Source organism: Salvelinus alpinus, chromosome 15 (genome assembly GCF_045679555.1).
Source record: "Salvelinus alpinus chromosome 15, SLU_Salpinus.1, whole genome shotgun sequence".
Lineage (NCBI taxonomy): Eukaryota > Metazoa > Chordata > Actinopteri > Salmoniformes > Salmonidae > Salvelinus > Salvelinus alpinus.
The window spans coordinates 35,196,247-35,340,425 of NC_092100.1; the positions used below are offsets into that span (position 1 = coordinate 35,196,247).

General features: G+C 42.3%; 2 protein-coding genes across 3 annotated transcripts in view; both read left to right on the top strand.

Annotated features, from left to right (window-relative positions):
• The window catches only part of LOC139539966 (semaphorin-3ab-like), a 29,628-nt gene extending 23,068 nt beyond the window's left edge, over positions 1-6,560 (top strand). The window contains exons 12-18 of the mRNA XM_071343419.1: positions 1-99; positions 323-414; positions 569-610; positions 1,351-1,508; positions 2,552-2,619; positions 2,724-2,869; positions 3,123-6,560. The exon at positions 1-99 is cut by the window's left edge and continues 121 nt beyond it. Coding sequence (XP_071199520.1) covers positions 1-99; positions 323-414; positions 569-610; positions 1,351-1,508; positions 2,552-2,619; positions 2,724-2,869; positions 3,123-3,665 — 1,148 coding nt within the window. The 3' untranslated portion in view covers positions 3,666-6,560. The remainder of the gene's footprint in view (positions 100-322; positions 415-568; positions 611-1,350; positions 1,509-2,551; positions 2,620-2,723; positions 2,870-3,122) is intronic.
• Positions 6,561-40,995: 34,435 nt separating this feature from the next.
• Positions 40,996-97,354, top strand: LOC139539968 (semaphorin-3E-like). Of its 2 annotated transcripts, none has more exons than XM_071343421.1 (17): positions 40,996-42,053; positions 74,472-74,632; positions 86,960-87,019; positions 87,592-87,711; positions 88,742-88,835; positions 89,606-89,722; positions 92,210-92,352; positions 92,506-92,620; positions 92,737-92,806; positions 92,902-93,046; positions 93,879-94,104; positions 94,341-94,432; positions 94,559-94,600; positions 94,835-95,001; positions 95,259-95,326; positions 95,619-95,752; positions 95,868-97,354. In XM_071343421.1, exons 1-17 carry the CDS (start codon positions 41,939-41,941, stop codon positions 96,417-96,419), a joined length of 2,421 nt encoding a protein of 806 aa, XP_071199522.1. In that variant the 5' UTR covers positions 40,996-41,938; the 3' UTR covers positions 96,420-97,354. The 2 variants fall into 2 exon arrangements, with proteins under 2 accessions (XP_071199522.1, XP_071199521.1); XM_071343420.1 differs by having other exon boundaries at positions 40,997-42,053; positions 95,256-95,326.
• Positions 97,355-144,179: the final 46,825 nt, after the last annotated feature.

Genomic DNA, 144,179 nt, shown 5'->3' on the forward strand with positions numbered 1-144,179 from the left:
TCATAGTCAAGACGGACACAGACTACCAGTTCACACAGATAGTGGTGGACAGAGTGGAGGCTGAGGACGGACAGTACGACGTCATGTTCATAGGCACAGGTACACACACACACATACACACACACACACACACACACACACACACACACACACACACACACACACACACACACACACACACACACACACACACACACACACACACACACACACACACACACACACACACACACACACACACACATACATACACACAATCACACGCACTCACACACAAACAGACACTGAGTAATGTAATGTGTGTATGTTGTGTGTGTTGTAGATATAGGGACAGTGCTGAAGGTGGTGTCCATCCCCAGAGGGTCCTGGCATGACCTGGAGGAGATTCTACTGGAGGAGATGACTGTGTTCAGGGTAGCTTACATCCACTGATATAGTATACAGCTAAAAGGACATGTACACTACATTAGTACATACGTATTACTCATACAGCTAAGGTACGATGATAACACAAACGTATCACAATTGGCTTATGTGTTTGTACAATTGTTCATGTATTTTCTCCCAGGAACAAGCTGCTATTACAGTGATGAAACTCTCTACAAAGCAGGTAACTAACTCTGATCATATCCCTCATGACATGAGCAGGACAGACAAGAAATGGATGTCACAATAAACATTTATACGGGAAAACAAACGAGGCATTCCTACGTTACAGAACCATGGCCTTAGTGAAGCTACAAATCAAATGTTATTGCTCCATAAATGACAGGTGTACAGATCCAGCCTCTAAATAGGGATACATCATCTTTCTGACATACAGTCAGCTACATTCATATGTAATGAAGGAGTAGTGTTTCTCACTAGTAGTCAGCTTTCATCAACGCCAACTAGGGTTCAACACGCCAACTCACACACTGAGCTGCAGAGGAGAGGAACACTACCATAGAAGAAGAATTTAACTGAATGAAAGCTATGCTATTCATAGAATTGCATTGTATTCCTAATACAGACTTGATGTGTCCTGTCAATGTCATGGGTGACACACCTAGCCTGAGGGCTTTATAGAGAGAAAAGAGACACTCATTATAAGAGTTTAACACGATGCTGACTAAGACAGAAGTCCATTGTTAGGATGTCAATCAACTGGTTTCTAATACGTGGGAAGGAAGAAAACTGTATTAGTATGCTATAGAAGGTGCCGAACACCAATATTAATATGATGTGGCCTTTCTGTTACTGTAAAAACACTACAGGGCTCTGAGAAAATGTATAAACCATTATGCGTAATATATAAATAATGCATCAATTTGATCAGGTATTTTGAATATTTTCTCTCTGTTTCCACAGCAACAGTTGTACCTCGGCTCAGAGCTGGGTGTATCCCAGATGCCTTTGCATCGCTGTGAGGTGTACGGGAAGGCCTGTGCTGAGTGCTGTCTGGCTAGAGACCCTTACTGTGCCTGGGACGGGACCGAGTGCTCACGATACTTTCCTATGGCCAAGAGGTATGCTCACACGCACACACACTCATTGCATAGTTAACTTTCAAGCAGTGTTATTCTCATTCAAAGACTGCACATAGTGGGTACACTATGAAGAAGAGAACATCAGATCGGAGGGATTGTTCATGTCCACAGATTAAGGATATACAGTATGTCAGCTAGCTGTGTTTCTGTTATCGTGGGTCTGATGATGAATAGAGCAGACCTTGTGTTGGAGCCAGAAAGCCCTGAAGGTAGCCAGGTCACATTTCTCACTGAGTCACAGAAGAATAACCTGAACTGTGTTTACTGGCAATGAGAACCAGTGTCAGTCGTACCTGCAGGCAGAATGTCTGGGTGAACGCAGGGTGAAATAAAGTGTTAACAGTTCTAGCTGTGTATAGGAGGAGGGGGTATATGTATGTATGTATGTGTGTGTGTGTGTGTGTGTGTGTGTGTGTGTGTGTGTGTGTGTGTGTGTGTGTGTGTGTGTGTGTGTGTGTGTGTGTGTGTGTGTGTGCGTGTGTGTGAGTGAGTTCTGCACTGTAGCCTTCCACCCACTCAAAGTCTCCACTGGGTTATTGATTTGAGATTTGGCCTGAAGGTCTCATATTTCTACATCTTTTAGACTCTGAATACTCTCATACTCTCTGAGAAAACAGCCCTGTAGGGAAGAGATTATATGTGAGAGAAGACACGAGTTCTTTCTCAATTAATAAATCTCTGTTTTGTTTTTCACTCTGGATATTCCGTTGTTTGTTCCGTCATTATTTACAATACGTGTGTGTGTGTGTGTGTGTTTGGAATCCAACCCCTCTGTATCCGTGACTGAGTGTGACTGTGTGATTCAGTCTGTGTAGCAGTTAGAGTGAGTGATTGATTAATTAGGTCTGAATTCCTCAGTCTCAACTACCCTGTAATTATATCTAAGCCTGTGGTCTACAGTGGTATGAAGCTCACTGGTGTTAGTTTATCAGCCTGGCTCACAACCACCAGCACAGCACATCCAGAACCACACACATGCACGTGCACATTCACAAACTCACTGTTGACATGTGTTTTTGCAGGAGGACAAGGAGACAGGACATCAGGAACGGAGACCCTTTAACCCAGTGTTCAGATCTGCAGCATCAAGGTATGTATTTACAAACAAACCTCCTCATGCAGTATTCCTCTATTCACATTATAATGGTTCTGAGTTCATGTAGTGTTCACACTACTATTTGTGTGTGTCTGTAGATAACCTGAATGGGCAGCCCACGGTGCTGGATAAGACGGTGTATGGAGTGGAGAACAGCAGTACGTTCCTAGAGTGTAGCGCCAAGTCCCAGAGAGCAGTCACCTACTGGCAGTACCAACAAGCCAATGACGACCGAAGACAAGACGTATGAAACCTGCTTTCACGAAATCTTAGACATACTGTAGAACTCCAGATAGCATTTCAATCATGATGTCCATAAATTAATGAAATACTGATTCCAGCACATCATACAGATTTCTGTATTACTATAGATACTAGATCCTGTACTGTAAAAAATACTCCAAATAATGGATATCAAATGTAGTACTGTTTATCTTAGTATGTAAAGTAAAATCAAGTCAAGTGAAGTAATCATTGTATTATTCCTTTCTGTGCAGATCAAATCAGAGGATCGTTTTGTACGTACGGAGCAGGGCTTGCTGATCCGCACATTGGACAAGAAGGATTCTGGGATGTATGTGTGCCAGGCAGTAGAACACGGCTTCATGCAGACGCTCCTAAAGGTCACCCTGGAGGTCATCGACACTGAACGCCTCGACGATCTCATTCATCGTGATGACGAAGACACCGCACACACCGCTACCACACACACCACCGCCCGGGACACGTCCACAGCCCGGGAATCGCCCAATCAGAAGCTTTGGTACCGTGACTTCCTGTCGTTAGTGAACCACCCGACCCTGAATAGCGTGGATGAGTTCTGTGAGCAGGTGTGGAAGAGGGAGAGGAAGCAGAGGAGGCAGAAAGCACACCTATCCCAACAGGTCCAGCTACACCAGCAGCAGCAGCAGGGCCTCGTGCACGCTCACACCCACGTGCACGCCCACGGCCTGGCGGCCAAATGGAAACACCTGCAGGAGAGGCAGAAGGGCCGCAACCGCCGGACCCACGAACTGGAGAGAGCCCCCCGCAGCGTCTGACCTCGCACCCACTGAATCCCATGACCCTCCAACCCCCAACCCACGTACCCTTTCCTCGTCCCCGAACACCCTCCGAACCTCCTCCCCTGCCTCCTCTGCCCCATACAGAGATAAAGACTCGTTCCACACTGACTTTGTACAGAGAATCTCAACTGGAAACAAAGGCAATATCCCGCCCTGGTCGATGTGTAGGCTGCGTGGGCACCCATGTTTACAGTGACACGGCACAGAGACACAGGATGATACAGTACTATTATATTCTATTATCTCAGCTGGCCTCTGTGGCCCCAGCACCATGGAGGGACAGTGTCAGCCAACATGAGGACTGGACTTCATGTAATTACATGCTCTCTCTACTATTGAATAACCTATTGAAAACATGGCTCTGTCTCCGCAGTAGTATGGCTTTGTATAGCTCATCGTTGTTGTCCACCCAGATTTAGTGGGTATCTTCTATTAACAACCACTATCTTGGAACAAGGGATGATAGTGTTTGATGACATACATGACTGAGCAGGGATGTACCTTATGTGTGTATCACAAGGACAATTATAATATACAGGTCATGTAAAGCACAACGGTTTGATGTTGAGAAGATTCTATGAGATATGAAGAGTTCTGAGGAGAGAGGAGGATGCCCGAGCACTGCAAGAAAATAAATCCATGGCTACTGAAAATTCAGTAGTCATGGATTTATAACTAAAGATGTTATTCTAACTTAAATCAGACATGTAAATATGCTTTGAAACATTATTGTACAAAAGGGAATGGTTTGCGGGTTTCTTGTTACATGATGCTGTTTCACCATAAACAATTGAATTAAGCAGTACGTTAAAAAAGTATCCAACAAGATTCTGAAAGTGATTGTGTTCAGTGTATAGATAATCTCTCCCTTCCAAGACACAAATGTTTTGATGTTTTGATGTTAATCTTTTTGATTTGTTCAGAGTCCTGTATAAAATATGTTACATCGTTGAAGTTGACTTTATTTGAAATATTTTCTTCAATTTATGTTTCAGTCAAACCCCTGCATCCCAGTTTACCTATTCAATCTGTGTCGCGGAGCGTTAAAGTTGGCGTGATAGAAATGTAAAAGTAATTCCTGATTGAGATGACATATGCAGCGTTTACCGTGAATGCAGTCTCCGCCAACGCGGGAACATTGCCTTTGAATTTCAATCATGTTGTAACACTGAACGTCCTCGATTCGGATAGAATAGAACCCTAAAACTTTGTCGTCTCTGCATCGACTCTGTCACATGTTGTTTAAATGAATAAATTACTAAATTTGCAAACAAAACTTGTTTCCAACACACACATATTTATAGATATGTATATGTACATTGTGAAAAAAATATTTGATATAAGTTGATCTATTTCAGAAAACATTTTGTAACATCTATTTTTTATTGTTTTATATCATTATAACCCTGTTGTTACTTTATGATAACACCTACATGTACAGTGCATTCGGAAAGTATTCAGACCCCTTGACTTTTTCCACATTTTGTTAAGCCTTATTCTAAAATTGTTTCAATTGTTTTTTTTCCTCATCAATCTACACACAATACCCCATAATGACAAAGCAAAAACTGAAATATAACAAGTATTGGTATTACGCAGCTCTTTCAGAGTGACCATCGGGTTCATGGTCACCTCCCTGATCAAGGCTCTTCTCCCCCAATTGCTCAGTTTGACCGGGCGGCCAGCTCTAGGAAGAGTCTTGCTGGTTCCAAACTTCTTCCATTTAAGATTGATGGAGACCACTGTGTTTTTAGGGACCTTCAATGCTACAGACATTTTTTGGTACCCATTCCGAGATCTGTGCCTCGACACAATCATGTCTTGAAGCTCTACGGAGAATTCCTTTGACTTCATGCCTTGTTTTAGCTTTGTCATTATGGGGTACTGTGTGTAGATTGATGAGGGAAAAAATTAATACATTTTAGAATAAGGCTGTTACGTAACAAAATTTGGAAAAAGTCAAGGGATCTGAATACTTTCCGAATGCAATGCAACATGTACATGCTGGCAAACAGGACCAACTAACAGAGCAAATACTTTCCACTCATTAAAAAAACACCACTGGTGTTTTATGGAACATGCAGGCTTCTATTACAATAGTTAGCATACCACTAATGTAACGTATATGTCCATGTCCGTTTGTCCATGTCAGACTGCAAATGTACTACATAGCGTACCATACTCTTCCAGCAAAATACAGATATTGTGTTATTTTCCAGGAGCATAGTGTATCTGTCCTATGTATTTTCAGCAGAATCACTACAGTATGTACTTTACATGTGTTTTCTATGTACTTCAGGATGTGTGTTTCATTTTGGAATATCTCAACAGAGACAGACACAGAGAACCTGGAATGTAGTTGTGAACATAACATACACATTGAAGAGTAAATCCTATGGTCCAACAGTATGACACTGTGCTAATTGCATGTGAATGCCATTCTAGTGTACCTTTGTTTATATAACTGTGTAATGTTTCATGTTGTTTCTGATGGTATGCTCTTAGCTTAGAGGCAGTACATGTTAACCTGTTACTGAGGTGTAAATACTCTATTTTCAGTAGGAAATATAAGGCACACAATCGATTACTGGAAGTACTGACATACTTTGAAGAACACTAAAGTACTGCATAACTGAAGTACTCAGACTTTAATTTTATCATACCAGAGTTCCTATTTTAGAACCGGTATTCTTCAGTATAAAAGGTGCTGGTTCTCTGTACCGGTCATCTCCAGCCAACTTCAACCACTAGCAGGACTGCTGAGTGTAAATGAGGGAGTAAACCGATGCTGCTGTATTGACTGTGTTTGGCATGATGATGATGATGATGATGTACTCTACTGTTCTAATAAAAATCTCTTCCTAAAGCCTGGTTTTACTGACCCTGTCTTGTTATTTGTTATATCTGAGACTGTTACTCTACCACACTACCACAATGCTACTAAGTCATGGGCACTGCAATTGGTACATAAATTGTTGCACTTTAAATTAATGATGCAGTATATACCCATTGATTCTAGAATAATATAACTTCTAAATGCCTAATGAGCTTAGTTCAACTGTTGTACCACATCATAACCCAAAATAAGCTTGTTTTACTCAATCGTTTGTAAATAATGTAATTGTAAACAAATACTGTATAATCTCAAAACTTGGACTGGGATTCAATCTGATTGGCTTTGTCCGCAATACACGTTTTAAAGTCAAGGTTCCTGTGTTTGCGGTGACAACATTCACCGTAAATGTTGTAAATGTCAGCTCAATAGGAAATTACCTTTAAATAGCGCATTTTCCAATTCCACGATCTAATTGAATATCGGCCTTTGTTAAAACTATAACATTAATCTCACGCTTGTTCAGTCCTTGCATCCATAGCTGTCTATGAATTTGAATGTCCTCCCCCAGCCCTCAGATTTCTATTTAAACTGTAGCGGGATTACCGCTTCGTTGTTGTTTGAACTGCAGATGTCCCTTTTAAAACTAAAATCCACGGTGGGCTTGGTCATGTTAATCTATTTAAAATATCAACACATTGAGATGAGACATTTGGTTGTTGAGGGTGTCGTTACAGATTTTCTCTTTTGTTAGCATGAGCCAATAGTTGTAATACAATTGCAGTATTTTAATGATGATATTCCATACACTAAAGCTATAGACCTAGCTAACAGCACACAGCCCATTTACCACCAGTATTTAATAAGTATTATAAATTACAGGCACTGAAAGTATAATTCATGCTCGATGATTCATCATCTCGTCCTATGATAAAAACAAAAAAACAAACAGAAATCTCTGCAGATTAATGATATTATGGTTTGACATAGCTGACATGCCTTTGCTTTGAAACATCACTGTCTGTCTTGTGGTACGTGACTGCCCCCCTCTGGCAGAGCGGACCTTTGTCATCATGGATCAGTTACAACTATCCTCATGTCCCTCACCACCAGGGACCACCACAACTCTCACAAAGGACTGCTATATCCAAAGGACCTTACACGAGGGACAGAATGAGAGAGATACACTTCCCCTTTCACAATGAAACATGCCTCTCCTTAAGAAAGTCACTTTAGTAAGAAATCACTAATTCAATTCCCAATGTCCAAATACAACAAAAATAATAGAAATTGAAAATACTCATGTCACTATGACCTATCCAATACAGTCCTCCTCCTCTCTCTCTCCTTCCTCTCCTTTACAGCGACTGAGGGGCAGAGGCGAAATGGTACAGAGATACAGTCGTTTAAAGACACTGGGGAATAGGGGAATAGGGTTCTACTGGAGGGCATGAATCACACACACACACACACACACACACACACACACACACACACACACACACACACACACACACACACACACACACACACACACACACACACACACACACACACACACACACACACACACACACACACACACACACACACACACACACACACACACACACACGTACCCACCCACGTATGCACACACCATTCCTTCTCACACTCTCTCCTCACCCAATGAACCCACAGGTACACACAGCTGGCAAGTGTCTTCACTGACATTTTCAACCTCTCCCTGACCCAGTCTGCAAGAAAAAATATGTGAACCCTTTGGAATTACCTGGATTTCTGCATAAATGGGTCATAAAATTTGATCTGATCTTCATCTAAGTCACAACAATAGACAAACACAGTCTGCTTAAACTGTCTGCTTAAACTGCTCAAACAATTTTACGTTTTCATGTCTTTATTGAACATACCATGTACACATTCACAGTGTAGGGTGGAAAAGTATGTGAACCCTTTGATTTAATAACTGGTTGACCCTCCTTTGGCAGCAATAAACTCAACCAAATGTTTTCTGTAGTTGCAGATCAGACCTGCACAACGGTCAGGAAGAATTTTGGACCATTCATCTTATCAAAACTATTTCAGTTCAACAATATTCTTAAGATGTCTGGTGTGAACCGCTCTCGAGGTCATGCCACAGTATTTTAAATCGAGTTGAAGTCAGGACTCTGACTGGGCCACTCCAGTAGGCTTATTTTCTTCGGTTGAAGCCATTCTATTGTTGTTGATTTACTTCTTTGTTTTTGGGTTGTTGTCCTGTTGCATCACCTAACTTCTGTTTAGCTTACATTTTTCCATCAATGATAGCAAGCTGTCATTGAAAACCACCATAGTCCCTGTGCCCAAGAACGCCAAGGTAACCTGTCTAAATGACTATCTTCCCGTAGCACTCACATCAGTAGCCATGAAAGGCTGGTCATTGCACACATCAACACCATCCTCCCAGACACCCAGGACCCACTCCAATTTGCATACCGCCCCTACAGAGCCACAGATGACGCAATCTCTATTGCACTCCACACTGCCCTCTCCTACCTGAACAAGAGGAAAACCTTCGTGACAATGCTGTTCATTGACTATATCTTAGCATTCAACACCATAGTGCCCTCCAAGCTCATAACTAAGCTCAGGACCCTGGTACTGAACACCTCCCTCTGAAACTGGATCCTGGACCATCTGAAGTACTCTACCAGGTGGTGAGGGTAGACAACAACACATCCGCCATGCTGACCCTCAACACGGGAGCCCCTCAGGGTGTGCTTAGTCTCCTCCTGTACTCCCTGTTCACCCACGACTGCGTGGACGCGCACAATGGTGGTTGGCCTGATCACCGACTACCTATTGACCCAGAGGTCTTCATCTATATTCCTAAACCCTTTGGTGGACCACTACAAATGCAGATGCCAGCTGCAGTTGACTTTAGATTCCATGAATAGGCCATATGCATAGTCATAAGGTTTACTTGCAACCAAAGGTTAGAAATGTTAGAAGGATGTAGTGCCTACTTTCTCACACACCCTCCCCTGAACCTCAACATGTCTGTCGTTTATCCACCGGGCGAAGGACCTCTCAGCACATTCATCACATTACTAAACTACACTTCGTCATTATTTCACATAGACCTTACATGTGGCAATGGTACTGTCTTTCTGTCTGATCTGTCGCTCATCAAAGACTTGTAGGGTTATATCTCTGCCCTGTCTGTTCTCATTGAGTGACAGAACTGAAGTGATTTTCTGGAAAATCTAATTCTGCAGACCAGTGTATTGACTTGATCAAGAGTAATGCCTCGGACTGGAGCAATCCTAATGCTCTTCAAATAGGCGGGCTGCGTACTCTGTTATTTTGAACCCCCTGAGTTGGCAGTGTGCTCAGAGTGTCAGCACATCCCTAGTCCGGGTAGAGGAGAGAGGAGAGTAGCCTATTTGAGTATTAGCACTAACAGTGATGTTGTGTCTTAGCCTTGGCAGTAGCAGTGATGTTGTGTTTAAGACTTGGCAGTAGCAGTGATGTTGTGTTTTAGCCTTGGCAGTAGCAGTGATGTTGTGTTTTAGCCTTGGCAGTAGCAGTGATGTTGTGTGTAAGCCTTGGCAGTAGCAGTGATGTTGTGTGTAAGCCTTGGCAGTAGCAGTGATGTTGTGTCTTAGCCTTGGCAGTAGCAGTGATGTTGTGTCTTAGCCTTGGCAGTAGCAGTGATGTTGTGTTTTAGCCTTGGCAGTAGCAGTGATGTTGTGTTTTAGCCTTGGCAGTAGCAGTGATGTTGTGTTTTAGCCTTGGCAGTAGCAGTGATGTTGTGTTTTAGCCTTGGCAGTAGCAGTGATGTTGTGTTTTAGCCTTGGCAGTAGCAGTGATGTTGTGTTTTAGCCTTGGCAGTAGCAGTGATGTTGTGTTTTAGCCTTGGCAGTAGCAGTGATGTTGTGTTTTAGCCTTGGCAGTAGCAGTGGTGTTGTGTTTTAGCCTTGGCAGTAGCAGTAATGTTGTGTTTTAGCCTTGGCAGTAGCAGTGATGTTGTGTTTTAGCCTTGGCAGTAGCAGTAATGTTGTGTTTTAGCCTTGGCAGTAGCAGTAATGTTGTGTTTTAGCCTTGGCAGTAGCAGTGATGTTGTGTTTTAGCCTTGGCAGTAGCAGTGATGTTGTGTAATAGCCTTGGCAGTAGCAGTGATGTTGTGTTTTAGCCTTGGCAGTAGCAGTGCTGTTGTGTTTTAGCCTTGGCAGTAGCAGTAATGTTGTGTTTTAGCCTTGGCAGTAGCAGTGATGTTGTGTTTTAGCCTTGGCAGTAGCAGTGACAGTGTATAAGTATGCAATAACATTGGCAGTAAACCACTAGGGCTGGACAGAGTGCCAGAATGACGGATGAGGTTTGGTCTCCTTTACCCAATTTCACGCTTTCAAATTGTCTATTCTATCTCACTTTCATTTGTCTGACCTTTTCTATGAGCACACAAAGAGAGAGAGAGGGGTGTGAGAGAGAGAGAGAGAGGGGGGGGGTTGCAGGAAGAAATAAGAGGAGAGTGAAAGTGAAAGCGAGAAGAGAGGAGGTAGACAGAAAGCCTCCGACATAGTGTGCACTATGGTAGGAATACTCTTTATGTGGACTTTACTGTAGAATTCACTGTAGTATACTGTAGTACACTATAGTATACATGCTTTAGTAAAAAAAGAGTAGCACTGTATAATCGCTGTTGTGTTTTTGCAAACTGTATATTACTATAGTATTTACTGTAGTGTTTTTGCAGACTGCAGTACGGTATACTGTAGTATTTACTGTAGTTTTTTTGTGGACTGTAGTATACCATAGTATTTACTGCAGTGTTTTGGGGACATTACTGTAGTAATTACTAAAGTGTTGTTGTTTAATTATCTTTGACATAAACATGGGGGTCTTTCTCCTTGAGGACACCTACTGAAAAAAATACTAAAAGCGAAAATGTTCCATAACCTGTAAGTAGGTAGATAGGTAGGTAGTAATGGGTTCTGAATGGAGAGCTCAGAGCTTCTGTTTTTTTTCTATAACATTAGAGAGCACAATATATGGTGAATACTTGGCAGGTAGGTTTCTCACTTGGCATGTAGGTTTCTCACATGGCATGTAGGTTTCTCACAGGTCGCACAAATTGGGATATGGGGGAATGTGCAGGGTATATACACATATTAAATACTTTAGTATTCACTATAGATAAACAACGTAGTATTTTTGTGGACTGTAGTGTTTTTGCTGACATTTCTGTACTATTTAGTAAAGTGTTTATTTTGTAGATAATACTGTAGTATTTACTATAGTATTCTACAGTATACTGCAACATTCTATAGAACGTACTACACAGTAGTGAGGGACACTACTGTGTGTAGTATAGTATTCTACAGTATACTACAGAATTCTATAGAAACAGTAGTATTTTTTTATGTGGGCTTGTTTTTACTCTCAGAGAACGTGATTTCATTGGGCTTATACACTAGGACCCTAGCCCCATGTAAAGTAGCATCTGGCTGGCTTCCCCAAGTCATCTGCTCTATTTTTTGGTATTCTGTTTGGTTGCTGCTACTGGAACAGTTTACTGGGCTCTCCTACTGGAACAGTTTACTGGTCTCTTCTACTGGAACAGTTTACTTGGCTCTGCTACTGGAACAGTTTACTGGGCTCTGCTACTGGAACAGTATACTGGGTTCTGCTACTGGAACAGTTTACTGAGCTCTGCTACTGGAACAGTTTACTGGGCTCTGCTACTGGAACAGTTTACTGGGCTCTGCTACTGGAACAGTTTACTGGGCTCTGCTACTGGAACAGTTTACTGGGCTCTGCTACTGGAACAGTTTACTGGGCTCTGCTACTGAAACAGTTTACTGGGTTCTGCTACTGTAACAGTTTACTGGGTTCTGCTACTGGAACAGTTTACTGGGCTCTGCTACTGTAACAGTTTACTGGGCTCTGCTACTGAAACAGTTTACTGGGTTCTGCTACTGGAACAGTTTACTGGGCTCTTCTACTGGAACAGTTTACTTGGCTCTGCTACTGGAACAGTATACTGGGCTCTGCTACTTAAACAGTTTACTGGGCTCTGCTACTGGAACAGTATACTGTGCTCTGCCTTTGGAATAGTATACTGGGTTCTGCTACTGAAACAGTTTACTGTGCTCTGCCTTTGGAATAGTATACTGGGTTCTGCTACTGAAACAGTTTACTGGGCTCTGCCTTTGGAATAGTATACTGGGTTCTGCTACTGAAACAGTTTACTGGGCTCTGCCGTTGGAATAGTATACTGGGTTCTGCTACTGAAACAGTTTACTGGGCTCTGCTACTGGAACAGTATACTTGGCTCTGCCTTTGGAATAGTATACTGGGTTCTGCTACTGAAACAGTTTACTGGGTTCTACTACTGAAACAGTTTACTGGGCTCTGCTACTTGAACAGTTTACTGGGCTCTGCTACTGGAACAGTTTACTTGGCTCTGCTACTGGAACAGTATACTGGGCTCTGCTACTGGAACAGTTTACTGGGTTCTGCTACTGGAACAGTTTACTGGGCTCTGCTACTGGAACTTTTTACTGGGCTCTGCTACTGGAACAGTTTACTGGGTTCTGCTACTGAAACAGTTTACTGGGTTCTGCTACTGGAACAGTTTACTGGGCTCTGCTACTGGAACAGTTTACTGGGTTCTGCTACTGGAACAGTTTACTTGGCTCTGCTACTGAAACAGTTTACTGGGCTCTGCCTTTGGAATAGTATACTGGGTTCTGCTACTGGAACAGTTTACTTGGCTCTGCTACTGAAACAGTTTACTGTGCTCTGCTACTGGAACAGTTTACTAGGCTCTGCTACTGAAACAGTTTACTGTGCTCTGCTACTGGAACAGTTTACTGGGCTCTGCTACTGAAAAAGTTTACTGTGCTCTGCTACTGGAACAGTTTACTGGGCTCTGCTACTGGAACAGTTTACTGTGTTCTGCCACTGGAACAGTTTACTGGGCTCTGCTACTGGAACAGTTTACTGGGCTCTGCTACCAACCAGATGGGTAAGTGCAGGAAAGAGACAGGTGTGCTAACTAAAAGCTGGTGCTAAAATGTAATTAGAATGAAATAGCCATTAAAAAAACAGTACCCAGAACACTGTGCAGTTTGAGTAACAGCAGAAAATACACAGGGAGATGGAGCTCCATCTTGTTTTTAACTTGCATAGTCATTCTGTCTGTAAAATGTTGTTACGCTAGACAGAGAAACAACATTCTATTGTGGCTACCTACTGATTTTGAGGCAAAACACAAATACATACAGTTTGTCAAATACAGAACAGAACCTCAAACTGACATAAAAACGTACAATGTATGCATGTCCCCCAAAAATGTGTTCCATTTTGACAAATAGTTTTCGACTTAGCATAAACAGCACATTTACTATAATTGTGAGTGAAAACCAGATGATTTTTCAGGGCTCTACTCACACAGCCAGATTGGATGTTTGATATAACTGTTGGAGTGGTTTTCTGCGTCGATCTGTCCACTAATTACTGATCAGAGCCCTAGTCGCCAGACAAACACAGAGAAAAACAATGACTGGAGTTTTACAGACTTAAAGAAAACACAAGAAAAAAAAAAAGATCAAACAGTCCCATAGTCAAAGATATGCTAGACCCTACTATAAACTGGTCAGACAATGGTGTCTGTCTTAAACCTAGCTGAAAACTTTATTTGAAATAACAACAATCCTAATGAAGAGGACACGCTTATGTTAGAGGTATAAAGGACACGCTTATGTTAGAGGTCTCACAGATGCTGGCACCCGTTAGTCCATACAGGAGTAATTCCTGTAGAATACATTAACTGCAGCAGATCCAGCAGTTCAAGAAATTTGGACTATAAGGTTCTATCTGACATTTTGGTCAAAAATAAATTATTCACATAGAGTTGCTCAATCTACAATGCAAATAATAATAATTGAAAGTTCTATCTGCGCAAACACTTTCAACATGATGCTATAAGATTATAACTGCAATCCAATCACACAATGCTGGGTTGTCAACAAAACATCATTGTATGTACATTGATATATTTATTGGGTCATGAAAGAGGAAGACATCACAAAAGAGTTCTGAGATATGAACTTAAAAAATTCTAATTATCTCAAGAACCTCATAGTCCCAAGTCCTTGATTATTCATATAATAGGTTCTGGTCCTCTTTTGACATTTTTCCCACTTTTTAAGAAGAATGGCCATAACTTAAGTTCTTCAATTCAAATCAAATTTTATTGGTCACATATACATTTTTAGCAGATATTATTGCGGGTGTAGTGAAATGCTAGCTCCAGCAGTGCAATAGTATCTAACAATTCACAACAATACACACATATCTAAAAGTAAAATAATGGAATTAAGAAATATATAAATATTAGAACGAGCAATGTCGGAGTGGCATTGACTAAAATACAGTAAAATAGAATAGAGTATATACATAAGAGATGAGTAAAGCAGTTTATAAACATTATTAAAGTGACTAGTGTTCCATCATTAAAGTGGCCAGTGATTCCAGGTCTATGTATATAGGGCAGCAGCCTCTAAGGTGCAGGGTTGAATAACCGGGTGGTGGCCGGCTAGTGATGGCTATTTAACAGTTTGATGGCCTTGAGAAAGAAGCTGTTTTTCAGTCTCTCGGTCCCAGCTTTGATGCACCTGTACTGACCTCGCCTTCTGGATGATAGCGGGTTGAACAGGCCGTGGCTCGGGTGGTTGATGTCCTTGTAGGTGTCCTGGAGGACAGGCATTGTGCCCCCGGTGATGCATTGGGCAGACCGCACCATCCTCTGGAGAGCCTTGCAGTTGTGGGCGGCGCAGTTGCCATAACAGGTGGTGATACAGCCCGACAAGATGCTCTCAATTGTGCATTTGTAAAAGTTTGTGAGGGTCTTAAGGGCCAAACCAAATTTCTTCAGCCTCTTGAGTTTGAAGATGCGCTGTTGCACCTTCTTCACCACACTGTCTGCGTGGGTGGACCATTTCAGATTGTCAGTGATGTGTATGCCGAGGAACTTGAAGCTTCCCACCTTCTCCACAGCGGTTCGTCAATGTGGATAGGGGAGTGCTCTCTCTGCTGTTTCCTGAAGTCCACGATCAGCTCCTTCGTTTTGTTGACATTATTTTCCTAGCACCACTCCGCCAGGGCCCTCACCTCCTCCCTGTAGGCTGTCTCGTCATTGTTGGTAATCAGGCCGACTACTGTTGTATCATCTGCAAACTTGATGATTGAGTCGGAGGCGTGCGTGGCTACGCAGTCATGGGTGAATAGGGAGTACAAGTTGGACTGAGCATGCACCCTTGTGAGGCCCCTGTGTTGAGGATCAGCGAAGTGGAGGTGATGTTTCCTACCTTCTCCACCTGTGGGCGGGCCGGACCCAGTTGCACAGGTCGGGGTTCGGACCCATGGCCCCGAGCTTAATGATGAGCTTGAAGGGTACTATGGTGTTGAAGGCTGAGCTATAGTCAATTAACAGCATTCTTACGTAGGTATAGCTATTGTCCAGATGGGATAGGGCAGTGTGGGGATGGCGATTGCATAGTCTGTGGATCTTTTGGGGCAGTAAGCAAATTGAAGTGGGTCTAGTGTGTCAGGTAAGGTAGAGGTGGTATGATCCTTAACTAGCCTCTCAAAGCACTTCATAACTAGCCTCTCAAAGCACTTCACTTCACTTCACAAAAGTGAGTGCTATGGGGCGATAGTCATTTAGTTCAGTTACCTTTGCTTTCTTGGGTACAGTAACAATGGTGGACATCTTGAAGCAAGTGGGGACAGAAGACTGGGATAGGGAGAGATTGAATATGTCCGTAAACACTCCAGCCAGCTTGTCTGCGTATGCTCTGAGTACGCGGCTAGGGATGCAGTCTGGGCCGGCAGCCTTGCGAGGGTTAACACGCTTAAATGTCTTACTCACGTCGGTCCTGGGGAACGAGAGCCCACAGTCCTTGGAAGCGGTCCGCATCTATGGCACTGTGTTATCCTCAAAGCGGGCGAAGAAGGTGTTTAGCTTGTCCAGGAGCAAGACGTCGGTGTCTGCGACATGTTTGGTTTTCTCTTCGTAATCCGTTGACACTGCCACATACGTCTCGTGTGTGAGCCGTTGAATTGCGGCTCCACTTTGTCTCTTTACTGACGTTTTGCCTGTTTGATTACCTTACGGAGGGAATAACTACGCTGTTTGTATTCAACCATATTTCCAGTCACCTTGCCATGGTTAAATGAGGTGGTTTGTCCATTCAGTTTTGCGCGAATGCTGCCATCTATCAACGATTTCTGGTTCTGGTTTGGATAGCTTTAAATAGTCACAGTGGAAACAACATCCCCTATACACTTCCTGATGACCTCAGTCACCGTGTTCGTGTATACGTCAATGTTATTCTCAGAGACTACCTGGAACATATCCCAGTCCGCATGATGAAAACAATCTTGAATCATGGATTCCGATTGGTCAGACCAGCTTTGAATAGCCCTTAGCACGGGTACTTCCTGTTAGAGTTCCTGCCTATAGGAAGGTCGGAGCAAAATTACATTTCAGAACTATAAGGTTCTATCTGCGATTGCACCCCCTTAAAAATATATGATTTACAAATATCTCAGGATTTTGATACCCTGCACTTAAGGTACTTTAAGGTGAGGATCTTAATGGGTTATGAACGAATAATTCACTACAAAACAGAGATGTGGGATGTGAAAACGTTGATTCCCAATAACTCAGAACTATGCTTTGTGCATATATAACCTTATACTGTAGTCGCAAGGTCACGAGTTGTAAAGGTTATCAATGTGTGATTCATCTCTGTCCAGTGTCTTGTGGTTCTGTTTAGAGGTGACTCAGGTCAGTCACGCTGCAGTGAGTCAAAAGGTCACAGGTTATCAATTAGAGATAAAGGAAATGTAAACTGAACACAGGCTTTTAACAAGGTAATGAGAAGTGTCAGTGAACACACACACACACACACACACACACACACACACACACACACACACACACACACACACACACACACACACACACACTTCTAAGTGGTGCAGTGGTCTAAGGCACTGCATCTCAGCTAGAGGCGTCACTACAGACAACCTGGTTTGAATCCAGACTGTATCACAACCGGCTGTGATTTGGAGTCCCATAGGGCGACGCACAATTGGCCCAGCGTTGTCTGAGTTTGGCCAGTGTAGGCAGTCACTGTAAATAAGAATTTGTTCTTAACTGACTTGCCAAGTTAAATAAAGGTTAAATCAAATAATAACACACACAGCACCACAATCCAGTCTACAGGGTATTGTTACACAGTCTTACAGGGTGTCACATAGATTACCTGTTATCTCTAAAGGACGAGGTCAACATTTCCAGACCCTAACATATACTATCAGACACTCAACTTCTGGGAGTAATTCAGACATCAGTATGGCTTAAACTGAAGTAATGCTTCCCACCTCTCTGACACCCTCTCCTATTCTTTCAACACCTCATACAGGTTAAGCACTTGTCCTGGTGGACCACAGTTTTATCTGAGCCTGAGGATTCTCTGGAGCTGACGACTAAACGGAGTTAAACAGGACCCTAACCCAACTCCTGCTCCTCCACACAGGAACCAGTTGACATGATCAAAAGGTGTTTATGGGGAGCATGTCTGTGATTTGTAGCAGAGACACAACCAGGAGCAGCCTGGATGAAATTACTCACAAATCACTGCTGAAGGGGATACTGTGTGTGTGTGTGTGTGTGTGTGTCTTTGAGTTTGTGCGTGCATGCGTTAGCGTGTACATGTGTGTGTATGCTTGCATGAGCTTGTCCATCGCAGACTGTGTGCCTGTGGTTTGGGGATAGTCTTATTGCCTCTATGCCACATCAGAGGGACTGCGGCTACATGGAGGCTGATAGAAAGTGGCAGGACATTTCCTTTGTTTCCCCTGTAGCTCTGTTCATGGTGGTCCTGTCCTGGAGCAGGGTGGCAGCTCTCTGATTCAGTTTAAATACACCACCATTCTTGCACACACACACACACACACACACACACACACACACACACACACACACACACACACACACACACACACACACACACACACACACACACACACACACACACACACACACACACACACACACACACCTCCACAGAGGTCTTAGTAATTCACAACATCCCTCATATACAGCTCTTTCTCTCTTTCAGATCCAATTTCACATTCTTCTGTTCCATTAGAGTTTAATAGAGATAATACGTTCTCTCTGTAACACCCAGAGGATAGCTATATACTCTGCACTGCACGACAATGCCTTGTCATTTGTCATAAACTCGTATAAATGAGTGGGGGGTTGAAGCTTGTTGTAATGACAGCCATTGACCGGTGTCATGCCAACCCTTATGAGCGTAATTTGTCAGTATGTTCGCTCCACAAATCAAACCAGAACAGGACCACTCCATAAACAAAATATTCAACCAAAGCAGAGGTCAGAAGTCTGAAAGAGAAAGAGAGAGAAAGAGAGAGAGAGAGAGAGAGAGAGAGAGAGAGAGAGAGAGAGAGAGAGAGAGAGAGAGAGAGAGGTGGTCTCCACAGACATGCAGTCAACTGTGTCATAGAGCTTTTCAAATTGTTTTTCAATCCACTCCTCCTTTCTGTTCTCCTGCACACCATCTTCACACCCATAAAACACGTCACCAGGCCTAGCATGATGGATGACAATACACAGGAGGCTGGATGGGCACTTCCCCATGTCTCACACATACACACAAACACACTCACACACACACACATACAGATCAATATATATCAGAGTGGTCAGTATGATGGATGGTAATACAGGTTTGACAGTCCCATCCACATATCATTCTAGCCCAGCCTTCCACTGAACTATCTGTGACTGGGCATGGCTTTCCAATTACTGGCACCGTACACAGGGAAACTGTCTGTCCAGGGAGCCCGAGCACAGGACAGGCTCTGAGAAAACATGCTGGCCACATAGCTTCCATAGCTTTATCTAATGTCTGACCAGGTTAGCTGCTCAGAAGTTGTCTCTGATGTCTGAAAATGTGGTGGGGGAAGAGAGGAGAAGGGGGAAAGGGGTAAGAAAGAGGGGAAAGGGGGCGGGATTTAGGGCGCTATACACCTTAAGAAGTTGACGAGCGGCAGAAGTTATATTTTTTACTTACAGTATGTGTGTCTGTGGAGTGTGTTCAATGGGTTGTGAGAGTGAGGGTGATGGGCTGTACACACTAAGGTACTGGACAGCCCAGATACAGTGCATTCTGAAATTATTCAGACCCCTTGACTTTTTCCACATTTTGTTAAGTTATTCTAAAATGGATTTAATTGTTTTTTCCTCATCAATCTACACAAAATACCCCATAATGACAAAGCAAAAACAGGTTTTTAGAAAATGCAGCAAATTTATAAAAAATATATCACGTTTACATAATTATTCAGACCCTTTACTCTGTACTTTGTCGAAGCACCTTTGGCAGCGATTACAGCCTTAAGTCTTCTTGGGTATGAAGCTACAATCTTGGCACACCTGTATTTGGGGAGTTTCTCCCATTCTTCTCTGCAGATCCTCTCAAGCTCTGTCAGGTTGGATGGGGAGCGTCGCTGCACAGCTATTTTCTGGTCTCTCCAGAGATGTTCGATTGGGTTCAAGTCCGGGCTCTGGCTGGGCCACTCAAGGACATTCAGAGACTTGTCCAAAAGCCACTCCTGCGTTGTCTTGGCATAGTCATTAGGGTCGTTGTCCTTTTGGAAGGTGAACCTACTCCCCAGTCTGAGATCCTGAGCGCTCTGGAGCAGGTTTTCATATGGAGCAGGTTTTCATCAAGGATCTCTCTGTACTTTGCTCTGTTCATCTTTCCCTCGATCCAGACTAGTCTCCCAGTCTCTGCCGCCGAAAAACAACCCCACAGCATGATGCTGTGATTTCCTCCAGATGTGACGCTTCACATTCAGGCCAAAGATTTCAATCTTGGTTTCATCAGACCAGATCATGTTGTTTCTCATGGTTTGAGAGTCTTTAAGGGCCTTTTGGCAAACTCCAAGCGGGCTGTCATGTGCCTTTTACTGTGGAGTGGCTTCCATTTTGCCACTCTACCATAAAGGCCTGATTGGAGGAGTGCTGCAGAGATGTTTGTCCTTCTGGAAGTTTCTCCCATCTCCACAGAGGAACTCTGGAGCTCTGTCAGAGGGACCATCGGGTTATTGGTCACCTCCCTGACCAAGTCCCTTCTCCCCTGATTGCTAAATTTGACCGGGCGGCCAGCTCTAGGAAGAGTCATGGTGGTTCCAAACTTCTTCCATTTAAGAATGATGGAGGCCACTGTGTTCTTGGGGACCTTCAATGATGCAGAAATGTTTTGTTACCCTTCCCCAGATCTGTGCCTCGACACAATCCTGTCTCAGAGCCCGACGGACAATTCCTTGGACCTCATGCCTTGGTTTTTGCTCTGACATGCACTGTCAAATTGTGGGACCTTATATAGACAGGTGTGTGGCTTTCCAAATCATGTCCAATCAATTGAATTTACCACAGGTTGACTCCAATCAAGTTGTAGAAACATCTCAAGGATGATCAAATGAAAGAGGATGCACCTGGGGTCAATTTTGAGTCTCATGGCAAAGGGTCTGAATACTTATGGTAAGGTATTTCAAATTTTTATTCATTTTTTATTTAATCCATTTTAGAATAAGGCTGTAATGCAACAAAATGTGGAAAAAGTCGGAATACTTTCCGAATGCACTCTATGTGATCTACGTGTCCAGGGTAACGTAATTGTGCTGAGATGCAGATTTTTCACTTAAAATGTATGCCAAACAAAAACAATTTGATTTCAGAGTTTAACAAACCACACAACTCTGTGCACAAGGAGTACTTTACAAAAACACATTTACTGGAAGTACTGTGCAGATGCAAAATTTGGTGAAATAATTTCGGTAAAATCTCCCTCTGTTTTTTGTCTCCACGTTTTACAAAAACTCAGAAACATATGAGTCAGAAACATTATTTCTATTGTCAACATTGACTGCAAAGTTTAAATTGGATAATTTTTGTGATAAAGTCAGTATCATCTAAAATAGAGTTTGGAACCTTTGTGCGTCACAACGAGTAAATTAATGTTGATTTTGGATTACAATTATGCCAACAAATCATGCACCCGTTTGCCAAACTCCACGTGCAAATCGCCCCTCAGCCCACTTGCTTTCCTTCATTGAATGGGGTTTCATTGTTTCATATCCCCCAACCAATGTATTCAAAGCATCACAGCCTTTTTTGACTGAAAAGCGCTATACGGATTGACCATGCAATGCATGTTTCCAGCAGGATACACAGCCAACCACTATGGTTTACATGCCCTTCTGAATGACCCTATTGCATATAAGTGGTTGGAGTTCATTGGTCCCCATTGGTGGTGAGTATACTGGTAGCTAAACCATAGACTGCTGGTTAAGTATTTGATTGTGCATATTTTGATCATCATTATTACTATCATCGCTTGCATAGCTGACTTTAGCTAGCTACCAATTGGCTAGCTAGCTACCTAACTAGCTAACTCAATACAACTCAGATTTGGCTTGGAAACACAATAACATTTGAAAAGAAGGCAAATAATTAGTAGGAAACCCTTCTGTCACGATTGTGATGTCACCAGACTGACTTTAGATACAGTATACATTTAGCTAGCTAACTTAGATTGAGGGGATCACCGCATTTTAGCTAGCTAACGTTAGCATTGCTAGCTATTTTTGACGAACTTTGCTAGTAAAAGTAATGGCAAACTCATGTCTGACTACAACAGTGCACTAACTAGCAGCAACAAACTCAACCCAGGACCATTGCAAAACATGTCACAGTTGGTTGCATAGTGTAATGGCATCACCGGCCTGAATCTAATCCAATCTGGAGCCAGTCGGTCTACATATGTAAAGCATAGGATTAGTTTCCAAATGAGATTACGTTATTTCTTGAGCAAGGTTTATAATTGAGGTATGAATGATGACTATCGTTGATCCTGTTTTTCTGTTAGACAAAGTGCACAGTTGGGTGCCAGACTGATCCCCTGCTCATGAGTGAGACCTACCAGAAGGAGCAAATGTGGGTATCATAACATGTCCAGCAATGTGATTGTTATGGTTTAGCGACCTCTAAAAATCATTTAAATCACTGTTCACTTGCTCTTTTCACAGCTTGTCAGGGAAGACTTCAGAATAAAAGTGTGTCATGTGACACCTCCTCTGTTGACCCAGAGTCTCCCTCGACTGCCCTGATAACATAGATGGCTTCATCAACAACGAAATGTGAAAAGTTTTATTCAGTAATACCCGGCTTGATAAAATATTAAGCTAATTCTCCAGCCAAGCAGATACAACTTATAGAGTAATTTTGGTTATGAAGTGCATTAGCAAAATTTTTTGTCCTTTCTTTAGAACAAAATGAAATTTACCACTTGGCTGTGTATTATATCACACTGTCTCAGGCCCTCCCAGTCAGCACCACCTTATAAGATTGCCTGCTGCAGTTCGAGAGATGTCCAGTTTGCAGCAGAACACGCAGCATAGAAAACACCAGCAAGTGGGCCCTCATCAGCACCTCGCTGTGAGCATTCTTTTGAACAGCAAGTATGCGGCTAGCAACATTTACCTGTAAGTGGTAACAACTTTCACAGGCTCATTATTTGTACAAAGGTAACCCACATCCTTACTTTGATACATGTGATAAAGCCATTATGAAAGATAATTTATGTAAACTGACATTGTTTGTTGCTTATTTTCTTCGATGCATATAATGTGCAGGGCAAAACCTAACCGGGTGGAACCAGCCTGGTCGCTGTGTTCACCATTCTATTTCACTTCACTTTGTATGATATCTGAATTGAAATAGAAAGTTGGTTCCAGCAGACTAATCATAACTGTGTGTGTGTGTGTGTGTGTGTGTGTGTGTGTGTGTGTGTGTGTGTGTGTGTGTGTGTGTGTGTGTGTGTGTGTGTGTGTGTGTGTGTGTGTGTGTGTGTGTGTGTGTGTGTGTGTGTGTGTGTGTGTGTGTGACCGACCAGTATCTTTGATGAGGGGCCAGGAGCTGATATACGCTGCTATGCCAATGGGGCTCTGGCAAATACCTAACCTCCAGCCTTACGTCTTGCCTGCTCACCAATGGTTGTCGATGGGGAGAACAGAATTAGGTCGGTTTAGTCTGAGTTGTTCTGCACCAGGATTCTGCACCAGGTTCAGGGAACTCCTGTTGTATACAGGACACCACACAAGAAGGTATGACCACTCTAAAATGTTTACAAAGGTATCCCTATTACCACCAGACAAAATGTGACTTGTTTCAGGAAACTAGGCATATGAGAGGCATTTGAATGTAAACATACATTTTTTTATCAAAATCAATTTTTTGGCAGAAATGCCTTCTGGAACATTGTTGTATTCCATCCGTGAATACAAATACAATTGTTAAATTACGAGCCTAGTTGGTTTAGCCACGGAAAAAGACAGGAACCCTCCCGCTAGCCAGGATTTGCTGAGATAATGGATGGGCTGGACATGCCGGGAGACGAGTTTAGATTGGTCTGCCATATAGATCAGTCGTTTTTATTGCAAGTTACAAGTTATACTGTTAGTTAGCTAGCTAATGTTACGTGTATGATCTGTGTAGTAATATTATTTGAATCAGAAATCCATTTGCATGGCTAACATTGAACCTAGTTTTGTTAGGTTTAGCTACCTGCAGATTCATACTATAACTATGACAATGTTTGTATTGGTAGTGGTATGAGTTGAGATCATTCCGGTTCATTGTTTAGCTAGCTAGCTAAACAAAAGACTCCACTTCGGCCAGATTATTACATGACCCATCAAGTTAGTCAGGTGTGTCTGGGGGGATTACAGTCATCTATTGTATTTCATGAACATGTGTACATGTCTAGACAATAGTGACCCATCCACTTAGATAGGTGTGGTTGGGAGGTTGGTTATAGCATTTCCTTCACATGACCCATCAATTTAGACAAGTGTAAGCGTAATCTAATAATTGTAAAATATTTATGAAATATCTGGACACTTTTTGTTTTTGATTTTGCTACTACACAAGTAACCATTTCAGTGTACCGTTTACACCTTTGTATCCTAAGCATGTGACAAATAAACTTAGATTTTACTTGATATAGTGCGTGTTCACCACATGGTCTCAAATGTGAATCCTTAAAAGAGATGGGTGGGGCTAAGGCTTAAGAGGGTGTGAACGATGCAGAATGGGTGTAGATAAAGAGCTCTCCAGTAGGTGTACCAAAACATTCAAGGCCATTTTTTAAAGAGTGAGGTTACAAGTTTACAAGTTTATCAACTTTCAAAGCAGAATTACTTTTCCACTGTTCCTCAACTGCAGTTTATGATATACCATTTTCTAGCTCCTTGTCTCTACTTTTTATCCAATGTAAAAATAAACATTTGAAATGTTGCTACATAAGACCAAATCGAGACAGTCGGTCACGAAGGTCAACAGGCACAATATCTGTATCGGCTGGGAATGACAATGAAAAAGGAAAGGTGCACATTATTATATTAGCAGAACACGGCTTCTATGGTATTATATTATGGGCTGTTTATTCTACCTGTTACTACATTTGAAAGTTAGAAAAACACTTAGTTTAGAATATCTACGTAAATTTAGCAATTGCATTCTTCTCATATTACTCTGCAGGCTACTGACCTATTTAATGCTTCCTCTGGCCTCTGGACACCATCTGCCTGTAGTTATTGAACTCAACCTTGGTTGTGAATGAGCGGGGGGAAACAGCTGTGGGCAAGGTTCTGACAGATGGGTGTGTCTTGGTGGTGGCAAGATGGGTGTGTCTTGGTGGTGGCAAGGACACACCCATATCAAACCACACCCCCAAGCTAACTCGCGTTTGGCTTCTGTCATGGCCGGCAACATTTTTTGAGGAGCAAGCCAAAAAACAAGGACCAACTCAGCAGGTGCCGTTCCCCTTTAAGACTCAACTATGTCTGCAGAAAGAATGGGGTGTCACCTATGACATGACACATTGACTGAAAAAAAATCTATTTTGGTTATTGAACTATAGTAAGTGAAGTAGATTTACACCTTGTAACGGAATTGTGGTAACACAATTTCATCAAGGGTCCCGGATCTGTACTACACATGAATGCATAATTATGGATATGAATGGCATTCTCTTCATGGTGATGTATACTAAAACCTTACACAAATGTATAAATATGCAATATCCTCCTTTGCATATTTGGGTATTATTCTACACACTGGCTATTATTTTAATGAGCTCTGCCCCCAAACAAGACCAAATTTGGTTGGTCCGGGCTGGACCAAATCTGAAACAATCACAGACGTCTATGTTTCACAAGTAAGGACATCAAAGTACAGCACAGTAGAACTCAATAAAATACAGTAGAGTTCCGTAGAGTAGAGTACGGTAATGTAGAGTATAGTTCAGTAGAGTTCAGTACAGTACAATACAGAACAGTAGAGTACAGTAATGTATAGTTCAGTACAGAATAGTATAGTTTAGTAACATATAGTACATTATAGTGTACTCAACTCTAGTGTGCTCTACTGTGTACTGTACTGAACTCTACTCTGCTGTACTGTAAAGTACTGTACTGAACTATACTTTTCTTTACTGTTCTGAACTATTCTCTGCTTCTCCTTCATGTACTGTACTCTACTGTGCTGTTCAAACTTGTGAACCCAACTGTGTTTTATGACTACTATGATTTCCCATTGTAGCCAATTCAATTGCAGAAATTCCATTACCGTTAATGATTTGGTAACATAATTTTAATCACTTAATACATTTTATCAGTAAAAACACTGTAACTAATTGGTAAGGTCTACCTTTACTTGTTACTTCTGTGAACGTTCATTATCCTCCATCCTCATGAGGGAGATCAATTTGAAAATATCTCAAAGATATGTGGGTTTTTGGTAATGGAATTTCAAGGCACAGGGCAATGTTTCTTAAACTTAAAGAATGCAGAGAAAATTCTCAAAGGAAATATAAGTGTTGATATTACTGTAGTTGGCAGGGTTTTAACATTATTGTGTTTGGATGAAATTCTAATACTTTTGAATACTTTTTCTGGTATATGTTTTCGAAGACCCATTTTCCATCTGTTTGACCAGAAATTAAAGCTTTTGCTTATTCCACATTTTTAGGATGAAAAATGGTTGAAGAATGTATATATAAGTGGAGACTGGTGACTTGAAAAATTAAGGAGGATGGGAGACCCACGGTATAGGCACTGAACGCACAGAGATCTCAAAGTGTGTTTCAAAAATCATCAAAAGAGTAATTATTTTAACCTAAAGCATTAATAAAGACATTTATAGTACAATATTATGGGGAATGGGAATGAGAGGGCTACTTACACAGTGTTTGGAAGGGATCACAGCAGTGATTGAATGAGGGTATGAGGCAAGAGTTGAGGTGTTACGAGGCTTGACTTCAGTGCAGGACAGGAAGACAAAAAACAATAACACAACACACTACACAGTTAGACCAAAGAGCTAAGACCTCTTTCAGCTAGGGGGCAGAATTTTTATGTTCGGAAAAATAACGTTCCCAAGGTAAACAGACTATTTCTCAGGTCCAGATGCTAGAATATGCATATAATTGACAGATTAGGATAGAAAACACTCTAAAATTTCCAAAACTGTCAAAATATTGTCTGTGAGTATAACAGAACTGATTTTGCAGGCGAAAACCTGAGGAACTCCAACCCGGAAGTGCCTTTTATTTGGGAAGATTCCTGTTCCGTTGCCTGCCCCTCTTCCATTTAAAGGGGTATCAACCAGATTCCCTTTCCAATGGCTTCCTCAGGCTGTGACCAGGCTTTAGACATAGTTTCAAGCTTTTATTTTGAAAAATGAGCGAGATTTTTCCAAACGCGTCAGATGTCCTTTAATTAGTTCCTGCGCCCGAGAGTTGTAGCTCGACATTTTCTTTCTCTGTAGTATTGAATAGTTTACCGTCCGGTTGAAATATTATCGATTATGTATGTTAAAATCAACCTGAGGATTGATTGTAAAAACCTTTGACATGTTTCTACAAACATTACGGATACTTTTGGGAATTTTCGTCTGCCTTTCAGGACTGGAACGAGCCTGTGGTTTTCTGAACATAACGCGCAAACCAAATGGCGTTTTTTGGTTATAAAACTAATCTTTATGAACAAAAATAACATTTATTGTGTAACTGGGAGTCTCGTGAGTGCAAACATCCGAAGATTATCAAAGGTAAGCGATTAATTTTATTGCTTTTCTGACTTTCGTGACCGAGCTAATTTGAGCCTAGCTGTTCTTACTGTTTTGTCTAGTGATTGATAAACTCACAAACGCTTGGATTGCTTTCGCTGTAAAGCATATTTTCAAAATCTGACACGATAGGTGGATTAACAACAAGCTAAGCTGTGTTTTGGTATATTTCACTTGTGATTTCATGATTATAAATATTTTTAGTATTATTTTTGAATTTGGCGCTCTGCAATTCAGCGCTTTTTTATGAAAATGATCCCGCTAAAGGGATCCGTGCGGCAAGAAGCTAAGAATGAGTTAGTCCAAGCAAGTAGTAAAATCATTGATGTGAAATAATGTAATTGTGTTTGTGTATGTGATTAACTCTACATAGAGTAATGAGAGAAGATTGATAGAGTTACTCACAGTGCTTGAAGAGGAAACATTCAATGTGCCAGTGGATGAGTGGGCACTGAGACGTGGCTTCAGTTCATGTCAGTACAGAGTTGACAATGGTAGTAGAGTGGACTGACTGGTCATCACCTCTTAATCAGTGAATAGGAGGGGACTTAGCTGAAAATACAAATAGCAGATACATTCCATTACAGCTGTGCCATCGTAGGTTTGAACAAGTTTCTCTGTGAAGTTAAACACAGAGTTCACATCTCGCCCACTTGACACATCAAAGTAGCCCAAGAAACATTCCTGAATAACGCCCTGATCATCCACATACCTGACAATAACTGACAACTGCAAGCATACTGGTGGCACCATAGGTCCCAGAGCAGGGGGGCAATTTTTACCCCCTGGGGCCCAGAGTTTTTCCTTATCTTTTAACCTAACCAGGAAAACTCTGGACCCTTTAATAAGGTATGACAGTGATTAGTCAGTTGTAAAAAGGTTTTATCAGGTGACATGGTTTTAACTCCTGGCCCTGGGGGGGTGAAAACACTGTCAAACTGCAGCAACCTTATACTTGTTATTATTCATTAGATTTAGAATAGATTAGAAGGGGGTTTCCTCTACCCAGACGCAGAGACAACAACTGATAGACAATAGAACTCACAGGGCTGAGCTTAATGAACGTTTGCATCATGCAGTTCTATGCAACTGTAGGCTTTATGACAATGATCCCAAACACACCGCCCGGGCAACGAAGGAGTGGCTTCGTAAGAAGCATTTCAAGGTCCTGGAGTGGCCTAGCCAGTCTCCAGATCTCAACCCCATAGAAAATCTTTGGAGGGAGTTGAATGTCCGTGTTGCCCAGCAACAGCCCCAAAACATCACTGCTCTAGAGGAGATCTGCATGGAGGAATGGGCCAAAATACCAACAACAGTGTGTGAAAACCTTGTGAAGACTTACAGAAAACGTTTGACCTCTGTCATTGCCAACAAAGGGTATATAACAAAGTATTGAGATAAACTTTTGTTATTGACCAAATACTTATTTTCCACCATAATTTGCAAATAAATTCATTAAAAATCCTACAATGTGATTTTCTGGATTTCTTTTTCTCATTTTGTCTGTCATAGTTGAAGTGTACCTATGATGAAAATTACAGGCCTCTCTCATCGTTTTAAGTGGGAGAACTTGCACAATTGGTGGCTGACTAAATACTTTTTTGCCCCACTATATGCCTTAAAATATAGACTCTTAGCTTTCATTTGACATGCTCCTATGAACTTCACATGTTGGTGTCATGGGTCCTTGTACATTTAGCGTCCCATCCGAAAGACAGCACCCTACACAGGGCAATGTCCCCAATCAGTGGCCTGGGACATTGGGATATTTTTTTAGACCAGAAGAAAAAATGCCTCCTACTGCCCCTCCAACACCATTTCCAGCAACATCTGGTCTCTCATCCAGGGACCGACCAGGATCAACCTTGCTTAACTTTAGATGCAAGCCAGCAGTGGGATGCAGAGTGACATGCTGCAGGCATATGATGTGCGCCTGTGTTAACAGGCCTGGTATCTAGTGGCTCTGTAGAACAGTTGATTCTCTCTGCTTCTGAACACTGCTGGAGGAGAGTAGTGGCCAACCCTGATCCTTGCCTGACCTCTGAGCATGGAGTATGCTCCATTCACACTACACACTCTCTGCTCCTGCTGTGTATTGTGGTGTGGGTCTGTGTGTGTACATGCGTGCGTGCCTGTGGGCATGTGTGCGTTTCAACATTTGCATGTGTGTGTGCAGGAAGAGTTGCTGAACAGAGGCGGATATTGACACAGCATTAACATGAGTGAAAATATTTAGACTGTGTGGAAACCTTGGGAGGAACTGCTGGACATGGCATAGTAAAACAAACCTCTGACATCAACACTCGATCACACTATCGCTGACCCTCCCAGACATTTTGCTACGGGTTAGGTGTTTGTCTAAGAAGAAGCATAGTGGGGCTTCTTTGTTACAGGCTAGGTGGGTAACAGTGAAATGTTTGGTCATGAATGGAAAACAGTCAAATATGTCAAGATCAGATGTTTTAAATATTTCCAGACTTCAGATAACCTATATCGAAATATGTCCAAACCCACCTCCTTGCCAACTTTTGCCTGAGTCCTGATCCTAGGTAAATAAATCTAGAATTAGCTTCCTATTTCGCAACAAAGCATCCTTCACTCATGCTGCCAAACATACCCTCGTAAAACTGACCATCCTTCCGATCCTCGGCTTCGGCGATGTCATTTACAAAATAGCCTCCAACACTCTACTCAATAAATTTGGATGCAGTCTATCACAGTGCCATCTGTTTTGTCACCAAAGCCCCATATACTACCCACCACTGCGACGTGTACGCTCTCGTTGGCTGGCCCTCGCTTCATACTCGTCGCCAAACCCACTTGCTCCAGGTCATCTACAAGACCCTGCTAGGTAAAGCCCCGCCCTTATCTCAGCTCGCTGGTCACCATAGCAGTACCCACCTGTAGCACGCGCTCCAGCAGGTATATCTCTCTGGTCACCCCCAAAACCAATTCCTCCTTTGGCCGCCTCTCCTTCCAGTTCTCTGCTGGCAATGACTGGAACGAACTACAAAAATCTCTGAAACTGGAAACACTTATCTCCCTCACTAGCTTTATTAAGCACCAGCTGTCAGAGCAGCTCACAGATTACTGCACCTGTACATAGTCCATCTATAATTTAGCCCAACCAACTACCTCTTCCCCTACTGTATTTATTTATTTATTTATTTATTTTGCTCCTTTGCACCCCATTATTTCTATTTCTACTTTGCACATTCTTCCACTGCAAATCTACCATTCCAGTGTTTTACTTGCTATATTGTATTTACTTCTCCACCATGGCCTTTTTTTGCCTTTACCTCCCTTATCTCACCTCATTTGCTCACATTGTATATAGACTTATTTTTCTACTGCATTATTGACTGTATGTTTGTTTTACTTCATGTGTAACTCGGTGTTGTTGTATGTGTCAAACTGCTTTGCTTTATCTTGGCCAGGTCGCAATTGTAAATGAGAACTTGTTCTCAACTTGCCTACCTGGTTAAATAAAGGTAAAATAAAATAAAGGAATGTTGGAAAACAACGCTGCCTACAGTATAATCACACAGACTCCTCACTCCCCTCAGTCCCCTGTGAGAAAGAGAAACAGGGAAAGAGATAGGGGTAAGGAGATCATTCATGAGAGATCGAGGGCAGACAGCTGGTAGAGAAAGAGGAAGGAAGAAAAGGGGTGTATACTATGAATGCCAACGTTAGATATCTGAATGGCAGATATCTGAATGATCACTACTGAGGAGTATAATAAGGAGATTGACAGCAAAGTGATTTCAAATGTGGACAATAATCTGGTGGCCATTCCATTCACCTCCTCCACAACAGATGATGATTTACAACATTGTAATTAGTGATAGTGATAGTGATTAAGCAGACACTCTTATTCAGAGCAATTTATAGGCGCAAGTAGGGTTAAGTGCCTTGCTCAAGGGCACATCAACAGATTTTTCACTTAGTCGGCTCTAGGATTCATGTGTGTGTGTGTGTAATGAGAGCTCTATTGTGTTCTGCCAGTTAACAGGTGCAGCGTGGGAGGTAGAGTCATCAGACCTCTGGGAGGACAGCTGCCTCTATGGACCATGATCCTCTCTGTCTGTCCCTAAAGTAAACATCCAAAGAAGCTGTCACATGCTGATGGATACTCAATATCTGTCTTTTACACTTATCCTGCACATAATGTGTAATGAAATCAACATACCTATGTGTGAAGGGCTATAATTAGAGTATGACATCAATGGTCATGAGTAGGGCTGTGTTGGTCACGAAATTTTGCCAGCCGGTGATTGTCAAGCAAATAACTGTCGGTTTCATGGTAATTGACCGTTAATGATCATAAACACATTTAGTATTTCCTGGCTTCCATACATAGCCTTCAAGCCATTTTAAAAAGTATAATAAATCCATGTAAAATAGCCTACACCTTCACAATAAATCCATTATTTATTTCAGACAAGTCTAAAGAAGCATGATATGAAGAAAATAGTCTATTTCAGTAGAAAACAATAGCATTACTCTTGAGTTGTCCTTACTGTATGTTAAGTCCTGATGTGGCTATGCCAAATGCCTGTGGGCTACACTAGTTCATTGAGCAGACAAGATTTGCTTATACTTACGTTATTTTATATTATTTAATAGTACGAAGAAAACAACTGAACAAAGCAGAATAAAATATAAATATTTTCTCCCAACGATTTGAGGGAGTGCGCACGTGCGGCAATTCTGTGGAGCGGTTAAGAAAGAAATAGGTACTCCTATATGCGTAATTTAGAGTTATTAATGTAACTTTAGTTGTTCTACAACCGTCGGGCTATATGTTTGTATTTTTAAGGCATTGTAAGGCTGCATGATGATAGTCTAATGATGATTTGTAAATAGTCGCTTGAAAGGCATGAGCTCTACTTTGTTTTTTGCGCAGGCTGTACACACTCCAATAGTCTCTCATTCACAATGTTACAAGCACTTGTGGCCGTAATGCACCCTAAAAAAAACATGCCTTTTGCTGCCCGGAGTGCTGCTTTGTGCCCTTCTTCCTGAGTGTGCTGCGCAGTCCGAAGCGTCTCTCACTCAATGGCTCTCTGTCAGATGATCTGGTCTTTCTCACAGGCTACAAGTCAGACACATCCGTGATGCAACTGCGCTAATCTAATTCTGAGCTGCATATTGAACATATTGGAAGAACTGTCCACATTTACTTTTCGTCAGCCAACAAGATGAGTAGGCCTAACGAACAGCAAAAGTACTAGCCTTTAACTTCTTTCAGCTGGGGGCAGAATTGTCATGTTTGGAAAAATAATGTTCCCAAGGTAAACGGACTATTTCTCAGGCTCAGATATTAGAATATGCATATAATTGACAGATTAGGATAGAAAACACTCTAAAGTTTCCAAAACTGTCCAAATATTGTCTGTGAGTATAACAGAACTGATTTTGCAGGCGAAAACCTGAGGAACTCCAACCCGGAAGTGCATTTTTTTTATCCCTGTTCCATTGCTTGCCCCTCCTCCATTTAAAGGGGTATCAACCAGATTCCTTTTCCAATGGCTTCCTCAGGCTGTGACCAGGCTTTAGACATAGTTTCAAGCTTTTATTTTGAAAAATGAGCCAGATTTATCAAAACGTGTCAGGTGTCCTTTGATTAGTTCCTGCGCAGGAGAGATGTGGCTCGACATTTTCTTTCTCTGTAGTATTGAACAGTTTACCGTCCGGTTGAAATATGATCTGTGTTTTGGTATATTTCACTTGTGATTCCATGATTATAAATATTTGTATAATTATTTTTGAATTTGGCGCTCTGTAATTCAGCGGTTGTTTACGAAAATGATCCCGTAAAAGGGATCCGTGCGGCAAGAAGTTTTAAGTACAAAAGTCGACCTATTCTATTCTGTGCGAGAAATAAATATTCCAAACATAGTCTGGGACAGTTATGGGATGCGATAGATCCCAAATTAATACAACCACAACCACTAGCATAAAAAAAAACATTGGTCTCCCAAGTGGCACAGCGGTCTAAGGCACTGCATCTCAGCACAAGAGGTGTCACTACAGTCCTTGGTTCAAATCCAGGCTGAATCACATCTGGCTGTGATTGGGAGTCCTATAGGGCGGCACACACTTGGCCCAGCGTCATCTGGATTTGGCCGGGTTAGGCCGTCATTGTTACTAAAAATTTGTTCTTAACTGACTTGCCCATTTTTTTTAAATAAAGGTTAAATTAAAATGACGCAACAGATTGGAACGTTTAACTTAAAATCTTGATACACTATTAGGCTATTTCTTCAAATTTTAAGCGCAGTGTAACGTTGATGCTGGGAGTCGGGAAGCAAGTGCAGGTGGTTAGTTTAATAATAACCGGACCAAACCAAGAACCAAGGTTAGCGTACAGAAACGAAACACATAGTCAATACTGCTTGGGGAATAGAACTAAGGGAGTCACAGATATAGGGGAGGTAATCAGTGAAGTGATGGAGTCCAGGTGAGCCTAATGATGAAGCGCAGGTGCGTGTAATGATGAATGCCAGGACCGGTGGTTAGTAAACCGGCGACATCGAACACCGGAGGGGAGGAGTGGTAGTAGACGTGACACACAGCAATGCGGACATGGTAGTAGGGTATAAGCGCCAATGTTCCATTATCGGAAAACACCATTATCAAAAGTGACAGCAAATGCAATCATGAATGTAATGCTTTTATTATAAAGGTGATACAAACTTTATTAAAACATATAGGCCTATGGACTGGGCTACATGAGGTGTGCGACTATGATTCGAAAAAGTAGTAAAAAAAAAGGCTTTGGTTCTTATGCTGGGCATCATTCACAAGTGATAATATCAATCAATCAAATGTATTTATAAAGCCCTTCTTACATCAGCTGATGTCACAAAGTTCTGTTCAGAAACGCAGCCTAAAACCCCAAACAGCATATGTAATTCACAAGTAATATTGTCACCCATCAGACGATTCTTGATTTAATCTTGTCTTTACATATACTAAATAATATATGTGTGACGTTTGTTTTGATTTAGAATGGACCATTATCATGGACCTGTATTGAAACAGGGGCAGCGGAAAAAATGCATGTGATCTATGCACTTAAATAGCGAATGGAGGATGCTATTCCCGTGGTTTATTTTCTTGCCAGCCAGGTAGACTATGCTCCTGTTTTAAATATAAGCAATGTGCTTAATATTAGGAAAGTTGAGAAAAATATATAGTAGGCCTAGCCAATAGAAAGCTGATGGGATGCTCCTCTTTTTAATAGAGACCATAACTCTGTTTTCTCCCGCAATTACATAGCCTATAGAAATGTTGCGCAACATGAGCTCATGGGCTCTCATGAAGTGTTTGATTAGATTTTCTAAAACATTTGCATTGATGTCAGAGTGATTAGAGAGACAATAGAGTGCTAAGTACCAGGCAGTTAGCACGTTTGGTAGGCTACTAATGACCAGCAGTGGCATCAGAGCTTGGAGAAGCCTAAATACCTTGACTAAACGGTCATGTGGAATTTGCCTGCCTTCATGACTCGTGACCGCCGGTGTGGCGGTAATACGGTCACCGCAACAGCACTAATCATGAGGTTACAAACGTATTTCCAACATCAGAGAAACATCATATAACAACTTTATACTCTGCTAAGCCTGAGCAGTATCAGATGTTGTCTAAATTGCATACCAATCACACAGCTAGAGAATAATAATAATGTTGTCAGAGTGACATTTTCATTACAGACACAGACCCCCCCCCCCCCTCCCCACACACACACACACACACACACACACACAGCAGCTAGAGACTGGAACAATGTACACATGTCACGTTCCTGACCTGTTTTCTGTTAGTTTTGTATGTTTTGTTGGTCAGGACGTGAGTTTGGGTGGGCATTTCTATGTTTTGTGTTTCTATGTTTAGGTCTATTGTAATCAGCCTTATATGGTTCTCAATCAGAGACAGGTGTTTGACGTTGTCTTCTGATTGAGAACCATATATAGGTTGGCTGTTCACACTGTTTGTCTGTGGGTGGTTGTCTCCTGTGTCTGTGTTTGTTTGCACCATACAGGACTGTTTCGTTCGTTCGTCATTTTGTTTGTAGTAAGTACTTGTTCGTTCGTTCTGCGTGTTTTATGTCAGTTCGTCGTTCTAGTCTGTCTACATTCGTTTTGTTATTTTGTAATCATTTCAAGTATAGTTAGTTTTTGTTCTTGTTTAATAAAATTCATTATGGCATTTCAACGGGCTGCACCTTGGTCCGTCTCTCCACACGATCGTTACAGAACCACCCACCAATCCAGAACCAAGCAGCGTAATGTCGAGCAGAGGAACCAGGACTCGTGGACTTGGGAGGACGTTTTAAATGGAAAGGGTTGCTACACATGGGAGGAGATCCTGGCTGGAAGGGATCGCCTCCCATGGGAACAGCTGGAGGCATTGAGGAGAGCAGAGGCTACCAGAGTGAAGAACCGCAGTTATGAAGGTACTCGGCTAGCAAGGAAGCCCGATAAGAAATCCCAAAAATTTCTTGGGGGGTGGCTAAGAGGTAGTGGGCCTAGGGCAGGTAGGAGACCTGCGCCCACTTCCCAGGCTTACCGTGGAGAGCGGGAGTACGGGCAGACACCGTGTTACGCAGTAGAGCGCACGGTGTCTCCTGTACGTGTGCATAGCCCAGTGCGGGTTATTCCACCTCCCCGCACTGGTAGGGCTAGATTGAGCATTGAGCCAAGTGCCATGAAGCCGGCTCTACCTATCTGGCCACCAGTGCGTCTCCTCGGGCCGGCTTACATGGCACCAGCCTTACGCATGGTGTCCCCGGTTCGCCTACATAGCCCGGTGCGGGTTATTCCACCTCCCCGCACTGGTCGGGCGACGGGGAGCATTCAACCAGGTAAGGTTGGGCAGGCTCAATGCTCAAGGGAGCCAGTACGCCTGCACGGTCCGGTATTTCCGGCGCCACCTCCCCGCCCCAGTCCAGTTCCACCAGTGCCTACACCACGCACTAGGCCTAATGTGCGTATCCAGGGTCCAGTATGCCCTGTTCCTGCTCCCCGCACTAGCCTTGAAGTGCGTGTCCCCAGCCCGGTACCACCAGTGCCGGCACCACGCACTAGGCCTAATGTGCGTATCCAGGGTCCAGTATGCCCTGTTCCTTCTCCCCGCACTAACCTGAAGGTGTGTGTCCTTAGCCCGGTGCCTCCAGTTCCGGTACCACGCACCAGGTCTACAGTGCGCTTTATCCGGCCAGAGCCATCCGTCTCTCCAGCGCCATCTGAGCCATCCGTCTCTCCAGCGCCATCTGAGCCATCCGTCTCCCCAGCGCCATCTGAGCCATCCGTCTCCCCAGCGCCATCTGAGCCATCCGTCTCCCCAGCGCCATCTGAGCCATCCGTCTCCCCAGCGCCATCTGAGCCATCCGTCTCCCCAGCGCCATCTGAGCCATCCGTCTCCCCAGCGCCATCTGAGCCATCCGTCTGCCCAGTGCCGTTAGAGCCGCCCGTCTGTCCCGAGCCGTCAGAGCCGATCGTCAGTCAGGAGCCGCTAGAGCAATTCGTCAGTCAGGATCTGCCAGAGCCGCCAACCAGACAGGATCTGCCAGAGCCGCCAACCAGACAGGATCTGCCAGAGCCGCCAACCAGACAGGATCTGCCAGAGCCGCCAACCAGACAGGATCTGCCAGAGCCGCCAACCAGACAGGATCTGCCAGGGCAGCCAACCAGACAGGATCTGCCAGAGCCGCCAACCAGACAGGATCTGCCAGAGCCGCCAACCAGACAGGATCTGCCAGGGCAGCCAACCAGACAGGATCTGCCAGAGCCGCCAACCAGACAGGATCTGCCAGAGCCGCCAGCCAGACAGAATCTGCCAGAGCCGCCAGTGAGCCATGAGCGTCCAGAGCTGTTAGCGAGCCATGAGCAGCCAGAGCCGTCAGCGAGCCATGAGCAGCCAGAGCCGTCAGCGAGCCATGAGCGGCCAGAGCCGTCAGCGAGCCATGAGCGTCCAGAGCCGTCAGCCTGCCATGAGCGTCCAGAGCCGTCAGCCTGTCATGAGCGTCCAGAGCCGTCAGCCTGCCATGAGCGTCCAGAGCCGTCAGCCTGCCATGAGCGTCCAGAGCCGTCAGCCTGCCATGAGCGTCCAGAGCCGTCAGCCTGCCATGAGCGTCCAGAGCCGTCAGTCAGCCATGAGCTGCCCCTCAGCCCGAAGCGGCTAGTAATCCAGAACTGCCCCTCAGTCCAGAGCTGTCTCTCTGTCCGGAGCTGCCCTTCAGTCCGGAGTTGCCCCTCTATCCTGAGCTACCTCTCTATCCTGAGCTACCTCTCTATCCTGAGCTACCTCTCTATTCTGAGCCATCTCTCTATTCCGACCTACCTCGCTGTCCTGAGCTACCTTGTCCCGGAGCTGTCCCTTATCTTGGTGTTGCCCCTTATATTAGGTGGGTGGAATAATGGGGTGGTCATTCTAAAGGGGAGAAGTAAGCTGGGATTGATTATGGTGGGGTGGGGACCTCGTCCAGAGCCTGAGCCACCACCGTGGTCAGATGCCCACCCAGACCCTCCCCTAGACTTTGTGCTGGTGCGCCCAGAGTTCGCACCTTGAGGGGGGGGTTATGTCACGTTCCTGACCTGTTTTCTGTTAGTTTTGTATGTTTTGTTGGTCAGGACGTGAGTTTGGGTGGGCATTTCTATGTTTTGTGTTTCTATGTTTAGGTCTATTGTAATCAGCCTTATATGGTTCTCAATCAGAGACAGGTGTTTGACGTTGTCTTCTGATTGAGAACCATATATAGGTTGGCTGTTCACACTGTTTGTCTGTGGGTGGTTGTCTCCTGTGTCTGTGTTTGTTTGCACCATACAGGACTGTTTCGTTCGTTCGTCATTTTGTTTGTAGTAAGTACTTGTTTGTTCGTTCTGCGTGTTTTATGTCAGTTCGTCGTTCTAGTCTGTCTACATTCGTTTTGTTATTTTGTAATCATTTCAAGTATAGTTAGTTTTTGTTCTTGTTTAATAAAATTCATTATGGCATTTCAACGCGCTGCACCTTGGTCCGTCTCTCCACACGATCGTTACAACACAAAACAATTAAACTGGAAAGTTTTTCTGTCGCTCAGCTTTTAAGGACTTTTAAGGACATTCGTGGCTGTTATTTTGTAGAAGTTATTTTGTAGCTGTTATGTGAAACAATAACATAGGCTTCTGACTGTGGTGTCTGTTTTCTGTCTGTCTGCACTGCTATTATTGTTGCCTCCTTGTTGATTTGTCTGTTCAGTAGTGTCTGTTATTGTGGTCTGCCATGTTTTGCATTGTTGCAGTGGGTCTCCCATTATGTAGCGTTGGGATATACCTTCTCGTCACGATGTGCTTTGTTTCTTCCTACTTTGTCCCTTGTGCTGTTGTCTGCCCTTATTAATGCTTGTGCCATGTTGTGTTGTTGCCATAGGTCTCCCTTCATGTAGTGTGGTGCTGTCTCTCTTGTCTTGTTGTACTTTGTTCCCAATGTCTGTCAGCTGAACAGCTTTTACCCCCAAGCCATAATACTGCTAGTTAGTTAGTCCAGATAGTTAAATAGTCAACCAAATACCTATCTGCACAGCCCCTTTTTTGACTCATCACATACGCTGCTGCTACTGGTTATTATCTGTCCTGTTGACTATTCACTTTATCCCTACCTATATCTACATATCTACCTCAATTAGCCAAGCTATTGCTACTGATTGTGTATTTATTATTACTTGTATTATTGCGTGTTATTACTTTTCTATTGTTTCTCTCTTTTTTTTCTCTGCATTGTTGGGAAAGGCCCATACGCATTTCACTGTTAACCTACACCTGTTGTTTATAAAGCATGTGGCAAATACAATTTGATTCGATTTTTGATTTGATGTATCTGTGCTGTTGCCGAGTCTGTTCTGTCTACGGTATCTTGTTTGTCTTGTCTTCTTTTAATCCCCACCCCCTGCCCCACAGGAGGCATTTTGCCTCTTGCCAGGTCGTCATTGTAAATAAGAATTTGTTCTTAACACACAAACACATACACACATACACACACACACAACTTTCATCACATGCACAAAATGCAATGAGCAAAATAACCGGAACATTTAAAAAAGATGGGCATTCTATTCCGTCCATGTAACTGAAGATAATCAGAGAAATTAATGTCTCTTTGAAGAAAATGGAAAGAGAGAAAAAAAACTGAAGGAAAGTGGACTCCAAAGAGCTATAGCTTTGTTCAATGTTACAGTTTTATAAACATACTAAGGAGTGTTGACAATATCTGTTACAGGCTACACACACACACACACTGGAGAAAGAACAGACTGTAACAGCAGGATCTTCTGGAGAAGAGTACACACTAATAACAGGGCTCCAGACAGATGAGAGAGAAGAGGGAGAGAGAAAGCGAGGGAATGAGAGAGGAAGGGAAATACAAGAGATACAATGGAGATAGCAGGAGAGAAGGGAGAGAGAAAGGGAGGGAATGAGAGAGGAAGGGAAATACAAGAGATACAATGGAGATAGCAGGAGAGAAGGGAGAGAGAAAGGGAGGGAATGAGAGAGGAAGGGAAATACAAGAGGTACAATGGAGATAGCAGGAGAGAAGGGAGAGAGAAAGGGAGGGAATGAGAGAGGAAGGGAAATACAAGAGATACAATGGAGATAGCAGGAGAGAAGGGAGAGAGAAAGGGAGGGAATGAGAGAGGAAGGGAAATACAAGAGATACAATGGAGATAGCAGGAGAGAAGGGAGAGAGAAAGGGAGGGAATGAGAGAGGAAGGGAAATACAAGAGGTACAATGGAGATAGCAGGAGAGAAGGAAAGTGGCAAGTGAGAGTACAATTTTTTATATCAAGAAAATGAAGAGTGAGAAATACGGGACATAGAGGACAAAAGAAAGGGAGAGAAAATAAAAGGAAGAAACTTAAAAGGCTGGATAAACTTTGTCTCTGGTCCATGTTAATGCTGCAGGAGAAGGGTGGTAGAGGATTGAGTAAGGAGGGGAGGAGGACAGGGAGAGAGGGAGGAGAGGAAGAGAGGGGTTGACGGCAGCACTGTTTGGTGCTCTGCGGAGTGGAGAAGGGCCGTATTTCTTGGAGTGTGTGGGGGAGAGGCTGACCCTTAGAGACACACAGCAGACTGCACTTCAGCTGTCAGAGAGAGAGAGGGGGGGGGGGGGGTAGTTAATGGTAGAGAGATATTTCTTCTCATTAGCCAGGGTCAAAAGTCAGCCATGTGTAGGAGAAGGAATGAATGACACACACACATTCTGGTATGTATCCTTTGTTCTGAGCAGTGGAAACAGTTCACACTAGTAAGCACAGTTGTTTGGATATCCCTGCCTGTTCAGTGAGGAGAGAGAGAGAGAGAACGAAAGAGAGAACACGAGAAAGAGAGAGAGAACATGAGGGAGACCATCTCCTCCCTCTCAGAGCAGAGACCACACGTCCGGCACAAGTCTCCCTTTCCTCTCTGCCTCTACTGCATCTCCTGGGCTAGCAGCCAGAAAAACACTGCCTCCGTTGGATCCTGAAAGAAAACAAGCTGAGGATACCGCAGTGCTGCCTTAGACAGAAGGACAACATTTACGGCAACACTTTGGAAGGATTAGCAGCAGTATACGTTTTCCTTCATTTGCTCAGACAGAAAGAAGATACAACATCCCTATCACAAGAAGGACAGAGATACTGTACAGACAGAGTCGGACAGACAGATGGAGAACAGCAGTGGTCATGCAGCCTGACTGTAACAGCTGGAGTGCTCTCTCCCTCGCCTGAAACAGTTGGCTTTAAGAGCTGCATTCCTCACACCCTCTCATTCAGAAACTAGTAGTCGTGTAGGATCTTCCCTCATAAAGAGTGACACAAGACTGCAGTAGTCCCTACAGACTGACACAGAACAGTACCGGCTTTAGGAGTGCAGTTGAAGGACACAGTGGATTGTGAGTTACCTGTGGTCAGAGACTTGGATTACTGCCTTTTCCTACAGAGGATAGTTGGAGGATGATACAGCATATCTGATTCAATATAACATACCCTGGTCATAGAACCTGGACTCCCCCGGTTGAATATTTCCTACTCTTTCCTTGGACTTAAGTGTTGATTCACTCTGGATTGGCTTACTCCCTGCTTAGCGACCGTGTGTGTGTGTGTGATTGATTGTGAGTATGTGTATCAGGATGGAGTGTGTGAGGAGTGTGTTTCTGATGATGTGTGTTTTCCTGTGGAGCTCAGCACACTCAGCCCAGAGTGTCTACCCCAGGATACGACTCTCCCATAAAGGTAGGCATCAGGCACTGGAGTGAGTGTAGACATTGGCTAAGCATCAGCATTAATGACATATCCATGCAATGTACACTAAAGTCCTAACTAGTCAAAGCATGCTTTATGGAAACAAACATTCTTGTTCCAGCTACGTTATAGTACATTGAGAATCAGACAGGTGTGTCAGTGAAAAGATCTACACAACCCCTGAACTTTCCGACAGAGTCCTTTTCCAATTGCTCCATGACATCCATTTGCCGTGGGGACGAGCTGATCAATAGTGCATATTGATTGGAACAAATTATAGAGAGTGGGAAAACATGATGCAACCTGCAGAAATAAGGTATTGCTCTCCTCAATTGCTCATGTGTGCCCCTATACAGTAACAGTCAAAAGTTTTGACACACCTACTCATTCAAGGGCTTTTCTTCATTTTTACTATTTTCTACATTCTAGAATAATAGTGAAGACATCAAATAACACATATGAAATAACACATATGGAATCATGTAGTAACCAAAAAACTGTTTTATATTTGAGATTCTTCAAAGTAGCCACCCTTTGCCTCGATGACAGCTTTGCACACTCTTGGCATTCTCTCAACCAGTTTCACCTGGATTGCTTTTCATACAGTCTTGAAGGAGTTCCCACATATGCTGAGCACTTGTTGGCTGCTTTTTCTTCACTCTGCAGTCCAACTCATCCCAAACCTTCTCAATTGGGTTGAGGTCGGGTGATTGTGGAGGCCAGGTCATCTGATGGAGCACTCCATCACTCTCCTTCTTGGTCAAATAGCCCTTACACAACCTGGAGGTGTGTTGGGTCATTGTCCTGTTGAAAAACAAATGATAGTCCCACTAAGTGCAAACCAGATGGGATGGCGTATCGCTGCAGAATGCTGTGGTAGTCATGATGGTTAAGTGTGCCTTGAATTCTAAATAAATCACTGACAGTGTCACCAGCAAAGCACCGTCACACCATCACACCTCCTCCTTCATGCTTCATAGTGGGAACCACATATGCAGAGATCATCCTTTCACCTACTCCCCATCTCACAAAGACACAGCGGTTGGTACCAAAAATCTCAAATTTGGACTCATCAGACCAAAGGAGAATTTCCACCGGTCTAATGTTCATTGCTCGTGTTTCTTGGCCCAAGCAAGTCTTTTCTTATTATTGGTGTCCTTTAGTAGTGGTTTCTTTGCAGCAATTCAACCATGAAGACCTGGTTCACGCAGTCTACTCGGAACAGTTGATGTTGAGATGTGTCTGTTGTGAAGTATATTTTTGGGCTGCAATTTCTGAGGCTGGTAACTCTAATAAACTTATCCTCTGCAGCAGAGGTAACTCTGTGTCTTCCTTTCCTGTGGCGGTCCTCATGAGAGCCAGGTTTATCATTGCACTTGATGGTTTTCGCGACTGCACTTGAAGTAACTTTAAAAGTTCTTGAAATATTCCTCATTGACTGACCTTCATTTCTTAAAGTAATGATTGACTGTCGTTTCTCTTTGCTTATTTGAGCTCTTCTTGCCATAATATGGACTTGGTATTTTACCAAATAGGGCTATCTTCTGTATACCACCCCTACCTTTTCACAACACAACTGATTGGCTCAAACGCATTAAGAAGGAAAGAAAATCCACAAATTAACTTTTAACAAGGCACATCTGTTATTTGAAATGCATTCCAGGTGACTACCTCATGAAGCTGGTTGAGAGAATGCCAAGAGTGTGCAATGCTGTCATCAAGGCAACTTTAAATATTCTCAAATAAAAAAAAATTATTTGTTGAACACTTTTTTAGTTACTACATGATTCCATGTGTTATTTCATAGTTTTGATGTCTTCACTATTATTCTACAATGTAGAAAATAGTCAAAAAAGAAAAACCCTTGAATGAGTAAGTGTGTCCAAACTTTTGACTGACACTATGTGTAGAGTATCGTTATCTACTGTTATCTAAGACCTACACAGTCTCTGCTGTGAGAAACTGTCAATGAGTATAAAGATGACTCAATGTCAGAGTTTTTAACCTCAGATATGGCATAGTGAAGTTTGTTTAGTGAAGTGTGTGTTTTCTCCCGGACTGTCTTGGGTTCATGTTAGAGTATTTTTTTTGTTCTTCTTGTTGTTGAATAGAGGATAGTTTTTTCCCTCAGACCACAGTGGTTGGCATTCCACAATGTGGCTTTCTCTACTGTTATACCGGTGGGTTGAGAGAGGGGAATGCTCCTGAGGGTATAGTGGTGTGTATTCACTGGTGCGTGTGTTTGCATGTGTGTGTCCATTGTGTGTGTGTGTTGTTTCATCTGTTTATTTAAATAGTATATTTTAGGGATTATGAGGCTCTGACTTTGTAGATAACAGCCTGTAGTAAACATCTCTTCTCTCTCCACGGTTTCTTTAAATTCTATAGCAACAATAACACAGATAATTCCACATAAAAAAGGTGTCGGCCATGGTTGAGAGTACATGTGGAATTTTTATGGTCAATAAATTGTATATGTGTATGGGGCAGAGGCATGGAACAGGAATGAACAGCGTGGTATATCCACATGGCACCCTGCTATGAGGCCTCACTGTGCCTGGCTGTGGCTTGTCTTTAACAGCAATATTTTCCCTCATCACCACGCTGGTTTAGATAAAATCTCACATTGAATTACCTTATTATATAGATGGAGGCAGGAGAAGGAAAGAGAATGGAGAGAGGAGGAAATGAGAGGTAGTAAGTTCATGAATAATTGAAAAAGTGAGGAAAAAATAAGAGGAAGGGAAGGAAGGAAGAGAGAGATGAGGCCGGGAGGCAGGGAAGGAAAGAGAGAAGAGCGAGAGAAGAAATTGAGAGAAAAAGGGAGAAAGGAGAACAACAGGGAGGGAGAGAGTAGAGTTTGTTTGGTTAGTGGAGCATGATAGGCGGGTATATTGACAGAGACCCTTGCTGTGTGTTGGGTTTTGCTGATGTATTCAATCATAAACGCCACAGCAATAACAGTAATAACCCACTGGGTATATCATGTCATTTGAACGTGTAAATGTGGGTAATATTTGGTTGAGATGTTGATCAATGAGATTTCAACCTTTATTCACCCACTCAAAAAGACAGCCTACGGTTATTTTATTCCGGTACTATAGTTGATTATTATACTTGAGGAATAATCAACTACATTTAAATATTGGTGTGAGGTTAAGAACACATTATGATCTGATTTACCCAAAACACACCATGAATTCAACGGGGATTAACACCAATCCATGAAGTGTGTTAAGTAGATGTTTAGAAGTAGTTGCCATTGTGATGTAGGCTTCTTTACATGAAATAAGGATAATAGCCTGAGTCAAGAATATGAAAACAAACTGTATCAACCAGAATGATCTTGAAAAGCACCCCGATACATTTCTACTCATGCTGCAAAATGTATCTTCCAGATTTAGGGTTTATACTACTGTTGGCTATTGTCATTCTGTGTAACACAATTAGAGCAGTAACTTGGAACAACATTGGGTAAACCTTTGTCCATGTAAAAACTGTGTCGAGGTCAAGAATGGTTGAAATAAAAAATGTATTGCATCACAAAATACATTTACAATGCAAAAACATAAATAAAAAAGCCCCAAAATTGATTTCTGTCACAGGCTTCGGAACAGGCTTTCATGCTTTTAATTGTCATCCCCTTACTCATTGGCCCTCCCACTGCCCCCCTTGCGGTAGGGTGTATATTTCAGGCAGGTTGACATCGGCTGTAGTATTCCTGCCTCTGTAGTCTTTGATTCGCCAAGACTCACATCTGCTGTAAAGGGGGAAAACAAATATTATCTAGAGAAGATATTCAAATGTCGTAAAATGTCATGATTTGGATTCCGCTGTACCTACAATGACGCTGCGAAGGTTGGAGTCCTCAAAGGCCCTCTTCCCTTTGTTTCCTTTGATATTCATCATTGACAGGAGGCCATTTGTCTGGTTTCAGTCTAGAACACAAAATAGGTACTTCACAAGCAACACACCATGACCTAATTTAAAAGTGTAACAAATATGTAACAGTTTACCAGTGCATTACTCTCTTCACTCAGTCCGGGATGTCTTTCCCCCCAGCTTTCAGATCAGAGATAAATGTACTTTTACAAAAGGACACTAATGCATTACACATGTACAGGATTTTAACATCTAGTACTACATGGCAATATGTCATTCAATTCATACCAATGAAACATTTAATTTCTCACCATGTATTTTCAAAAATCGTTCTCCGTTAGCTGCTCTTCCATCTTTAGTAAATCTTCCTCTGTTTCGTTCAGGTTGAAGTTGAATTCCTCAACCGGAATAGGGCGACTGTCTTTAAGAGGTCACGGATCTCACAAAGGAGATATATGCCTCTTGAAAGTCTGAAACAATGTAGTTTTACATTTGTTCACTTCCAAGTATAAACAGCTTAATTTCAATATCATTAAAAATGGTTTAAAAATAAATGTGTCATACTTGCTTCTGGCATAGGAAAAGGGTCTGATCCTTTGCAACACTTTGGTGGGGGGGGGGGATCTCTCATCTGAAGAGGCAGAAGCAGAGTCTCCCACATGACCATCCCTGGAGCATGAAAGCTCAAAATTCTCTGCAATAAAATATTGGGCATCATGGCAATTCTTGATAAAATTAGAATGCCTTCCCCAAATACATCAGTCAAGAATGAGAAATAGGAGTTGGCTTAAGTTGTGAAGGATCCTCTCAATATAATCACTTGGTGGCTTGCGCCGCGTTTTAGTTTGCTATTTCTCTATCCACACACTTGGTGGCTTGTGTGGTGTTTTAGTTTGCCATTTCCCCTCACCACCAATACTTGGTGGCTTGCAGGGGGTTTTAGCCTTTTGCTTCTTAGTGGCACTGGCTTTCTGGTACGTCGGAGCAGATTTTAGTTGGGGCTTGGGTTGGCCTACAAAAATAAGACATGCAAGTGTAACATAATGTCCAGCATCTTTCTACACAACTTTGTAAGGCAAACTAAACACAATCTAATTTTACCAAACTTGCGTCTGTCACAGGAAAAGGGTCTGATCCTTTGCAGCGATTTGGTGAGGGGGATTCCACAATTAAGAAGTCAGAAGGAGACCAAGCCCTCATGCTCCAGGGTCATGCTCCAAGCCATGTGAGCGACAAAGAGAATTCTCTCTAAGAAAAGGTTGGACAACATCACACCAATTGTTTTTAAAATTAGAATAGCTTTCAGAGACAAAATTTTCAAGAGTAAGGAGTTGGCTTAAATTGTGAAGATTGGTCCTCACCGTCATTACTTGGTGGCTTGTGCTGCGTTTTAGCCATTTGTTTATTGGTAGCAGTGGCACAAGTTCTGGTTCTTCAGGGCAAATGTTGATGGGGCTTGGGTAGACCTTTGCATGAAAATAAACATGCAAGTGTAAAATACCATCCAGCCTTTTTCTACAAACATTTGTCATGGTTCTTTTTGAAGTGGAAGACTTAAAAAGTAAACCTAAACACATTACCAAACATTAAACCAAAATTCTACAACAGAATAGGGGCTTGGTGCCTGGTGATCCAGATCCAGATGGATGTCAGCTCAGTTTCACGTTTGTTTCACTACACTAACAATGGTGAAAAATGGAGTGATTCTGTCTGGGTTGAGGCTCCCTTCACACACGCTTGTAGATTTGAAAGAATCAGTTAAAGTAATGCGGTAAAATGTCTCCCAGTCAATCAAAAGGCAAGACGTTGTTCAGTGGCTGGGGTTTAGGGACAAGGGGTTGATTAGTAATCAGCATTGCAGGCTACCATACTTACATACTGTAACTTGGAGGCGGTAGTTTCTGGTGGTGGGAGAGTATATTCCTCATGGGATTCTAAACACAACAGAATAAAAAGATACAGATTAAAAAAACAACCAGAATAAAAACCATGCCAAGCAAATTGAATTTACACAAACTGTCAATGTGTGTTAAAACATACCCATTACAAATCATTGTAATGTACTTATCTTTCTGTTTCTCTTGGAGATCTCCACTTCACTGGCTGTGGGGATTGACATCTTCACATTGCTGTTTTGATTCTGAATGGTAGGGTGAGGTTTCGAACAATTGCAAAGTCATTTTTAACAACCAGCAGTTTTCACTTATTGCATTTTCAAGTATAATGTATCTTCCATTTACCCGATGTCAGTTTTATCCTCAGAAGCTGGAATGACTCTCATTTAAGACAGTGTGTGGACCAATCATTTATTACTTTGTCATATTTATTTGGGGGCCACCACACAGTTTGGTCTTTGATCCAGTACTCTGCAATAACATCTACTTCCTTCTAATTTTCCATCAACACTGCTCTGGCCCACGTCCTCTGAGATTAGAACCAGGGGAAATACAGACAATATAATATAAAGTACTGACACTAAAAACCATGAAAATGTATAACGCAAGGAGGCCAAGATGCAAAAACAATAGAATTAATTTAATCCATGCTTGAAATAATACAAAAAGTGCAAGGTACTATATTAAAAAAAAAGGAACGGTGCATACTGTATGTTTTGGTCTCATACCTTCATCAGTGCTGTACAAACAAATTAAGAAGACAGCAGGTGTGACTTAAGTACGTGTCTTCTTAATTTGTTTGTACAGCACTGATGAAGGTATGAGACCAAAACATACAGTATGCGCCGTTCCTTTTTTTTAATATAGTACCTTGCACTTTTTGTATTATTTAGCTGTTCTAAAACTTTTGACCGTTCGTGAATATAAGAGATATCTGTGTATAATGGCACCGGATGGGATGACTGCAGTTTTACAGGCTCCTAACCAACTGTGCTATTTTGTCTGTTTTTTCACATTGTTTGTAACTTATTTTGTACATAATGTTGCTACTGTCTCTTTTGACCGAAAATATATGTATTATGTTATTTTTCACCGAGCGAATAATATAGAGCTGGTTGGGTTTTCCGTGTATCGACAAGACATAAAAGTCTTGTCTGGTGAGACAAGGGGCGGGGGTGTGTGTCTATTTGTCAATAACAGCTGGTGTGCAATGTCTAATATTAAAGAAGTCTTGAGGTATTGCCCGCCTGAGGTAGAGTACTTCATGATTAGCTGTAGACTACATTATCTACAAAGCTAATTATCATCTATATTTTTTGTAGCCATCTATTTACCACCACAAACCGATGCTGGCACTAAGACCGCACTCAACCAGCTGTATAAGGCCATAAGCAAACAAGAAAGTGCTCATCCAGAAGCGGCGCTCCTATTGGCTGAGGACTTTAATGCAGGCAAACTTAAATCCATTTCACCTCATCTCTACCAGCATGTCACATGTGCAACCAGAGGGGAAAAAACTCTAGACTACCTTTACTCCACACACAGAGACGCATACAAAGCTCTCCCTCTGTCACGACTTCCACCGAAGTCAGTTCCTCTCCTTGTTTGGGCGGCGTTTGGCGGTCGGCGTCACCGGTCTTCTAGCCATCGTCAATCCACTTTTCATTTTCCATTTGTTTTGTCTTGTTTTCCTACACACCTGTTTTTCATTTCCCTCATTAATTGTTGTGTATTTAACCCTCTGTTCCCCCCATGTCTTTGTGCGGAATTGTTTGTTGTAAGTGCTTGTGCACATGTTTACTGGTGCGCGTCGGGTTTTGTACTCATGTTGGTTATTTCTTTATGCCGTTGGTTTTGAAATTAAACTGCTCCGGCTATTACCTAGTTCTGCTCTCCTGCGTCTGACTTCCCTGCCACCAGTTACGCACCCCTTACACCCTCGCCCTCCATTTGGCATCCTTTTGATTCCTTCTTACAGCAAAAACTAAAGCAGGAATTACCAGTGACTCGTTCAATACGGAAGTGGTCAGACGCGGATGCTACGCTACATGACTGGTTTTCTAGCACAGACTAGAATATGTTACGTGATTCATCCAATGGCATTGAGGAGAATACCTCAGTCACCGGCTTAAAAATAAGTTAATCGACAACGTTGTCCCAACAGTGACTGTACGGCCATATCCCAACCAGAATCCATGGATTACCGGCAACATTGGCACCGAGCTAAAGGCTAGAGCTGCCCTCAGACAAACCATCAAACAGGCAAAGCATCAATACAGTACTAACATTGGAACCTACTACACCGGCTCTGATGCTCGTTGGATGTGGCAGGGCTTGCAAACTATTACGGACTAAAAAGGGAAACACAGCCGCAAGCTGCCAAGTTACGCAAGCTTAACAGACGAGGTAAATACCTTTTATGCTCGCATTGAGGCAAGCAACAGTGAAGCACGCATGAGAGCACAATCTGTTCCAGACGACTGCGTGATCACGCTCTCCGTAGCCAATGTGTGCAAGTCCTTTAAACAGGTCAACATTCACAAAGCCTCGTGGCCAGAGGAATTACCAGAATGTGTACGCAAAGCATGCGTGGTCCAACTGGCAAGTGTATTCACTGACATTTTCAACCTTTCCCTGACCGAGTCTGAAATACCTACATGTTTCAAGCAGACCACTCTAGTCCCTGTGTCCAGGAAAGTGAAGGTAACATGCCTAAATGATTACCGCCCCGTAGCACTCTCGGCGGTAGCCATGAATTGCTTTGAAAGGCTGGTCATGGCTTACTTCAACACCATCATCCCAGAAACCCTAGATCCAATCCAATTTGCATACCGCCCCACAGATGACGCAATCTCAATCACAGTTCACACTGCCCTTCCCCACCTGGACAAAAGGAACACCTATGTGAGAATGCTGTTCATTGACTACAGCTCAGCGTTCAACACCATAGTGCCCACAAAGCTCATCACTAATCTAAGGACCCCGGGACTAAACACCTCCCTCACAACTGGATCCTGGACTTCCTGATGGGCAGCCCCCAGGTGGTAAGGGTAGGCAACAACACATCTGCCACGCTGATCCTAAACACTGGGGCCCCTCAGGGGTGCTTGCTTAGTCCCCTCCTGTACTCCCTGTTCACCCATGACTGGGTGGCAAAAAATAACTCCAACACCATTGTTAAGTTTGTTGACGACACAAACGTGGTAGGCCTGATCACCGACAACGACGAGACAGACTGTAGAGAGGAGGTCAGAGACCTGGCAGTGTAGTGCCAGGACATTAACCTCTCCCTCAATGTGAGCAAGACAAAGGAGCTGATCGTGGACTACAGGAAAAGGCAGGCCGAACAGGCCCCCATTAACATCGATGGGGCTGTAGTGGAGCGGGTCAAGAGTTCCAAGTTCCCATGGTGTCCACAGCTCCAACAAACTATCATGGTCCAAACACACCAAGAGGAGACTGAAAAGATCCCCAGATCCTCAAAAAGTTATACAGCTGCACCATTGAGAGCATCCTGACCGGTTGCATCACACCCTGGTATGGCAACTGCTCGACATCTAACCATAAGGCGCTACAGAAGGTAATGCGTAAGGCCCAGTACATCACTGGAGCCAAGCTTTCCTGCCATCCAGGACCTATATACTAGGCGGTGTCAGAGGAAGGCCCAAAAAATTGTCAATGACTCATGGCAAGCAGTACCAGAGCACCAAGTATAGGACAAAAAAGGCTCCTTAACAGCTTCTACCCCCAAGCCATAAGACTGCTGAACAATTCATCAAATGGCCACCCAGACTTTTTACATTGACCCCCCCCCACCCTTTGTTTTTACACTGCTGCTGCTCACTGTTTATTATCTATGCATAGTCACTTTACCCCTATATGTACAAATGACCTCGACTAACATGTACCCCTACACATTGACTCGGTACCGCCGGTACCTCCTGTATATAGCTTCAATATTGTTATTTTATTGTATTACTTTTTGTAGTTTTTTGTAGTTTTTTTTACTCTAGTTTATTTAGTCTTTTAAGGATCCGTCCCTTTAATAAATGTTCTCCTAAAATGACATACACAAATCTAACTGCTTGTAACTCAGGCCCTGAAGCAAAGATATGCATATTCTTGGTACCATTTGAAAGGAAACAATTTGAAGTTTGTGGAAATGTGAAATTTTTTGGGGATAATATATCAAAATAGTCTGGTGAAAGAAAAAAAGCAATTTTGATTTTGGCCACTAGGTGGCAGCAGTGTATGTGCAAAGTTTTAGACTGATCCAATGAACCATTGCATTTCTGTTCAAAATGTTGTATCAAGACTGCCCAAATGTGCCTAATTTGTTATCAAAACTTCCTACGGATACGTGGGACGGTAGCATTCTTGAAAATATATGTGTTATACATCAAAATAAAGCTTAACTTCTTGTTAATCCAGCCAAGGTGTCAGATTTCAAAAAGGCTTTACGGCGAAAGCAAACCATGCGATTATGTGAGGACAGCGCCCCGCATACAAATGCATGACAAATCATATTTCAACCAAGCAGTTGCGACACGGAAGTCAGAAATAGCGATATAATATATGCCTTACCTTTGAAGATCTTCTTCTCATCTCTTCTCTTCTCTTCTTCTCAAACAAATTCTGTAGCATTGAAGTTCTCCAAGGACACAGTGGCCTCTGTCATTCTTAAATGAAAGAAGTTTGGAACCACCAAGACCCTTTCTAGAGCTATCCGCCTGGCCAAACTGAGCAATCGGGCGAGAAGAGCCTTGGTCAGTGAGATGACCAAGAACCTGATGGTCACTCTGACAGAGCTCCAGAGTTCCTCTGTGGAGATGGGAGAACCTTCCAGAAGAACAACCGTCTTTGCAGCACTCCACCAATTAGGCCTTTATGGTAGAGTGGCCAGAAGGAAACCTCTCCTCAGCCCGCTTGAAGTTTGCCAAAACTATAAGAAACAAGACTCTCATGCCGTTTGGTAGCAGAGAGAAAAGTCTATGACTTGTGTGGCTGGAGTCTGACAATTTTTTTACCCTTCCTTTGACACCGCCTGGTGTAGAGGTCCTGGATGGCAGGAAGCTCAGCCCCAGTGATGTACAGGGCCATATGCACTACCCTTTGTAGCGCCTTGCGGTCGGATGCCGAGCAGTATCCATACCAAGTGGTGATGCAAGCAGTCAGCTCTTGATAGCGCAGCTGTATAACTTTTTGAGTATCTGAGGATCTCACATATTTTCAGCTTCCTAAGGCGGAATAGGCATTGCTGTGGCCTCTTCACAACTGTTTTGGTGTGTTTGACGATGATAGATCCAACGATCACCTCCTTTGTCTTGCTCACGCTAAGGAATGGGTTGTTGTCCTGGCACCACACTGCCAGGGCTCTGACCTCCTCCCTACAGGCTGTCTCATTGTCGTTGGTGATCAGTCCTACCACCGTTGTGTCGTCTGAAAACTTGGTGTCCATGACCACGCATTCGTGGGTGAACTGGGAGTACAGGAGGGAACTAAGCACACACCCCTGAGGATACACAGTGCTGAGGGTCAGCATGGCGGATGTGTTGTTGCCTACCCTCACCACCTGGGGGCTGCCCTTCAGGAAGTCCAGGATCCAGTTGCGGAGGGAGGTGTTCAGTCCCATGGTTCTTATAGTTTAAGTTTAACCTAATTTCAATCTTTGCAATTCTGTTTGAAATTATATAAAAACACTACTGGTTGATGACTTTTTGCAAATCCAAATGTGTTTCAAACATAGATTCAAAGTCACAATATGTTGAAACAAAGTTGATTCAACCAGTTTGTGTCCAGTGGAAACATTCATATTTCATTCAAGTCATTACTAGCCTGGGGGAGAGGAGCTGCTCTGACTGACATACAGACAGACAGACAGACAGACAGACAGACAGACAGACAGACAGACAGACAGACAGACAGACAGACAGACAGACAGACAGACAGACAGACAGACAGACAGACAGACAGACAGACAGACAGACAGACGGAGGAAGACATTCTCCGAAGGGAGAGGTGTCTCTGTGACTGACATTCACTTAACCACAGGAAAGGAGAGAGAGGAGAGGAGAGAGTAGATGGTGGGCACTGGAACAGGCTTGAGGCTACAATCACAGTCAACCCTGAACTTCTTCCATCCCGCCTCTCTCTCTCTCTCTCTCTCTCTCTCTCTCTGCTGTAGCGTGTTCTGGCTGGTAGAGCATGCTGTAGAAAGCTGCTGGCTTATCCTATCATTATGGAATGAAAAACATCTACGCTTTAATGTGTCTCATGGTCTCTGCCTGGTGCCTTACACCCACCGACATACCCACCGATTTTTACACACCACACACACACACACACACACACACACACACACACACACACACACACACACACACACACACACACACACACACACACACACACACACACACACACACACACACACACACACACACACACACACACACACACACACACACAGAGCGAATAGCGGGAATGCTTTAGCGTGTGCAGACCTTGAAGGTAGATCAGGGAGAGAGAGGTATGTGGTTAAAGTCTTTGTTATTAGCCCTAGGGAACTGAACTATCACAATATTATCATAATATCTGCTAGCCAGGAGAACAGGGTGGAGGAGAGGACTAATTCAATCTATCTGGTTGGTTTTCTCTGGATGTGGACCCAGTTTATGTCTGGTTCACAGGTGCTATACTATAGAGATCAATAGAATCTGCCCTTTAGATCTGTGGAAATATGCTCTCAAATGGACGCCCTCCAGGACTGCGTTTACAGGTCTGAATTATTTTGGGAATGTCATCAGAGCTTCCAAGGTCATCCATATGGATCCTTCAGAGCTCTGACATTGACATTCCATCTTAGTTTCTGTAAGGGTTCATATCATCACTATCTCTCTCCTCTCTTCCATTCCATTCCATTCCACTCATCTCATCCTCTTTCCTCTCCTGCAACTCTTAACTGAACATTTCACCATACATGTGTAGGATCAGTTATTTTCCAACACTGGTGATATTTTCCGTCGAACTCAATTGACTTTCATAATAATCAGCTTAGAAAATCTCCTTTTGTATCGTGTTACAATCACAGACTGTCTCCAGTTTCCAGAGAAAACAGACCTTAAGCCCTGCATGCAGCTCCTCCAAAGACCTTAAATTCACTTTATGAGAGCCTAATACACTCTCATTGGGCATGGCTTTCCGCCAATCAAAACCTTTAATCCTAGTGCTCCATCGCCACATCTGTATGATTGTCTAAAGATGGCAGCCAGAGGGATGATCTAACCATAGAATTGTAATGACTAGAACGGACATCCTCATAAGAAAAATGACAATCACTAACAGAGCCTTAGAATACATTATATGTCTGAAATTATATACGGACTTGCATTATCTGCGTATTGTATCCCTGTAATGAACTCTTCCCGGGTAAAACAAGTATTCCATTATGCTGTATGTCTAATGAGAGGTTGTTACTGCTGGCATGTGTCAGAGTCATGGTGGGGTGGAGGCAGCGGGCCAAATGAAGAGGTGGTGGGAGACAAGGAGCCAAAACATGATTTATCTCTCTTCTACCATCTCCATCTATCTCTGTCCTCACGCTTCACTTGAAGCAGGAGCTTCACTAGAATTCCAACACACAGTTTTATAGAGCTTCAATCTGGTTATTAGCTAAATAAATACCAGAGACTGGCAGACATTGGACTAATCTAGAGTATTGGAGGATGTTAACATTGTTGTTAATTGTGAATAACATGAATTGTCTTTGTTATAACTAGGAATCATGGCCAAACCTGTCGTGTCAATGTGAATCCAACACATCCTCCTTCCACTAGCAGTTAGCTCTCCATATTGGCATGTTCTCTAGGCATTGCGGATTGGATCCTCTGATTCATACATTCCGACCTGGGTTCAATCCTAACTGTCACCACAGCCGCATAATGGCTACCTGTACAGAGGCTCTCCCCATTGAATGTGTTTAAAGAACATGAGTTTAGGAATCACATAAAACTCTGAGCAAAAGTTGTTACAGGGACTGAAAGTGATAGGTACTCCTCTGCGTCTTCTATTCACAGGGGAAATATTATTTTACCCCACAGTAATGTCCAATCCATCAGAGAATTATGAAAAACGTCTGCTCCAATTCCTCAGAAATAACATCAGACACCAAGTGTAATACAGAGAGACAGACGGGCAAGACCGCTAAAATATATTTTCTTGAAATGTGTCTGATTTGAATAGCCAAAATGTATTTCTGCTGAAGACCACAGCACTGACTTAACATTTTACAAAAATTGTGTCACACCCTGGCCTCAGTTATCTTTGTTTTCTTTATTATTTTAGTTAGGTCAGGGTGTGACATGGGGGATGTAAGTGTTTTGTATTGCCTAGGGGTTTTTGTATGTTTATGGGGCAGTGTTCAGTCTAGGTGTATGTATGTCTATGGTTGCCTGGATTGGTTCTCAATTAGAGACAGCTGTCTATCGTTGTCTCTGATTGGGAACCATATTTAGGCAGCCATAGTCATTAGGTAGTTCGTGGGTGATTGTCTATGTCTAAGTTGCCTGTGTCTGCACCTTTTGTTTGTATAGCTTCACGTTCGTCGGTTTGTTGTTTTGTTTAGTTTGTATAGTGTTCGTTTCGTTTTCGTCTTCGTCTTCAATAAAAAGAGGATGTATTAATATCACGCTGCGCCTTGGTCATCCTCTCTTCCACGTTACGACGAACGTGACAAATTGGGATACTTCAAACAGTATCTCTGCCAAATGAATATTTATTTAGAAAGCATAATCATTTTGTAACATTGGTACATATTTTTTCTTAAACCTCAGATTTTCCGTGCGTGGGGAATTAAGTATCCAGATGATTATGTCATATTGTTGTCAGGCCCTGGCCATAGAGAGGCTTTTGTTCTCTATTTTGGTTAGGCCAGGGTGTGACTAGGGTGGGCATTCTAGTTTCTTTATTTCTATGTTTTGTATTTCTATGTTTTGGCCGGGTATGGTTCTCAATCAGGGACAGCTGTCTATCGTTGTCTCTGATTGGGAATCATACTTAGGCAGCCTTTTTTCCTTTGTTGTTTGTGGGTAGTTGACTTTGTTAGTGGCAATATAGCCCTAGTAAGCTTCACGGTCGTTTCTTTGTTTCTTGTTTTGTTGGCGACATTCTAAATAAAAGAAAATATACACTCACCACGCTGCACCTTGGTCCGGTCATTTCCACCTCGACGACGGCCGTGACAGAACTACCTACCATAAACGGACCAAGCAGCGTGGTAAGGAGGAATGGACGTGGGAGGACATTTTGAATGGGAAAGGATCCTGGATGTGGGAGGAGGTCCTGGCGGGGAACGATCGCCTGCCCTGGGAGCAGGTGGAAGCAGCGAGGAAAGCGGAGGCAGCTAGAAAAAGGGCCCAAGATTACACAGGGTCACGGCTGGCACTAAAGACCGGGAAACCACTCCAAAAAAAGCCAGACTACAGTTTTCAACTGCACATGGGGACAAAGATCGTACTTTTTGGAGAAATATCCTCTGGTCTGACGAAACAAAAATAGAACTGTTTGGCCATAATGACCATCGTTATGTTTGGAGGAAAAAGGGGGAGGCTTGCAAGCCGAAGAACACTATCCCAACCGTGAAGCACGGGGGTGGCAGCGTTTTTTTGTGGGGGTGCTTGGCTGCAGGAGGGATTGGTGCGCTTCACAAAATAGATGGCATCATGAGGGAGGAAAATTATGTGGATATATTGAAGCAACATCTCAAGACATCAGTCAGGAAGTTAAATCTTGGTCGGAAAGGGGTCTTCCAAATGGACAATGACCCCAAGCATACTTCCAAAGTTGTGGCAAAATGGCTTAATTCAACGAAGTCAAGGTATTGGAGTGGCCATCACAAAGCCCTGACCTCATCCTAGAGAAATTTGTGGGCAGAACTGAAAAAGCGTGTGCGAGCAAGGAGGTCTACAAACCTGACGCAGTTACACCAGCTCTGTCAGGAGGAATGGGCCAAAATTCACCCAACTTATTGTGGGAAGCTTGTGGAAGGCTACCCGAAACGTTTGACCCAAGTTAAACAATTTAAAGGCAATGCGTGCAAATCCTAATCAGGTGTATGTAAACTTCTGACCCACTGGGAATGTGATGAAAGAAATAAAAGCTGAAATAAATCATTCTCTCTACTATTATTCTGACATTTCACATTCTTAAAATAAAGTGGTGATCCTAACTGACCTAAGACAGGGAATGTTTACTAGGATTAAATTCAGGAATTGTGAAAAACTGAGTTTAAATGTATTTGGCTAAGGTGTATGTAAACTTACAACTTCAACTGTATATATACAGTGGGGCAAAAAAGTATTTAGTCAGCCACCAATTGTGCAAGTTCTCCCACTTAAAAAGATGAGAGAGGCCTGTAATTTCCATCATAGGTACACTTCAACTATGACAGACAAAATGAGAAAAAGAAATCCAGAAAATCACATTGTAGGATTTTTTATGAATTTATTTGCAAATGATGGTGGAAAATAAGTATTTGGTCACCTACAAACAAGCAAGATTTCTGGCTCTCACAGACCTGTAACTTCTTCTTTAAGAGGCTCCTCTGTCCTCCACTCGTTACCTGTATTAATGGCACCTGTTTGAACTTGTTATCAGTATAAAAGACACCTGTCCACAACCTCAAACAGTCACACTCCAAACTCCACTATGGCCAAGACCAAAGAGCTGTCAAAGGACACCAGAAACAAAATTGTAGACCTGCACCAGGCTGGGAAGACAGAGTCTGCAATAGGTAAGCAGCTTGGTTTGAAGAAATCAACTGTGGGAGCAATTATTAGGAAATGGAAGACATACAAGACCACTGATAATCTCCCTCGATCTGGGGCTCCACGCAAGATCTCACCCCGTAGGGTCAAAATGATCACAAGAACGGTGAGCAAAAATCCCAGAACCACACGGGGGGACCTGCAGAGAGCTGGGACCAAAGTAACAAAGCCTACCATCAGTAACACACTACGCCGCCAGGGACTCAAATCCTGCAGTGCCAGACATGTCCCCCTGCTTAAGCCAGTACATGTCCAGGCCCGTCTGAAGTTTGCTAGAGAGCATTTGGATGATCCAGAAGAAGATTGGGAGAATGTCATATGGTCAGATGAAGCCAAAATATAACTTTTTGGTAAAAACTCAACTCGTCGTGTTTGGAGGACAAAGAATGCTGAGTTGCATCCAAAGAACACCATACCTACGGTGAAGCATGGGGGTGGAAACATCATGCTTTGGGGCTGTTTTTCTGCAAATGGACCAGGACGACTGATCCGTGTAAAGGAAAGAATGAATGGGGCCATGTATCGTGAGATTTTGAGTGAAAACCTCCTCATCAGCAAGGGCATTGAAGATGAAACGTGGCTGGGTCTTTCAGCATGACAATGATCCCAAACACACCGCCCGGGCAACGAAGGAGTGGCTTCGTAAGAAGCATTTCAAGGTCCTGGAGTGGCCTAACCAGTCTCCAGATCTCAACCCCATAGAAAATCTTTGGAGGGAGTTGAAAGTCCGTGTTGCCCAGCAACAGCCCCAAAACATCACTGCTCTAGAGGAGATCTGCATGGAGGAATGGGCCAAAATACCAGCAACAGTGTGTGAAAACCTTGTGAAGACTTACAGAAAACGTTTGACCTCTGTCATTGCCAACAAAGGGTATATAACAAAGTATTGAGACTTTTGTTATTGACCAAATACTTATTTTCCACCATAATTTGCAAATAAATTCATAAAAAATCCTACAATGTGATTTTCTGGATTTTCTTTTCTCATTTTGTCTGTCATAGTTGAAGTGTACCTATGATGAAAATTACAGGCCTCTCTCGTCTTTTTAAGTGGGAGAACTTGCACAATTATGTACATATATATATATATATACAGTGTTGCTGACTAAATACTTTTTTGCCCCACTGTATATATATATATATATATATATATATATATATATATACAGTGCCTTCGGAAAGTTTACAGACCCCTTGACTTTTTACACATTTTGTTACATTACAGACTTTTTCTAAAATGAATTAAATAATAAAAATATCTTCAGCATTCTACACAAAAAAAAACATAATGACAAAGCAAAAACTGGTTTTAGACATTTTTGCACAAACAAAAATATCCTATTTACATTACTATTCATACCCTTTGCTATGAGACTCAAATTTGAGCTCAGGTGAATCCTGTTCCCATTGATCATCCTTGAGATGTTTCTTCAACTTGATTGGAGTCCACCTGTGGTAAATTCCAGAGATTGGACATGATTTGGAAATGCACACAACTGTCTATATAAGGTCCCACAGTTGACAGTGCACATCAGAGCAAAAACCAAGTCATGAGGTCGAAGGAATTGTCCGTAGAGCTCCGAGACAGGATTGTGTCGAGGCAAAGATCTGGGGAAGGGTACCAAAATTCTGTAGCATTGAAGGTCCCCAAGAACACAGTGGTCTCTATCATTCTTAAATGGAAGAAGTTTGGAACCACGAAGACTCTTCCCAGAGCTGGGCTCCCAGCCAAACTGAGCCATCGGGGCAGATGGGCCTTGGTCAGGGTGGTGACCAAGAACCCGATGCTCACTCTGACAGAGCTCTAGTGTTCCTCTGTGGAGATGGGAGAACCTTCCTGAAGTACAACCATCTCCACAGCACTCCAACAATCAGGCCTTTACTGTAGAATGGCCAGACGTTAGCCACTACTTAGTAAAATGCACATGACAGCCCACTTGGAGTTGGCCAAAATACACCTAAAGTCTCTCAGACCATAAGAAACAAGATTATCTGTTCTTATGAAAGCAAGATTGAACTCTTTGGCCCGAATGCAAAGTGTCACATCTGGAGGAAACGTGGCACCATCCCTATGGTGAAGCATGGTGGTGGCAGCATCATGCTGTGGGAATGTTTTTCAGTGGCACGGACTGGGACTCGGGGGAAGGTTCACCTTCCAACAGGACAACGGCCCTAAGCACACAGCCAAGACAACTCAGGAGTGGCTTTTGGACAATTCTCTGAATGTCCTTGAATGGCCCAGCCAGAGCCCGGACTTGAATCCGATCGAACATCTCTGGAGAGACCTGAAAATAGTTGTGCAGCGATGCTCCCCATTCAACCTGACAGAGCTTGAGAGGATCTGCAGAGAAGAATGGGAGAAACTCCCCAAATACAGTTGTGCACCGGGGCCTCCCACTCCTCTTTCTATTCTGGTTAGAGATAGTTTGCGCTGTTCTGTGAAAGGAGTAATACACGGCGTTGTACCAGATCTTCAGTTTCTTGGAAATTTCTCGCATGGAATTGCCTTCATTTCTCAGAACAAGAATAGACTGACGAGTTTCAGAGAAAGGTCTTTGTTTCTGGCCATTTTGAGCCTGTAATTGAACCCACAAATGCTGATGCTCCAGATACTGAACTAGTCTAAAGAAGGACAGTTTTATTGCTTCTTTAATCAGTACAACAGTTTTCAGCTGTGCTAACATAATTGCAAAAGGTTTTTTTAATGATCAATTAGCCTTTTAAAATAATAAACTTGGATTAGCTAACACAACGTGCCATTGGAAAACAGGAGTGATGGTTGCTGATTATGGGCCTCTGTATGCCTATGTAGATATTCCATTAAAAATCTGCCATTTCCAGCTGCAATAGTCATTTACAACAGTAACTATGTCTACACTGTATTTCTGATCAATTTTATGTTATTTTAGTGGACAAAACATGTGCTTTTCTTTCAAAAACAAGGACATTTCTAAGTGACCCCGAACTTCTGCACGGTAGTGTATATATACTGTATGTGTGTTAAGCATATTTTAAACCACTTCAGAGTGCCTTCTAGAATATGGCGAGAGGACATCAGCTGTCTTTACTATAAGGTTTTACTGCGTGGAAGTATGTTAGAAATATTTAAGGTATATGTGGTTTAAGTAGTGTAGTGGTGAAGTTTGTCCGATGAAAGCTTTTAGCAGCTCACTGTTGGAGTTGTCTGAGAGGAACATTTTTCACTACAAAATGTTAGCGACAGCAGTTTATCTTAGTGAACATGTCTGACATTAGCTCTATCTAAACAATCTGATATCATCACCTGAACACTTTAAGAAATAACATATATATATATATACTGTGCTTCAACTTTGACATAGCTATTCCCTTCCTGAGCCATTTAGAGTTTGTCCATTTTAGAGAGTTAGCACATTTTAGGCCTTTCCACCGTTTGCGTTCTGATCATTTCTGATCATCCATAGCTCTGTTCCACCCTTATGCCTTATTCCTCTGTTCAGTTGTTGATGTTCTACTGTGCAATGTGCAAGTAGTAATTACCAGTAGGGAGCCCCCCTCTGAGCGGTAAAATAACCCTTCCCTCCCAGACTAGAACAGAAGAGAGCTGCTGTATATGTTTAACTGTCTTAAATGGTTTAAGCTGGAGGTGGGTTTGTGATGATGAACGAGTTGGGGAATACCAGTGTTGCATGAAGTCCTTTGTTTGTTAGGCGAAATGCTGTATCTTTTAAATTAGGGTGATTTTTCTCATTAAATATAATGTGTTAAGTGAGGAGCTGTATTAAGTCTGTTCCGCCTACTCTATAATTACTACTATTCTCCCCACTGACTGGTTCAGCTCTGGTGATAAAACAGAAATAATACAGTTTTATAAAGTCTTTATATAGTACTTAAACTACCTGGAGAGGATGTGAGAGGACGATGTTCTGAATCACCTCAGGGGATCTCTCTCTCTCTCTCTCTCTCTCTCTCTCTCTCTCTCTCTCTCTCTCTCTCTCTCTCTCTCTCTCTCTCTCTCTCTCTCTCTCTCTCTCTCTCTCTCTCTCTCTCTCTCTCTCTCTCTCTCTCTCTCTCTCGTGGAGTTTGCAGAGATTTTGGATGTAACTTTTTAGGTCCGTTACTATTAAGCATTATTAATAATTATGAAACTATTGGCCAACAAAGGTACTGTTAAATTACAATCTCTCTCTCCCTCTCTCCGTGTTGAGTGTGCTCCGTAGCTCATTAATATCGTGTCCAGAAGGAGAAACAACTGGCAAGACTTTGACTTCTGCTCTGACCTTTTCACTGTACAAACACCAGGGTGAGAGAGAGGGAATGAGGGGACGCAGAAGGTGAAATGGTCATGGGGTGCAGGATCTAGGGGTGGGGTATTGAGGGTGAAAGGAAGGGGGTTAGGGATGAGGCAGCGGTGATGTGAGGTAATGCCTTTGATCAGGCAGCACATTGCAATCTGTTTGCCTATAGCTAGCAGGCCCTATATTTCCTCACTTTAAATGAACCTCAGCCTTTACTATCGCCACAGACACACCATGAAGCAGAGGGTTTAGGGTTCTAGAGAGGAATTTTGCTGGGGGGTCTACTTTACTAGCTGGGCTTTAATCTAACTCCATCATTATAGACTCTCTGTAGACTCTAAGAGACTATGTCTCTGTGTGTCTGACGTGACCAGGGCTCAAAAATATTAGTGCTCTGATGTCTGTCTCTCCTTTGGGCTACAACAAAGTTTGACACCCCATAAAACACTGCAAACTCTATTCACATCAAACTTAAAACAGAGTTGGGGTGAACCACATGAAAGTGTGTTTGTTCTGTTGTTGTTCTCTACAGGCAGTATTATGTCAGGCAATCTGGTTCTCCTGCTTTCCAGATGTACACACTCATTCAAAGATCAGAGGTCGCTTCTCCAACCTTCTCTTCTCCTTCTTCTGTTGTCATCCCTACTCTTTTTCTCTGCTTTCCCAACTCTCTGTTTTAACTCACCACCACCTCTTCATCTACCCCTCTACCCCTGATACCCACACTGCCATTCTCGTGTCCTCTTCCCCTCTCTTCTCTCTTCTTCCCCAGCTCCTCTCTTCTACCCTAGCCCGCCCTTGTCCCCCTCCCCGTCCTACTCAATGTGGCTCTTATTTTAGTCTGTGACATCATTCCCCCATGTGTGGTGGTCCGGGAGCCCTCCCAAAACGTGGACCTGAACTGATCATTTGGGTACATGTTCAGGGATGTTTGGGGTTCTTTTGGTACTTTGGGGTTCTTGTGGGTACCTGTTTTGGGTTGTTTTGGGTACTTTTAGGTACTTTGGGGTTCTTGTGGGTACCTGTTTTGGGTTGTTTGGGGTACTTTTAGGTACTTTGGGGTTCTTGTGGGTACCTGTTTTGGGTTGTTTGGGGTACTTTTAGGTACTTTGGGGTTCTTGTGGGTACCTGTTTTGGGTTGTTTGGGGTACTTTTAGGTACTTTGCTGTTCTTTTGGGTACCTGTTTGGTGATGTTAAGGGTACCTTTGGGCAGTTGTGGAAAAACTATCCAATTGTCATACTTGAGTAAAAGTAAAGATGCCTTTATAGAAAATGACGTAAAAGTGAAAGGCACCCAGTAAAATATGACTTTAGTAAAAGTCTAAAAGTATTTGGTTTTCAATATATTTAAGTATCAAAGTATGTGTAATTGCAAAAATATACTTACATACCAAAACTAGAAATAAAAGTAAATCATTTCAAATTGCTTACAATAAGCAAACTAAACTGCAAAATGTTATTGTTTTTATTTTATTTAAGAATAACCAGGGGCACACTCCAACACTCAGACATGCAAAGAAGCATTTGCGTTTAGTGAGTCTGCCAGATTAAAGGCAGTAGTGATGACCACGGATGATCCCTTGATAAGCGTGTGAATTGGACCATTCCCTGTCTTGCTAAGCACTGAAATTGTAATGAGTCCTTTTGGGTGTCAGGGAAAATGTATGGAGTGAAAAGTACATCATTGTCTTTAGGAATGTAGTGAAGTAAAAGTAGTCAAAACTATAAATGTTAAAGTATAGATACCTCAAAAAACTACTTGAGAAGTACTTTAAATTATCTTTAACTTCTTAAGTACTTTACACCACTGTTTTTGAGGACTTTTGGGTTCATTTTGGGTAACTGTTTGGGGTGATTTTGAGTACTTTCAGTTATTTTAGGTACCTGTTTGGGGTTATTTTGGGTACTTTTGGGTTCATTTTGGGTTGTTTGGAAAGATTAGTAGGACCCCCTGTGGTTAGTGCTGGCAAGACATCAACTTTTTCCAACAAATAGAATCATAGATGGGTGGGTTGTTTAACAACTTTTGTGTAAAACAGACGAGGTTGTCATAGAATCAAAGGACACCGGCTCTAACGCTCGTCGGATGTGGCAGGGTTTGCAAACTATTACGGACTACAAAGGGAGACCCAGCCACGAGCTGTCATGGCTCATATCAACACCATCATCCCGGAAACACTGGACCCACTCCAATTCGCATACGGCCCCAACAGATCCACAGATGACGCAATCTCAATCGCACTCCACACTGCCCTTTCCCACCTGGACAAAAGGAACACCTATGTGAGAATGCTGTTCATTGACTACAGCTCGGCGTTCAACACTATAGTGCCCACAAAGCTCATCACTAAGCTAAGGACCCTGGGACTAAGCACCTCCCTCTGCAACTGGATCCTGGACTTCCTGACGGGCAGCCCCCAGGTAGTAAGGGTAGACAACAACACATCTGCCACCCTGATCCTCAACACTGGGACCCCTCAGGGGTGCGTCCTTAGTCCCCTCCTGTACTACCTGTTCACCCATGACTGTGTGGCCAAACGTGACTCCAACACACACATTAAGTTTGCTGACAACACAACAGATCACCAACAATGATGAGACAGCCTATAGGGAGGAGGTCAGAGACCTGGACAGTGTGGTGCCAGGACAACAACCTCTATATCAGTCAATCAATCAAATGTATTTATAAAGCCCTTTTTACATCAGCTGATGTCACATAGTGCTATCCATTAATGTGAGCAAAACAAAGGAGCTGATCATGGACTAGAGGGCTGAACAGGTCCCTATTAACATTGACGTTGCTGTAGTGGAGCGGGTCGCGAGTTTCAAGTTCCTTGGTGTCCACATCACCAACAAACTGTCATGGTCCAAACATACCAAGACAGTCGTGAAGGGGGCACGACAACACCTTTTCCCCCTCAGGAGACTGAAAATATTTGGCATGGGTCCCCAGATCCTCAAAACGTTCTACAGCTGCACCATTGAGAGCATCCTCACCGGTTGCATCCCTGCCTGGTATGGCAACTGCTCGGCATCTGACCGTAAGGCGATACAGAAAGTAGTGCGTATGGCCCAGTACATCACCGGGGCCAAGCTTCCTGCCATCCGGAACCTATATACTAGGCTGTTTCAGAGGAAGGCCCTAAAAATTGTCAAAGACATCCAAAGTCTTGTTGCTAGCTTTCTGGCCATCCAGAATCATAACAACACACGGCCTTCTGCCTCTGTGATGTGCGTGCATCGTTTTCGTGACGTTGTTCGGCAACCTGTCTATTGCCTTTAACTTTCCCGAGGTTCATGTTTTATAGACTCTGAGCAAGAATCTGTATTTCTCTCTAACTAACTGTTTCCCTCGCTTCGCCACTGTTGAGTAAAATAAAGGAAGCCTTGTTTCCTCCCAGTCTGATACACTCTGCGCTGTGCTCCAGTAGGAATACAGTTACAGAGATGCCATGGTAGGGATTTAAATAGTTTATTATGATTTAATTTCTCTAAATCTCCCCTGCAATCTCTCAGCACTTCACAGGCGGGTGATGAAAGGATTAGTCATGAGGGAGTCTCTCTTTTTTCTCTCCTTCTGTTTTCCATTTGATGTGGGAGCACAGTCTCACTCTCATTTGTTTTAGCAAAAGACACACTCCCTCATTCACTACTTAGCTGGAGAGAGTGACAGTGAGGAGAGACACACACACACACACACACACACACACACACACACACACACACACACACACACACACACACACACACACACACACACACACACACACACACACACACACACACACACACACACACACACACACAGAGTTACACAGACGCACACAGTTACACAGTAACACACACCAACCAGCTGCAGAAGATGACAGAGAGGAGAGGAGTAGAAATCTCCTTACTGTGTCTATAGAGACTGAACAGCAGTAACTGCTTTAGATAATTATACACTGTTTGACTTTTGTTAGCTATGCATGTCTCAGCATGATCAAATGATCGTCCTATTTACTTCACTCACTTCCTGTAATCATTATCATCATCACCATCATTATCACCACCACCACCATCATTATAATGGTTGTTATCAGCATGTTCAGTGTCCTCTTCATTGTCACCTTCATCCTTATCCTTATCTTCAATCTCATTATTAAGGACTTTTGATTTGGTCCAGTGATGTGTTAACTTCCTCATATCTCCAGAGTGCCCATTTTTATTTATTTATAAACTTGTATTTTCCCAATGGTGCCACGAGTACAAACATTTTCTCACAAACAGGAAGATTTTCTTTTACATGACAAATAAAACAAGAAGAGTTCAAATAACCACAAGGCACAACCTCGACACCACAATTTCAACAAATAAACCACCTCAATCAATCGAAACAACTGTAATCCTCAATAAATTCATTCAACACCAGTCTTAAACTGTTCCAGTGGCACCAGTGAATCAATAATTATGTAGGTTATTCCTACAATTTTGGGCATTAAAACTAAAGGAGGATTTACCTAAAGACCAGATGGACCTCAAGAGTTTACCAATCATGCGAGCGGGTTTGGTAGCTCATTCTGTTATACGTTAGCAAGGAGGTTAGGTAAGTTGGAAGCTTGTGTAGTAGGGCTTTGTAAACAAAAAGGGAGTAATGAAGTGATCTACGGGACTTTAATGAGGACCAGTCAACCTCTTGATACAGGATGCAGTGGTGAGTATTAAAACTGTCACCTGTGATAAAGTGAAGCGCCCTATGGTAGATGGCATCCAACAGTTTAAGTGTAGTGGCTGCTGCAATCTGATAAATAGTGTCACCATAGTTAAGAACTGTCAGGAAAGTTGACTGTATAATCTGCTTCCTGCTATTTAGAGAGAGGCTAAATCTATTTCTAAAAAAGAAGCCCACGTTAAATCTTAGCTCTTTAACTAGCTCATCCACATGTTATTTAATTAATGAACATGAATTGTTTGTCAATTCAAATGCCCAGATACTTATAGGCCGGTACCCGATCGATGGGAGAAGAATCCAATGAGTAAATGTGTAGTTCATCTGAAACATTAGAGAACTAGAGAATTAGAGAACAACATATATTTAGTCTTGCCCAGTGAATGACACGCTCTGTCCTGCTCCACTTCACCTGTCTGTCCTTGTCAGCGTCAGCTGAATCATTACTCATTCCATATGTGTTTCATCTGGAGGTGTGTGTGTGTGTGAGTCCCACATACGTGTGTTTTCGCATCATGTGTCTGCTCGCGTTAGCATGCGTGCATGTGTGTGTTTGTACACGTGCACGCATTTAAGAGCTGTAACTGGCTGGATTAGATAATTACAGGAAGCGTGTCTGGGCGCTGGCATAACACCACTGCCACATCCCCTCTGTCTCTACCTTAAAGATCCAAGAGCACAAAACACACACACACTGTTTGAGATCAATGATGCTACCAGAACAATCAGACTAATCTCAATCCTAACAGCACCTAGAGATATAATACCTCTTAAAACAAACCTTAACTCTGCTTGTACCACATAGATCTCTCTTGCTAGCACAACCAAGAGACTGGATCTAAAATCTGAAAAATAAACAGAAACTATCTGTCTCTACCAAGATATCTAATCCTATAAAGACACTCTGTCTCCAGATGTAATGCTACTAAAAACAGATGCTGAAATAACAAATAACAGAATCCCCATCCTGAAACACTGGCATTTAGAAAGCCCTGTAGGTGTTTGAAGTAACTTAAACCTTGACATATAACTCCATAGAAGTTGTGTCTGAGGAGATGGTGAGGGTAGCCAGGAGTATTCTCCTCTCCTCAGTGCAAGAGAAAATGGCAGCTCCAATTTGGGAAAGGGAGGAAAACAGAGGGTCTCATTTGATCATATAAATCAACTGTGTGCTAGACTGCTCTGCCTGACACTATGAAGCTTTAGGGGGTTTCCTAACACACTACAGACCCTGTCTCATCCAATTCTGTGCTTCAGGGCCCATGGGAAGTGGCCCTCTCTGGGGTGGTAGCTTCTGGCTCTGGTCCTTCACCTCCAGACCTGGGCTCTAGAGCTGTAGACATGATAGAAGGACCACCTTACGGGTTTGATTAGAGAGAAAATACACAGAGTAAGCAAATGTTAAGAACACCTGCTTTTTCTATGACATAGACCAGTGTTACTCACAATTTTTTGTAAAGGGGACACTTTGGGTTGAGACAGAGGGCCGCACAGATCATTAATTTGTTGTATTCTTTCTTCCAATATGATCAATTATCAATTGAGAGCAAATTCAGAACAATAGAGCACATGCAATTGATTACTCTGTGTGTGTGTGTGTGTGTGTGTGTGTGTGTGTGTGTGTGTGTGTGTGTGTGTGTGTGTGTGTGTGTGTGTGTGTGTGTGTGTGTGTGTGTGTGTGTGTGTGTGTGTGGGGGGGGGGGGCACGGGCACGGGCCTTTGTGTGTGTGTGAACCATGTGTTCAGTCACTATTAAACTTCCCCACCCTAATCAAACTCATGGTCTAGAGACACACTACTTTCACTTTAAGATAAATAAATAAATAACTAAAACTAAGAGATAAAGGCAGAAGGATGATGTTCCCCCTAGTTACTGACCTACTGCCAGTTTTGCATTATTCCAAAAATGGTTAAGGTTAGGATTTGTGGACTGTAAGCTGATACTAGATCTGTGCCCAAGGACAGCCGCTACCCAGGGTCAGATAAAGACAACACTTCCGCTTCCTGTCTGATGAAAGGAATTCCTCCCCTCAGGACAGCTGATAGGCTGGGCTGTGAGGATCAAATAACCCTTTCAGCAATCACAACATCTTTCCCAGACATCCAAGTTCTTACCAATGCTCTTCTTATGCTCTTCTGGGAGAAGCTTTGGGATGTTACTAGTGTTCTTTCTGATATATCTTTATCTAGGTCAGAAACTCTGTAATGCAAAATGTATCTTCAAGTTCATATAACATATGATACAACAAAACATTAACCATGTACGAGCTATATTAGCATTAATACCGTAGGTTCTGTCTCTGATTCATCTGGCTTGCATTACTTTGCTTTACTGTAAATGCTGTTGAAAGATTACATTTTTAGTCATTTAGCAGACGCTCTTATCCAGAGCGACTTACAGTAGAGTGCATACATTTTATTACATTTTTTACATACTGAGACAAGGATATCCCTACCGGCCAAGAGCAGACGCTCTTATCCAGAGCGACTTACAGTAGAGTGCATACATTTTATTACATTTTTTTTTTACATACTGAGACAAGGATATCCCTACCGGCCAAACCCTCCCTACCGGCCAAACCCTCCCTAACCCGGACGACGCTATGCCAATTGTGCAATTGTGCTGCGACAGAGCCTGGGCGCGAACCCAGACACACCACATACGCTGCTGCTACTGTCTATTATCTATCCTGTTGCCTAGTCACTTTACCCTTACCTACAGTACATTTACATTGCTACCTCAATTACCTCACACCCCTGCACATCGACTCGGTACTGGTACTCCCTGTATATAATTGTTTACTCATTGTTATTCGTTATTTACTGTGTATTTATTCCTTGTGTCACTATTCCTAATAATTTAACATTTTTGTATCTTTAACTCTTCATTGTTGGAAAAGGACGTGTAAGTAAGCATTTCACTGTTAGTCTTCAATCATGTCAGGGGTTGCAGGGTAGCCCAGTGGTTAAGAGCATTCAGAGATTAATCGAAAGGTTGCTGGTTTGAATCCCTGAGCCAGCTAGGTGAAAAATCTGTGCAAGGCAATTAACCCGAATTGCTCCTGTAAGTCGCTCTGGAAACCAGTGTCTGTTAAATGACTGAAATGCTTGAGTGAGCTCTTCACTGCCTCTATTAGAGGGGGACTGCCCCCTCCTATTGAAGCCACTGAAGTTGAAGGCTGACCGCAGGCCTTGTTAGTGGAAATCTCCCAAATTTTTGTAAATGAAAAAATGTCAATCTTCATCTTTTTTTGAAGACAATCATGGTAACAATAATTGCTTTTAATATGTATGTCCTTGAACTGATTATTTTAAAATTGCACACAAATGAAGGATAATTTAGTTGCTAATGGCAGCCTGCAGTACCCCGGTCGGCCTTCAACTTGAGTTACACATTGAAGCAGACTGAGTGGCACAGCGGTCTAAGGCACTGCATCGCAGTGCTAGAGGTGTCACTACAGACCTGGGTTCGATCCCGGGCTGTATCACAACCGGCAGTGATTGGGAGTGCCATAGGGTGCCATAAGGCCTGCGCTCAGCCTTCAACTTCAGTGGCTTCAATAGGAGGGGGCAGTCCCCCTCTAATAGAGGCAGTGAAGAGCTCACTCAAGCATTTTAGTCATTTAACAGACACTGGTTTCCAGAGCGACTTACAGGAGCAATTCGGGTAAATTGCCTTGCACAGACCAGTGTGTGTTTTCTACATTGTAGAATAATAGTGAAGACAACAAAACTATGAAATAACACATAGGGAACTTTTGTAAGGAACAATATTTTCCAGTTTACAATATTTTCCAGTTTGGGTACGTAGTGTTCAACAAATCAAAATATATTTGAGATTCTTCAAAGTAGCCACCCTTTGGCTTGATGACAGCTTTACACACTCTTGGCATTCCCTCAACCAGCTCCACCTGTAATGCTTTTCCATCAGTCTTGAAGGAGTTCCCACATATGCTGAGCACTTGTTGGTTGCTTTTCCTTCACACTGCGGTCCAACTCATCCCAAACCATTTCAATTGGGTTCAGGTTGGGTGATTGTGGAGGCCAGGTCATCTGATGCAGCACTCCATCGCTCTCCTTCTTGGTCGAATAGCCCTTACACAGCCTGGAGGTGTGTTGAGTCATTGTCCTGTTGAAAAACAAATGATAGTCCCACAATCGGCAAATCAGATGGGATGGCGTATCGCTGCAAAATGCTGTGGTAGCCATGATGGTTAAGTGTGCCTTGAATTCTAAATAAATCACCGACAGTGTCACCAGCAAAGCACAGCCACACCATCACACTTCATCCTCCATGCTACACGGTTAAGTGTGCCTTTATCTTGGCCATGTCGCAGTTGTAAATGAGCTTGTTCTCAACTAGCCTACCTGGTTAAATAATCACCCGACCTGAACCCAATTGAAATGGTTTGGGATGAGTTGGATGCGGAAATCATCTGTTCACCTACTCTGCGTCTCATAGCGATTGGAACCAATAATCTCAAATTTGGACTCATCAGACGAAGGACAGATTTCCACCGGTCTAATGTCCATTGCTCTTGTTTCTTGGCCCAAGCAAGTCTCTTCTTCTTATTGGTGTTCTTTAGTAGTGGTTTCTGTGCAGCTAATTGACCATGAAGGCCTGATTCACGCAGTTTCCTCAGAACAGTTGATGTTGAGATGTGTCTGTTACTTGAACTTTGTGAAGCATCTATTTGGGCTGCAATGTCTGAATCTGGTAACTCTAATGAACGTATCCTCTGCAGCAGAGGTAACTCTGGGTCTTCCTTTCCTGTGGTGGTCTTCATGAGAGCCAGTTTCATCATAGCGCTTGATGGTTTTTGCAACTACACTTGAAGAAACTTTAAAAGTTCTTGAAATGTTCTGTATTGACTGACCTTCATGTCTGGTTGAAATAATGCCAAGAATGTGCAAAGCTGTCATCAAGGCAAAGGGTGGATACTTTGAAGAATCTCAAATATATTTATAGAATATAGAATCTCAAATCTCAAATATGTAGACAATGATGTAGACAATTACATTGATGGAAGCCACAATATGTCTGCAATATTAAAGCTGATCAACCACCTACAAAACAAACAAAAAAAGAAATTATATATATATAAAAATAAACCTCCTTGTCCTCCCGTCACCATAATCTTTGGTAGTACTCACAGAGGCTCTATGCAGCAGCAACAACAGGCTCTCTGACGTCATTTCACCTCTCGGTTAACTGTTGGTGCGCTGACCGTGGAAAAAACAGAAATACTTGAAAGGATTGTCTTTGGCAAAATGTCATCCTAAGTTCTGATATTTTTTACTTTGAAATCTGCTGGGTCTCCAATATGATGCCACTCACTTTTTAACTGGGTAGTCTATTTGTTATTCCACTCACTTGTAGCTAGCTGTATAGTCCTTTTTTTGTTGGTCTTGACTCTTGACTAGGAGGCCTGTTCAATAATTTCACAGCAGAATTACCTTTCGTAAGGCTTGCTCTCTAATGTTTCGGTTTGGTTTGCTAACTAGCTAGTGCCGTCATTCAAAATGGCACACAAAGTTTGTAATAACAGAAGCTAATTAGTTATGATTGGCAGCCCTAACGATATATAAAGTTGAGGCAAAAATATTTATCTTTTGATGATGAAAATGTAATATTCAACTTCAAGCTTTACCTGACAAACATGAGGCTTCAGATTTTATTTTAAAGACAATCCCGGAACATGCATGAACCCCATAACCTTTCCCCAGGTGAAGCATCCCAGAATCTGATTGCGCCCTCTCCTGGCAAGGATACATTTTACAGTGCCACCTTCTACATTAGACAAGGACAGTTTTTCTATTTCTCTAGTTCAACAGCAGGTAGCCTGATCATGCAGACTCAGAGGTACATATCCTCAGGCTCTGTATCACCCAGGGTCTTTATCTTGTCATTACATCATTGGTTTTATAGAGGGTTTCATTTGTGGGTATTCATTCAGCACACACACATGTAAGCGACCAGGAGACCCATGAGGCAGCGCACAATTGGCCCAGCGTTGTTCGGGTTAGGGAAAGGATTGGCAGGCCGGGATGTCCTTGTCCCATCGCACTCTAGCAACTCCTGTGATGGGCTGGGCGAATGTACGCTGACTTCAGTCGCCAGTTGTACAGTGTTTCCTCCGGCACATTGGTGCGGCTGGCTTCCAGGTTAAGCGAGCAGTGTGTCAAGAAGCAGTGCGGCTCGGCAGTGCCGTGTTTCAGAGGACGCATGGCTCTCGACCTTCGCCTCTACCAAGTCTATACGGGAGTTGCAGCTATGGGACAAGACTGTAACTAATAATTGGATATCACGAAAAAGTTGTAAAAACACACAAAAAAATGCATAAACTGACCAGGTGAATCCAGGTGAAAGGTACAGTAGGATCCCTTATTGATGTCACTTGTTAAATCCACTTCAATCAGTGTAGATGAAAGGGAGGTTAAAAGAAGGATTTTTAAGCCTTGAGACAATTGAGACATGGAATGTGTATGTGTGCCACTCACTGGTTTGTGTCAAGAATAAATAGGCAGATAAATATTTGTTTTGTGTTTCGACCTACTGGTTTACCTTTTTTTGTGGCAGCAGGTCACAAATGTTGCTGATGGTATTGCACACTGCGGTATTTCGCCTTACAGATACGGGAGTTTGTCAACAGCAAATTTGAATTTTTTGTGGGTTTGTGCAATTCTATGGTCGTACATTTGGCAGGAGGTTAGAAATTGCATCTCGGTTTCCACCTCATTTTCTCTCTCTCTCTCTCTCTCTCTCTCTCTCTCTCTCTCTCTCTCTCTCTCTCTCTCTCTCTCTCTCTCTCTCTCTCTACAGAACTATGGGAGTTGAACAGGACGTGGGTGTTCCAGGGACCAGGTCCCTCCCTGCAAACCCAGACCATGATGTTGGACGAGGCCCATGAGAGGCTGTATGTAGGGGCTAAAAACACCCTGTACTCCCTCAGCCTGGAGAGAGTTAACCACCAACACAGAGAGGTAGGCCTGTCTGTCTGTCTGTCTGTCTGTCTGTCTGTCTGTCTGTCTGTCTGTCTGTCTGTCTGTCTGTCTGTCTGTCTGTCTGTCTGTCTGTCTGTCTGTCTGTCTGTCTGTCTGTCTGTCTGTCTGTCTGTCTGTCTGTCTGTGCGTGTGTGTGGAGGTGATTTGAACTCTTGCACCTCCAGGTCAGTAGGTTACCCAAACAGAGTGTATATATTTGTGTATTTATTATGTTACTAAAGTTAGGACACAAAGTCCTTCCATAAAGAGCACAGCTGGACACAGAGAGGAGAGAGATACTGCCATATGCCCAGTCTCCAAGTCCCAACAACATCTCATAGGCTACGTGAAATTGTCTCCATAATGTATTACTAATAGTTCTTCAGCACTATACACACGTGTAATAATAAATATTGGCCAATAGAATCGGTGGGACTGGCTGTCAGATCTGACTGTTTCCCTGAGGTGGATGAAGTAGTAAATAATTGTGTTATAATGAGGTGTTATGAACTTTAGTTCTGTTTAATTACGTTACACGATGACATACAGAGGAGGATAAGTTACAACTGACCATGGAACATATCTGTAATGTAGATTTCTACGTGTAAAATAATGTGATTATTATTGTCCATTTCCTACTGAGTTATATGAGGTCTTATGTTTATTATTATGTTTTAATCTGTTCTCTTGAAATTCCATAGTATCACTGATAATATATTTAATAATATATTTTATGATGATAGAGAGTGATTTGGTGCTGATGTTTTCCATACAAACATGTTGCTGTGTCCTAACTTGACCCTTTAGAATTACAAAGATTCACTATGTTTACTAAACTCTTAGAATTACTGGTGGCTCCAGGAACCCTGGAGATCCTCAATGAACCCCTTGAGTTCTTCAAGGAACCATTGCTAGTAAATGGTTCATTTTTGCACCTTTGGTTAGTTGAGGGGATCTTGGAGGAACCTATTTCGTATTTGGTATTTTATTAGGATCCCCAATAGCTGTTGCAAAAGCAGCAGTTACTCTACCTAGGGTCCACACAAAACATGAAACATGATACAGAACATCAATAAACAAGAACAGCTCAAGGATAGAACTACATTTTTTTTTTAAGGCAAACGTAGCCTACATATCAATGCATACACACAAACTATCTAGGTCAAAGGGGGGAGAGGCGTTGTGCCTTGATGTGTTGCTTTGTCTGTTCTTTGAAACCAGGTTTGCTGTTTATGTGAGCAATATGAGATGGAAGTTCCTTGCAATAAGGGCTCTATATAATAATGTATGCTTCCTTAAATTTGTTTTGGATTTGGGGACTGTGAAAAGACCCCTGGTGGCATGTCTGGTGGGTTAGGCGTGTTTGTCAGAGCTGTGTGTAAGTTGACTGCAAACAATTTGGGATTTCCAACACATGAATGTTTCTTATAAAAAGAAGAAATGATGCAGTCAGTCTCTCCTCAACTCTTAGCCAAGAGTGACTGGCATGCATAGTATTTATATCAGCCCTCTGATTACAATGAAGAGAAAAACGTGTCGCTCTGTTCTGGGCTAGCTGCAGTTTAACTAGGTCTTTCCTTGCAGCACTGGACCACACGACTGGACAATAATCAAGATTAGACAAAACTAGAGCCTGCAGATCTTGCTTTTTGGAGTGTGGTGTCAAAAAAGCAGAGCATCTCTTTATTACGAACAGACCTCTCCCCATCTTTACAACCATTGAATCTATATGTTTTGACCATGACAGTTTAAAATCTAAGTTAACGCCAAGTAATTTAATCTCCATAACTTGTTCAACAGCCACACCATTCATTACCAGATTCAGCTGAGGTCTAGAACTTAATAAGGAATGATTTGTACCAAATACAATGCTCTTATAATTATAGATGTTCAGGACCAGTTTATTACCGGCCACCCATTCCAAAACAGACTGCAACTCTTTGTTAAGGGTTTCAGTGACTTCATTAGCTGTGGTTGCTGATGCGTATATGGTTGAATCGTCACCATACATGGACAGACATGCATTGTTTAATGCCAGTGGCAGGTCATTGGTAAAAATAGAAAAGAGTAGAGGGCCTAGAGAGCTGCCGTGCGGTACACCACACTTTACATGTTGGACAATAGAGAAGCTTCCACTAAAGAAAACCCTTTGAGTTCTATTAGATACCGTATATAGCTCTGAATCCAGAATATGGCAGAGGTTGACAAGCCATAGCACATACGTTTTTTTCAACAACATGTTATGGTCAATAATTTCTAAGGCTGCACTGAAATCTAACTGTACCGCTTCCACATTCTTCTTATTATCAATTTCTTTCAACCAATCATCAGTAATTTGAGTCAGTGAGGTACATGTTGAGTGCACTTCTCTATGAGCATGCTGAAAGTCTGTTGTTAATTTGTTTACAGAAAAATAGCATTGTATTTGGTCAAACACAATTTTTTCCAACAGTTTGCTAAGAGCTGGCAGCAAGCTTATAGGTCTGCTGTTAGAACCAGTAAAGACTGCTTTACCGCTCTTGGGTAGCATAATTATTTTGGCTTCCCTCCAGGCCTGAGGACAAAGACTTTCCTCTAGGCTCAGATTAAAAATATGACAGATAGGAGTGGCTATAGAGTCAGCTACCATACTCAGTCGCTTTCCATCTAAGTTGTCAATGCCGGAGGTTTGTCATTATTGATCGATAACAATCATCTTTCCACCTCTCCCACACTAACTTTACAAAATTCAAACGTGCAATGCTTTTCTTTCATTAATAGTTTTTTATGCATGAAAACAATTGCTCACTGTTCGTTGTTGGCATTTCCTGCCTATGTTTGCCCACTTTGCCAATGAAGTAATCATAAAAAAATGTGGCAATATCATGTGGTTGTGTGATGAATAAGTCATCTGATTCGATGAAAGATGGAGTTGAATTTGTCTTTCTACCCATAATTTCATTTAAAGTACTCCAAAGTTTTTTTCCATCATTCTTTATATCATTGATCTTGGCTTCATAATACATTTTCTTCTTATTTCTTTTGAGTTTAGTTACATCATTTCTCAATTTGCAGTAAGTCAGACAGTCTGATGTGCAGCCAGTCTTAATAGCCACTCCTTTTTCCCCATTTCATTCAACCATGCAGTATTTCAATTCCTCATCAATCCATGGAGCCTTAACAGTTCTAACAGTCAGTTTCTTAAACTTCTTGTGGCTGCAGGGGCAGTATTGAGTAGCTTGGATGAAAGGTGCACAGAGGTGCCCAGAGTAAACGGCCTGCTCCTCAGTCATAGTTGCTAATATTTGCATATTATTAGTAGTATTGGATAGAAAACACTCTGAAGTTTCTAAAACTGTTTGAATTATGTCTGTGAGTATAACAGAACTCATATGGCAGGCAAAAACCTGAGAAGTTCCACTTCCTGTTTGGATTTTTTCTGGGGGTGGCAGATTTTCAACCAAGCTCTCATTGAAATTACAGCGAGATATGGATGAGTTGTCACTTCCTACGGCTTCCACTAGATGTCAACAGTCAATAGAACTTTGTCTGATGACTCTAATGTGAAGAGGGGCCGAAGGAGACAGGAATTAGTCACCACTGCCACGAGCTGACCATGCTTTGACCACGCGCGTTCAAGTGATAGGCAGCTCCGTTCCATCGCTCAACTGAAGTCAATCTAATTCTCCGGTTGGAATGTTATTCAAGATGTATGTTAACAACATTCTAAAGATTGATTCAGTACATCGTTTGACATGTTTCTACTGACTGTTACGGAACTTTTGGACATTTCGTCACGTTATAGTGGACTATAGTGACTTTGGAAATGTTTACCAAACGTGCTAACCAAAGTAGCTAATTGGACATAAATAACGGACATTATCGAACAAATCAAGCATTTATTTTGGACCTGGGATTCCTAGGACTGCATTCTGATGAAGTTCATCAAAGGTAAGGAAACATGTATCATGTATTTTCTGGTTTCTGTTGACTCCAAAATGGCTGCTAATTTTATTATATTTCTGAGCGCCGTCTCAGATTATTGCATAGGTTGCTTTTTCCGTAAAGTTTTTTTGAAATCTGACACAGCGGTTGCATTAAGGAGAGGTATATCTATAATTCCATGTGTATAACTTGTATTATCATCTACATTTATGATGAGTATTTCTGTTGAAACGATGTGGCTATGCAAAATCACTTGATGTTTTTGGAACTAGTGAAAGTAACGCGCCAATGTAAACTCAGAGTTTTTGATATAAATATGAACTTTATCAAACAAAACATGCATGTATTGTGTAACATGAAGTCCTATGAGTGTCATCTGATGAAGATAATCAAAGGTTAGTGATAAATTCTATCTCTATTTCTGCTTTTTGTGACTGCTATATTTCGCTGGAAACATGGCTGTGCTTATTGTGGTTTGGTGGTGACCTAACATAATCGTTTGTAATGCTTCCGCTGAAAAGCATATTTGAAATCGGACACTTTGGTGGGATTAACAACAAGATTACCTTTAAAATGATATAAGACACATGTATGTTTGAGGAATTTTAATTATGAGATTTCTGTTGTTTGAATTTGGCGCCCTGCACTTTCACTGGCTGTTGTCATATCGATCCCGGTAGCAGTCAATATTTAGGTCCCCAAGAACGTAGACCTCTCTGTTTACATCACATACATCATCAAGCATTTCACACATATTAGTTACATACCTAAAATAACTTCAATCTCAACTCTGAACCTCGAAGCCAGTTCCACTGCTTTTTTTCATTGTTCCCCTTTAATCAGGGACTGATTTAGATCTGTGACACCAGGTGTGTGCATTTAATTATCAGATATTAAATGAAACCAGCAGGCTCCGGACACCATAGAGTAAGAGTGAAATACCCCTGCTATAATGTATTAATTAAAGGAAAATTACACCCCAAAACTATCTTTTGATATTTGTTTCATTAGTCCATTGTTGACATAGTCCCAAAATGTTTTGCTTGTCAGCAATCAAGTTTTCAAGATATGTAGTGTTCAAAATACAGATATCGTACCATGATGATGCAAAACACAGCATCATATGATGAAATTTGCATCATACATGGATGATTTCTGTAATTTGAAAGTTACATATCTTGAAAGCTTGATAGCTGACAACAAAATATTTGGGAATATGTCTATCTTTTCAGACCCAGGAAAGGTCTGGAAATAGCCCACATTAAAACAGTACCAGTCAAAAGTTTGGACAGACCTACTCATTTAAGGGTTTTTCTTTATTTTGCAGCAGGTCTGATTCACACAGTCTCCTCTGAACAGTTGATGTTGAGATGTGTCTGTTACTTGAACTCTGTGAAGAATTTATTTGGGCTGCAATTTCTGAGAATGGTAACTCTAATGAACTTATCCTCGGCAGCAGAGGTACCTCTGGGTTTTCCTTTCCTGTGGCTGTCCTCACGAGAGCCAATTTCATCATAGCGCTTGATGGTTTTTGTGACTGCATTTGATGAAACATTCTAAATTCTTGACATTTTCCGCATTGAATGACCTTCATTAAAGTAAGGATGGACTGTCGTTTCTCTATGCTTATTTGAGCTGTTCTTGCCATAATATGGACTTGGTCTTTAAACTTCTGTATACCACACCTACCTTGTCACAACACAACTGATTGGCTGAAATGCATTAAGAAGGAAAGAAATTCCACAAATGAACTTTTAACAAGGCACACCTGTTAATTGAAATGCATTCCAGGTGACCACCTCATGAAGATGGTTGAGAGAATGCCAAGAGTGTGCAAAGCTGTCATAAAAAGCAAAGGGCGGCTACTTTGAATAAAAAAATATATTTTGATTTGTTTAACACTTTTTGGGTTGTTTTTCATAGTTTAGATGTCTTCACTATTATTCTACAATGTAGAAAATAGTAAAAGTAAAGAAAAACCCTTGAATGAGTAGGTATGTCCAAACTTTTGACTGGTACTGTACATGTGACCGTTTCAGGAAACTAGGCGTATGTCGCGGGTCACTACCTCACAGGAGAGCCGTTTGAACGTAAACTTTTTTTTTTAATCAAAATGCGTTTTTTGGCAGAAATGCCTTCTGGAACATGTGAACTATCACGTGCCTTAATAATAAACTTGCACACCATTTATAAATACGAATTCAATTAAATTACAAGCCTAGTTGGTTTAGCCTAGTAGCCATGGTTGGCTGAGATAATGAGTGGGCTTGACATGCCGAGAGATGATAGCATATAGCGCGCTTCTGTCTATTTGAGCTAGTCAGTACAGTGGTTGCCAACTAAACGTTTTGAGATTATGCTGCAGGATTTAGAGGTAATTTGTTGTTTAGTACAGTACCCTGCGTCACTGCTTCATTGCTCCAGACCAGCGCAAGGGAAGTTAAAGCACTGATGGTGCTTTTGGGTCCCAAGGCGCTAATGTGTCTCTAACTGACAATGAATGGGCAACATAAACCAAATAGAATGATAATTGTGCACAACTTCAAAATTGCATTTCAATGAACTGAATGAGGAGGATGAAGAATGTGATTGAATTTAGAACAATAGTGTAAGAATTGCTATTCCTCTGTCCTGCATGCACACACCCGGAAAAATACACTTATTTTTGTTTCTACTTGTCAGTATTACTTACTAAAATTGTTGTTACACTAAGGTTTTTATTCTAAGAGAAACGAAAATGTTCAATTATATTCTATGATATTCTTAAGATATATGTGTTGACTGAATATAAGCAAGTGATGTCTGCTAAATAATCAAGTTGATGGTGCAGTCATATAGCCTCGGCACCTACATAAAGCTGAGCGACTCACTCATTCATGGCTTTGGATCAAAACAAATAAGTAATTCTTTCTGATAGTCTTTAACAAAGTAATGTTTTGGTTATCCTGACCTGGACACCATGCCCATTATGAGCTATTAGTAGGACAATAGGCTCTTGCCAACTCCTCTCTGTATCTTGATACCTTGTGCAAGGCAATTGATCAGCATTAAAAACTTTGGTGCTGGAGCCTCCCGAGTGGCACAGCGGTCTAAGAAACTGCATCACATTGCAAACTACGTTGCTACAGATGCTGGTTTGATGCTCATGCCGGATGTGACCGGGATAGATAACAAACTGAATTTATTTACAAATTAGTAAGAATGTCTCACCCTATGTTCAAGAATGGCCTTTTTCCTCGCTCACTTTATGTTATCTCCGTTTGGGTATTGTTATCTCCATTTGGGTATTGGTTAGACTACAATTAGGGTGTGGAAATGTTAGGATTATTTTGCTCTTACTGTAGTACTGTAGCCTACTCCTGACGGGTCTCGTTGTACAGCGCTATTATTGGCTATTTGCAGGACAATAGACTCTTACCAAGAGGGAGGGTAAGGGGAGAATTGTATCGACAAATGTATTTCTTAGTTAGGTTGGCTATATCACAACAGGCCGTGATTGGGAGTCCCTTTGGGCGTCGTCCAGGTTTGGCCGGTGTAGGCCATCATTGTAAATAAGAATTTATTCTTAACTAACTTACCTAGTTAAATGAAGGTCAAATTGTAAAGCGCCATATTTTCCTAACGGAAACCCTGAGAGTTTTGTTTTTCGTCTTTCTTGGAATATTAATAAAATTAATTAAGCTACAAAATTTCAACATTTCTTACAAAAAAAGGTTTTATGAGCCGACGGTGGGCTTTTAGTTTCTCTCCCTCTAAAAACAGAAATAAATAATTATAAATAACAAACTGGCTTTATTTAGAAATTAGTAAGAATGTCTCACCTCATGTTCAAGAATGGCCTTTTTTTCGCTCACTTTCAGTCATTTGAAAACTAAATAATCTCCAAAATATCGTTATTTTTTAGACAAGCCGTAGCCGTTTAATCCAAGCCGTTTAATCCACCAGAAAAGACAGAACAAATAAAACAACAAATATTGTCGTTATACTCAAGTATACTAATTGATTAAAAAAATGGTTATCAATTGGAACCTTTAACATGTGGAAGGGGGAAAAAATATTATTATTATTATTAACCCTGTTAACACATTAACCCTGTTCACAAGTGTAGCAGGCTGTGAATTCTGCAAACAACGTTTCTAGGATGGGCTATTAGCAGGACAATATATATTGGTCATATTGTTCATGGCTCCTGAGTGGCACAGTGGCACTAGTGAGTCTCACTAGTGTTCAGTAATGGGGTGCTGTTAAAAGTGGTGTAGGTCTTATTTATTTAAAAAGCTTATTGAAGTTAGAAGCTATAGTATTTTAAGCAATAGGCCAAATCAAATCAAATGTATTTATAAAGCCCTTACATCAGCTGATATCTCAAAGTGCTGTACAGAAACCCAGCCTAAAACACAAGCAATGCAGGTGTAGAAGCACGGTGGCTAGGTAAAACTCCCTAGAAAGGCCAGAACCTAGGAAGAAACCTAAAGAGGAACCAGGCTATGAGGGGTGGCCAGTCCTCTTCTGGCTGTGCCAGGTGGATATTATAACAGCACATGGCCAAGATGTTCAAATGTTCAAAGATGACCAGCAGGGTCAAATAATAATAATAAAGTCTACCCGCTGTGGTCAACTATTTCAGCACTGTTTCACACTGCTCTGATACAAGCATGGGGACTGGTCTTGATAAATCAATGAGATTTAAAAAAAATTATCCCCGTTTGGGTGTCTTTATCTCCGTTTGGGTATTGGTTAGGGTGTTGAAATGTTATGCTCTTAGTACTGTAGCCTACTCCCGACCGTCACGTTGTACAGCGTCATGTTGAAGGTTATCATATGCTTCTCAAAGATGCCCTCTGCTTGTCAAACTAGCACTAACTAGCATTAATGTAACAATGGCTGACAATTAAATAACATGCCATAGAATTCTGCGGTAGCCGGCAAGGTGTGCTGCAGTATGACAAAACTTTTACAGGAAGAACCACTGTATGTCTAGGTAATCCTGTCTAACGCAGATTTTTTTTTAAATGCATCGTGTATTAAAACTGCATAAGTGTTGCTCTCCACTTTCTGGAGGACTGAGTTTTGAGATCAGTGGAATTTGAGTATGCTAGCTAAAGAGATTGAGAAAACACCTGTCTCCAGATTACATCTTCAACCTAAGGGCAACCATGGTATTCGACAGGAGACGTGTCCAACCATGAAATTTAATGCGGGTAAAATAGTCTAGCTAGCTACATTTTCAGATATTACACGTTTCAAATTTTTACAGAAAGAGCCATTTGCTTGGCTAGCTATAGCCTAATATTAGCTAGCCAACATTGAACCTGGTTGATTAGCTACCTGCAGATTCAGGCAGGTTAGTAACGTCATGAGTTGTGATTATGGTTCATTGTTTACCTAGCTAGGTAGCTAACTTTACATGTATGACCTTATTATTCGTATCTCAGAGCTATTTGCTTGGCTAGCTATAGCCTAATGTTAACTAGCTAACATTGAACCTGGTTAGTTAGCTACTTGCAGATTCATGCAGGGTAGTAACGTCATGAGTTGTGATTATGGATCATTATTTACCTAGCTAGCTAAAGCGTTAGCTGGCTGGCTCGCTAACTAACGTTACATGTATGACCTTATTATTTGTATCTCAGAGCTATTTGCTTGGCTAGCTATAGCCTAATGTTAGCTAGCTATCATTGAACCTGGTTGGTTAGGTACCTGCAGTTTCATGCAGGGTAGTAACGTCATGAGTTGTGATTATGGTTCATTGTTTACCTAACTAGCTAGCTAGCTACATGTCTTAACAAAAGACTCCACTAAACAAGTAACCATTTCGGGTGCATTTGTAAATTCAGTCTGGCCATCTACTCTGATTTCAGAGCACTCTCGTCTGAGTGTGCCAGAGAGCGCAGAATAACTGATGAATTTACGAACGCTCAACACCGTTGAATATGTCAAGTGTCAGTAAACTAATCGGCCAGAGCATCCGGTTTGCGCTCTGAACTCGAAACGCTCTGAATTCACAAATGGACAATCACAAAGTCCCTGTGGCACCTGACCACACGACTGAACAGTAGTCGAGGTGCGACAAAACTAGAGCCTGTAGGACCTGTCTTGTTGATTGTGCTGTAGGTAGAGCTTTATTATGGACTGATTTCTCCCCACCTTAGCTACTGTTTTATCAATATGTTTTGACCATGACAGTTTACAATCCAGGGATACTCCGAGCAGTTTAGTCACCATAACTTACTTAATTGACACATTATTTATTACAGCATATAAATGAGGTTTAGGGTTTAGTGACTTATTTGTCCCAAATACAATGCTTTTAGTTTTGAAATATTTAGGACTAACTTATTCCTTGCCACCCATTCTGAAGCTAACTGCAGCTCTTTGTTAAGTGTTGCAGTCATTTCAGTCACTGTAGTAGATGATGTGTATAGTGTTGAGTCATTCGCATACATAGATACACTGGATTTACTCAAAGCCAGTGGCATGTTGATAGTAAAGGTTTAAAAAAGTAAGGGGCCTAGACAGCTGCCCTTGGGAATTCTTAATTTTACCTGTATTATGTTGGAGAGGCTTCTATTAAAGAACACCCTTTGTGTTCTGTTAGATAGGTAACTCTCGATCCACAATATAGCAGGGGATGTAAAGACATAACACATACTTTTTTCCAGCAGCAGACTATGATCGATAATGTCAAAAGCTGCACTGAAGTCTAACAAAACAGCAGCCACAATCTTTTTATCATCAATTTGTGTAAGTGCTGTGCTTGTTGAATGCCCTTCCCTATAAGCGTGCTGAAAGTATGTTGTCAATTTGTTTTCTGTAAAATAGCATTGTGTCTGGTCAAACACAATTTTTTCCAAAACTTTACTAAGGGTTGGTAAAACGCTGATTGGTTGGCAATTTGAGCCAGTTAAGGGGGCTTTACTAATCTTAGAAAGCGGAATGACTTTTGCTCCCCTCCAGGCCTGTGGGCACACACTTTCTAGTTGGCTTAAATGTAAGTTATGGTAAATAGGAGTGGCAATATCGTCCGCTATTATCCTCAATAATTTTCAATCTTAGTTGTCAGACGTTGGTGGCTTGTCATTATTAATAGTATGCATGCCAGTCTCTCTCGGCTGAGAGTTGAGGAAAGACTGACTGCGTCACTTCTTGTTTTTATAAGAAACATTGATGTGTAGGAAAATTCCAAATTGTTTGCATAGTCAACTTATACACAGCACTGACACACACTTACCCCACCAGACATGCCTCCGGGTTTTTTTTAACAGTCCTCAGGTCCAGAACAAATGAATGGAAATATACAGTATTATACAGAGACATGAGTGCATGGAACTCTCTTCCATCTTATATAGTGCAAGTGAACAGCTAACCTGGTTTAAAAAAACAGATAAAGCAACACCTCACGGCACAGCGCCTCTCCCCATGTGACCTACTTGTTGTGTGTATGTACTGACATGTGTGTCTAACTGATAGATGAGCACATACACACACATTACACGTTCATGTTTTTAAATGTACTATGTAAATTGTAAAGTATTTTTTTTGTCTGTGATGTATTTTTCGTTAGCTGTCACCATTGGCATTGGCTAATGGGGATCCTAATAATTCAAATCAAATCAACAATGGACTAATGAAACAAACACAAAGTTAGATTTCCTTTAATGTAGTAACGGGTTCCTGGAGGAACCTTGGACTGGAGGCATGGCTTAGTAGGGGCCTGGCTTTTAGATGTCTTTTTCTGTGCCACCCTTTCAAGTAAATGTCATTCCTGTTCATCTGTTCTGTTCTATTGTCATCACATGTTAAGGTTGAACACTGATAGTTTTGTAGCTTCACTGAGACTTACAGAGGGGAATGAGTTCCTCAAGAGCCTATGCAAATCCCAAAGTTGAAATAGTTACCACTGTATTACTATATGTAATCAGCATTGTTTATATAGGGAAATTGGCATTTGCAGTGTACGAACTTAACATGATGAACAAGAATGACATTTACTCTAACGGGTGCCCAAAAATAACTATCTGAAAACCCCGCCTCCAGTAAGCCACGCTGCCACCTCTGCAATATATTATTAAAAAGGTACTAAATTGAACCCCTCCCATCCCATAAAGGTTCCTCAAAGTGTTCATTGAAGACTCTTTTCAGAAGGGTTCCTCGAGGAACCTTTTTGAGCAGTTTTTAGAACCCTAAAGGCAGGGTAGCTTTAATTCTAAGAATGTAGTTCAGACACTTTATAATGGTTATGGAGACCTTTTGTGGTTCAGTCCACCCATAAACAAACATTAATTACAGGATGTTATTACACAATCTCACTAATTAAACAGACAGAAAGTGTGCATGTGTGAGTGTGTGTTTGCATGTCCGTATGCATGTGTTAGTGTCTTATTTATTGTCATCTCTCATCAGATTGACTGGGCCAGCTCTGAGTCGCAGGTAGAAGAATGTTTGATGAAGGGTAAAGAGAAGGTAACAGAATCTGCTCATTCTACATCTACATCTGTCATAGTTTACCCTACATATATGCAGTGTCCAATATCTGTCTTGCCTACTACTTACTGATACTACATACTGTGTGCTATTCATACTACATACTATTTAGAACGCACTGTTTTGCAAAAATGTATGCAGTAACAATAAATATCAAAATACTAGGCTCACCCATACTGAGAATGCAACATCTAATGAGGATTTGCGTTGTTTCCCGCCATTTGCGCATTTTGGTACAGCATAGCCTTATGATTATCAGCTGATTATCAGCTGTGTTAAACACATGGTTCTGAAAAGACAATTATCTTCCTCAATAGCGTGAAAGGAATTTGTACCACATAAAATTCCGAAATTAGTATGATATCTTGACATTTAAAGCATACTCATAAAAAATATATTAATAATGACATACTGTACTATAAAATGTTCTATTTTCGCATACCTAATCAGCCTACAATTTAAAATGCAAGTACAGATATTCGAACACGGCCATACACTTCAAGTTACCTACCTAACCTAACATCCCCTCTCCCTCTCCCCCTCCCCTACAGCCAGAGTGTGCTAACTACATCAAGGTGTTGCAGCAGTTTAACACAACCCACCTGTTGGCCTGTGGAACAGGAGCATTTAACCCTCTCTGTGTCACCATCAGGGTGGGACACGCAGGACAGGTGAGCAGGGATGGGATTTTTTTCCTTGGAGTTATTGCAAATAAGGTTGATATGCGAACATATAGAAGGAAGGACATGCTGCTGTCTTGGCTCAGTCTCGTCATCTGTTCTTTAGACACAGGCAGTCTTTCCTGAATGAGCTGTAAAAATCTCAACACGCCCAATGGGCAATTTATGTTTCCTCAGAGAGAGACAGGGAGTTTGTTTATTCATCTGAAGGAGATACACACAGAGACACAAGGTGTGACATTATTGATGTTTGTGTGTCCTTTGAGAGAGAAAGGGAGAGAGGAGAGAGGGGGAGGAGAAGAGAAAGAGGAAGTTGGTACTGATAGTTAGTTTGTGTCCTCTGAGTGAGAGAGAGAGAGGGAATGTGTTTGTCTGGATTGTAAATTAGTTTAATTTATATCATCCCCTGTCTGTCTGAGAGGACCTGTGACAACAGCACCAGCAGGGAAAACAAACCAGTCTCCCACAAGACTTCAGTCAGAATAAAGAACAGAACATGCTATGGCTAAGGTCAAGCTCAGGGATGTCCGTGTGTCACTACACCAAATACCTCTGTTTCGTACTGCTAATTATCTGAAGACTCTTGTCACTTCCTTGCCATTCAGAGTGTCTAAAGACTTGTATCTGTGATGACTCAAAAGCAGCTTTATCTCGTGACTGTTTGATAATGGTAACACAGGGGTGTCAATAGTTAATAGAGACGAGCAATCCTGACTGTCACTGTGACCAGCCTGAGACATCCCCCCGTTTGCTGAGAGGTGCTTCTAATAACGGTTGCTAGATGTTGGAACATATCGTGACACTCACACCTCACCATTGTCAAAGCCCCCCACTCTCTTCATTGTCCCTGCTTTATATACTGTTAATTTACTTGTTTATATGTGACACTATGATTAATATATATTTTTTTACATTTGATCACACCAATACGTACTCGGAAACAGGCCATTTTACGAAGTGTGTGTGCATGTGCGAGCGAGCATGAGTGTTTGTGTTCTCACTGATACGTTTTTGTCCCCAGGCCAGACAGTTTGAGCTGGAGGAGCAGAGTGTAGAGAGTGGCCGAGGGAGATGTCCCTATGACCACAACAGCCCCGTAACCTCCACCCTGGACAGTAAGAAGACCACACACTACAAGACATTATCACTTCTGTTGTTTCACTTTCTACCTTCTTGTATGTTTCATAATATGTTATTTTCTCAATAACTCTCTGTCTCAGGCACACTTAACCCTAACCCTATTAGAAGACTGATACTCTAGTAGAATTGCTGTTATTGAGTATATTGCACAGTGCTTAGAGCAGCGTTTCCCAAACTGGGTCCTGGGGACCCCAAGGGGTGCACGTTTCAGCTTTTGCCCTAGCACTACACAGCTGATTCAAATGATGAACTCCTCATCAAGCTTGGATTATTTGAACAACTGTGTACTAGGGCAAAAACCAAACGTGTTTGGGAAACGGTGGCTTAGAGGCAGGTTTAGTTTTAGCACAATGCTGCCACCGTGTGGAAATAACTAATTATAAATCCGTTATTTTCAGATTGCGATAACTAACCAAACAAAAAATTACCAAACATAATTTGCAATTGATTATAATTTTGTTATTAATTTAATTTAATGTGTGAAAAATTAGGTGTTAACGGATGAAACATCTGGTTTATTATGGTTCTCTCTCTCTGTGTGTGTGTGTGTGTGTGTGTGTGTGTGTGTGTGTGTGTGTGTGTGTGTGTGTGTGTGTGTGTGTGTGTGTGTGTGTGTGTGTGTGTGTGTGTGTGTGTGTGTGTGTGTGTGTGTGTGTGTGTGTGTGTGTGTGTGTGTGTGTGTGTGTGTGTGTGTGTGTGTGTGTGTGTGTGTGTGTGTGTGTGTGTGTGTCTGTGTGTGTGTTAGGAGGAGAGCTGTATATTGGCCTGTATACAGACTACTGGGAAAATGATGCAGCTCTGTGTCGACTGAACAACCAAAGCTACACACGCACTGAGAGAGACAACAGACAACAGCTCAACGGTCAGGAATCTCATTATTACTTTCTGTTTGATCTCTGGTACTCACCCACACTTACAGTGCCTTCAGGAAGTATTCATACCCCTTGACTTATTCCACATTTTGTTGTGTTACAGCCTGAATTCAAAAGAGTAAAAAAATAATTATAATCTCACCCATCTACACACAATCCCATAACGACATAGTGAAAATATGTTTTTAGGCATTTGGTTACTCTAGTAATTAAACCTTGAGTATCTGAAGCCCGTGGATATGGATAGTCATTCTTTACCCCGGCCTTACATCTGGTGACAGCGGTGGTTCTTTCAAGACTGGAAGCTAACGAACTCCGCCGGGTTTTGGACTTTCTTAACTGCATTTGGAGCTGATTCGGAGCTTCTCCCTATCTAGCTTGTCGATGTACTGGAGTTTCCCGACCTGGTTGGGGGTTCTGTGCTAAAGAGTTTCATTGTGAGTGACATCAGCAATGCTTATGACAGCAGGACTTCAACATAGGTTACTGCGACTACTTCAAGCAACATGAGACCCCTGTGCCTGTATTTTGTCTTCCAATGCTTTTATTGAAAAGTATCATGTTGGACATTGTTTTGTCCATTTTCCACATGCCAGTTTTGCTAGCTAATGTTAGATGACCATCTGTGTGTGTTAGTTAGCTAGCAGGCTAGATAGTAGCTAGCTTTACCTCACAAGTTCTGGACAGGAGGAGTTCGTACATGCGGAGAACATTTTTTCTCTGTCATCTCTGCCTGTGTACATGTACATACTTTCCCCCCATTTTGTGCTGCTGAGGCTGTGGGTGACTCAGGCACATTGTGGGACTAGCTAACTGTGGATGGTGTCATTTGGGGAAAGGAAGAGATCGAAGAGGAGACATTCGGTGGTGTACCTGTGGGGCCTTTTGCCGAGGCATTGCAGGCTTGGCCAGTGACTGGGGATGACTGCTGTGGAGCAAGAGGTGCCTAGATCACTACGGCGATGGTAGCACACTACAACATGGGCCTACCAACAACATCCAGGCCACCTGACCTACTAGTCATCATTGACTCATTGAGTGGGCATGGACCTGAAGGAACACACACATTAGCTTCAAAAAAAGAAAGAAGATAATTTCGTACTGTGCTGTTGTGCTACTTGCTGTTAATATTCTAGTCAGGCCTACATGTCATCTAAATGTTGTAGCGATATTGTTGCATGTTGCATTTAGAGAGACTCTACGTTTCTTTTGCAAAGGGAGTACCGTGGGACCGTAATTGGAGGATTTTCATTTTTATACCAGATGATGGGGCTCTGGGGTATAAAGATGAGGGGTTGCTGGGGTAGCTCTAGTTTAGAGTTTGGTGCCAGCTCTTAGGTCATATTATTTATTCTTCATGTCATTTGTCCCCTGAAGTTGTTTGGTTGCTCTAATAATTAAACCTTGAGTAATATCTGAAGTTGCAGTGTCCATGGATAATCATTCTTTACACTAGTTAGCATTGGCTCACGAAACTACCTCTAACTTCCATCATACTGCACACAGAGACATAAAAATGGTATCCATACGACTTCATCTGACTCTGGGTAGGTAGAAAAATGGCTTCATTGCCAGAATCTCGTGTTTATCTTCTAACGGGATACTTCAGGATTGTGACAATGAAGCCCTTTATCTACTTCCCAGAGTCAGATGAAGACTTTACCGTGAAATGCTTACTTATAAGCCCTTAACCAACAGTGCAGTTCAAGAAGAAGAAAACATTTACCAAGTAGGCTAAAATAAAAAGTAATAAGAAAAAGTAACACAATAAGAAAAACAATGACGAGGCTATATACAGGGGGCACCGGTACTGAGTCAGTGTGCAGGGGTACAGGCTAGTTGAGGTAATCTGTACATGTAGGTGGGGGCGAAGTGACTATGCATAGGTAACAAACAAACAGCGAGTAGAAGCAGTGTACAAGAGGGGGGGGTGTCAATGTAAATTGTCCGGTGGCGATTTTTATGAAGTGTTCAGCAGTCTAATGGCTTGGGGGTAGAAGCTGTTGAGGAGCCCTTTGGTCCTAGACTTGGCGCTCCGGTACTGCTTGCCGTGCGGTAGCAGAGAAAACAGTCTATAACTTGGGTGACTGGAGTCTCTGACAATTATATGGGCTTTCCTCTGACACCGCCTATTATATAGGTCCTGGATGTCAGGAAGCTTGACCACAGTGATGTACTGGGCCGTTCGCACTACACTCTGTAGCGCCTTACGGTCAGATGCCGAGCAGTTGCCATACCAGGTGGAAAGACCCCAGGTGGTGATGCAAAGTATCTATTTAAAGTAACACAAGTATTTGCAAAAATACTAATAACAGTGCCTTTTCACATGCTATATTGTATATGCTCTCTACATAAATGTAGAATGATGTTATATTTTATATGTGAAAAACTTTGCCGCCAGGATTATGCCGCCAACTTTTCCAACGGCATAATCCTGCGGTCACATTCTCTTTCTGAAACTGTCATGTTTCCTCTAGAGCCTAAGTTCATTGGGTCGGTGGTGATTCCTGATAACGATGACAGGGATGATGACAAGGTCTACTTCTTCTTCACGGAGAGAGGGATGGATGCAGAGGGGGTTAACAAGGCTGTTTACACCCGGGTGGGACGGGTCTGTGCGGTGAGAATTGCACAAATTCAAGTTCTATCCTGCATGCCAGCATATCCATATACTGTATCATGTCCTCCCTTCGCCTCCTTCCAATTCAAATCCATTTCCTTCCCTCTCCCCCTCTCCTCTCCTCTCCCCTCACCCTCCATCCCCTCCCTTCAGAATGACCAAGGAGGTCAGAGGATGTTGGTGAATCGTTGGAGCTCCTTCCTAAAGACCCGTCTCATCTGCTCTGTGGCTGGATCCAACGGCATCGACACACACTTCGACGAGCTGGGTACGGCTGTGTGTTTGTGTGTGTTTCCTAGAGAAGGGGATACACCTATAGTACTTTCACTTAATGGAACCCTAAATCTCTCTCTCTTTCTCTCTCCCATGTGTGTTTCATTTCAGAGGATGTATTTGTGTTGAAGAACAAGGATGAGAAGAATCCAGAGATATTTGGCCTCTTCAGTACTACAAGGTCTGCTGAGAGAGTCACGTGTGTTTTTTCAAAAAATGTACTGGTATATTGTATTGAATATCTTCTCTCTCTATCTACACCCCTCCCCTCCTCAGTGCTGTGTTCCAGGGCTATGCAGTGTGTGTGTACCACATGAATGTTGTGCGAGCAGCGTTCAACGGACAATTTGCACACCGGGAGAAACCAGAGCACCACTGGACCCCATACAAAGGCCGGGTCCCCTACCCACGCCCCGGATCTGTGAGTTACAACCTACAGCTACAACATACAGTGGGGCAAAAAAGTATTTAGTCAGCCACCAATTGTGCAAGTTCTCCCACTTAAAAAGATGAGAGAGGCCTGTAATTTTCATCATAGGTACACTTCAACTATGACAGACAAAATGAGAAAAAAAAATCCAGAAAATCACATTGTAGAATTTTTAATGAATTTATTTGCAAATTGTGGTGGAAAATAAGTATTTGGTCACCTACAAACAAGCAAGATTTCTGGCTCTCACAGACCTGTAACTTCTTCTTTAAGAGGCTTGCACAATTGGTGGCTGACTAAATACTTTTTTGCCCCACTGTATACTGACTTATCAATAGGCTTTACATTACCTGATTGGCTCTCCATACCCGATAACTAAGGATCCATGCACTGCATAGTTGGTGTAACTCAAGAAAATGGTAGTTTAGGAATTTGCTTAAGAGTTGCACCTACATTACAGGAAACTCCATACTGTATATCCAAACAATATACTTTCAACAATGTCTTTCAAAAATGTGCTATTCCAGCAGCAGCATTGTACATTCACAGCACTCCCCTTAAGCCTGTGTCTGTGGCAGCTGCCCTTTGAATGTCAGAGCTACTGTAGCTGTCTCTGCAGGTCACATCAGAGAAGAGGACCATCAGTGCTATCATTATACTGCAACATACAGCTTCAATATTCGAGTCTTTGACAGTGTAATGCTATTTTCTTATTCATATGTTTCTTCTCCCCCCTCTCTTCCACTCTCTTCCTCTCTCTCTCTCTTTCTCCCTCTCTATCCCTTTTCCCTCTCCATCTCTTCCCCTTCTTCTCTCTCTCCAGTGTGCCAGTAAGATGAACGGTGGTGGGTTCTCAGGTTCTAAGGAGTTCCCTGATGAGGTTCTGCGTTTCGTGCGTTCCCACCCTGTCATGTCCAGCCCGGTCCTGCCCCTCCACAAGAAACCTGTCCTACTGCAGACGGAGCCAGGAGGGAGGAGATTAACCCAGATTGCTGTGGACCGCGTCCAGGCCCAGGACGGACACTACCACGTCCTGTACATAGGCAGAGGTACGCACACTGACACTACACTATGATCATCCAGTGCTGTGTATCACCAAGGTTATAGCTCCCTCTACTGATCACATACAGCATTACAATCACAATCTTCAGGAAGGTAAGATAGGCCTACCAGACAGACAGGCACTGACAAAAACAAAGCCTTTGACTCTCTTCTATTTGGATGTCCTGGGTGGTTGTATTGGTGAAGGTGTGATATTTACATAACTTAATACTCTCTCCCGTAGACGACTCTGTTGTGTTGAAGGTTATCAGCATCTACAACAAAGACACAGACACCATAGAGGAAGTGCTACTGGAGGAACTGCAGGTGTTCAAGGTAATGTTGTTATTTAGCGCCACCATATGGCAAAAGATGGCCATTGCATCAATTACACTTTCTTGGCACTCGACAATTTGATTTGTTTGTGGAAGATCAAAATGTTTTCATGTTATTTCTTTCTAGGTCCCTGTGCCAATAACTGAGATCATCATATCTGCAAAACGAGTATGACAACTATTTATCATGTTAAAATCTTAAGTTAATAACATAGTTACTAACATTGTTTTGAAGCATGGTTGTTTAAAACTGCAGTATCTTCATCTAGCCACAAGATGACAGTGTATTGATTATCTGAATGTCGGGAAATGTAATGACAGTAGGCAAAGCGTTTTATGATGTTGATATTTACAAAAATGTGTACCTCTGTTAATTCTGGTCCCTGTGTTGTTGTTTTCATAGCAACAGCTTTATGTGGGTTCTGAGGTGGGTGTGGCTCAGGTGAGGCTCCATCAATGTGAACTGTACGGGTCAGAGTGTGCCGACTGTTGCCTAGCCAGGGATCCTTACTGTGCCTGGGACGGACTCACCTGCTCACGATACTACCCTGTTGGGGTCTACACCAAGAGGTGAGACGGAAACACACACCTCATACACAGACACACAGGCATGTACAGTCACACACATACATATGACCATGTGCACAGCGGTGCAGAGGCATCACATAGCAATCATTATCAATCATTAGCACCTCTATCCTCCCTAATCCCCTTCTTCTTTCTCATCATCCCTTCCCTTTCTTTCCTTTGATGTCACTCTGTCCTTATCTCACTTTCCCAAATGCCCATTTAACACCCTCCACCACTCCCCCTCTCTCTCTCAGCAGACGATTCAGACGACAGGATGTTCGCCATGGCAATGCTGTACAGCTATGCAATGGGCTGCAGATTGATGGTCAGTCTGTGTGTGTGTTTGTGTGTGTGTGTGTGGGGGGGGTAGAAAGTAATTACTACTTGGCCAATGGCCTTTGGCCTGGCTGAGGTATCAGAAAGGTCAGTGCTGAATTGTGTGTGTGTGTGTGTGTGTGTGTGTGTGTGTGTGTGTGTGTGTGTGTGTGTGTGTGTGTGTGTGTGTGTGTGTGTGTGTGTGTGTGTGTGTGTGTGTGTGTGTGTGTGTGTGTGTGTGTGTGTGTGTGTGTGTGTGTGTGTGTGTGTGTGTGTGTGTGTGTGTGTGTGTGTGTGTGTAGGGGAGAACTACCAGGGTGCGGAGGAGAGGCATGTGTATGGGGTAGAGAAAAACAGTACTCTACTGGAGTGTACACCTCGTTCTCTACAGGCCAGAGTTCTGTGGTACATACAGAGAGGTCCAGACAGAGAGAAGGTGAGACAGACATATATACATACTGTGTATACATACACACCAATTTCCTCCTTTCTTCCTTCCTTTTCCATCTCTCCTTACCTCCCCTCCCCTCCCTCTTCTCTCCCTCCCCCAGGTCAGAGGTGATGAGAGTGTAGTCATAACGACCCACGGGCTGTTGTTCCTGATTGTGCGGATTGGGGACGCTGGCATGTACGTGTGTCAGACGGTAGAACACGGTTATGTCCACACCCTACTGAGGGTCACGCTACATGTGCTGGGAGGGGAGAGGGTCAGTGCCCTGATACACAGGACAGGGGAGGAAGGAGAGGAAGAAGGGGAGACCACAGCAACCTCCTGTCACCTTCCCGTAGATACCCCTCCAGACCTCCACACTGGTTCCAACTCTGACCCCACCTCCAGACTACCAGGAGCCCTACCAGGGTCCTCCCTAGCCCCCGCTCCAGCTCCAGGCCCTACCTCTCGGCTGTGGTACAAGGAGTTCCTCCAGCTTATAGGATATCGGGATACACAGCGGCTGGAGGAGTACTGTGAGAGGGTCTGGTGCTCAGAGAAAAGACGCAGGAAGACCAAACTTAGATACACCCAGCCACTGGGAAGAGGAGAGAGGAAGGCAAGGGGGAGGGGAGAGCCTCACAGAACCCCCAGACACACCATGGACACCTGAGAGGAGGGAGGGAGAGGGCAGAACAACCACACACACAATGGGCCAGTTCTTTGTTGTTGTAGAGAATACTACTTCCAAACAAAGCTAAAACATGACACTTTCTTTTTTTTAGACTTTACCGTAACGTCTTCTTCCTTCTTATAACCATATTACATGTTATGTTATATTGTGTTTTTACCTTTCCTTGTTTCTGGTGTAATCTTTGCCACTGGTGCAAATGCTGAGTGTCCGTCAGATGGAAGGCAAGTAGAACAGTTGAACTGTTTAGAACAACGTGGCCTTAAGACCACAGTACTGACAGCAGGCTTCTCTGAACAGACATAGTACAGAAGATTCATAGCCATCCCAGCTGAACACACAGATAACGAACATTCAAACAGATTCCTCAGAAATAAAATGTTTCTGGAGATACACTTGAGCTGCTCGCGTTCAAAACCACTGGTTAGAAAATACACAACGTTACGGTAAATACATTCTTTTTCTAGGTTCCTGCTTTGAGTTTAGTAGTGGTTTAGAATTGATTAATTAAACTGGACATTGTACTGTATTATTGTTTTACTGTATAGTTGGTAAAGTTGATGATGTACGCAAGTATTTCCTACTATACTTTGTCAGTTAGTTTGGTGTGACATGGCGGAGATTGAGAAGATCTAGATGAGTTGACATCATTGAATGATTACAGTAACGCAAAACTGTGTCTGCGGATCCGAGAATACCATCCATAATAAATACCTTGGAACTTAACATTTGAAAACAATAATAATCGTTTTCATAATGTACTATTGATGATGGAACAGGGATTATATAACATTTTATAGACGTAACCCCTCAATAAATATAGATACTTGATCTGAGCCATTAGAAATCTAATTATATCCACAGTGTATCTCAACAGATGCATTTTCTCTTCAATAAATGGCCAACTTAAATGTGAACTGCAATCAACTGGTAGTTATAGAGTTGGTTGATTAGTATTCATATCAGCTGTCTATTTCTCTCTCTTTCGCTCTCTCTCTCTGCTGTCAGTAATGATGCTACAAATGGGGGTTCATAATAACCATAGCAGAAGACAATCTACGTCGCCATATTTTCCCTCCCAAATAAGGAAGAACGCCACAGTGACCATCCAAGCATGTCATTGGCTAGACAGAGGAGCCTGTCTCATGAATATTCAAACCTATTGGAGGAAATCAACCGTTTTATATTCTGACAGCATAACATTGATCAGGTTTCCATTACAATCCCTCTTTTATATGGAGTCTTTTTTGAAGTCTTTAAATTACATTATTCCTGCACTCATCATCATCCTGAATGTTCTCTGACTAAGAGTTTTAATAATGAACAAAAATATAAATACAACATGTAAAGTGTTGGTCCCTTGTTTCATGCCCTGAAATAAAAGATTCCAGAAATGTTCCATATGCACAAAAAGGTTAATTCTCTCAAATTTTGTGCACAAATATGTTTACATCCCTGTTAGTGAGGATTTCTCCTTTGCCAAGATAATCCATTCACCTGACAGGTGTGGCATATCAAGAACCTGATTAGACATATCATTACATAGGTGCACCTTGTGCTGGGGACAATACAAGGCAACACTAAAATGTGCAAGTTTGCCACACAACACAATGCCACAGATGTCTCAAGTTTTAATGGAGTGTGCAATTGGCATGCTGACTGCAGGAATGTCCACCAGAGCTGTTGACAGAGACTTTAATGTTAATTTCTCTACCATAGGCTGCGTCCAACATTGTTTTAGAGAATTTGGCAGTACGTCCAACCGGCCTCACAACCGCAGACCACTTGCAACCACGCCAGCCCAGGAACTCCACATCCGGCATTTTCACCTGCGGGATTGTCTGAGACGAGCCTCCCGGACAGCTGAGGAAACTGTGGGTTTTCACAACCGAATAATTTCTGCACAAACTGTCAGAAACCGTCTCAGGTAAACTCATCTGCGTGCTCGTTATCCTCACCAGGGTCTTGACCTGACTGCAGTTCAACGTTGTAACCGACTTCAGTGTCCAAATTCTCAACTTTGATGGCCACTGGCACACTGGAGAAGTGTGCTCTTCATGGATGAATCCCGGTTTCAAATGTACTGGGCAGGAACCCTTGTGGTTAGAGCGTTGGGCCAGTAACTGAAAGGTTGCTGGATTGAATCCCCGAGCTAACAAGGTAAAAATATGTCGTTCTGCCCCTGAACAAGGCAGTTAACCCACTGTTCCCCGGTAGGCCGTCATTGTAAAGAAGAATTTGTTCTTAACTGACTTGCCTAGTTAAATAACTGGCAGATGTACTGTATGGTGTCGTGTGGGCGAACGGTTTACTGGTGTGAACAGAGACCCTATGGTGGCGGTGGAATTATGGTATGGGCAGGCATAAACTACATACAAATACAACTGCATTTTATCTATGGCAATTTGAATGCACAGAGATACCGTGACAATATCCTGAAGCCCATTGTTGTGCCATTCATCAGCCGCCATCACTTCATGTTTCAGCATGATAATGCACTGCCCCATGTTGCAATGATCTGCACACAATTCACGGAAGCTGAAAATGTCCCAGTTCTTCCATGGCCTGCACACTCACCAGACGCGTCACCCATTGAGCATGTTTGGGATGCTCTGGATCGACGTGTATGACAGCGTGTTCCAGTTTCCGCCAATATCCAGCAACTTCGCACAGCCATTGAAGAGGAGTGGGACAACATTTCACAGGCCACAATCAACAGCCTGATCAACTCTATGCGAAGGAGATGTGTAGCGCTGCATGAGGCAAATGGTGTTCACACCAGATACTGACAGTTTTTTTGATCCACGGCCCTACCTTTATTTAACCCCCCTGGAGTCGATGCCAGCGCCCACGCGGAAATTGAATTAGCATAATAAAACATCTGTCTGCCGCACTTCCACATCTGGTGGAAGGTGAGAGAGATAGAGCGGTGTTTGTCAGACCATGAGACATCACAAAAATCTGTCTTCTTACCAAATCCCACGGACCTCACAACACTTGTCTGAAGGTTCCCCGGGTCCAAACATCATTAGAATAATTTATGGAGACTGTTTAGTGCCCAAAATAAGGGTCTACATACATGTAAAAAAACAAAACAAAGGTTTCCTGATCTTTCTAATAACGCTCAGATATAGGACAGACACTTAAGAACAAACTTCCTTTAGATTTCTTTTTTGTGACTGTCTGTTGTTCCATGTAGTGAATCTGTTATTCAATGCGTTTGTACGGGCTAATAGCAGTAAGGCCCAAAATATGTTTAATCTGATCATGTATTTTTATTTTTATGTTGATACCATATAGCTGAGTAGAATTCTCTCCTTCCACCCCCAACTCTCTCTCTCTTCCTCGCTCTCTCTCGCTCTCTCTTGCTCTCCTGTTGTCACTCTACCTAGGAATGCTCCCGTTTTCTTTCTCTTTGTCTCTATATCTCTCTGTCCCTCACTCGTGAGTCTTGAGGAGTGTAAGTGGGGAGGACCTCAGTGCAGCTGATGGATCATGGGTTTTTCTCACACACACAGAGCTGAGGATGAGTTCACACAGCTGATCTGTTCCACTGGCTACCATAGTAACGGGCTATTAACCCGTCTCCCTCTCGCCACCTCCCTACAGCAACACAGCTACCCTTCTCTGTGTCTTAGCACAGTAGCACTGTCACTCAGGTACAAGCTTTTGCATCACAACAGTTTCAGCTTAAATGGCCTTCATCAGACCTGAAATGGTGCAGGAAAAAAGCACTCAGCAGCAGCATTTACCGTGAGGAGGTTGACACCCTTAGCACCCAGCCCAGCATATAGACCCTCTACAGCACCCGGTGTCACAGGAAGGCCAAAAAGATCCTCAAGGACCTCAGCTACTCGAGCTATGGCCCGTTCACCCCCCTAACCATCTAGAAGGCGGAGACAGTACAGTTGCATCAAAGCTGGGAAAAAGAGACTGAAAAACAGCTTTTATCTCCAGAACATCAGACCATTAAACAGTCACCACTAGCCAGCCTCCACCCAGTACCAAACCCTGAACTTAGTCACTGTAACTAGCTGGCTACCACCCGGTACTCTACCCTGCACCTTAGAGACTGCTGCCTATGTACACAGTCATTGAATTCTGATCACTTCAATTGTGTTTACATACTTCAGTATATTCTCATGTTGAGAATTGCGCTTGAATGTAAATTTGACCAACTCTGCTAAAAAGCACAAAAATGGCTGTGCAGCGGCTACATAACAGCGCCCTCTGTCTGTCATCTAGGGTTAATACACACAGTTGAAGTCAGAAGTTTACATACACTTATTTTAGAGTCATTAAAGCTCATTTTGAACCACTCCACACATTTCTTGTCAACAAACTATATTTTTGGCAAGTCGGTGAGGACATCTACTTTGTGCATGACACAAGTCATTTTTCCAACAATTATTTACAGACAGATTATTTCACTTATAATTCACTGTATCACAATTCCAGTGGGTCAGAAGTTTACATACAGTAAGTTGACTGTGCCTTTAAACAACTTGGAAAATTCCAGAAAATTATGTCATATCTTTAGAAGCTTCTGATAGGCTAATTGACATCATTTGAGTCAATTGGAGGGGTACCTGTGGATGTATTTAAAGGCCTACCTTCAAACTCAGTGCCTCTTTGCTTGATATCATGGGAAAATCAAAAGAAATCAGCCAACACCTCAGAATAAAAATTGTAGACCTGAACCAGCCACACGTCTGGTTCATCCTTGGGAGCAATTTCCAAATGCCTGAAGGTATTATGTTCATTTGTACAAACAATAGTACGCAAGTGTAAACACCATGGGACCACGCAGCCATCATACCGCTCAGGAAGGAGACACGTTCTTTCTCCTAGAGATGAACGTACTTTGGTGCGAAAAGTGCAAATCAATCCCAGAACAACAGCAAAGGACCTCGTGGACGCTGGAGGAAACGGGTACAGAAGTGTCTATATCCACAGTAAAACGAGTCCTATATGGACATAACCTGAAAGGCCGCTAAGCAAGGAAGAAGCCATTGCTCCAAAACCGGCATAAAAAAGCCAGACTACGGTTTGCAACTGAACATGGGGACAAAGATCAAACTTTTTGGAGAAATGTCCTCTGGTCTGATGAAACAAAAATAGAACTGTTTGGCCATAATGACCATCGTTATGTTTGGAGGAAAAAGGGGGAGGCTTGCAAGCCGAAGAACAACATCTTAATCGTGAAGAACGGGGGTGGCAGCATCATGTTGTGGGGGTGCTTTGCTGAAAGAGGGACTGGTGCACTTCACAAAATAGATGGCATCATAAGGTAGGAAAATTATGTGGATATATTGAAGCAATATCTCAAGACATCAGTCAGGCAGATAAAGCTTGGTCGCAAATGGGTCTTCCAAATGGACAATGACCCCAAGCATACTTCCAAAGTGGCAAAATGGCTTAAGGACAACAAAGTCAAGGTATTGGAGTGGCCATCACAAAGCCCTGAACTCAGTCCTATAGAAAAGTTGTGGGCAGAACTGAAAAAGCATGTGAAAGCAAGGAGGCCTACAAACCTGACTCAGTTACACCAGCTCTGTCAGGAGGAATGGGCCAAAATTCACCCAACTTATTGTGGGAAGCTTGTGGAAGGCTACCCAAAAAGTTTGACCCAAGTTAAACAATTAAAGGCAATGCTACCAAATACTAATTGAGTGTATGTAAACTTCTGACCCACTGTGAGTGTGATGAAAGAAATTAAAGCTGAAATAAATCATTCTCTCTACTATTATTCTGACATTTCACATTCTTAAAATAAAGTGGTGATCCAAAAATAGAGATTTTTTTGCAAGGATTAAATGTCAGGAATTGTGAAAAACTGAGTTTAAAGGTATTCGTCTAAGGTGTATGTAAACTTCCGACTTCAACTGTAAAATTGGAACTCTTTATTATATGCAAGGCTAGTTCTGAATATTTCACAAGTATGTACGTCAGGGCTTGAGGTGGGGTAAAAAAGGTGTTGGTACTGTTGTGGATTTGATATAGGGGGTATTTCTATAAGAGGTACCAGTACTCAAACAGTAGAAAAGTAGAGTTTATCAGCAGCAGTTAGCACCTGTCCACATCAAGGGCTGCCATCTTTTTTTGTTTATTTACTTTGAATTATAATTATTAAAGGATAGTTTGTGATTTTGGCAATACAATCTCCAATAAATGATGTATTAATTGTCTACAAGAGTCAGATGAACACATTCAGTGTGAAGGAAGTTAGAGGTAGCTTCACGAGCCAATGCTAACTAGAATGCTAGCTGTTCCTATAGTTCCAATCATTGTGATAACGCTACTAAGCAATTGCGCTAATGTTAGTTGGCAACTTCCTTCAAACCGAACACAAGTATGTTATCCACAAGTTCATCTGACTATAGGGAAGTAGATAAAGGGATTCATTGCCAAAATACCAAACCATCCCTTTAAGATGATCCTGTGTGATTGAAGTTTCTGTCCTGACAGCAGAGAGAGGGAGAGAGAGAGAGAGAAAAAGAGAGAGATAGAGTGGCAAGTCATTCCCAGCTGCCTGTCACTCGATGTTATTACTGCATGAGTGATGAATGAAGGTTAAATCCCAAATCCCATTCTATCAAAGTTCATCAGCAAGCAACAGAGACAGGAGAGAAGATTGTCAGCCGTCAGATAGACACTAGTCTCTCTCTCATATCAGGTCACACCAGGACTCTGAATAATGAGGAGACCTGTACAAACACACAGCTGTAAAACAATACATGCAGTGCAAACACCTACACTGTACAAACACACACAGTATGAAGACACAAACTGCACACACACGTGCATACACACTAAACAAACACACACATAATAAACAGTAAAAACACACAAGATAATTACACAATGTAAACCCACCTACCCACACACAGACCCACTGGGAGACACGTCTGGAGTTATTTCTGTAGAGACAGCTGTCAATGTACAGCTCTGGCCCTGAGCAGTCAAAACATCTCCCCAATTTGACCCTACTATGCCTTACAGTTCGCAATGACCCCAGTCTCTGCCTCGTGTGTGAGTGTGGTACATGTCGATGTCACACTGAAACCTCTTACTCACAATGAGTCACTTAGTGTGTGTGTGTGTGTGTGTGTAAGGGATGTGAGAAAAACCCACGATCCATCAGCTGCACTGAGGTCCTCCCCACTTACACTCCTCATGACTCACGAGTGAGGGCCAGAGAGATAGAGACAAAGAGAAAGAAAAACCGGAGGATGACGATCGTGTGACTCATTCCTAGATGACAATCCTTTCAAAGAGAGTGGGTGGGATGAAGGCAATTCACAGAGCAAGGGAAAGGAAGAGAATTACTAAATTGGTATGAGAGACACTCTACAACAAAGAGAGGACAGCACTTGAGAGAAATACAGAGGGGAAGAGGTTGTTTGAAAACTAAAGGTAGCAAGTGATTCAGAGGTAGAGAGTGACAACAGGAGGAAGAACCGAACAAGAACCTGACACCCTCAGCACACAGAGGGACAAACACCTGCCTGGAGGTGACAGCATTCCCTCCCCCATAGCCCCCCTAGGCACAACTATAACAACATAACCAACAAAAACGGGTTATAACTCCTGCAGCTCTATCGCACGCTGGGTATGAACATAGTCAATGGTAGGCTTCGAGGGGACTCCAATGGTAGGTACACCTATAGCTCATCTCTTGGCAGGAGTACTGTAGAATACTTTATCACTGACCTCAACCCTGAGTCTCTCAGAGCGTTCCCAGTCAGGTCACTGACACCTCTATCAGATCACAGGATAATCACAGTCTACTTGAACAGAGCAGTACTCAATCATGAGGCATCAAATCCAAAGGAACTGAATAATTTTAAGAGATTCGTTTTTTCCACACTACATTCCTTCCATCTATAGTATAGATGGAAGGAATGTAGTGTGGAAAAAACGAATTAGGCAACAACAAATTCAATCCCTTTTAGACAACTTCCTGGACAAAATGTTTCACTGTAATAGTGAAGGTGTAAACTTGGCTGTAGAAAAACGAAACAGTATATTTGACCTCTCAGCTTTCAAACAGAAAACCGAAGAAAATTTACAATGACAAACGGTTTGATGAAGAATACAAAAACCTAAGAAAGAAATTGAGAAACCTATCCAATCAAAAACAATAAGACTGAGAAAATCTGTGTCTACACCTTCACTATGGTGAATCACTAAAACAATACAGACATACACTACGGAAAAAGAAGGAACAGCACGTCAGAAATCAGTTCAATGTAATTGAAGAATCCATAGACTCTAACCACTTCTGGGACAATTGGAAAACACTAAACAACACTGTCACGGCTTCCATTGGGACTGCTGCTCATTCCGTTCACCAGCTCCGGAGGTCTACGTCACCGGCCTTCTAGGCGTCACTGAACTGTTTCATTACCACCAACCCCGGACTGTCTTGTCTTATTACACACACCTGTTTCCATTCCCCCTGATTAGTATGTGTATATATGTGCCCTCTGTTCCCATTGTCTTTGCTGATTAATGGTCCATGTCTGTTGGTCTTGTGAGTATCTGTGCTCTGTTGTATCGGCTTGCTTGTTCGTGTGCACTTGTTGTTACAGGTCTCGTCCCGTGTATTATTATTACGGGTCTCGTCCCCATAAGGTTTACACCTCGCTCTTTGTTTGGGTTACAGCCCTGTGTTATATACTGTATATAGGTGTTTGTCTTGGGCTTCGTCCCCATCATGTTCATGACGTATACTATTTTGGTTAGTGAAATAAATAAAAAATTATTAAAATGTGGTATTCCTGCGCCAGTCTCCTATCATTATACAGCGTGACAAACACAAAGAATTATCTATCCAAAATGGAGATGTATGGGTAAACCGCTTCACCAATCCTTTTGGCTCTATAATAAAGAACAAACAGCAAAAATATATACATGATCAAATACAAATCTTAGAATCAACTATTAAAGACTACCAGAACACACTGGATTCTCCAACTAGATTGAATGAACTACAGGACAAAATACAAACCCTCCAACCCAAAAAGGCCTGTGGTGTTGATGGTATCCTCAGTGAAATTATAAAATATACAAACAACAAATTCCAATTGGCTATACTTAAACTCTCTAACATCATCCTTAGCTATGGTATCTTCCCCAATATTTACAACCAAGGACTGATCACTCCAATCCACAAAAGTGGAGACAAAATTGACCCCAATAACTACCATGGGATATGCATCAATAGCAACCTTGGGAAAATCCTCTGCATTATTATTAACAGCAGACTCAAACATTTCCTCAGTGAAAACAATGTACTGAGCAAATGTCAAATTGTCTTTTTACCAAATTACCGTACGACAGACCACATATTCACCCTGCACACCCTAATTGACAAACAAACAAACCAAAAAACAAAGGCTTCAAAAGTCTTCTCATACTTTGTTGATTTCAAAAAAGCCTTTGACTCAATTTGGCATTAGGGTCTACTATACAAATTGATGGAAAGTGGTGTTGGGGGAAAAACATATGACATGATAAAATCCATGTACACAAACAACAAGTGGTGGTTAACATTGTCAAAAAAACACAAATTTCTTTCCACAGGGCCGTAGGGTGAGACAGAGATGTAGCTTAAGCCCCACCCTCTTCAACATATATATCAACGAATTGGTGATGGCACTAGAAAAGTCTGCAGCACATAGCCTCTCCCTACTAGAATCTGAAGTCAAATGTCTACTGTTTGCTGATGATCTGGTGCTAAGGAGGGCATACAGCAGCACCTAGATCTTCTGCACAGATTCTGTCAGACCTGGGCCCTGACAGTAAATCTCAGTAAGATAAAAAATAATGCTGATCAAAAAAAGGTCCAGTTGCTAGGACCACAAATACAAATTCCATCCAGACACCGTTGCCCTAGAGCAAACAAAAAACTATAACATCAGTGCCACAGGTAACTTCCACAAAGCTGTGAATGAGCTGAGACAAGGCAAGAAGGGCCTTCTATGCCCTCAAAAAAGAAACATCAAATTTGACATACAAATTAGGATCTGGCTAAAAATACTGGAATCAGTTATAGAACTCATTGCCCTTTATGGGCAAGGATTCACAAATTGAGACTCTGCATGCAGAATTCTGCAAAAATATCCTCTGTGTACAACGTAAAACACCAAATAATGCATGCAGAGCAGAATTAGGCCGATACCCGCTAATTATCAATATCCAGAAAAGAGCCTCTAAATTCTACAACCACCTGAAAGGAAGCAATTCCAAACCTTCCATAACAAAGCCATCACCTACAGAGAGATGAACCTGGAGAAGATTCCCCTAAGCAAGCTGGTCTTGGGGCTCTGTTCACAAACACAAACAGACCCCACAGAGTCCCAGAACAGCAACACAATTAGACCCAACCAAATCATGAGAAAACAAAAAGATAATTACTTGACACATTGGAAAGAATTAACGAAAAAACAGAGTTAACTAGAAAGCTGCTTGGCCCTAAACAGAGAGTAGAATACCTGACCACTTTGAATGACCCAAATTTAAGGAAAGCTTTGACTATGTACAGACTCAGTGAGCATAGCCTTGCTATTGAGAAAGGCTGCCGTTGGCAGACCTGGCTCTCAAGAGAAGACAGGCTATGGGCACACTGCCCACAAAATGAGGTGGAAACTGCACTTCCTAACCTCCTGCCAAATGTATGACAATATTAGAGACACATTTTTCCCTCAGATTACACAGATCCACGAAGAATTCTGAAAACAAACCCAATTTTAATAAACTCCCATATATACTGGGTGAACAGCTGCAGTATTTGTGACCTGTTGCCACAAGAAAAGGGCAACCAGTGAAGAACAAACACCATTGTAAATACAACCCATATGTATGTTTATTTATTTACCCTTTTGTGCTTTCGCTATTTGCACATCGTAACAACACTGTTTATATACATAATATGACATTTGAAATGTCTTTATTCTTTTATTATCTACTTTACTTGCTTTGGCGATTATGCCCAATGTTAACATATGTTTCCCATGCCAATAAAGCCCTTGAATTGAATTGAATTGAATTGAGAGAGAGACTGAGATCGACAGAGAGTGAGAGAGTTGTGGGTGGGAGGAGAGAACAGAGGCAATGAGGCAGTGCTGAATTATTCTGTGTGAGAGCTATTCTGTCACATTGTGATATTTCTATTCAGCAGGAGCTGCAGGATCCTCTCTCTCTCTCTCTCTCTCTCTCTCTCTCTCTCTCTCTCTCTCTCTCTCTCTCTCTCTCTCTCTCTCTTTCTCTCTCTCTTTCTCTTTCTCTTTCTCTCTCTCTCTCTCCGCCTTACCATGTCCTGAGACCACAGGAGGTACAGCACTCTTAGAATGCTCTGGCTTAGCTCAGCTTGTTAGTATGTCTTCAACACAGTCCTGAATCTCTCTCTCTCGCTCTAGATCTAGTGACTAGAATTCAGTAGCGGCAAGTTAACTTCTTGGAACTATAGGGGGTGCTGTTCCGCATTAGCATATTTGGGTCTCCAAATTAAACTGCCTCGTGCTAAATTCTTGATCGTACAATATGCATATTATTGTTATTATTGGATAGAAAACACTTTCTAGTTTCTATAGCCGTTGGAATTTTGTCTCTGAGTGGTACAGAACAATATCTACAGCACTTTTCATGACAGGGGTCAGATTTCAGAAATGTTTACCCCTGATCTGGAGTCTGTTTTTAAGGCGACAGTGAATGCTATGAAGAAACCGACACTGCCTACGTCTTCCTCTGGGTGTCTGTACGTCATCACGTTTTGAATGGAGTCTATTGCACAATCACAGCCACTATAAAACAAGAAAACGTAGAAGTACCGCTCTCTTCCTGCATGCGTCGTGCGCAAGATGGACATCAGACCTGCCTCCTTCCAAATCGTTGTTTAGAGAGTGATATTTCTCCGGTCATGTTTTTAGTCGTTATAGTTGTTAAAAACATCATAATGTAGTTAATTTGAACCGTTTTATAGCAATTTATATCCGTTTAGTGCGATTTTGAGGAATTTCTTTGTTGTGCACTCTGAAACTTTGGACACGTTTTGGGGTCCCGTTCGATCGTTAGTGGATATTTCGAAGGACAGAGGACATCTATCGACCAAAAGAAGATTACCACATAGAAAGGATACATTGCCCAAGAATCTGATGGAAGAACAGCTCAAAGTAAGCAATATTTAATATGATAAATCGTTGTTCTGTCGAAATATTTTAAACGCATATTTCGCCATTTTGTTTGTTATCGCGTCACTTGGCGAACCCTGTATTGAAAAGTAAGGATAATTTTAAAAATGTAAGTCAGCGGTTGCATTAAGAACTAATTTGTCTTTCGATTCCTGTCAACCCTGTATTTTTTAGTCAAGTATATGATTAGCTTTCGATTAAACTAGATCACTCTGAAAGCTGACGTCCCTCATTTTGATGCTTGAGTTGCTACTATTTTCATTGTATAACCACGGTTTTGTATGGCTAAATATGCACATTTTCGAACAAACTGTATATGTATGTTGTAAAATGATGTTACAGGAGTGTCATCGGAAGAATTCTGAGAAGGTTAGTGAAAAAATTAATATATTTTGGCGGTGATTACGTTATAGCGCTCTTTGGCTGGAATCGATGCTCTGGTAACGTTTTCACATGTGGTATGCTAACTTATCGATTTATTGTGTTTTCGCTGTAAAACGCTTAGAAAATCTGAAATATTGTCTGGAATCACAAGATCTGGGTCTTTCCATTGCTATGCTTTGTCTATTCTTATGAAATGTTTTATTAAGAGTAAATTGGTCATACACGTTGCTCTCTATAGTAATTCTAGTCGTCTTGTGATGGTCGGTGCAATTGTAAACTGTGATTTCTACCTGAAATATGCACTTTTTTCTAACAAAACCTATCCTATACCATAAATATGTTATCAGACTGTCATCTGAAGAGGTTTTTTCTTGGTTAGTGGCTATCAATATCTTAGTTTAGCCGAATTGGTGATAGCACCTGAAGTAGTAAGAAACTGATGGAGTTAGAAAAGTGGTGTATTTTGCTAACGTGTTTAGCTAATAGATTTACATATTTTGTCCTCCCTGTAAAACATTTTAAAAATCTGAAATGGTGGCTTTATTCACAAGATCTGTATCTTTCATCTGGTGTCTTGGACTTGTGATTTAATGATATTTAGATGCTACTATCTACTTGTGAAGCTATGCTAGCTATGCTAATCAGTGTGTGGGGGGGTGGGGGGTGATCCCGGACCCGGGGTAGAGGCTCGTTAGAGGTTAACATCAGTACCACCAATCAGCACAGAACCAACCGGAACTCAGGAGTAGACGTAACATAGTAAATGAAAATCTGGGACACTCAAATGAGTATATGTTATGATTGGTATTGTATGTATTTTGTATGTAATTTGTGGATGTTCATCATCCATTCTGTATGATATGTTCTGAATTACAATTGCTGTGATATGTTACGAATTACAATTTGTATAATATGCTACGAAGTGCAATTCGTACAATATATTACACATTTGGGGAACGTATGATTTGTTACGAAATCCAATTTGTTGTTGCTAACGTTAGCTAGGTGTCTAACATTAGCTAGTCTAGGGGTTAGGGTGATGGGTTAAGGTTAGGGTTAAGGTTAGGTTAAAGGGTTAAGGTTAGGTTAGGGGAAGGTCGTTGCAATGTTGCTAATTATCTAAAATGCTAAAGTTGTCCATGATGACATTCAAACACGCAACCTTTGCGTTGCTAGACGTTTGTGTTATAGGCCCACCCGACCGACCCGACGGACCAACCAACCAAGCCCACCCATCCATCCACCCTCCATCTCCCCTTTCATTTTCGCTTGAAGTAACCTTCTGTCTTATGTAAATATCTCATTTGAGTGTCCCGGATTTTCATTTACCATGTCATGTCTAGTCTATGAGTCCGGGCTGAGAGAACAGAGCATGGTGATAGTTGTGTGTTATGTGTGGTAACAAGAGTGTACTGTGTGTATGTGTGTGTGTGTGTGTGTGTGTGTGTGTGTGTGTGTGTGTGTGTGTGTGTGTGTGTGTGTGTGTGTGTGTGTGTGTGTGTGTGTGTGTGTGTGTGTGTGTGTGTGTGTGTGTGTGCGGTTGACAACTCCATTGTGTCCTCCTCCCAGAGCGCTAAGAACCTTGGCGTGATCCTGGACAACACCCTGTCGTTCTCAACTAACATCAAGGCGGTGGCCCGTTCCTGTAGGTTCATGCTCTACAACATCCGCAGAGTACGACCCTGCCTCACACAGGAAGCGGCGCAGGTCCTAATCCAGGCACTTGTCATCTCCCGTCTGGATTACTGCAACTCGCTGTTGGCTGGGCTCCCTGCCTGTGCCATTAAACCCCTACAACTCATCCAGAACGCCGCAGCCCGTCTGGTGTTCAACCTTCCCAAGTTCTCTCACGTCACCCCGCTCCTCCGCTCTCTCCACTGGCTTCCAGTTGAAGCTCGCATCCGCTACAAGACCATGGTGCTTGCCTACGGAGCTGTGAGGGGAACGGCACCTCACTACCTCCAGGCTCTGATCAGGCCCTACACCCAAACAAGGGCACTGCGTTCATCCACCTCTGGCCTGCTCGCCTCCCTACCACTGAGGAAGTACAGTTCCCGCTCAGCCCAGTCAAAACTGTTCGCTGCTCTGGCCCCCCAATGGTGGAACAAACTCCCTCACGACGCCAGGACAGCGGAGTCAATCACCACCTTCCGGAGACACCTGAAACCCCACCTCTTTAAGGAATACCTAGGATAGGATAAAGTAATCCTTCTCACCCCCCCCCCCCCCCCTTAAAAGATTTAGATGCACTATTGTAAAGTGGCTGTTCCACTGGATGTCATAAGGTGAATGCACCAATTTGTAAGTCGCTCTGGATAAGAGCGTCTGCTAAATGACTTAAATGTAAATGTAAATGTGTGTGTGGATTGATCCGTTGGAACTGTGGTTAATCAGTGTATAATCATGGTGTATCCATCCCTGTGAGACCTTCTCTCCTCTAATATCTCTGTCGTTCTCTCCTCATCTATCCATCTTCCTCATTACTGTACATCACTATGACCTCTGCACTGTAGATTCACAACAGCTGTTTCAGGCCACACACACACACACGCACACACACACACACACACACACACACACACACACACACACACACACACACACACACACACACACACACACACACAAACACACAAACACACAAACACACACATGCACAGTGTTTAATGCTAAGCGGAACACAGTGAGACATAAAGCAATGGTCTGTATGCTGAAGGAAAAGACTAGCAGCATGTGTATACTGTATGTAGTCTGCCACTACTCGGTTTAGATCCCAAACCTTGAATAGAAATGAAGGACTGTGAAATATGAAATATGCATGTCTGACTGACTCTCACCTCTATGCCCAGAGTCTGGCGTACACTGTTTCAAACTGTTAATAACAAGTTCAGCAACACTTTCCTATGTAGGAATCCCATTAGGAGATAACAGAAATGGATGAGAATTAATACCTCCAACAGCATGGAAAGTGTTCAATATCATGAATGTTATAGAATCATATGCAGAACAACTTTAATTGGGTTGTACAACAGGTGTCTTTCACTGAATATAGTTCCCAGTACAGTAGAATGTATGTTGAGGTGTGACTGTTTAACTGTTCTGAATGAGGCTGTTGTGTTCCTGAAGGAGAAGGATATTAGATTGATGCAGCATTTCTGTTTTGTGTCTTCTTCACTCAATAGATGTGCTTAGTGATTGTAAGGTTAAAAGGCTTTGTGTGTGTGTGTGTGTGTGTGTGTGTGTGTGTGTGTGTGTGTGTGTGTGTGTGTGTGTGTGTGTGTGTGTGTGTGTGTGTGTGTGTGTGTGTGTGTGTGTGTGTGTGTGTGTGTGTGTGTGTGTGTGTGTGTGTGTGTGTGTGTGTGTGTGTCTGTGCGTGCGTGCGTGCGTGCGTGTTTATTACAGCAGCAGCTGGGAGGCTGAGGTTGCTGGTAAATATTTGATGAGAGAATGGATCCTCTCTTCTCTGTGAGCAGGTCAAGTACAGTAGCACACACACACATGCACACAGACACACACACATACACACAGAAACATACACTCAGAAATAATGGTTTAGATTTGTTCCTAAAGAGGTACAATGGGTTGTCACTGTGGTGGTACCCTGTAAGGTCCTCCTTTGTACTTTTAGTTACCCCAGTTCATACCTCAGATAATACCTTTCTCTACAAGCACAACATTATGTTTTTTGCCTTTATATAGTAGAACCACAATGACAAAGCCTTTTGCTCCTTGTAAGTGTCAAAAATGTATCTCTACTGGAGACCACTGAAAGTGGTACAACACTTCCACTCACAGGTGACCAAAAATAACTACCTGAAAGCCACGTCTCCACTAAGCCATGCCCCCAATTTCCTAGTGTGACTTGCCTTTTCTGCAGAGATGGTTGTCCTTCTGGAAGGTTCTCACATCTGCAATGAGGAACTTTGGAGCTCTGTCACTCTGGTGACCAAGTCCCATTTCCCCCCTGATTGCTCAGTTTGGCCGGGCGGCCAGCTCTAGGGGGAGTCTTGGTGGTTCCAAACTTCTTCCATTTAAGAATGATGGAGGCCACTGTGTTATTGGGGACCTTCAATGTTTCATACATTTTTTGGTAACCTTCCCCAGATCTGTGCCTTGACACAATCCTGTCTCGAAGATCTACAGACAATTATTTTGACTTCATGGCTTGGTTTTTGCTCCGACATGCACTGCCAACCACGACAATAAGGCTGTAACATAACAAAATGTGGAAAAAGTCAAGGAGTCTGAATACTTTCTGAATGCACTGTATGTTACTTTAGCTAATATGGTGCTAACAATGTAGGCTGTGTGTAGCGTTTATGATATGGTTTGGTCTGGAAAGTGTTTTTTGCCTGGTCACATACAGCTGATGTGTTGTGCATTGAAGTCCACAAGCGAAGGGAAAAGGTGAGAGGACGAGAGTGCATAGATGCGACAAGGAATACAACGTGGCTGCTATGAAATTTAACTGTGTTTACATGTGATCAGGGTTGTATTCATTTCGCTGATTCTGTTAAAAGACCTTTCTTAAATGGAAGATAACAGAAGAAAACAGGGATAAATATAGCTGAATGTGTCAAATAGAAACTCTGATGTGCAACTGTTGGAGTAATGATTACACCCTATATCAGTGAGATGCAGGCAAGAGTGTGCAAGGTGGTATTGAATGTGTTTCTGTCAAATGTATCCCTCCTTCATTACCTACTTGGGCCCTGCAGCCCACGTTGGCTTGCTTATCTTACAACTCATAAAGCTTGCAAGCACAGCTTTTGAGGCATCAAAAGTTCACAACGCTAAGAGCCCTTTTGAAGTTTGACCAGGAGAACTCAGGCCAGTTAGAGGGTGCATTATCAAGTATTGGAGCGTCGAGAGAGGATGCACAACAACGGTTTCAACCACGAAACCACAATTCCAATAACCACCGCGGTCGAAATAACCGTAAAGTACGTCGCCATCAAAATGACTACCGGTACAATCGACCTGTTCGCTACGTTCCTGCACCCAACCCACACAAAGTGTCAGAGTACAAGGGTAACAAAGGGTTGAAGGACGATCAAAACGTAGACCAATGTTCTCCAGAAGTTCCACTACGTGAAGAACTAAAGCGAGAAACATTTGAGAAAAGGGTAAAAGATAAGTCACAAGGACTAGACGGGGAATTACCGGACACCAGGTCCGCAGGAATAAACACCCATAGCAAGGGCGTTAAAATTCAAATTTCTCCCGCCCTCATTCGAGACCCTATCCAGGGCCCACTTGATCAAGAAACAAGCCCACGGGCTTTGTCTTTAGACTCTGATACAAATGTTGCGAAGAAAAAGGTCAAGCGCTTCGTTAAAGCCATGCCCGGTCAAAATCTGAAAAGTCGATCTGCTTCCACCTTGAACAGAATGACACATCACGTCGTTGCGTACGACCACTCCACTTTGTGGGGAATATGTCCACTAAACACGAATCTAAACGCCCATACCTGAAAACGGTCCTGGAGGACCGCTAATTGATTCGGGTGCGACAATATCACTCATCTCTCAAACATTGTTCGATGCTCTCAAAAGGGCTTTGAAGCCAACTAAACATTGGTTAAAAGTGGAACGATGCGACTCTATACTTTGAGGGGTCACCCAGACTACCTCGCCTCTCACATGGAGAGTCATGCTGAAACTACACTTCCAGGACGTATCGCTCGTTCACCCTGTGTATGTTACCAGCCTCGAAACTGTACCCCTGCTACTTGGAGCAGACTTGATGGATCGGTTACTCCCATTGATGGATTGGAAAACCAACCAGGTATGGTCACAGGCCACAGTGCCTTCTCCACTGACCACACTGTCTTCCCCTAACACTAGCTGCAACGCAGTCATTCACGAGGGGTATCTGTCAAAAGCACCCCTTGGGAAAAAGACGTTTAGAAACCTCGTGGTGCACAATCCAATCCAAGGAGATATTACGATATCTCGACACATTCCATCAGCCAACCTGATTGACCATTCTTGTCATGATTTCGAGCCAGCTGTCTCTGTGAATGAGCAACTTCCCTCCTCCTTGCAGTCGTGCAATACGGTAGTTTAGATGAACTTCTCTTGCCCTTCGGACACTTGCGCAAGCACTGCGTCCGTCTCAGCAAGAAAAACATCGATGCGCAGATTATACTCTGCCGCCGATGATACACCTTCTGCTTTGTGGGGGACTGTCAACTCTTACAATGACACTAATGGCGTCAGTTCAGCAACTGACCCGATGACTCCCACTGGTGAAACACTTTGCGATATCACAGACCGATATCCTCGTCTCAGTTCGCAGGTACTGAAGAGGTTGCCATACGCGGATGCGGTGGTGACTGACAGACCTCGACAGCCACTGAGCGTTTTGAAGCACAAACACCAGGAGATTTGGTTGAAAGGTTACAGCCATTCTCATAATAACGCGGCCACTGACAACTCATACATAGGGTCTGAACTTTTCGTTTGCGCCTCGGATACCAACACCACCCATTGGTGGGTTGGTCCCGAGACTCAAAGGGGGGGAATAGTAGCCCAGACCCATGATGAGCCTCATCGAGGCTGGTGGGGGGGTCGAAACTATGGACAACACCGTACGAGGCCGCCAGAGCATAAATCAAATCTAGTTGTAAACGCCCCTATGAGAACAGTGAGAAGCAGACAGGCCCCCAGACGTGGATCATCTTAGAACACATCTAAGATAGTACTGAGGTGTACGACACTGGTCGTAAAGGAAGTCCAGTGGACTTGTTCACCTCCAAAACAAATGGCAACAATAATCATTCCTTGCCAAGTGTAGTAGCCACTACAAGACAACTAGTAAAATGCTCTAATCATGTATTCCTGTAGGATAACATTTCAGAATAAATCGGTAGGACAACTGGTCCCCTTGAGTACCAGTACCAACACCACAGTCAATCCAGCAACACTCAGTAAGAGGATTAGTAACCTCACAAGTTAAATTGCTATTGATAATAGCGACATAGGAGTCACTCAGAGTGCAACACAGGGAAGGGAATCTCCATTGCGCTCTTCCAGTGGTTAACACACATGCCACTAATAAGTAGAACCCTCTGTTCAGGAGAAAAGTTATTAGAAGTCATGAACCATGATCACACCGCATACGACTGGTTCTGTGCTTAGAGAGTACTTCTGTCGTGAGGTTAGCTCCTCCATGGATAACATAGCTATGAAGTAGACTTCTTAATACCTACCGCCACTACCATAGTGAAAGACAGTGACTGGTAGTAAAACCACTACAGACTCCCTCGACACCAATTCTGACTGACCTCCAGGCATTGACCTGAAAATTACCTGACTACGTCAGACTCATTCTGAACAAGTTGTAATCTGCCAGTATACTTGGTTTTCTTCCCTTGACATGTGCGCTTGTGTAAGCATAAACGCACATGCACAACGGAACATCCAATTAGGATTTATCTTTTTATGGCTGCAGGGGCAGTATTGAGTAGCTTGGATGAAAGGTGCCCATTTCAAACGACCTCGTACTCAATTCTTGCTCGTACTATATGCATATTATTATTACTATTGGATAGAAAACACTCTCAAGTTTCTAAAACCGTTTGAATTATATCTGTGGGTAAAACAGAACTCATTTTGCAGCAAACTTCGAGGCTCTGTTCCAGGGCCTCCCTAATCATTTGCTTGAAATCTATTAGTATACATGCACTTCATACGCCTTCCACTAGATGTCAATAGGCTGTGAGAGGTGAAATGGAGTGTATAGCTATTTCTATGGTCAAAAGAGAGAGCTTGGAATGACATGACCCCAAATTCCTTTGTTCAGGAAGACGCAGGAAGTACATGAAAAGCTTTTGTTATAGACGGCTAATATCTCCGGCTTTGATTTTATTTGATAAATGTGACAATATCATTGTAAAGTATGTTTTTTCAATATAGTTTTATCAGATTATTGAAATTTTTTCGGGAGTTTTGGCGTGTTGCGTTTGTTCACGATGGACAGCTTCGCGCCACTTGGCAAGTTTTGCTTGCTAATTCGAGAGGGAAAAAGGACATTCTCAAACCAAACAACGATTGTTCTGGACGAAGGACCCCTTGTGCAAGATTCTGATGGAAGCTCAACAAAAGTAGGACCCATTTATGATGTTATTTCCTATTTCTGTCGAAAATGTGTAGTTGTGTTTTCCGCCTTGATTTTTGGCGCTGTCTCGCTATAACGTAAGCTGCATCTCGTACTAAAGTTATTTTTAGAATTGCATTAATGCGATTGCATTATTAAGAACTAGTGTATCTATCATTTGCTGTACAACAAGTATTTTTTAGTAACGTTTATGATTAGTTATTTGGTCAGAATAGGTGAGTGTCAGAAATATATCCGGAGATTCTGGAAAATATTTGCTACGTTTTCACAATGTATAACCACGGATTTCAGATCTAAATATGCACATTTTCGAACAAACCATATATGTATTGTGTAATATGATGTTATAGGACTGTCATCTGATGAAGTTTATGAAGGTTAGTGAAATAATTAATATCTTTTGCTGGTTTTGTCGCTATCGCTACTGTTGCCTTGAATCAATGTAGTTGTGTGGTTGGCTATTGTAGTAAGCTAATATAATGCTATATTGTGTTTTCGCTGTAAAACACTTAAGGAATCTGAAATATTGGCTGGATTCACAAGATGTTTGTCTTTCATTTGCTGTACACCATGTATTTTTCATAAATGTTTTATGATGAGTATTTAGGTATTTCAATTTGGTCTCTGTAATTGTTCTAGCTGCTTCGGTGCTATTTCCGATTGTAGCTGCAATGTAAAACTATGATTTATACCTCAAATATGCACATTTTTCGAACAAAACATAGATTTATTGTATAACATGTTATAAGACTGTCATCTGATGAAGTTGTTTCTTGGTTAGTTTGGTTGGTTCTTGGTTAGTTTGGTTGGTTTTGTGCAAGCTACCTGTGCTGTGAAAAATGTATGTGCTTTTTTGTATTTGGTGGTGAGCTAACATAAATATACGTGGTGTTTTCGCTGTAAAACATTTAAAAAATCGGACACGTTGGCTGGATTCACAAGATGTTTATCTTTCATTTGCTGTATTGGACTTGTTAATGTGTGAAAGTTAAATATTTAAAAAATATATCTTTTGAATTTTGCGCCCTGCACTTGGACTGGCTGTTGTCATATGTGTACCGACACCGGGCTTGCAGCCATAAGAAGTTTTAAGCTAGGATCACTTAAGGGTGTGAGCAAAATACCAGCCTTAGTAAAGTTGAACATTTATTTTGAGGCCTTTGACTCTACAGCTACAGTACTCACCAGTTTTCTTCCCAGAATTCCATAGGTCATCCCTGTAGACTGCCCAAAACTAGTGCCTTACAGCTGTAGACTTATCATGTAGTTATCAACTTAGGATAGCACCCTAAGCAACACCCCGCAAATTAGGAAAGCCCTAGATATGACATTAGACAATGCCATGGACGTAGATAGAATACAGTCCAATTAGATGATTAAGGTGGCATAACTATATTTTATTTTGTTTATGCTTTCATTTAATTTTGTTACGTTTTCTTCGGCACGTAGAAAGTGATAGAGCCATAAACAACTTCCCCATACAACCATCAGTTAGTGCCACAACGTCGCTCATTTGGGAGGAAATGTAATGATACATTTCATGAGTGTGTGTGCGTGCGTTGTTAACATCTGCCTAAGTTACTGCCCAGATCTTCCAGTCTGGATTACCAGACGACGGGACTGCAACAGCGATCACCAACCGGACATCTGCTGCCCAGCCTTGGGGAAGACTTCTTCATTTGCAGAAAGCCTACCTGGGTCGACCACCAGAGGGGGCCCACAATGATGGTCCACAACCAGGACAACCCACGGTAATTTTTATGTTGGTTTGCAACGTGCAGGTTAATCGCACGATTGAACTCAACATGGGGGGACTGTCATGACGTTGGCCTGAGGGGGAGGTTTATGACCCCCATAAATACCTTTCCCCTTTTCCTCTCTCTACTCTACCGATGTGACTATTGAACATCACTTTGTTAACATTGAGAGAGAGTCTGGTGACATCAAAAGATGGGAAACGGAACTATATTTCGGTAATCCAACCAGTTGAAAATATGCGTTGTGACTTAATGAATATGATGTCAGTTCAGTTGGCGTCTGAGGCATGATTAATGATGATAGGACGACATAAACTGTATCTTGGAAAATCTACACATTCTAGTTATCAGACTCACATGTAATTGTTGTGCAATTAAAAATGTTTAAATATGAAACTATTTGTGAAAAGATCAAATGTAATTTTTAGCTCCTAAATGAGAGAATTGGTTTTCATGAGTGAACTATGCTCAACTCAGTGGCCCCGCCCATGTGAACAGACATTGGGTGTAAACTATGAAACACGGCCCTCTCTCCCAATCCTATATAAGCCCCTTGACGAAAATGTAACTTTCTGTTCCGAGGACATTAGGGCGACGGTCCTACGTTAAAAGGGCTCAGATAACCTAACGAAATCAGCATCAAATTTCAACGTGAAGATGATGGTCAACACGCCGAAAGGATGAATTTTGACTATACCAGCCAGAATATAGCATGAGCTTAAAAGTATGGCAACTTGGTATGAACTTTGAACTCTTATTCACTCCGAAAGTGATACCTCCTAGCCGTTGAGTTAGCAGCAGTCGCTGTAAACGTGGGCTAGTAAAGGACGGACGACGTATTCAGTTTAACACACACAACGATACTACAACGTATCCAGTTTACCACCGGAGACATTCGTCAAAGGACAAACCGGCCTTCCATCGACGACTAATCTACCGAAGCGCAGTTCAGAGTAAATATTTATTGCATTCTCCTTTTTCAAATGGTCGGTAATTTAGAATGCATAAGATGCTGTATTTACGATAGCATAGCTTCTCCCTTTGTTCCTCATTCTTCCCGCTCTTTCACTCACACCCCCCCTTTTCTTTGTGTAACCAGCCGCTATATCGGCTCCGTTCACCAGGTCCATCAATGTATGATTCATTCTTTGTATATGTAATTCTGTGTGATTAGTTAGGTATTTAGTAAATAAATAATTAAACCAAATTTTGTATTGCTGATTCAACTTGTTAGCCAGGGTTCGTGAAGATAACCAAGAATTTACAACTTTCAGATGAGACTAAATGTGGTGAAGATTAAATATTGACTGCTACTTACGTTAAAGATTACCAGATCTTTAAGAGTTTATTCGGAAGATAACAGCTCTATAAACATTATTTCGTGGTGCACCGACTTTCTAGTTAATTATTTACCTGATTAGCTTAATCAGGTAATAATAATTACAGAGAAATGATTTCATAGAATAGCATGTCATATCACTTAAGCCAAAGACACGACAACTGTCTGTCCATGTGTCATTGTAAACATTCATAGGCTAGGTTGTAGCAACTTCATGACGGGTATAGGGACAATTTGAGTATCATGTAGTATCCTAAACCTATCGCTGTTACATTGAACTGGGTGAATGGAATATGAATGACAGTCATCCAATATACTGTAATAGAAATAAGGCCATGTTCATTAAAAAATATACAGTGGGGAGAACAAGTATTTGATACACTGCCAATTTTGCAGGTTTTTCTAATTACAAAGCATGTAGAGGTCTGTAATTTTTAACATAGGTACACTTCAACTGTGAGAGACGGAATCTAAAACAAAAATCCAGAAAATCACATTGTATGATTTTTAAGTAAATAATTTGTATTTTATTGCATGACATAAGTATTTGATACATCAGAAAAGCAGAACTTAATATTTGGTACAGAAACATTTGTTTGCAATTACAGAGATCATACGTTTCCTGTAGTTCTTGACCAGGTTTGCACACACTGCAGCAGGGATTTTGGCCCACTCCTCCATACAGACCTTCTCCAGATCCTTCAGGTTTCGGGGCTGTCGCTGGGCAATACGGACTTTCAGCTCCCTCCAAAGATGTTCTATTGGATTCACGTCTGGAGACTGGCTAGGCCACTCCAGGACCTTGAGATGCTTCTTACGGAGCCACTCCTTAGTTGCCCTGGCTGTGTGTTTTGGGTCATTGTCATGCTGGAAGACCCAGCCACGACCCATCTTCAATGCTCTTACTGAGGGAAGGAGGTTGTTGGCCAAGATCTCGCGATACATGGCCCCATCCATCCTCCCCTCAATACGGTGCAGTCGTCCTGTCCCCTTTGCAGAAAAGCATCCCCAAAGAATGATGTTTCCACCTCCATGCTTCACGGTTGGGATGGTGTTCTTGGGGTTGTACTCATCCTTCTTCTTCCTCCAAACACGGCGAGTGGAGTTTAGACCAAAAAGCTCTATTTTTGTCTCATCAGACCACATGACCTTCTCCCATTCCTCCTCTGGATCATCCAGATGGTCATTGGCAAACTTCAGACGGGCCTGGACATGCGCTGGCTTGAGCAGGGGGACCTTGCGTGCGCTGCAGGATTTTAATCCATGACGGCGTAGTGTGTTACTAATGGTTTTCTTTGAGACTGTGGTCCCAGCTCTCTTCAGGTCATTGACCAGGTCCTGCCGTGTAGTTCTGGGCTGATCCCTCACCTTCCTCATGATCATTGATGCCCCACGAGGTGAGATCTTGCATGGAGCCCCAGACCGAGGGTGATTGACCGTCATCTTGAACTTCTTCCATTTTCTAATAGTTGCGCCAACAGTTGTTGCCTTCTCACCAAGCTGCTTGCCTATTGTCCTGTAGCCCATCCCAGCCTTGTGCAGGTCTACAATTTTATCCTTGATGTCCTTACACAGCTCTCTGGTCTTGGCCATTGTGGAGAGGTTGGAGTCTGTTTGATTGAGTGTGTGGACAGGTGTCTTTTATACAGGTAACGAGTTCAAACAGGTGCAGTTAATACAGGTAATGAGTGGAGAACAGGAGGACTTCTTAAAGAAAAACTAACAGGTCTGTGAGAGCCGGAATTCTTACTGGTTGGTAGTTGATCAAATACTTATGTCATGCAATAAAATGCAAATGAATTACTTAAAAATCATTCAATGTGATTTTCTGGATTTTTGTTTTAGATTCCATCTCTCACAGTTGAAGTGTACCTATGATAAAAATTACAGACCTCTACATGCTTTGTAAGTAGGAGAACCTGCAAAATCAGCAGCGTATCAAATACTTGTTCTCCCCACTGTATATATTTCTCCCTCTTCTTAAACGGCACTGACTACCACTGATTAATTCCTCAGTGTCTGTTGGAAAGCAGACTGAACCAGGTTTTTCTTCTAGGATTTTGTCTGTGCTTAGCTCTATTCCGTTTCTTTTTTACCTGAAAAACTCCCTTAACGATTAAAAGCATACCCATAACGTGATGCAGCCACCACTATGCTTGAAAATATGGTGGTACTCAGTAATGTGTTGTATTGTATTTGCTCCAAATATAACACTTTGTATTAAGGACAAAAAGTTAATTGAGTTTCCACATTTTTTGCAGCATTACTTTAGTGCCGTGTTGCAAACAGGATGCATTTTTTGGAATATGTGCATGCTGTACAAGCTTAATTATTTTCACTCTGTCATTTAGGTTAGTATTTTGGAGTAACTACAATATTGTTGATCCAGCCTCAGTTTTCTCCTATCACAACCATTAAACTCTAACTGTTTTTAAAATCACCATTGGCCTCATTGTGAAATCCCTGAGCAGTTCCCTTCTTCTCCGGCAACTGAGTTAGGAAGGACGCCTGTATCTTTGTAGTGACTGGGTGTATTCATACACCATCCAAAGTGTAATTAATAACTTCACCATGCTCAAAGGGATATTCAATATCTGCTTTTTATTTTTTCCCATCAACAAATAGGTGCCCTTCTTTGCAAGGCATTGGAAAACCTCTCTGGTCTTTGCGGTTGAATCTGTGTTTGAAATTCACTGCTCGACTTAGGGACATTACAGATAATTGTATGTGTGTGGTACAGAGATGAGGTAGTCATTCAAAAATCATGTTAAACACTATTATTACAACTTAGTATGCAACTTAGTATGTGACTTGTTAAGGAAATTTTGAACTGCTGAACTTATTTTGAATAGTCATAACAAAGGGGGTCAATGCTTATTTACTCAAAACTTTTCAACTATAAATGTTTTATTCATTTGTAACATTACTGGAACAACCATTTCAGTAACGGGTGCAAAACATCGAACTAACTGATTGAATTAATTAGAAAATATATGTTATTTATATTTATGCAGTATAAGATTAATCAATCAATCAATGTACTTACAAAAACAATTCCGTTAAATAATCAACCTGCAGTAGAGCATGCTGGGAAATACAATGATGATAATAATTTATTTATATAGCCCTTCTTACATCAGCTGATATCTCAAAGTGCTGTACAGAAACCCAGCCTAAAACCCCAAACAGCAAGCAATGCAGATGTAGAAGCACGGTGGCTAGGAAAAACTCCCTAGAAAGGCCAAAACATAGGAAGAAACCTAGAGAGGAACCAGGCTATGAGGGGTGGCCAGTTCTCTTCTGGCTGTGCCAGGTGGAGATTATAACAGAACATGGCCAAGATGTTCAAATGTTCATAAATGACCAGCATGGTCAAACAATAATAATCACAGTAGTTGTCGAGGGTGCAGCAAGTCAGCACCTCAGGAGTAAATGTCAGTTGGCTTTTCATAGCCGATCATTAAGAGTATCTCTACCGCTACTGCTGTCTCTAGAGAGTTGAAAACAGCAGGTCTGGGACAGGTAGCACGTTCGGTGAACAGGTCAGAGTTCCATAGCCGCAGGCAGAACAGTTGAAACTGGAGCAGCAGCACGGCCAGGTGGACTGGGGACAGCAAGGAGTCATCATGCCAGGTAGTCCTGAGGCATGGTCCTAGGGCTCAGGTCCTCCGAGAGAGAGAAAGAAAGAGAGAAAGAGAGAATTAGAGAGAGCATACTTAAATTCACACAGGACAAGACAGGAGACAGGAGAAGTACTCCAGATATAACAGACTGACCCTAGCCCCCCGACACAAACTACTGCAGCATACATACTGGATGCTGAGACAGGAGGGGTCAGGAGACACTGTGGCCCCATCCGATGATACCCCCGGACAGGGCCAAACAGGAAGGATATAACCCCACCCACTTTGCCAAAGCACAGCCCCCACACCACTAGAGGGATATCTTCAACCACCAACTTACCATCCTGAGACAAGGCCGAGTATAGCCCACAATTATCTCCGCCACGGCACAACCCAAGGGGGGGCGCCAACCCAGACAGGAAGATTACGTCACGTTTAGGGTACTTCCCCTGTCACGTTTCTGACCTTATTTCCTTTGTTTAGTCTTTATTTTGCTGGTCAGGACGTGAGCTGGGTGGGTATTATCTATGTTGTCTGTTTCTATGTGGGGTTTCTTGTTTGGCCTGATATGGTTCTCAATCAGAGGCAGGTGTTAGTCATTGTCGCTGATTGGGAACCATATTTAGGTAGCCTGTTTTGTAGTGTGTTTTGGTGGGTGATTGTTCCTGTTCGTGTGTTCATCTGGTCTGTGTTCACTAGTTCGGGACTGTAGCGTCTTCGGTTCTTTCTGTCAGTTTGTTGTTTTTGTTCGTTGTTTAAGTAGCCTATTAAAATATGGATTATCATCAGGCTGCAGTTTGGTCCTCCTCTCTTTCACCCGAAGACAGCCGTTACATCCCCAGCAACAAAGCCGTTAGTTCCTTTTACATGGCAAAAATTCATAACTGTACATTGTGGTGGGTTTTAAGGGTATTGAGGGTACACAAAATGTGTTTGTACCCTGGGAAACAGAAATGAGAATGAGAGTGTGATGATTATACCATTATATTCAAAACATAGGGTACTAAAATAGACCATTATTCTCTTTATCCACACATATATCCTAAAAGGTACCGAACAGCACAATCTGAGATCATATGTGTACCTCTGAAGGTACATTATGTGTATTTTGATATTATTGTACCCCAGGGAAAATACGATACCCTGCACACGCACACAGAACATACAGGTGATTCTCTTATCAAAGAGCAATGTGAGTACAGTAGCTATGCTGCTTCACGTATAGAATGGATGATATTAGACTATATCACACACCAGCGGTGACCCGTCTTTCAGGGCCCCACATTTTTAGAAAAAAAAGGTTTAATGTGTATCACATATCAGTTTGTCAACAATGTAAAAATATATATATAATTTAGTTAATAAAGCCTCATACAAACATAGTCTCTTTTTTGTTTTCTTGAGTAAGGCAGCCCCAAAATGCAGGTGTTTCAGCCTAGCTCAGTGCTTTCTGTGGTGGTGGTGGGGCAGCCAGCGGATAATAAGGAGCGTAGGAGCTGGTAATGTTCTCCAGTTGCGCCATGATTGGCTCAGTGTTCTGTCACTCATGGGGACACTACGTCACCTCCAAATCTAAGGGTAGAGCTTGAAAATTCAAGCCCCTTCCTTGGGTGCTGCCATAGAGTTCCATTAGAAGTGCCCATCCAAGAAGGTTCAATGTCATTGACCACAGATAAAATGACGTCAAATCACATTATATCTACAGTTGCTTTGATTTGACTTTCAAAATCTTAGCTAGCAGTCATCATCATGAATCAAGTCGACAATCTGGCAAATTATTTTTAATCCTAGTCATATGAAGATAAATAATGAAGAGAAATGATAGATAAAACGTACAACTGGAAACTCGGGAAAAAATGAGTTACGACTGGGTATATACACGTTGTGAACTGTCATCCAACTCGGAATTGTAAGTCGGGAACTCTGGCCTCTTTCTAGAGCTACTACCTTAAGATCACTGACATCATCACGATTCAACCTTGTTTTTTTCAGAGTTCTCAGTTGTCTTGAAAGCACCATATATCCAGAGAATGCCAGACTTTGATGACAAAGTTTTTTATTTTAATTTTATTTTAATTTTATCCCCTTTTCTCCCCAATTTTCGTGGTATCCAATCGCTAGTAATTACTATCTTGTCTCATCGCTACAACTCCCGTACGGGCTCGGGAGAGACGAAGGTCGAAAGCAATGCGTCCTCCGAAGCACAACCCAACCAAGCCGCACTGCTTCTTAACACAGCGCGCCTCCAACCCAGAAGCCAGCCGCACCAATGTGTCGGAGGAAACACCGTGCACCTGGGCCCCCTTGGTTAGCGCGCACTGCGCCCGGCCCGCCACAGGAGTTGCTGGAGCGCGATGAGACAAGGATATCCCTACCGGCCAAACCTTCCCTAACCCGGACGACGCTATGCCAATTGTGCGTCGCCCCACGGACCTCCCGGTCGCGGCCGGCTGCGACAGAGCCTGGGCGCGAACCCAGAGACTCTGGTGGCGATGCAGTGCCCTAGACCACTGCGCCACCCGGGAGGCCCTTTGATGACAAAGTTTGATGACACAATTTGCCCATGAACGACCGCTGTGCCACCTTCCTGTTTAAGTGAACACAGCACAATGAGGTGACTCCAAAAATGTCTTGTATGCTGCTGCATAAATGATGTAATATGCCAGGGAGTTAACCTGTCTGACTCTGGGGTTCCGCTAGCGGAACTCCTCCCACATTCCACTGAAAAGCCAGAGCGCGAAATTCAAAATATATTTTTTAGAAATATTTAACTTTCACACATTAACAAGTCCAATACAGCAAATGAAAGATACACATCTTGTGAATCCAGCCAACATGTCCGATTTTTAAAATGTTTTACAGCGAAAACACCACGTATATTTATGTTAGCTCACCACCAAATACAAAAAAGGACAGACATTTTTCACAGCACAGGTAGCATGCACAAAGCCAACCTAACTAACCTAGAACCAACCAAACTAACCAAGAAACAACTTCATCAGATGACAGTCCTATAACATGTTACACAATAAATCTTTTGTTCGAAAAATTTGCATATTTGAGGTATAAATCATAGTTTTACAATGCAGCTAACATCACAGCTACCGTCAAAAATAGCACCGAAGCAGCCAGAGTAATTATAGAGACCAACGTGAAATAGCTATATACTCATCATAAAACATTTCTGAAAAATCGATGGTGTACAGCAAATTAAAGACAAACATCTTGTGAATCCAGCCAATATTTCCGATTTTTTAAGTGTTTTACAGCGAAAACACAATATAGCATTATATTAGCTTACTACAATAGCCTACCACACTACCGCATTCATTCATCAAGGCACGTTAGCGATAGCAATAGGCACGTTAGCGTTAGCGAATAAACCAGCAAAAGATATTAAATTTCACTAACCTTCATAAACCTTCCTCAGAAGACAGTCCTATAACATCAAGTTATACATACACTTATGTTTTGTTCGAAAATGTGCATATTTAGAGCTGAAATCAGTGGTTACACAATATGCTAACGTAGCAGCTTTTTCCCAGAATGTGCAGATATTTCTATTAGACTCTCACCTATTCTGACCAAATAGCTATTCATAAACATTACAAAAAAATACATGTTGTATAGGAAACGATAGATGCATTAGTTCTTAATGCAATCGCAGTGTTAGAATTCTAAAAATATCTTCATTACGACATAAGGCTTAGTTATGGTAAGTGAAAGCCCAAAACCTGAACGCAAAAATAATAGTACACAGTTCGACAGATATATGAAATTGCATCCCAAAATGGGTTCTACCTTTGGTGATTTTCCATCAGAATGTTGTACAAGGGGTCCTTTGTCCAGAACCGTCTTTGTTTGGTATCAGAACTTTGTTTTTCCCTCTTGAATTAGCAAGCACACTGGCCAAGTGGCGCGAAGCTATCCTTCCTGAACATATGCAGACAAAGCAACACGCCTAACGTCCCGAAAAAAATTCAAATATCTAATAAAACTATATTGAAAAAACATACTTTACGATGATATTGTGACATGTATCAAATAAAATCAACGCAGGAGATAGTATTCGCCCCATAACGACAGCATAACGACAGCTGCACGCGCCTTGCAGAAAACAGAAAATGGGGGACACGTTGTTCCAAGAGGATGTATTCCACCTCAGAACAAGATAATCAACTAATTTCTCCTCTCACTTCCTCTTGACATCTAGGGGAAGGTGTATGACGTGCACGTATAGTCATACGTATCATGCCCATTTATAGGCAGGTCCTTGAACAGAACATAGATTTCAGACTTTCCACTTCCTGGTCACAAAGTGTGCTGCCAAATGAGTTCTGTATTACCCACAGACAAAATTCAAACGGTCTTAGAAACTAGAGAGTGTTTTCTATCCAATAGTAATAATAATATGCATATTGTACGAGCAAGAATTGAGTACGAGGCCGTTTAAATTGGGCACGATTTTCCCCCAAAGTGAAAACAGCACCCCCTGTCCTCATCAGGATATGTATACTGTAGCTAAGAAAGTAATACTAAGTGTATGTTGTGTAGTAAGCTGTTAGTAGCTCATGTGCCTCACCCTAATAATTTGGCCTATTTTCACCCCTTAATTTTGCCTACTGCTCTGACTTGGTGGTGCACGTGACATGTAGCCTATAACCTGTTTTAGAGAAATGTGATCATCAAATATTGTAAAAGCTTTCATTGTCTGCTTATTTGCCCCCTTTATTTGTCCTACGGCTCTGACTTTGTGTACAGGGAGAACACTGTAACAACGGCCCGCGTTCTGAATTCTGTCGCTGTACATTTCAAGAGTGCTGAACAAAATAGTTATATTGACTACGTCAAATCAAAATTACGGATAGCCTCTTATCCCCTTATGCCATAGTTTTTACATCTCAATTGTCAGTAGAAACCACATTTGTTTAAGAAAGTCAGCCATATCAGCTATGTTTTTTTTAAAGGCAGTAAATGAGTCTGAATGAACTGTTTCGCTGACAGACAAGGCTTCGCTGATAGCCAGGTGTAGCAGTGATAAGGTGTTGGGACTCTGCTGTTGGGACAGCTTTATGTAAGCCCTAACAGTTTGTGGTCATCGTTTGTCACTGTTATTGTGCACTTAATGCATTGTTTAGTGTTGTGTAGTGTCTTAGCATCTCCCCCAATTTTTTTGTGTTTGCCCCATCAAGATTTACATGCTCAAATCGCCACTGTCACACACACACACACACTCAAGCACACCTACTCAGCGGGTAGGAGCAAGTGAAGGTGATATTAGAGTATAACTGCCAGATGAAAGCCACACCAGAAAGTGATACTGTTCTTTGGCATTGTCTGCTGTACGTATGTGGCTCAACACATACAGTGCCTTCAGAATGTATTCACACCCCTTGCCTTTTTCCAAGTTTTATTGTGTGACACCCTGAATATAAAATTGATAAAATTGAGATTTAGTGTCACAGATTTACACATAATACCCCATAATGTCAAAGTGGAATTTTGTTTTTAGAAATGTTTACAAATACATAAAACATTAGAAGATGAAATGTCTTGAGTCAAAAAGCATTCAACCACTTTGTTATGGCAAGCCTAAAAATGGTCTTAACAAATCATATAGTAAGTTGCATAGATAGTGGTTAATAACATGATTTTTGAAAGACTATCCGAACTCTCCGAACATGCAATTATGTGTAAGGTCCCTCAGTCGAGTCGTGAATTTTAAGCACAGATTCAACCACAAAAACAAGGGATGTTTTCAATGCCTCACAAAGAAGGGCATTGATTGGTAGATTGATATTGACACTGAATATCCCTTTGAGCATGGTGACTTTATTAATTACTGTAGGCTTTGGATGGTGTATCAATACATCCAGTTACTACAAAGATAAAAGTGTCCTTCCTAACTCCTAGGAAGAAAACTGTTCAGGGATTTCACCATTAGGCCATTAGTGATTTGAAAAACAGTTAGAGTGTAGTGGCTGTGATAAGAGACAACTGAGGATGGATCAACAACATTGTAGTTACTCCAAAATACTAACCTAAATGACAGAGTGAAAAGGCCGAAGCCTGTGCAGAATTAAACAAATATTCCAAAACATGCATCATGTTTGCAACAAGGCACTAAACATTTTGTCCTGAATACAAAGTGTTATGTTTGGAGCAAATCTAACAAAACACATCACCGGGTATTTTCAAGCATGATCGTGTCTGCATCATGTTATGGGTGTACTTGTCATTGGCAAGGATTGGGGAGTTTTTCAGGATAAAACTAAATGGAATGTTGCTATGCACTGACAAAAATCATGGAGGAAAACAATGGGAGACAAATTCACCTTTCAGCAGGATGATAACACCAAAACACAAGGCCAAATCTACATTAGAGTTGGTTACCAAGATGACATTGAAGGTTCCTGAGTGGCCAAGTTAACGTTTTGCCTTAAATCTGCTTGAAAATCTATTGCAAGTCTTGAAATGTCTGTCTAGCAATGACCAACAACCAACTTAAAGCTTCAGGAATTTAAAAAATAATAATGGGTAAATATTGCACAATCCACAATCCAAGCTCTTAGAGACTTACTCAAAAAGGCTCACAGCTGTAATAGCTGACAAAAGTGTTTCTAATTCATGGGTTTGAATACTTATCTAATCAACATATATTAGTGTTGTATTTTTCATCCTTTTTTAAACTGGTTTCTTCCACTTTGATATTGCAGAGACTGTTACAATTAAAATTAAAATTAAATCAATTTTAACCCCACTTTGTAACACAGCAAAATGTGGAAAATGTCAAGGGGTGTGAATACTTTCTGAAGGCACTGTACTTAAACAATCAACATTCTAACAAGGTGCACTGTAAACCCCAATGTGCTGTCATGACTAAAAACTTTTGAGGAAACCTGTTGCACTTAATTAATGAGGAAACCTGTTGCACTTAATATATATCAGAGTACAGTTACTTAAAATTATTTTGTACTCATTACTTAAACCGATAGAGTCACTCAAGTACAAGGGTGGAGCGAAAACCCACAGTCACTCGGCCCTCCATGGAGTTTGACACACGCTGTAGGGGTCCAGATTGGAATTGTATCAGCTTAATTTTTCTTGGTAACGACCCCACTAAGCCACATCTCCAATATAAGTACTCAGTACTTTGTTGAAGCAACTTTGGCAACGATTACAGCCTAGAGTCTTCTTGGGTATGTTACTACAAGCTTGGCACACCTGTATTTGGGGAGTTTCTCCAATTCTTTTCTGCAGATCCTCTCAAGCTCTGTCAGGTTGGATGGGGAGCATCGCTGCATAGCTATTTTCAGGTCTCTTCAGAGATGTACAATCGGGTTTAAGTCCGGGCTCTGGCTGGGCCACTCAAAGACATTAAGAGACCTATCAAAACCCCTAATGCCCCTGACTCCTCCCCCCTGCTCTTTAGTGAACCAGATCCACCCCTTTAGCCCTTCCTGTCGCTGATCCCGCACAGCAGCAAGCCAGCCTCAGTCCAGACCCCCAGGACGCTCTAATCTCCTTCACCCATCCCAGCACCCCCCAATCTATCACCACTTCAGTACAGGGGGCCACCACGAAGTCAGTGGGGAGGCACGCCAAGACCTGTGAACAGCCAAGAACCACCTAACAACACAAACAACCCACTAGAGGCCATCATCCACCTCTGCAATAAAATGATCAACCCCAGACCTGAACCCCCCCAATAACTCCTCACCATGACTCTGACAATACACTCAGAACAGAAACAGATACTCCAGATGGCTGTTCATGGTTGCCTCCCCACTAGGGAATCCATCCAGAGACGGCACAAGGTACGTACAGAGAACTGTCTCCACGAATGCACTCACACTGAACACACCTACCAACTGTTTGTGAGTGCTCTGTGGCCAGATGTGTCTAGGCTCTGTTTGTTCCCATTCGCCTCCAGCATCCAGCCTTGCTGCTGCTTCGCTCCTCCTCCAGCACCAGGCCAGGCCGATGGACATACCCTCCACACCCATACCCCCCTGCCTCCCTCTAGACCTATCCCTCTCACATAACTAGACCAGAACCACGAACCATTCATCAAACACACCAGAAGAGGTGTGGAAGAAGGACCAAAGATCCAGATCCAGCACCTGCACCAGCCCCAGTTCCCGGTTCCTGGTTCCCGTTTCCATTTTTTCCCCCAGTTTTCAGCCCTCGTCCCAGCACCAACATCAGCACCAACCCAGTTTTCTCCCGGTCCCTGCTCCAACACCAGCAACAACCCTGGACACAGCACCGACCAACCACAACTGCCACCTCCATCCAGCAACTGCCAGCCCATAACCCACCCCTTCCCACCCCATGACAAAGACACTGACACATTGTGGACTTACTGACTAACGGACTGACGGACTGATTGACTGATTCTCCTGATTCTTTAGTTTTTGATTGATTAATTTTGTTTTTGATTTTGTTTGATTAGATTACTATTGGTTTGTCTAATTCTAATTTTAATTATTGTTTGAATTGTTTATTATTTTTATTTAAATGAATGATACAATTTTATCATTTTACATGTAAAGAATTTAGGAAAAACCGAATAAAATGTACTTTATGACGATACATATCTCATAAGGCTTTATTTTGAGGCCTAGCTTTACCCTAATACAGTGGCTTGAAACTCATGGTTTAAAGGCAGCATCAGGCCTGCAAGTAGAGTTGCAAAATTCCAGTAACATTACATTTAAAAAAATCCAGGTTGGAGGATATCCAGTAATCTTCCAACTGGGATTTCTGGAAAACCTGCGTAATTAATCAGAATTTTTGTAACCCTACCTACAACTCACATTATGCTTGCTTGCAAAGTGATGTGTAAATCTTAGTGATGTTACATTTGATACCAGAGCTCCGGGGCATGAGTCGAAATCACTAAGCAGCTAACTTCGAAGCATTGTGCCGATGTGTGCATTACTTTATCAGAAGTACGTCATCAATGACATCCAAAACTTTGTTTGATCAAGTGCTTTTTCAAACCATATGTGAGATCACACCGATTTTGCGTGGTTCCGGTGCTTTCTTCAATTCAAAGCTGCTTTCAAATACCGACCTCTACTGGACACTGTACTTACAAATATAGTTAAGATTATGTACATGTAGTTTCACCAGACAAGTAGCATAGCAGGTAGAATAGGGATCTGATAATCACACACGGGCATTTATTGCTTACCATAAGATGTCAACAATGTGCATTGTGAACTGATAATGAAGTAATCAACATTTTTTCTGCACAATTTGGTAAAAGCTCAGAAGCCTCAGTCTGAAAGACTCGGTTTCCCATCACTAGTAATTCCTATTGGAATCCAGCCAGAGTTAGGCTATCCAACAGTTGGAATTTTTATTATCCCTCAACCTGCATTAATAATGACTACCAGGGTTAGGAAGTGTGAGGAGACTACCCAAGCCATTTAAACTGGAAACACCATTTCAGTAACGGGTGCAAAAAAAAATACTAGTTTAGAAAAATACTATTTATCTTTGTGTAGCATAGGATTAATCAATCGATCACTCATGTACATGTAAAAACACAGATATTAAAAACAATTCCAAAACATCTACCTGCAGAGTTTCAGCAGTCAGTCCTGAGGTAGCTAGCCTGAAACCTTGGGCAGCTTCTTTTACACCTCTTCAATTATATACAGCCTGTTGTCTAGAGTCTAGACCTGACCACTGAGCTACGGCTGACTCCTGTCACTCTCCTCAGCATTCAGCTACAACAGTCAATGCACCACTAATGAGTCTGTTCTGTCAAACATTAGGGATGGATCGAAATTGACAGAATGCTTACCTGGAGGAAAATGGGGGAGGGTCATGCTTTTTCAATTTCAGTGGAGGGGAGTGTTTAGTACTTTATCTAGTCCAGGGGAGGGTCATGTCATTTGTAAATGATGACATTTTAAATATTTCACAGTGTTTTAGAATTAGTTACTTATTAGGCTATATATCGGTGTGTGCCAGATGCTGCCCCTCATCTCCGATTCTCCGCTGGGCGCGCAATATCAAATGCGCCTATAGGCTATTTAGTGTGGTGTCAATCAAACAATGCATAGGCTATAGGCTCCAGGCTACAAAGTGCATGCTCAGAGAAGCACAGACCAAAGTTACAGTATATTTCTAAGATATCTGCTGTGATGGTGAAATAAAACTAGGCTCCACTACACACTGCAATGGATAGTCCAACTCTGAGCCCTGGCCTGCTCTGCTCTTGCTGATAAAAAAATGTAATAATGTTTTTGTGTGATGCCTAACCAATGACTGTGCTGTGTAGGCCTACGGTGGCAGTTCAAGAAGAGAGTCAAAGACCTATGTTCTGTTCAGTTTGAGAAATAGAGCGCGAAGATGAGAAGGCGGACCTGGGGTAAACTTTGATAGCTTGCTACTACTATAATTGATTTGATTAAACACAATATGTTTCTTGCCTATGATGTAATTATCAGAGTTACTGACCTCACAATAAGCCAGGTTCGAGTAACTTACATTGTGGTGCTGAAACTTGAAGCCAGCAGCTTAAATCGGAAATGGACAGCTCATGGTGCTGAAAGTAGGCAAATTTAAGGAGGCATAATTAATTTCAACTGTCTTCATTTCAATTAGTCTTTACTAACAACAACAGTGCTTTGTGTTGGAGCCTATTTCTTCCTATGAAATAATAAGTGACGATTTTAGCATGTAAACTTGGTGGGGGAAAAAAATAGTGGGATGCAAAGCCACTACACAACACAACACTAAACAATACATTAATATAACTATAACGGTGACAAATGGTGCCCACAAACTGTTAGGGCCTACATAAAGCTGTCCCAACAGCAGTCCCAACATCTTACCATTTCTACACCTGGCTATCAGAGGAGCCTTGTCTAGCAGCGAAACAGTTCATTCAGACTCATTTACTGTCTTTTTAAAAAACATAGCTGATGTGGCTGACTTGCTTAAACAAATGTGTCTTCTAATGACAATTGAGATGTACTAACTATGGAATACGGGGACGACAAGCGTATAAGAGGCAATCCGTAATTTCGATTAAGACATTATTGAGCGAGCTAGGACGGAAGTAGTCAATATAACTATTTGTTTAGCACTTTTGAAATGTACAGTGACAGAATTCAGAACATGGGCCGTTCTTACAGTGTTCTCCCTGTACACAAAGTCAGAACCGTAGGATAAATAAAGGGGGCTTATAAGCAGACAATGAAAGCTCTTCATTTGATGATTACATTTCAGAACAGTAGGCGAAATTAAGAGGGGTAAATAGACAAAATAATTAGGGTGAGAAACATGGGCTACTAACAGCTTACTACACAACATACACTTAGTATTACTTTCTTAGCTACAGTATACATATCTCCCTGGCATATTACAGAATTTATGCAGCAGCATACAAGACATTTTTGGAGTCACATTGTTGTGCTGTGCTCACTTGAACAGGAAGGTGGCATGGCGATCCTTCATGGGCAAGTTTTGTCATCCAAATCCGGGATTCTCTGGATTTATGGTGCCTTCAAGACAACTGGGAACTCGGAAAAAAGCAAGGTTGAATCATTGATCTTCATGTCCTAGCGCTAGAAAGAGACCAGAGTTCCTGATTTACAATTCCGAGTTGGATGACCGTTCAAAACATATTTCCCAATCAGAGCTTTTTTCCGGAATTCCCAGTTGTCTTGAACTCACCGAAGTCAAGTTTTCACAGTTCTGAGTTAACAGTTGTTTTGAGTGCGGCACAAATCATGCTCTATTGACATTATGGCCAATGTTGAATGTTTATCATCTAAAACTTGGAAAAGAGACACTTAAACCCAGATTTGGGACCACACAGCCACTCCACTGAATAGCAGGCTAGTGATTGCTTTGCAATGCTTGCAGTTAGCCACTGTCACTGATTCCTCCCAAACCACTTATTGTTGAATTTGCGATTTCCAACTTGTAGTCTAATGTTTATGTCCAATGGCCGATGAGCACTGATACATTTTATCTATCATTTATTTTCATTATTTATCTTCATATGACAAGGATTAAAAATTCATGATGATGACTGCAGGCTAAAATTTGAAAGTATGACGTTGACATGATCAGTCCAATCAAAGCTACTGTAGATATAACGTGAATTGACGTCATTTTATCTGTTGCCAATGACCTTGAGCCTTCTTGGATGGGCACTTCTAATGTAACTCTATGGCAGCACCCAAGGGGCTTGAATTTTCGAGGTCTCCCTTAGACTTGGCGGTGACGTACTGTCCCCACCAGTGACAGAACACTGAGCTAATCATGGCGCAACTAGAGAACATTACCAACACCTATGCTTCGTATTTTCCATTGGCTGCCCCACCACCACAGAAATTACTGAGCTAGGCTGAAACACCTTCATTTCGGAGCTGCTTACTCAAGAAAACAAAAAAGAAACTGTGTTAGTATTCGGCTTTATTAACTCAATTATTATTCTTTTTTAATTCCATTGTTTGCAAACTGATATGTGACACATATTGATGCCAATATAATATGCATTTTTTTTTTTTTTTAGTAAAAACTGTGTGGCTGAAAACAGAGCCCCTCCTGCCCTGAATGACGGGTCACCACTGCCTGTACACATTTGTCTGTAAATTCCTCCACCCACCATGCATTCCTTCAATAGCTTACCTCCCTGTCAGTGAAGGGCTGTTGAGTCAAGACTCGAATTGAGGGGGTATGAGAGGGTATGACATAGGCCTACCTTTTATTAAGGAACAAGGCAAAAAGCACAGACCCACCCCTTGTCAGCTTAAGATTTCGAAGAAAATAAAAGGCATCCGATTATAAAAATGTATCTATAACAGAGCTTTGGTCCGCGATGTATTATACTAGAAACAAGCTGTAAAATACGTGGAAAAGACATGACTCTGATGCATATGGGGATGTCATTTCTTCGTTCGTCATTCAGAAGCTGAGCTACAAACTTCTACAGCCGATGAGACAAAAAGTAACTTTGCATGGGAAGTAATCTAATTATGTCATTATCAATTGATTAAGCTATTAACTTTCTGTACAATAGATGATGTTTAAACCCAGACAGCACTTGGGGAAACGTCGGTAGGCCTATTCTGTCTGGGGTGGAAAGGTAGGCCTAACTTTTGAAAGTACCATTCCCAGATTCCTAATGGCTCTCAGATGTAATTATTTGTCAACAGGGACAGTTTCGTTGCAAACAAGACACACTGATTTGGCATTGGAGAAATATGATAAGATACACAAACATATAGGCAAATCTCTCTGTCCATTTTTTGCCTGTAATTTTGGTAATTTTTTGGTATTAAAAATATTCTGCTAATATGTAAAATCAAATCAAATCAAGTCAAATTGTATTTGTCACATACACATGGTTAGCAGATGTTAATGCGAGTGTAGCAAAATGCTTGTGCTTCTAGTTCCCGACAATGCAGTAATAACCAACGAGTAATCTAACCTAACAATTCCACAGCTACTACCTTATACACACAAGTGTAAAGGGATAAAGAATATGTACATAAAGATATATGAATGAGTGATGGTACAGAACAGCATAGGCAAGATGCAGTAGATGGTATAGAGTACAGTATATACATATGAGATGAGTAATGTAGGGTATGTAAACATAAAAGTGGCATAGTTTAAAGTGGCTAGTGATACATGTATTACATAAAGATGGCAAGATGCAGTAGATGATATAGAGTACAGTATATACATATACATATGAGATGAGTAATGTAGGGTATGTAAACATTATATTAAGTGGCATTGTTTAAAGTGGCTAGTGGCTAATTTCCATCAATTTCCATTATTAAAGTGAGCTGGAGTTGAGTCAGTATGTTGGCAGCAGCCACTCAATGTTAGTAATGGCTGTTTAACAGTCTGTTGGCCTTGAGATAGAAGCTGTTTTTCAGTCTCTCGGTCCCTGCTTTGATGCACCTGTACTGACCTCGCCTTCTGGATGATAGCGGGGTGAACAGGCAGTGGCTAGGGTGGTTGTTGTCCTTGATGATCTTTATGGCCTTACTGTGATATCGGGTGGTGTAGGTGTCCTGGAGGGCAGGTAGTTTGCCCCCAGTGATGCGTTGTGCAGACCTCACTACCCTCTGGAGAGCCTTGCGGTTGTGGGCGGAGCAGTTGCCGTACCAGGCGGTGATACAGCCCGACAGGATGCTCTCGATTGTGCATCTGTAGAAGTTTGTGAGTGCTTTTGGTGACAAGCCGAATTTCTTCAGCCACCTGCTGCGCCTTCTTCACAACGCTGTCTGTGTGGGTGGACCAATTCAGTTTGTTCGTGATGTGTACGCCGAGGAACTTAAAACTTACTACCCTCTCCACTACTGTCCCGTCGATGTGGATAGGTGGGTGCTCCCTCTGCTGTTTCCTGAAGTCCACAATCATCTCCTTTGTTTTGTTGACGTTGAGTGTGAGGTTATTTTCCTGACACCACACTCCGAGGGCCCTCACCTCCTCCCTGTAGGCCGTCTCGTCATTGTTGGTAATCAAGCCTACCACTGTAGTGTCGTCCGCAAACTTGATGATTGAGTTGGAGGCGTGCATGGCCACGCAGTCGTGGGTGAACAGGGAGTACAGGAGAGGGCTCAGAACGCACCCTTGTGGGGCCCCAGTGTTGAGGATCAGCGGGGTGGAGATGTTGTTCCCTACCCTCACCACCTGGGGGCGGCCCGTCAGGAAGTCCAGTACCCAGTTGCACAGGGCGGGGTCGAGACCCAGGGTCTCGAGCTTGATGACGAGTTTGGAGTGTACTATAGTGTTAAATGCTGAGCTGTAGTCGATGAACAGCATTCTCACATAGGTATTCCTCTTGTCCAGATGGGTTAGGGCAGTGTGCAGTGTGGTTGCGATTGCGTCGTCTGTGGACCTATCGGGGCGGTAAGCAAATTGGAATGGGTCTAGGGTGTCAGGTAGGGTGGAGGTGATATGGTCCTTGACTAGTCTCTCAAAGCAATTCATGATGACGGAAGTGAGTGCTACGGGGCGGTAGTCGTTTAACTCAGTTACCTTAGCTTTCTTGGGAACAGGAACAATGGTGGCCCTCTTGAAGCATGTGGGAACAGCAGACTGGGATAAGGATTGATGTCCGTAAACACACCAGCCAGCTGGTCTGCGCATGCTCTGAGGACGCGGCTGGGGATGCCGTCTGGGCCTGCAGCCTTGCGAGGGTTAACACGTTTAAATGTTTTACTCACGTCGGCTGCAGTGAAGGAGAGTCCGCAGGTTTTGGTAGCAGGCCGTGTCAGTGGCACTGTATTGTCCTCAAAGCAAGCAAATAAGTTATTTGGTCTGTCTGGGAGCAAGACATCCTGGTCCGCGACGGTGCTGGTTTTCTTTTTGTAATCCGTGATTGACTGTAGACCCTGCCACATACCTCTTGTGTCTGAGCCGTTGAATTGCAACTGTACTTTGTCTCTATACTGACGCTTAGCTTGTTTGATTGCCTTCCGGAGGGAATAGCTACACTGTTTGTATTCGGTCATGTTTCCGGTCACCTTGCCCTGGTTAAAAGCAGCGGTTCGCGCTTTCAGGTTCGAGCGAATGCTGCCATCAATCCACGGTTTCTAGTTTGGGAATGTTTTAATCGTTGCTGTGGGTACGACATCGCCGATGCACTTTCTAATGAACTCGCTCACCGAATCAGCATATTCGTCAATGTTGTTGTTGGACGCAATGCGGAACATATCCCAATCCACGTGATCGAAGGAGTCTTTAAGCGTCTTGAAATGATATAAACGTGCATGGAATCTTTATAAAAAAGGCTGTTTTCTTGGACCTGCAAATAAAATGATAGATTCATGCAATGCTTTTTTACTATAAAGTAAATATTTTAACCCCTACTCTTATCCACTGTGGTCTGCAAACCCACAACCTTCTGGCCTGCAGTCCTGTGTGCTATCAATAATCCTGCATTGCCATGTAAATGTTTACAGGACAAAGAGCAGTTTCTAAAACTGCATATCTAAGGCTCTGGTCTGTCCAAGAAGTGAAGGTAAATGGTAGACATGTTCTCTGCTATCCTCTTTGTTTTAATACATTTTTGGTATAGTTTTTCTTTTTTTAAGTATTCAAGAAGGGTTTAGGTAAAATATGTTTTGCTGAAGGGAGAGCCATACATTTTCATTTCAGAGAGGTCGGATGTTATCCATGTAACCCTTATTATAAATAACGTTCACTCCCTTACACTCCAAACAGACTAAAACCAGTAGTATTCATGTTAGTATATGTACTGTAACTATAGCCTAAGGTCTTACAGAATGACATGTACAGCTGAGAACACAATTATATTGCGTGGTGCCAGTGGCAGTAAGTAGAATTTGTGGTAGTAATACTTAATTCCGCTCCTCCTTCTAAGCAGCTGGAGCAGAAGCAACATTACACTGTACAACCATCCTCAGGCCTCTTATGCTCCGTGCATTCTCTCTATCCCTCTTCTCTCCTGTCCTCTCCTGCTAGAGATCACTACTGATTTCCTGCCAGCTCCTGATTCGTTCATGTGGTCGAGAGGAGATTAGGGGGCTTGCTCCACATTATCACCAGGATTCTCCCAGGAAAATAGGAGAATAGGGGGAGCGGAAGAGATTGGGATGAGAGGGCTGGAGGGATATATGATTGAGAGAGGGAGAAGGGAGGAGGGGAAAGAGAGAAGGGCTAGTAGGATGCTGACCCTTTAAGAGTATTTTTAATATGGCAATAATAATTGGTCACTGTTCAGGAAAACAGGCGTTAGCAGTGGCATGAGACTGACAGCCTCCTAAAAGTGAAGTAGAGGGACAGGGGGGAAAGACATTCCACTGGTACTGTAGCAAAGCTTGGTACCTTTAACCAAAGCCTACACTCTTAGAGTTAAGGGTAACTCAAGAAACCCTTGAGTTTGCTAGTAAATGCTTCAAAATGTGCACATTTGGTTGGTTGAGGGGATCTTGGAGGAACCTTTAAAGGCCCAGTGCGGTCCAAAAAACTGATTTACCTGTGTTTTATATATACACTGAGTATACAAAACATTAGGAACACCTGCTCTTTCCATGACATATCAATCAATCAATCAAATGTATTTATAAAGCCCTTTTTACATCAGCTGATGACACAAAGTGCTATACAGAAACCCAGCCTAAAACCCAAAACAGCAAGCAATGCAGATGTAGAAGCACGGTGGCTAGGGAAAACTCCCTAGAAAGGCAGGAACCTATGAAGAAACCTAGAGAGGAACCAGGCTCTGAGGGGTGGCCAGTCCTCTTCTGACTGTGCCAGGTGAAATCTATGATCTCTTATTGCTGTCACTTGTTAAATCCACTTCAATCAGTGTAGATGAAGTGGAGGAGACAGGTTAAAGAAGGATGTTTAAGCCTTGAGACAACTGAGACATGGATTGTGTTTTTGTGCCATTCTGAGATGAATGGGTAAGACAAAATATTTAAGGGCCTTTGAACTGGGTATGATAGTAGGTGCCAGGGGGTGCAACTCAATATCAGGAAGGTGTTTTGCCTGTTTTAGTGGGATGGAGTTTAGGCCTGCCTGGTGACATAATAGACCAATAAGAAAGCGCTTCAACCCCAGAGGCTTAGTCTTTTAGAGGTTAAACTTGAAGATTGACAGGTTTGTAGCTTCAAGCCACCCATCCAATCTTCTGATAGGTGTTTTCTGAGTTCTGATATTATTAAAAAGACTCCTATCACAGAAGGGGTACCCTTTACACAGGGGTTCCTCAAAGACCCCTTTCAGAGGTGTTCCTCAAGGAACCTTTTTGAACTGGAAAGGTTACCCCTGTGTGGCAATTTTTAGAACCTCAAAATGTTCTTCCAGGCTCCTTTACTTCTAAGAGTGTAAGATGGCTACACCCATCACATTTTATTAGTATGGTGGTACTGTTAAACAAGAACAAGCAAAACAAACTATACTATAACCTTTTAGTTTTAAAATAATTTGCTCGCTATAAATATGGTATTAGTCAAGAATGAAACAAATGAAATATTATACCACAATAGAGGCATGCATAATTCACCTAATTCGTCTAATACTGTCCAAAATAGTGAGGCTCTGTTTTAAAATGCATTCCTAGAATTTCAAGGAATGAATTTTATTCATATTCCTGACATATTCATTCCATATTTATGGCATCAGTGAAACAGTTCAGTGTCCCACCTGGTCTCAGTGTCATGGTCTTGTTACTCATCTACAGAGTACTGTTCCGGGTCCATATTTTCCCCTCCTCAGGGCAGATGTAAATTTAATGACGCTGGCAAAGTGTATGTGATCAGGTTACTGTATTGATTACATAGTGACCCTGCTCCGCTCTGCTCTGTCAGAGACTCAGAGACACAGAGACTCAGAGAGACCAACCAGGAGCAGCACGAGTAGCAGGCATCAGCTCCATGCAGGTTACAGCAGCACACCGCTCTGTTCCAGGGAAAGACATGCCGGGCAAAAACTGCTTTGCCTTTCTGAAAGGCAAACATCAGAGGTAAGATACGATAACCTAAGTGTTATGGTCGTCGACACAATTGTGGTTAGCAACAACAACAAATATATTACACGACACAGAACCTGTACACGGCAGCTGACTATTCAACTATTGATAGGGAATGTGTCATTCAGAACTGAATCACCAAGAATAAAGTGTATGTTTTAAACAACTTCATCTCACAAGCTCACATAGCTGCACTGCTGTCAAATAATGTTTTGCTGGTTTGAAGTTGCAGTCTGACTTTCTGTTGATATGCTGTTGAGTCAATGATGATAGCCAGCTTAATCCTCAGACTGACTTTAATTAAAATGGGAGAGTGAAAAGGAGGGGAAGAGAGATACAGGCAGTGAGTGAGAGAGAGAGAGTGAGAGAGAGAAACGTCTTTGTGCTTCATGCTTGAGTGAGCAGTGAAACATTGCTAGTGTAGGCTGGGTTGTGGATCACAGAGGCTGTTTGTCAGAGACGTGCCCCCATGTCCATAACATACTGGGATGACTCTAAAATGGCAGCCAGGTTGGTGTAATGACTAGGCATCAAAGGAAACTCTCTCCTCTCAGTGTCACAGTTATGTGATATGTACTGTAGCTAAAAACTGTAGAATCTTAACTTTATCTCTACGGTTGCAGGAGAACTTTCCTGCAGGAAACGTTTTGTGTATTTGATATTTTTAAAAGACCTCTGAAGTTTGTAATTTCCACTTTGAAATTTCGAACCTGATTTTCCTGTATGAAAAATGTATCAACCCCAATAAAAATGTCCATTAATTACAATCTACATAATAATTCACATGTCCTATTGCTGCAGGTTTATTTTCCTGTTGTAGCGACCTGGCTCGAATTAAGATCCTACATCTATATGGAATGACAAGGCCTACTGCTTATAATTATGTGATTTTGACAGAAAATGTGTCTGGTAATAGACCAATTTTACTCTGACCTATATTATAAATGCAAATTTCACAGATGAGATATCATTCATATTCCAAACAAGAGAATACTACTATAATTCCCCATTGAACCCAGCTTTGTGTAAGATAGCAGAACAACAGTCAAACTGACAGTACAGTGACTAATGTTTATTAGTTGTGTACAGTAACAGATGAGGGTGACATTTTGACCCCAGGCCTGTAAGAGGGTGGTATTTAATAATGCTGAATAACGGAAGTAATTTCAGCCCGAGTGAGCAAGGCAAAGCTTTATCCCCAGATGATTGCGTGTTTGTGTGTGTGTGTGTGTGTGTGTGTGTGTGTGTGTGTGTGTGTGTGTGTGTGTGTGTGTGTGTGTGTGTGTGTGTGTGTGTGTGTGTGTGTGTGTGTGTGTGTGTGTGTGTGTGTGTGTGTGTGTGTGTAAGATATATCTGGTCCTTTCCATAGAAAGAGAGAGAGAGAGAGAGAGAGAGTCCAGCTTCCTGCTGATCTCACATGACACATGACACAACATTTCTTCACGCCCACTCACCACTTGCTCTCCCTCCCCACACACACACACACACACGCACACACACACACACACACGCACACTCCACTCACAATGATGGACTGTGTTTGTGTGTGTGTGTGTGAGCGAGAGTGTGTGTTTGAAATCCTTGCTAAATCCTGTCCCCTGCTGATAGAGTCAGTGGTGCTTTATTATCGTCCTCATAGCAGATGAGTGGTCTATAAAGGCTGTGAGCTGGTTTGCCCCTTGGTGCCACTGCTCTTTCTTTACAGCTCGCTGGTCGGGGTGCCATATACTGCTCTAAGCTTCAGTACAGCTGAGATAGTCAGGTGCCAGATATTGCTCCTAGCTTCAGAATAGCTAGTGTTTTGTGTAGGTCTTCCTATCACTACCATGGAAAATGT

What these genes read in the sequence shown, in the direction of transcription:
- LOC139539968 (XM_071343420.1), top strand. Translation starts at nt 41,939, where the DNA reads ATGTGTATCAGGATGGAGTGTGTGAGGAGTGTGTTTCTGATGATGTGT. An exon ending in CGTAACCTCCACCCTGGACA is followed by an intron (nt 88,836 to 89,605) that starts GTAAGAAGACCA and finishes TGTGTGTGTTAG; the next exon opens with GAGGAGAGCTGTATATTGGC. An exon ending in AGGAACTGCAGGTGTTCAAG is followed by an intron (nt 94,433 to 94,558) that starts GTAATGTTGTTA and finishes ATTTCTTTCTAG; the next exon opens with GTCCCTGTGCCAATAACTGA.